Source organism: Ceratotherium simum, chromosome 25 (assembly GCF_057802395.1).
Source record: "Ceratotherium simum simum isolate JZ-2026a chromosome 25, ASM5780239v1, whole genome shotgun sequence".
NCBI classification, from domain to species: domain Eukaryota; kingdom Metazoa; phylum Chordata; class Mammalia; order Perissodactyla; family Rhinocerotidae; genus Ceratotherium; species Ceratotherium simum.
Genome location: NC_141924.1, coordinates 43,539,458 through 43,683,636, shown reverse-complemented (window position 1 = coordinate 43,683,636; position 144,179 = coordinate 43,539,458). Strand labels below are relative to the sequence as shown.

Sequence of the window (144,179 nt, the reverse complement as noted above, 5' to 3'; positions counted from 1 at the left end):
GCTCTCAGTAAGAAAAAAGTTCCTGGCAGTCCACTTATGCATACCTCTAAGCAAGAATTTAAGTCCTTAACTATAAAGTGGGTATTCTAAAGAAGTAAATATTTCTGTGTCTATAAAGATTATTAGTACTTTTATTCTGATTTTAAATACGGAAACATTAAGATAAACATTTGGAGCTCATTTGTCATGCGTTTTATTTCCAGCTTCCAGATAGGTTCGTATCACCAAGTGCTAATGTGTTTCCTTTCTGGATATCAGGTTCTTATTTCCATAAAGGGATCTGACCTGTGTGAATGGAAGAGACAGATAGAATTGCTCTGGTCCCAGATCTGTGTATCTGTTTGCATGTAAAGTGGCACAGCTTCTCACGCCTGTTTTTCTTTATAAGCAATTAAGACTATTTGAGATCATTCTGCACCTCCAAAATTTCAAAAATGCAACTGGATCACACCAAAAAGTAGTTGAATTCAAGTGGCTCATTGTTCAAGGACAAGGGGTCAAATTTATTCAGACAATGAACAAACAGTTCTGACTGAATTTAACTGTTTATGGTTCAGGTTATTTTCTTTTTTAAAGAGCTGATTTTCTCTCAAGCCAATTCAGCCTTTTTCCCCAAACCGTTTATATAGGTAGATGTAGCATTTAACACAAAAGCCAGCAACATTGTATATATGGAAGACCTGTTCATTGACAATCACTACTGAATTACAGTAAACACTGATTTTTCCATTTAGATAAAATTCCTGGATTGCTGGAATTCCTGGAAGAAGGCGTATTCGCTCTAACTTCCTTTAAGAACAAGGACAGATCTCATGCACTAATTTACATCAAGAAATAGTTTTGTTGGTGGTTGACAAATGCTTTTGAGGAACATAGGTAGAATTACACGTGAGGCCTCCATAAAAATACATGTTGGTAAAACCATGACTCCATTCAGCATTAATCAAAGAGCAGAAGAGATGTTGTTGTGAGAAATTTTACTCAGCAAACAATGAGATCAAATTCCACTGTTAAAGAGTAACTTTTAAATAGTTAAAACAGGACTCATACAAATATAGAATAAACACATGTTAAATCATATTCAAGTCATTGATGGGGCAGCCAGCAAATGGTAAAGCTGGTTCCAAGGGCATTTGGGGACTTGGGTATTTATAGAAATTTGTAAAAGAGAATGTATGAATAAAATTGCTAGGTTAAATACAAAACCGGTTAATGTGCTACAGGGCAATGGAACCGTAATCTTCAGGGCTATCTTTTCTACCGGACGTAAATCTACAAATCAACATGCAATCTCGCAGAGTCTAGGCCGTGTCAGCAGGAAATAGCGTGTCAAACAAAAGGTACTTTTCCTTGGATAATCATATAATCCTTAGTGGTCTTTTAAACATCTCCCCACAATGTGGCATTGATGGCCATGCTGCCCTCTTTTTCCTTTATTTCCAAGTTTGGGATTATTTTTCTTGACACTTCTGAAGCTGTGCTTAAAACAAATAAAAATGAGATTCTAGTACTACAGGTCAGAAAACCCATTATTGAAAAGTAATTCTCAAATCTGGGAAGGTAAAATTTCTGGAAATGAACTTTAACTTCATTTCTTCTCACCATTGATTTGAAACAATGAGTCTCCGTCTCATAAGCTACTGTGTTTGCCTCCCTTTGTCTCTCCTTCTCATTGAGACCTGGAAGCTCACTGTCAAAGTTCTCCCCTCCGTGCACGGGCACAAATTACACAAATTGTTTTCCCACGTTTACAAGAAATCCCACACTCTGCCACACTAACATCCAACAAATTTCACCTGAGAGAAAAATGCTTCTTTTAAGGGAACATAAGTCCTCACCCGCTTGTCCCTTCCATGCACTGATGGCCAGTTGACTACCTTCCTTAGTAATCACTCTCATTTTATGGGAAAGCCAATACTATTCTCCAAACAAAATGATCACTATGCCTTTAACTTCCTCCTAGGTCTTATTTTCCAATTCTAAATTCCCTTTGGGGTCCCTTTTAAATTTTCCTAAATCTGATAGATTAAAATGCTCTCCTAAAACTCAAACAAATATTGAACCAGGACCAAGTGCTCCCACAAATATTGAAAGACATGAAGTTAGATTTCCTTTGCCCATTTCCACCTCCCCTCAGAGTAAAAGATTAGACTCTAATAGGAAACAGGTTGAGCACAGGTGAAAGATGTGAAGACTCAGAGGAGAATTTAAATGACAAACAAGCAATTGCATAAAGCGAGTAATGGCTTTCGGCTGGAGATTTGTCATTTGCTGAATGTGTTGGAGTTTTTGGTGTTCTAGTAACGCTCCCGCTTTGAGGCAGGGACCTGTGGTACCAAGCTAGGAAGCACCACCTCCCCCTGCAGTCTGCACTCTTGACTTCCTCCCAAATGAGTCCCGCGAAGACCAGCCTGAAAGGAAAGGCCTAGAATGTAAATGTCTCATTAGCCTGGGCCTGGGCTTGCTGCCCGGCTCTGATTGGTTCCCAGTGACTTCTTTTAGGCTTGAGGCCAGGACTTATTTTTATGTTAGATCTTGAAGAAATTTATTCAGTTCCCACAAACACCATGGTACTGTGAAAACTTTGAATTCATCAGTGGCAGTTTCCAAGAGGGGTGTGAGCAGAAGAGCAGCCAGAGGAGAGAGAAAGACAAAGTGCCACAAAGACACTAATGAGGTAGGGAGCCATGCTCTTTTGGGTCAGAACAATCCAAGTTTTGATCTATTAGTCAGTATCCGGAACTAAATTCCCACACCAGCTTGAAATAATTAGCCACCCCAGCCTCCAAAGGAAACCCTTCAGTGTAGGAGGCTGTAAGGGACAGAGGGCAGGGGACAGGGAACTTCTATTTACTGATGGCTAACCACATTCCTAACCCTGCACCTGGTACTTCAGCTAATTTATTCTTCAAAAAAACTCCCTTAAGGACAAGGGACAAGAACCCTGAAGCCACTGTGTCCTCAACCCCCATCCTCACCTTTCATTCAACTGACAAACCCAGGCCACGCATAAAACTTGGGAAACTAACGACAGTACAGAATTAATTACATAACTTGAATAAAAGCAGATTTAATTCTTCCTTTGCGCTTGACTTCCGTCACACACTCATTAGTAAGGAGAGAAATTCACCTCAAAGTGAACTGCACATATGAAGGGAGGATGAATGGCGAATCCCCACCACCACCCTCACCCTCAGTGTCTAAGGGCACTGAATACAGAGACAGCTATGACTCTAGGAGAGGTTGTTTCTTCTCTCTCCAATCTCCAGCCAGACTTGGCTTGAACACCGAGGAACACAACCATGGCCCTCACCCCCAGAGGAAGGCCGACTGGCTTAGCTGGGGTGCAGTGGCCAGCCCCCGTGGGTCAGCAGACAGGAACCACCTGTGCTGGAGGAAAGACACACCCAGGGAGCCCAAAGCCGAGGTGATTTTGAAAAAGAAATGAACTATGCTCTTCAACACACGCTGACAAAACTCTCATCTATGAGCCTAACAAGCCGAGGATATTGCAAGAGTCTGATGGGAACGGTGAATTAAAAACCTTCTTTACTGCCCTCCATTCCCAATGGAAGCAATGACGTTCAATATTCATTCATCCACAGACATTTATTGAGAGGCTGCTATACACGAGATATAATTTCTGGACCTGGGCAGCAGTGAGCAAGACAACAACAACAACAACAAAGTTTTGTCTTCCTTACTAAAGTAATACATGCTGATTAAAGAAAAATTTTAAAATGGAGATAAACTGAAAGGAGAAATCACCTGAGTCCTCCCATGGGATATATATTCTCCTTTTCAATCTACATTCGATGTGTATGAATCCATGTGTAGATACTATTTTTCCCCAAATAATACTGCAATGTACCTTGTGTCATAGCTGCTTTTTTCACTTGCCATATTGTTAGCCATACTTTCACGTCACAGTCTGATTAAAGGCTTATCTCCTCATTTCAAAAGTATTCTTTTTTATTCTGACCACTGGGTTAGGCTCAAGAGATATGAGGACAACAAAAACGAAGAGTAAATGGATCCCAAGTCGTCGGCCCCCAACCCCCCCGCCCCATGCTAGCCAGGAGAGAGTGAATCTACGGCTCCCACAGCTCCAGTGACCGCAGTGGGGCTGGGGGCAGTGTCCTGACGGCTGCAAGTACCTACAGGCCTGGTTCATGGGGCTGGGTTGGCTGGTCCAGGCAGAGGAGGGACAGCAGCTCCATCAGTGGGTGTAACAACAACACACAGCCGCCATGCTTGACCTTTGCCCCGGGTTTTACCCAGGAGGGAGGCCAAGGCTGAACTGGGTGTGGTCAGGGCTCTGATGGCGAGCAGCAGGGCAGGCGGGGGCTGCCCGGCCCATGCATAAGTAACCTACAATTTCTTCCACGTAATACATTACTAAAAGCCAACCACATTCTTATTATTCAATCCAGCACTTATGCCTAAATTCAATCTGTTGTACTTTGGCAAATTTTCAAAACTTACGGTCCAAGTCTAAATAATTGAAGAAAAGTCTGGTGCCCAAAGAAAGCCTCCTTTCAAGATAGGGTTGCTCGTGGGCCCCAGGCCCAACCACAGCACCATTTTGGTGACTATCTCTTATTCCATTGTATCAGTGCACCAAAGGTTATTTATCAATTGTCTTTTTTTGAATAAAATTTCTCATCTTCTTTTTACTATAACATTCCTGCAAAGATCTGGTTGCTAAATGTTTGTTCATTTGCTTTATTATGGCCATAGGATAAATTCTTTCAAGTAGAATTGTCAGCTCAAAGGGTATATACATTTTTATGACTTTTGCAATCAAATCCCCAAATTGCTTCCTCAGAGACTTGTACCAGTCTTTACTCTCTCTAGTCTTGCATGGAGGTATTTACTCCTCTATAACTTTCTCTGCATTGGGTATTACCATAAAGCAAAATGTTAATTTGATATGTCAAAAAATAATTTCACTGTTTTCCTTTGTATTCCTTTATTTTTTTAATTTTATTTATTTATTTATTATTTTGTGTGTGTGTGAGGAGGACCAGCCCTGAGCTAACATCCGATGCTGATCCTCCTCTTTTTTGCAGAGGAAGATTGGCCTTGGGCTAACATCCATGCCCATCTTTCTCTACTTTATATGGGACGTCGCCACAGCATGGCTTGACAAGTGGTGCGTCGGTGCGCGTCCGGGATCCAAACCCACCAACCCCGGGCTGCCAAAGCAGAGCACATGAACCCAACCGCTTGCACCACTGGGCCGGCCCGTGTATTCCTTTATTATTAATGAGACTGAAAATATTTTTATATGCTTGTTTGCTATTCACTTCTTTCATGAAGTAGCTTTTAATATGCTTTGTAAGTGTTCTTTATACAATAGGAATATTAACCCTTTGCATGTATCTACTTTGCAAAGAATGAGCTTTTACAATTCACATACTATGGATGCCTAATTGTTGTTGTCCTCCTGGCTCTGTAAGTCATATAAATAATTCCTTTCTTCTCTCTTTGGCTGCATTTAAGACTTTCCTAATAGTATTTCTAAGAGACCACACCATTCTGAAAGAGCTCAGTATATAACCCAGGATGCAGAGCAGTCACAGGTTTGCAATGTGCCATCCTTTTCAATTTGTATATTTTAGTCTTGTGTTTTTCATTATTTTATTGCAGTTGAAATAAGATATTTTGCATTGTGATTCAGTTTACCTTCTGTGAGTATATATGTAAATATATACATCTAAGTATGTAAGTTAACATATATAATACATAACATATAAGTATACATGAATAATAGAAACAAAAGTTTTATAAAACAATACTTAATACCTACCTTGTGTACTACTATTTTTCCTTTTTTCTTAGGCTAGTTGAGAGCCAATTAAGTTGATTTCATGAACCATTAATAAGATTCAACCCACAATTAGACAAACACTGTAGTAATTGAAGATGATCTGGATCTAGGAAGAGAGAGAAGCACAAGTCTTCCTCTAGAAGCCTCATCCTATGTTTTTGGAGTCCGATTAATTAACAGCAATGTTTATGATTATTGTAGTATTCTTGAGTGCTTACTATGTGCTTATAAGTGTCTTACACGCAAGGCTTCACAACTTTTCAACAAGGCAGGGATTTACTGTCCCCACTTGACAGATGAACAAACTGAGGCAGAGAGATTAAGATACCTGCTCAAGTTCCCATGGCTAGTACATGGTAGAGCCAGATTTTGAACTAAGCAGCCCAATTCTAGAAACCCTTGTTTTCATCTCTGGCCTTCCACTCGCTCGCTGCAGATGGATGGATATGAGCCCAAGGACATGACTCCTAAGGGTAGAAGAAAACTAATTGCAAAGTTTAGCACCAAAGCTACAGAAACTTTCAATGGTTCTAATAAGCCACAAGACACTGGAGAAGAAGGAGAGGGAGGAATAGAGTGAGAAGTGAGTGAGTTTCCACCATCAGAGTAGTCGTGGATGGTTTGCAAAGAACCCGTTGTGTTCTGAAATCTTGTCTCTCTCTGCCCACGGAGGAGTAGGTCGAAGAAACGTGAGGCCCATATAAACCAAGCGCAGAAGGAATAACGGGACATCAGGGCTGGTTTATCTGTCAGCGCTAGACAGAAATCTGACATGAAATTCCCCCCTAAACACACGTATGCAGAGATCTGTCTATCCTATTTTTTAAAGACACAGAGTCTATAATCTTTATTGGCATGTGTAGGTGAGGGTGGAGGGAAAGGGAGCTGAAGTCTGAATTTGCAAATAGGAACAGGAACAAAGGCTACTCCAAGCAAAATTTGTTCTTTATGATGTTAACTGAGGCATCAGCACCTTCACAGAGTCCTGGTCTTCATAGAATCCACAGTCTTCAAGGAGAGCCTCCCAGAATTTGGGTTTTCCTAGGTCACCCACTCCACCCCTCATTTTCTTTCCTTTGATACTTTACTATTGGTGTTTAAGTCGAAGACTCAGCCTGTTCTACTGGAGGAGGAGGATGGTTTGGTTGGTGGTGAAAAGGGTACCATCAAAGTGGCAGAAAGTCCTCATCATGTAGGTCTTTAAGAACCACCAGAGTAATTCAGGACAGCATTTACTAACATCACAACCAGGAAGTCCTTCTTTAGATCTAATCTACATCAATCTTGCTGCAATTTATAAATAAACATTGGCTTCCCACCCGAGCCCCAGAGTGCTGGATGCCCAAGGAACATTTGAAACAGTAATTGAGTGCATATGGAGCACAGGAGTGTTCATTAATTTGCATACAATGCACTGTGATCCTCAAATAAAAGGTGCCACATTTGTACAAGGCCTCACTAATTTTTTTCACAAATTAGTCACATAATTAAAGTCTTGCTAATAGTAATTGCAAATACTTCATTACTAAATAGTTCCTATTCAGAAAGGAAAAGAGCAGCTCGTTTACTTATTTTACTGTTGGACAGATAAGTACAATAGATCTTTATCTAAAGACACAGGGCACTGAGCTCTTGCTGAGAGAAATTGGGAACAATGCTCTCTAGTCCTCTGCACCAGAGGAAAATGTGGCTCAGCTCCCCAGGTGTTGGTGGGAGGCGGGAGGATGGGGTTTCGGGGTCGCATATTAACTCCCTGACCTCCCCGAGATAGCCAGGTGACAGCTGCAGTGCGCTTTCTCTGAAGTGGGACATTCTTGCGGCACTTCAAAGGGCCTGGCCTCTGAGGCAGGTATGTTTGCCGGCCACACCTGGTACCTGGCAACCGGGCCGCAGCAGCTGGCCGACAGGAAGCTCCTCGGAAGCGGCCCGGGATCTCTCACAGCGAGGCGCAGCCAAGCGATAGCCGCGCCAGAGGAGAGCGGCCGGGCGCACCCAGAGCTGCGAGCCTGTGCTGAGAACGTCCTGCCCGCCCCGCGCGGGCCAGACCCTCAGGGCTCAGGAAGCAGCAGGGATGGCGCTCTGGCCGGAGAACGCGGGCGAGCGCGGCGGCGGGGAGCCCGTAGTGGCTGAGGCCGGCGGCCAGCGGGCGCCCGGCTCGGGGCGGACAGGGCAGGCCTGGCTTCCGCCCAGGCCCCGCACGGGGCGCTCACACGCACGCCTGCGCCCGGCCGCGCCGGCGCCCTGAAGCAGTCCCCTGTCCCGGGCCCCACCGCGTGACCAGAGGCACGGAGTCCCTGCTGTGTGCACACAGGTGTCGTAAGGTGACGGAACCCACAGCCCTCGGGGGACCTCCTTCCCGGCCGCCGCAGATCGCCGGCCGCAGACCTCGCCGGGCATTCGGCCTCTACCACCCGCCATGCTTGCTCTACCGCCAGAGCCCTTCCGCCTGCTCACTGTGGACACGGGGCAAACGGCCTGGCCTTCGTCTCAGCGCCGCCTCGGCGCGGGGCTGTGGGGACGGAGGGCGCCGGGCGTGCGCGCCGCGCAGCGGCTCCGCGCACGTCAGCGGGCCCCCGCCGGCGAGCGAGGAGCGGCCTGGGCCGTCGTCCCGCGCAGCTGCCGCGTCGCACGGACGGCGGGAAGCGTCGGCACTCCTCGCTCCCTCGGTCCTGCGGGACGCGAGGGCCCGCGCCAGCCGTTGGCGGTCCGCGCGGAAGCTGCGACCCGAGCAACCTGAGTCCCCGGCGCAGTTTTCCTCCCTTCGTGCGGCCCGGGCCCGCCGTGCTGTGGTGAGGCCGGCCGGCGAGGCGGGCGCTTGCGCTGAGCCCGGCCCGGGGCGCACACGTCGGCTCACGGGCCCGCTGTGAGGGGCAAATGACACCATGAACGTGCCGTTCTTAGCGGAGTGACCGGCACGTGTTAACGACTCAGTGTTCACTGCTCTTGATGAAGATACAGCCATCGTCCCTGGAACAGCAAGTGCTTCTTTTCCATCAACTTATCCACGCCCGGCACCGAGCAGCTCGTCCACATCAGGAGGATGACTGCAGAGGGAAGAAGACGAAGGCCCCGAGGGAGGGGCGTGTGTAGCTTTGGATCCTCACAGGCATTAGAGTCCTGGAAAGACCATGGGTTTGGAATTCAGGAAGGCCCGAATTTGAATCCTGACTTCACGATCTACTAACCGAGTTTCTTAACCTAAGTCTCAGTTTTCCCACCTATAAAATGGAGAGAGGGGTTGTAAAAATTAGACATAATGTATGTAAAATACCTATAGCCCAATGCCTGGTTGACCATGGCTAATCAGATACATTCATGGCATCAACTGTCTCTGGGTTCTCCCTTCCCCTTTAGATCAATGACGGCAAACATCACCTTTTTTCACCAGAAAGAACGAGCACACAGAAGGATTAGAGAACCCAGTATGTCAGCGTATCCACTGTGCCCGCTGGGAAGGCCATAGGGAAGGCTGGCCCCAGCCAGATGGAAAAAGAGCAGGAATTTACTTTAATAACACATACCCTTCCTTTCCTCCCACTCGCTCCCCCAACAACTTTCTTTGTCTCCATTACTAAGCAGGCAGGGCCTTTCAGGCCTTTCACACACACGCACATGCACACGCACACGCGTGCATCCTACGATCTAGTCCCCCTTCTCCATATAGGTAGGTGTATGTGGCGCATGTGGTAGAAATGGCCTGAGCTTTGAGGCCAGACACATTTGCGACTTCCTAAAGGCCAATCTCCTATTTAAACTGACCCAGGTTTTCTAAGACGCCACCCCAGCCATTTTGGCCTTGTTTGCCAAGGCCAAAGCAGGTACAGTCTCTCATCTAAACCTCTTCAAACCCCCTCTGTCTGGACTCTCCACTCCAGCACAATTCCCCTGTCAATCCTCTCAGTGGCTGCCACAAGAATCCACACCCGAGATTTTACCTCCTCCTCCATTGAAGAACAGCCCCCTCCTGTGAGTATGGGAGCTATTAATGTTAATCCCGCTGCTCCCACTCGAATGACAGCTTCTCTTTATACAAGCATTGCGCTAAGGGCTGCAGACACATTAGATCGTTTTATTTCTTCCCACTGTAAAGTAAGTATTATTTTTCCAATTTTGCAAATAAGAAAACAGACTCAAAGAGCTTGGATAGCCTGCCCAACACCATAAAACTAAAATATAGCAGCTCTGGGATTTCAAACAGGTTATTTTGTTCACTCATACATCCATCCATTCATCCCGTCAACGTTCAACACATAGTTATTGAGTGTGTGCTCTGTGCCAGGATCAGAGCTAGGTACAGCCCAACAACGAACAAGACGGATGCTGTTCCTGCCCTAGAGGGATTTGTCTTCAGTCTGATACCAAATCCTGTTTCTTACCCACCAAATGTATTGCCTCCCAAATTAGAGACCAAACAGTTGTCCTGGCTTAGTATGGTATACCCCAACCTAGAAAAGGACTCATAAGCTGCCTTGCCTGGAGACTATATAGCCTGATATACCAAATGATCAGCCTTCACAAGCAAAAGGAAGGACTTCTACACAGTTCTGGAAAATTCGGACTGTATTCTGGAAGTGTCACCCTTGAAGGCTGAGACCTCTACATTCAAGCTCTCCTCCATTTGAAAACGGCACTGACAGTGGAGGTCTGTAAGTGTCTGTCACACACGGTTGACCACACTCCCTTTTTCAGCACCTGGTTCCATCCTGCCTGTAGGAAGGCATCTCTAACAGATCCTTCACTTCCTTGTCAGGCCGGCGTGGCCTCGCTTCTAGGATAGTTTCTGTATCTGTCTCGCCCATAGGCAGCGAGGCCAGACAGGTAGGCTCCTACTTAGTATTCCAGTGTGAGTTTAGAAACACTGAGAAGCTAACTGTACAGTCTCCTTCTCCAGGGCCTCCACACTGCATGTCACCAGGACCATAGAGAATGTGATATGACAGGTGCCCCTGGGATGGGAGACGCCCCCGCAAAACACTGTTAATTCCTTTCATGCCCCAAATGCCCCCAAATGCACCAGCCTTTCCTTCCACACTTAGAACATTTTAAATGCAAATACTCTTCTAAAAGGTCATGTCCACACTGAGTCAATCTTTTCCTGGTGACATTGGGGGGTGGCAGTGGTAGGCAGGTGGGGATGAGTTCCTCGTGGCAGCCAGGACTGAAGGAGAATTTGGAACATAGGAAAAAAAGCATGGAAGACACCAGGAACGGACGTTGCCCATGTCTGACTCCTTATAACCAAATTTGGGCCTTGTTTTTCAAAATCCCAAGTCCCTCAAACCAAGGGTACAGTAAGGTGAAATATAAGACCCTGCTTTCTTTCCCTACTCTTCACTCACAACATGTCCCCATAGATAAAAATCAGACACGTTTTAGAGGAAAAAAATATAATTTCCATAGTACCAAACCATCATATATTTTCTAGTTTTCAGAAGATTTATTGTAATGTGCTAACATGCATATCATTTTAAGGAGACAACTCAAGTTTTAGAAAAGAGGCGTTCCATGTGAATGTCCATAAGAAAACACAGCCTGTCTTCCACGAATAAGATGGGTTTCATTTGATATTCATTCAAGTTTGACTTGCTTTCAGCTCATAAATCTTGAAAACAGATTCTGGCCGCCATGTACTGTTTTCATTGGCTAAGTCCCTTTTTCTTTCCCTTGACGGTTTATAGTTTGTGTTTAAATATGAGACACAGCTGGTTTTGCCAGTGGGGGTTTCTGGTTTGGCTTTACAAGAAAACACAGAACAAAATCCTCAAAGATTTCCAACAGGTGTTCTATTTTCTCCTCATAGTGAAATCATACATTGTGCAGCAATAAAAAGGGCAAGAAAAAGGTAAGACAATGATATACCCAACCCAGCGAGACAGAAAATATGAGCTTGGCTGATGGAGAGTTTCAGAGCAGCAGCCATACTGTAAAGGGTAGGTAGACGTCTCTATGGACACATTTAGTCTGTCTGTCCCCTGTAAAGAAATTGCCAGTGCTAAGGATATAAACTTTAAGAAGAATGTCCAAATTCAAAAACTGGAGAAAGAGAGTGTGTGTGACCGAGTTTGGGGGGTGGTGATGGCAAGGGAATTCTTAACCAACGATTTTGAGGATGTATACCCTATTTTCCTTTTTGCTCACATGGCAGATTGGACTAATAATACTCTATGTGGCCTAATAACCAACCAAGTCAAGTTCCTGTCAAGCCAGAGAAGTGGAACAGCCAAGGATTCAAGCATAAAGGATACTATACTGTTACAGACAGCCTTGACATGACGTGAGTGATGTCTTATATGGGGCTTCATTTTCAGATAGCTCTTTAACCAAGGGAAATAATAAAAAGAGGAATGATGATGATGGTGATGATGATGATGATCGACTGCTTAATATGGATCAGGCTCGGCTCTTAGCACTTGACTTACAGGAATTCATTTAATCCTGATAAGAGCCGTATGTGCAAGCACAATGATTATCACTATTGTACAGATGAGGAAACTGGGGAGCTGAGTGACTAGAGCGCATGATCACACAATTAGCAAGGAACGAGCCAGGATGAAACAGCTAAAGAGGAAAGGCCAAGCTCATAACTAGGTACTGTGGTGAATATTATTTACCCTCTTGTCTAATGTTCTCTGTGGTCAGTTAGCAGGAAACACAGGAGATTTGGTAATCCAGGGAATCTCAAAAGGTCTTCAGAAACTTTTAACATCTTCCAAAATTTTCAGTTACAGGCCCACACTAACCACTAATTACAGAAAGTGCCTAATAAACTTCTCTATGTTCCTGGTACTATCCTCAGTGCTCTAAATGCATTACTCATGTGAACCTCACATAAACCCACTGAGGTGGGTACCGTTATGACCCCATTTACAGGTGTGGAAACCGAGGAATGGAGAGGCTACAGAACTCCCCATATTTAGACAGCTGGAACGTGGTTTTCCTGCATTCTAACCTGGACTCCTCTGGGTTCAGAATTCAGGGAAAGGATACACCTGTTTCATTCACCCTTCATCCACATACCTGGAACACACGTGTTGAACGATAATCAGTAATTAGTGTCTAATAATTTTGTTGAACTGAATTAATACTATTAGCAGACACCAAACTGGATACTCAGAGACCCTCTTGTTTCCTGATTACACGCAAATTTTCATCCTTTTTGGAACTGCAATGTCTCAAACTAAGAAATAATTCCAAGAAGAGAAATTCTATGCTCCTCCCTAGCAGACTCTTACTCTCTTTTCTCTCTGCCTGTTGAAAGCCTACTTACTTTTTCTAAGTCTAGGGTTCCCTTTTCTGGAAGACATTCCTAATCAATGCAACCAACAGACTTAGTTCCTCCCTCCTATGTGCTCTACAACCAGAGCTCTTGAGACTTGCATGGGCATGCGAACCACCTGGGGATCCTGGTATGAGGCACATTCTGATCCAGTAGGGCTCGGATGAGGCCTGAGATTCTATATTTTTAACATCCCAGTGATGCCGATGATCTTGGCCATAGACCACAGTGAGTAGAGCGAAGCTCTACGTCACTTCATTGTGCATGAGGGTCAGTTGAGAGCCTCACTCACCTTGCTGGACTGTGAGTTCCTTGTAGGCAGCAGCTCTTTCTTTTTCATCTTTATGCCTCACACAAAATTCTGCTTTAATCATTTTGCAGCACTCTCAAAATTAGAGGTGCCTGTTGGCTCCTCACCACAATCCTACGGGATCTGAAGAACCAATTTCATTATCCTGATGAGGAAAACTAAGGCTTGGGGAACTTGAAAAACTTGCCCAGAATCACCAGGTTATCGCAAGCTCTTGGCCATAGTCAGATTTCCACGTTCGATTGGCTCAGGTCCTGCCCTGTGAGCCTACCATCATTCTTAGCCAGTAGGGCACTGGGAAATGGACGTGGGTGGGCATATCAGGTGCTCACAGTGACTGGGGAGTACCTGGAAGTTGGTGAGCAGGACTTGTAGGTGCTACTGCACAGGGCAGTCCAGCACAGTAAAGAATTGTCTCACCCAAGATGCCAGGAAGGGAAACTCACAGAAGACATTTAGTGCTCATGCAGTCACTAAGATTATGCTCAAATCTTGGCTTGAATCTTCCAGCACCAGAGAGGCAGCACAGCTAACGGTTAAGAGCTTGGACTGGGATGCAGGATCTGCCCCTATTGGCTCTATGACTGTGGCCAAGTCAGTTCACTCCTTTTCTCTGCCTTCCTCTGCAAAATGAAGATGCTAATGATAGTATATATTGCACCAGATGGCGGGAAGGTTGAAATGAGAAATTGCATATAAAGTACACAGTGAGTTCTCAATAACTACCAGACACTTTATTTTTACTATCACATCTTTTGTTCTGCATATTGTTCATTTCAAACTTAGTAATGGTTTGAAACAGTCAAATTATTAGTCATCTCCCATCTAAACTGGGGAAAAGCCATTTTGGCAAAGCCAGCATGGTTCAGGAAGTAATGTTTGTCTTCAGGGTCTGTTTGGGGCCCTGTCCCTATACCCACTGCCCCCTACCCCCCGCTCCGGCCAACACACACACTCCTTTCCTCAAGCACCACTATTCCTCTGTGTCCCCCTTGGATACCCAGGAGCCCCATTGCAGCCGCAAATGGGGGTAATAGCAGGACTGGGACTTGACCATCCAGAGCTAGTCCCCTTTAACAGAACTCACCTGGTATATGCCTCTGAAACTGCCACTACGAGAGCATAATATCCTCCTGGGGAAGGAACTTGTGTTTTGGCAGGCGCCTTAAACAGATACAATATCTCACTCAAAGAGAAAACTCAAAAGTGCCGGGGGGATGGGGCTGTCACTCGCTGATATATGAGCCCTCTTTCTGGAAAGCTCTTTGCTCCTCAAACACTTGATAAGATCCTACTCATATTTTAAGATTAACCTCACATATGTACTCTGTGAAGTTTTCATGGCTCTAGCCCCCACCCTCACCTCATCAAAGTTAGACAGATCCTCTCCTCTCTGGTTCCATTACAGCCAGCACAGGATTCTACCGCATTAGATTGTAATTCTCTACTTCTCCATTTCCATATGCGGCAAAATGTCCACCCACCCCACCCCTTCTAAATCCTCCTCTTCTGACATATTTGGAGCACAGACTGCACCTGGAGTCCACACTCCTGCTTGTTTCCAGTTGCCTTTGAGGCACCAGGTAACAGTCCTCAATTCCTGTGACTTTATTATACAGAGCAAAAAGCTTTCTCTGAATTTTATTCTTTCTCCAGACTGCAGCCCCATCCGTGGAGGAGGGGAGGTCCATTATTCGCAAAGGAGGAGTTCAAGTCCAATTTCTTTTTTTTTTTTTCAAGTCCAATTTCTAAGAATAGAGCCATCACACCCAGGTAAGTTATGTCACCCTCCTAGTGTGTGAAATGGTGATGGTCACTTTTTGTTGCACTAGCGATGTTTTCCTTCCTTTTGCCCTTATTTGTCTGATCTCCAGTTCTGAACCATGCATAGGTCCCTCACCTGACCTAGGCTAGGAGTTACTTGAAAGCAAAGATTGTGCCATATTCACCTTTAGATCTCTAGGGACTAATATGATGCCTGGTATGAAAGTTATTGAGGAGGAAGGGGACTTGGGCTCTGAGCCCTTGTGACAACCTCCTCACCACATGTCTTTGGTAACTAGTTCCCCCAAGTGTGGGTAATTCCAGCCTGCTGGAAGCTTCTACTTGCAAGACCCTGAGAGATGAGCTGTTCCAAATATGAGAGAAGACATCTTAAAACAGGCCTTGGCTTTTTACCACACTTGGATAATTACATTTGAAATTTGATTTAGCTCTTTTTATTTAGTCCAAAATGTGTATACATATCATTAAATTCTTATTATTTGACCACACTTTACAACAGTGACATTTACAATCAGAGCTTCGAGTTCCTCTCTACCAAAAATGGAGCAAGCTTTGGCGTCATAATTTGCACATACTGTCTTTGGTTGGCATAATTACGCTGCCTATTTAAGATTATTTGGGAATAAGGTCAGGAAGAATGATTTAGTCTTTAGTTCTAGTCAATCATTAAATCCATATATCACTGTATATTTAAAGAACAGGATATAAAAATACATTTTGCACTGTGCATATTTATCTCAAATATTGCTAATATCTTCAACCTGCCATTAACTTCAAGTTTCTACTAGGCAGCCTGCTCTGGTGAAGACTGTGGGCTTTGGAATCAGGCAGACTTGTGTTCAAATCCTGGCCTGACCACTTCCTCCATGTGTGACTTTGTACACAGCGGTTCCCCAGCACAGATTTCCGTGTCATACCAACCTGAAAAATTCTAACTTAGTAAGGCTGAGATGGGGCCTAGAAATCTACTCTACAATCTACCTCCTAACTCTCAGTTTTGAAATAATTTTACACTTACCAAAAAGTTGCAAAAATAGTGCAAAGAGTTTCCATATGTCCTTTAACCAGCTTTCCCTAATGTTAACATTTTGTATAACCATAATACAATTATCAAAATTAGGAAATTAACATTGATACGATGCTATATTTACTTGGAGTGAAACTTATTCAGTTTTCACCAGTTTTACCACTAATCCCCTTTTTCTTTTCCAGGATTCCACATCGCATTGAGCTGTCGTGTCCCCTTTGTCTCCTCTAAACTGTGACAGTTCCTCAGTCTTTCCTTGACTTTCGTGACCTTGACACTTTTGAAGAGTAGTGGTAGATAATTCGTAGAATGTTGCTTAATTTGTGTTTATCTGAAGTTTTCTCATGGTGAGACCAATGTTATACATATATGGCAAGAATATCACAGAAGTGAAGATCCCTTCCCAGTGCATGAAATCAGGGGTGCGAGTTGTCATTATATCTTATTACTGGTGATGTTAACCTTGATCACTTACTTGAAGTGGCACTTGCTGGGTTACTATTAATACTATTAATAGTAAAGGTACTATTTTTCCTTTTTTAATTAATAAACGTCTTGAGGGAGATGCTTTGAGACTGTAAACCTGTGTTTGTCTTGAAACTTTCGCACACTGACACCTGCAGCAATTGTTACCGTGGTATTCTAATGATGATTTTCTATTTCCCTCATCCCTTCTACATTTATAATTGGAATCCTTTTTGTAAGGAAGAATTTTTTCTTCTCTTCAATTTATTTATTTATTCAGTTATTTAATGTTATCAGTATGGACTCATGGATATTTATTTTATTCTGAGTTTTAATCCAGTGCTATCATCATTTGTTTTGTTGTTCAAGATAATATAATATTTTAAAAGCTAGTAAGGGAACCTTGACTTGGCCTCTCTAACTGTTTCCTCATCTGTACAATGAAATAACAACAATGCTGCTCTTACAAGGTTGTTGTAAGGGTTAACAATGTCGCATAAAGCCCTCAGCTCATTGCGTAGCGTGATTAACCCTTACAACAAGAGCAGCAGTGCACTCTCAATATATATTAGCCGTGTTGTCACTACAGCCACGACATAAATACGTGTCCGATAGAGAGAGGAACCAGTGGCAGAGTGAAGTGTGGTCAGTTGTGGAGCAGATGTCAGGAAGACAAATCAGGCAGAAATTCCATTTTGGAGTCAAAGGAACAGGACCAGCTGCTGCTATCCAGCCACTGATGTTGGCCAATCACCTGCCCACCTGGAACTCGATTCTTCATAGGTGAACATGGGAGGTCCCGTCCAGTTCTAACACTGTGTGACACTAAACTATCTTAGATACGTGGAATGATTTGGTAACTCACACAAAGTCAAGAAACAAATCCATAACGGTCCCACAATGCCTTGGAGAAGGGATTAATTCACAAAAACGTAATCCAAGAATTTGCTGCCAGTATAGAAACAGCAAGGAGAAGAGCAAGGAAAATGACACGTGTGGCTATTTCCTTGTCAGGCTCACTCTCCATCTCCTGGTAAAATCTCATCAGTTCCCTGTGTCTGAGTGTTCCACATGGCATTTTTTTTTTTTTTTTGTCATTCCCATGGAGGACAAACATTAGCAACTTTTTTCATACACTTGTAATTACATAATTGTATTTTAAAAGTTCATTGAAAAAGTGAAAACTTAAAAATGAAATGAATTGTGCTGTTCTTTTGTATTGTTCACTTGTGTATCACCAGGCTCTAAGACAGGGCTGGCACTTAGTGTGAGGTCAAAAAATGTTTGTTGATTAAATGATGAATCAAGAAGGAACAAATCATACAACATACATATTACAAAAGAAAAAGCATTTCGTAAGAGGCTAACACGGACGTATCACTTCAGAGGAGTTGTAGAGTAGAACCTGGGTCAGGAGGAGGATGAAAAATTGTTCCCCATCTCACACAGGGTCAAAGGTCCCAGAGACGTGTTGAAGCGGGAGCTGCCACCACCGCTCTCTCTCCAGCTTCCTCCTCAGAAAAAATGCTTTTAACACTGGGCACCGAACCTCATGTGGTAAATGAAAGCCAATTGGCTCAAGGTCTTGGGCTCTGTGACAGGCTCTGAGCCTCGTTCAGGTTTCACATTTAGTGTGACTCAGATGTCACTCCCTCCCAAAGTGAAGGACGTGGATTTGGAAAATCCATAAGCACCTCTGAAAATAATTTTACCATGCTCCATTAATACCACCACCAGACATACTCCAAAATTAAATCCCCGCCTTGTTTGTCTTCCCAACACCTGCTCCTCGGCTGACCAAACTATTTCCCACAAGCGTTTAACCTGCCCTCCTGTTGTGGGGAAACTCTGGCCAGAGGAACCACACTGAGCAACTGCCTCATAGGTGAGACCTCAAGTCCCTGTGGTGCTTCAGTGACCACATCCTGGCTAAGGTTCAGGATGCAGGGGCATCTCACCCAACTGTACTCTACAGTGAGTAGATGTTTCCAGGGGGAGTCCCACTCCCTGTCAGCTGTGCCGTCTTCTAATTAGCTTTTCTCACATAAAACTTATAATGCCTACTGCAGGCTACGAGCACCAGGTCACTGAGGTGACCAGACCTGTGATGTCAGGAAGCACAGAAAGCGGCCTTGATCAAACGAGAGCTTCAAAGCCTGTCCATCCTCCCTCCAGCCCTAATGGAGCTACCATAACCTGAAGCCCTTTATCCTGTAGGTTTCCAAGCCTAAGCCAGCGCTCTTAAGAAGAAGAATGTTTGGGACTTGAACTCATCACTACTAATAAACACAAGAACTTTTCATTCTAATAGAAATGGAAGTGCTTTAAAAAATGGTTGCCAAGGACTCTCCAAGGTGATCAGGCAAATGAAATGAGAGGCAGCTTGATCAAGAAGAAAGAGAACTTAGCTTTGGAGTCAGAACTCTGAATTCCTGAATGTGCCCATTTCTGACTATGTGAGCCTGAATAGTTACTTAACCTCTTTGCAACTCAGCAGTCTCCGTTGCAAAATGGAGACAATAAATAATTATCCCACAGTGTTGTTAGTATTTCGTAAGATAATGGACTCAAAAGTACATAGCACCAATTAGGAGTGTAATCAATGTCAGTTTTCCTTCCCCTCCTCCACAAACCTGCCTGAGCCAATCAAGGAAAGGAAGGAAGACAAGGAAGTAAAAATCAGGTTGTAAGGACCATTCCCACTTATCTTTTTTTCTAGCTCAGCAGAGAATGTGTCAGACTAAAGAAGGTCAAAGAATCCTTGAGGTGAGTTGCAATGAAGAGTGTGATGAAATATTCAAAATGGCACCCATGTTCTCACAATAGGAAGCAAAGTGGGGATAGTCCAGGACCAGTAAATGGGTCATTTCCTTGCCCAGGTGCTGAAGATTTTAGAACTTGCTGGGTTACTTCTCAGGGAAATTAAAGAGGGGGGATGGTATGTGAAGGAGAGGGTTTCTACTTCTCAACACAAAATTATATAACTCTACCTGCAGCTCAGGAAACCTAGAACGCAGGAGAGAGACCACCTAAAATTTCATGCTTGTTTCCCCTCTTCACCGTCATTATTTTAAACGTGTGGTAGCAGGAGTATGGTTAGTCCATGACACAGTAAACACAGATAAGCAGTTCTGTGGAATTTGGGGTGGGGGAGAGAACAGTATATGTACACAACTCCAGCCTAATGTCACCCCATGGTCATTACATGATACAAATGAATTAGATGGCACCACCGGTAGAAGATAGAAGTGATACCGCTTTAGAAAATAATAACCTTGTATACATAGGTGGTTAGAAAAGCAAGGAAGTGATCACCACACAAGTCAGGATAGTGGTTACTTCTAGAAGGGAGGGAGGGGTGTGATCTAGAAGGTAAACAAGGCGGGGCTTCAGGGCTAGCCATGTTCCATTTCTTGATTGCGAGGTGCTCACTTTGTAATTATTCATTATACTATATATTTATATTTTCTGTTTGTATATTCTATTTCATAATTTTTAAAAGGTTAAAAGCAGAAAGAGAATAATAACCCTCCCTTCACTGAGAAAAAAACACTTTACAGCAGAGCTTAGCTCTAGGTATTTAAACATCTTTCTCAGTTGTTTGTGTTCCTCCCATAGATCATTGTTCTGGGAGAAAAAGAGGAGGGTAGATTTTTCAGGAGCCACGAGTAGACTGCTGTTAATACTCCAGTATAGATGACATACCAGAGATTGCTGTAATACTGGAGAACGTTTGGGATATATTTTTAAGAGTCCAATTATTCTAGAGTCAGAATTCACTGGAGTTCCACAAGATACTAGAAAGTTCTCCAAGGGGTAGGCAGTGTTCACAAATCAGAATCATCAGACGCAAAGAAAGGGATACAAATTGGGTTACGAAATCATTGGAAAAAACACAAAATTTTTAAGGAAATATTAAGAACTCAGTTCCTCCAATTCAGGGCATAGAGGAGCCTCAGGGCCTCTATGTGAAGAAAATCCCTCCTGTGTTTGGCATCTGGGTGACTCACCCAGAAAACCATCCACTGCGTGCAGCAAAGAGGAAATGAATCATGGAAGCTTCTGACCTTTGCCCTTGTCATCCCAGTACAGGGAAACCACCCACAGACAGTCTCAACAGAGCTGGAGACAGGGCAGCCAAACAAGGCACACGAGAATGAGGCACATGCCTTGGCAGAGGAGAGTGAGAACACCAGTCCAGGGAATGCACCCAGGAGTGGAGAACACAGGGTCAGCATTGACTTTATGATATAGAAAACTTAGCAGTTGAACTGGCATCAAGGACAATTGCCAGTGTCCAATGGCCTGTCGTCTTAAGGAGTTATCTGAATCCTTCCACATTAGCTGGGGTGGGGGCGCAGAGAGCAGCATAGAGGAGAACAATGACCTGATGCCTCCTGGAATCTGCAGCTTATGTTTGGTATTTGGAGAATTTGCATGGCTTAGAGGAAGTAGACTATACTCATGTGAGTATGAACGTTGGAATGAATTTGATAGAATCATTTATATTTAAGAAGATGGAAGCCAACGCCTGCATTTGGGAAGGGCAGCGAGTTTACAATAACTGGTCAAGGAGTCCTAACACAATCTGAAGAATTATCTACAGCCATAGTCCAATACTGAAGTTGTAATTTCAGTTTTAAACAAAATCAGGATGCCTTCAAAATGCTAATCTGAAAGCTAAATATAGCTCATCAAAAACATGTCAGAACAGAAAGCAAACATCCAGAGAGGACAAGAAGGAATTCTCTAATTGCCTATATACTCTTCTTGGAGGTGACATTGCCCTCAGCCTCTCTGCTCAGCCATCAGTGGCGAGGGAATAGGTGACAACCTGCTGAGCTGCAGAGTACAAAGGCATTTTCCTCCACTCCAAGGGGAGCTTTTCAATGCAATTTTTCTCCTCATACGAGTCTACAAACAGTATTACAGCCTCCTATATACCTTATCATAAAAGATTATACCATCCCTCAAAAACATCACCCAGGCCTTTGCCCTCGGGATGAAATTGGCTAAGAAATCTTGCCCTTGCTGGCTAGGACAGTGGGAATCAGGCACTCTTATGACACACAGCATAATTCAGAGCTCTGATCTGTGCTTGGTAACTCAAGCTGTTAGAGGACACTGGGTATCAGATGATATTCTAGCCACAGCTCAAAAAGGCAGGCTGGGGCTGACCTTAGAACCCTTCCTCCTCCTTCCGCTCCCGCTGCCCACTCCGGGCACTTTCATACTCTCTGTTCTTACCACTCTACCATCATACTGCTTTATTAAATTAGAGAAAGGAGATTAGTCATTTCCAGGTAGACAGGCAAGATTTATTAGTCTGCACCCTATTATTGCCCTCAGCATTCACTGATGGAAATGGAAGTGATTCAGTGTTCTCTCACAGCACAGAATTATAATACGATCCTTCGCACACTGTTAAATGATTTACATACAGTTGGTATCAGGGAGTCCCAGTATTATCTTTCCACTCCCTTTATGAACCTCCATCCTCATTTCTACCAGTATTTTCAACTAATGAACTAGTATCTTTTCTGCAATAATAATATTTTTTAAAAACAGCTACCATCTATTCAATACTTACCATGTGCCAGGTACTCTGCTAAATATTTTACAGACATTAATCCTTTGAATCTTCACAGCACCTATATTATATAGGCACTATTTTCATCCCTGATTTATAGATGGGAAACTATGAGAGAGATTGTGTCACTTGTCCAAAATCAAGCCACTATGTGAAGGAACAAGGATTCAAGCCCAGAGCTGCTCAGGTCCAGAATCCGAGCTCTTCACTGTGGGCCCCAGGAGGCTGGGGCAGGAGAAGAAATAAGTGAATCATGTATGTTGCCACTCTGATGTTGGTCCCCTCTTCCTTACATTCAGGGCGGTAATCATAGCATAGTAGAGAGGAAACATAATGAAGGCTTATTTCCATGTGGACATGCCACCTGTCCTCTGTAAATTTTCTATATTCCTTTCTTATATGTAAGAAATGAGAAAGGAAGAAATCTAGCAGCAGAAGTCCTAGCAGTTTCTAGCCTGATTTCCCTATTCCTTGATAATGGGGAATTTGACCTTTCTGCAAAGATGATCTTTCAAGCTTGACCAATAAAAGTCTCATCAGAAACGCCCCATCAAGCATACAGTGAAAGGGGCCAATTGAGTTCAGCTTCTCATTTGGAATTCATCTTCTGACCTTCTGCTGGGAACCGCAGTAAAGATAAGACAAATCACTCTCTCATCTTCTACCTCCATTTTTAACCTGAGCTAACCTTTCAGTGATGTATTGAGCATCTGTCATATGCATTAGGATTATAACAACCACTGGGTGGAATCACAGGAGAATTTGACAGTCTGTCTCTAATGAGTACATGTTCCCCAGAGCTTGGCAATTAGTAGCTATTTAGTCTATTGCTGATGTACAATACAGTGGGTTCTGATTCAGGACCTCACTGTATTCAAAATAATATTTTTTTAAAAATTAGCAGGTTAGAGATTCATGATTTCTTTTGGCTAATCGAAGTAGTGACTCTGGGAATAGAGAAAGGATATTGCAAAGACAACCCAACTTTTAGATTTCAAATGAGTGTCACAGTCATTGGAAATTTTCTAAGAAAACTAAAATCTTCAGGAGAGGGGAAAGGAATTGTCTTGATTCTCTTCTGCTGATTTAGTTTAAACCCCATATTGTAACAGGAAGTTTTGTCCTGAAGAACACATGTTTTAGAATCAGACAGCTCTGGTTCAAAGTCTGATTTCCCATACTTACTAGCCCTATCTTGGGCAAGTTATTTAACCTCTCTGAGGATCAATCTCCATCTATAAAATGGGCTGTGAGAACTGAATGCATCTCCTCTGTAAAAGACTAGCACAGTGCCGGGCACAGAATAAGCTTGGTACATGGTAACTGACCAAAAAAAAAAAAGGAACTCCACATTGTAATTTTCCAGTCAACTAATTTGAAAACTGTGGATGCCAAAGACAGGAGGGCCTACACAAGATAACAGCACTCACCACAAAAATATTGGCTACAAAGCAGACTTTGCCATAAGGAAGGCCTATTTAAGACCATCCAAAGGGGCTTAGTGTTACTGAGGCACTTCTTTCCAAGGAACTTCACCCATATCACACTCTCCTTGGACCGAAAAGGGAAAACTCATCTGAGACTCTAGTGGATGAAGCTGGAAAACTCGCCCTTAACTGAGCAGTAAAGTGGGAATTTGCCAAGAAAATCAACAATAACTGGCATCAAAGAAAAAGGCTTTTGAATTTAAACCCAGCTAATTGGCAGAAAGAAGGGGTCAGACAAAGGGAGCCCAGGTACCATGTGGAACAGGAGTCTGTGTCCCAGTTAACCCGGAGTCATTCGACAACTGAAACCAAGCGGCTTGAATCAGGTAGGTCTCCTGCATCCAGAGCTCTGGATCAAATCACTTCTTCCCAAAATAGAGCCAGTGGGAAACTTTCAAGCGGAGTTTGATAATCTCAAAACAAAATATTAATGGCAATTGTTATATATCTTATCCCAGTTGGCAGTCTTATCATGGACTTGGCATGGGGAGAATCACCAAAACTTGTCCAAATTAAGTTTCATTATTAGGGAAGTATAATTGATTTCTGAGTGAAACTGAGAACCCCACAAATAACATAACAAAGGTTAAAAAAACAAAAACTCCATTCTGAGCCTTATTGATTAGAGTCAGATAGAACAAAAATGCACACCAAATCTCACTATATCACAAGCCATAAGAAATAAAATGGGGTGGGGGGTATAAGTAACAAAATAAGCCAAAGAGAAAATTGCCAAGTTCTCACAGAAACTACAGAGAATGGGAGGAGAAAACAGAGAAGCTGACAGGAAAAGCTTCAAGAAGGAAACTGTGGGAAAATGCGAAAATGCCTTGAGGAGGAGCCAAGATTAGTGGGTGGGAGAGATGAAATGATAACATCTGCTGGCCGCCTAAGCTCCTGAGGAAGAGTTGGGAGACTCCCTAAGACCCTGACGAAAGGACGGGGCTCCTGAGCTGGAGCAGGAGGCGGCGCTGCGTGAGCCGTAGATAGGAAGAGCCTCCTTCAGGTCACAGCAGTGGACTCAGGACTGTGGTTGGGAACAGTGAACATATAATAAAGACTTGTTTCATCTCTCCAGAGAGATTTTGTTTTCTTCTGAGGTAATCTGTAGGGAGAGTAACTCCCATATGTTTTTCTCACAGCTACTCTGTTCTGAGGGAAGGGGCAGGAACGGGTTAACCTGGCCACACTGCAGAAGACAGAGGGAGGGTAACTGAGAGGTGGGGGCATTTGGTGACTCAGCTAGGCCCTGGCAGCTGGAAGCATGAGAAGTGACACCCAGCTCAGCTCCTTCATCTGCCATCTGAGGGCTCTGAAGTCCTGTCTTCCCCTGGGAGTCAAGAGATTGCCACACACTGGCAGCCACCCCTAGTTATCAGCTCCCTAAGACCGTCGCAGTCCTCAGTTAAGTCCCCCAAAGCAGGGCTGAGAACATCACCTTCTTCTAAATAGCCTCCTCGCCCATTCCCCACCGTTGCTTTCATTTCCCTTTTCCATCTGGATGAAAGGGTACAACTCTAGATTTTGCTATTTGAAAAGGCAGTTCTAACTGCCGACTTGACGTTTCCACTTGGACGTCTAATAGACATTTCCAACTGAGTACATCACACATGAGCTCCTGATCCTCCCCTGTACCCGAAAAAATCCTGCTCTACCTGAAGTTTCCCCCTTTCACTTAATGGCAACATCATCGTTCCTCAGTCCCCAGTCCCTTCTCTTTTGCTTGCCCCCCACATCCAGTCCATCAGCAAACGCTGGGGTCACCATCAGAATATTCCCAGGCTCTCACCACTTCTCACCACCCCCAGTATCTCACCTGGGTTTGTGTAAGAGCCTCCCACTGGTCCCCGAGCTTCTGCCCTCGTCCTCCTACACAGAACACAGCAGTCTGACTGGTTCTTGTAGACTTGAAGGAAGGTCACAGCACCTCTCTGCTCAGACTCTTCAGTGACGTCCAGTCTCAGGTGGAGTAAATGCTGAAAGTCCTTACAGTCACCTAAAAGGCCTGCCCACCCAGGTCCCAGTGCCTCTCTTACTTCACATATCTCTACTTTCCCCCTTCCTCACCTCCCTCCACCCATTGGCCTTCTTTCACTCCTTCAAACATGCCAGCTATACCTAGAGTTGCCAGATATAGGAAATAAAAAACAGGACACTAATTTTTTAGCATAAGTATGCCCCATATATTGCATATCACATACTTATACAGTCATGTGCCACACAATGATGCGGACACGTTCTGAGAAATGATTCGTTAGGCAATTTTGTTGTGGTGAAACATCATAGAGTGTACTTACACAAACCTAGATGGTAGAGCCCACTACACACCTTGGCTATATGGTACTAATCTTATGGGACCACCATCGCATATGCGGTCCATCGTTGACCAAAACATCCTTATGCGGTGCATGACTGCATTTAAAAATTACGTATCGTTTATCTCAAATTCGCATTTCCTGTGTTTTCTCTGGCAAGCCCAGGTGTACCCCCACCTCAAGCCCTTTGTACTCTTTTCCTACTGCCTGGAATACTGTTCCTCTGGTATTTGTGTGGCTTGCTCCCTCACCTACTTCAATCTTTTGGTCAAAAGTAACCTTGGGGGGGCTGGCCCTAGTCACGTGAAAAATTATACTCTGGTTCTTCCTATCCCCACTCTCCTATTTACTTTTCTCTAAAACATAATTTCCTTATGTATTATTGGTCTCCCCCAACGAGAATGTAAACTCCACGAGAGCAGCATTTCCTTTTGTTGTAGTTAGACTTTATTCACTTCTGCATCCCTAGCAACTAGAACATTAGACACTTAGTAGATCATCAATGAATGTTGGTTGAATGAATGAATGAATGAATGAATGAACAAAACTCTTAAAGCTGTTGATAATAAAACGGCCAACAACTTTTGCACCCTTATGTTCATTGCAGCATTACTCACAATAGCCAAGACTTGGAAACAACCTAAATGCCCATCAACAGATGAATGGATAAAAAAGATGTGGCATATATATACACAATGGAATACTACTCAGCCACAAAAAAGATGAAATCTTGCCATTTGTGACAACGTAGATGGACCTTGAGGGTATTATGCTAAGCAAAATAAGTCAGATGGAGAAAGCCAAATACCATATGATTTCACTCATAAGTGGAAGATAAAAACAACAACAATGACAAGAAACAAACACATGATACAGAGATTAGATTGGTGGTTACCAGAGGGGAAGGGGGGAGGGAGGAGGGAAAATCAGTAATGGGGCACATGTGTACAATGACAGATGATAATTAGTCTTTGGGTGGTGAACATGATGTAGTCTACACAGAAATCAAAATATAATGATGTATACCTGAAACTTATATAATGTTATAAACCAATGTTACCTCAATTAAAAAATAAAAAAATAAATAAATAAATAAATAAAATAAAATGGGCAACTAATTGCCACTGATCCAAAGATTTTTTTATACTCTACCCTCTTCCATCTATTTTGAAATTACTAAAAGAAGCCCATCCCATTCCCAACAGCAACCCCAGAATAAACCACCTTTCTTGACTCCCCACAACAGGATTGTCTCCTTTGATACTGATTTTAAATATGAAAACTCCAAACTTCACAAAATGTATATAATGCATTAGCTTACTTTGCTTAGTGCTTTACAGCTTATAAAATACTTTCACCACATGAACCCCCTTTGAAGGCCTTACATGCAATAGAACCAGATTCACGAGGACCAAACTGTTTCACAATGGAAAAAGTGGGTTTCCATCATCATAATTACATTTGCGAAGACAGTAATATCCAACCCAACCCAAAATAATTCAGCACAATCACTGCCATACTCACCCTGCTGAAAATGTCCTCTTTAGAATCCAGCTGAAACTGTTAATATTGTGATAAATAACGTGTGAAAATATATTAGCAGTAGATAACATCTTGATTTTGTATGTGTCTATGTGTGTACGTTAAGTGCGTGTGTGGTTTGAAGAGACCAATAGCCAGCATCACGTATCCTGAATAATACGAGCCCAATTAATTATTGAATGTGTGACGGTTTTACAACGTGCAGTCTCTTCGGTGTTCATGTTAGAGCAGGAGAAAAGTATACACTGCGATGTGCTTCAGGGTCAGCCAATGTTCAGCCTCTCTAATTTTCAACCGGAGGGAAAAAAGCCTTTTAGAAACCTAACTCATTCACTTGTTGCAAGCCAGGCTCCTTGAGTCCTTCTGGACAAAGCCAGTGAACAAAGGTGTGCCTGAGACTCATGCAGCTGTGGCTCTCAACCTCAGCTACACACTAGAATCACTCGGGAAGCGTTAACAATTAGTTACTGACGCCTACTTCGTCTCCCAGAGTATCTAATATTATTGATCTGGGGTGTAGCCTGGACTCTGGGAGTTTTAAAAGCTCCCCAGGAGAGTCTAATAAACAGCTGAGGTTGAGAACTATTAAAGTTTCCAAAAAATGCACAGTGAAATAGGCCTTTTCAGTTTTCATTGAGAAGCTGCATTTCCAGCTTTTAAAAGCTCCTCTCCAGCTTATAGTGAGGATTATAGTGAAGTAGATGAGTTTGAAAGGGAAAAATAGCTTGGAGATTTTATCTAAAATCAATGTGTACTGTTTGAGGGAAAAAAATTATCCAGGCTTTAATATAAACAAAGGAAGTTTCAGTTCAGAAGCCCTGGGAAACTCCCCAGTGCAAGGCAGCCTTTCACTGATTCTCACGTGCCACGACTGTGGCAGCAGAAATAGTAACCGACAATGTGCTCTTTATTCACACCAAACACACCAGTGGACTTCAAAAGAAAATCAACATTTACAGTTTAATTACTGTTTATTCCCTGTATTCAAATCAGCTTTCTTTGGCTGCCCCCTTCTAAATGCTCAGAAGGGGATTTAATCATCTGAACTAATTCTTCCAAAGAATAGAAAGTTATCATTATGACAGCACACTAGAAAAAATCATTAAACAAATGCAAAAGAAATTGTATGAAGGATAACCACATTGAGTGTTCTTAAAAATCTCTGTAAGATAAAACAGTTCATTTTTTAAGATAACAATTTAGGGGTGAAAAGCCTGATTCCTATTTCTTAACTGAGTTCAACTTATTATGTCTATGCTAGCGGCATGAAATGCATCAATGAAAAATATTAGTGCTAAAAGCGGTACCACCTACACCAGTGCTCTCCAATAGGAATATAACACAAGTCACTTATGTAATTTAAATTTCCTAATAGATTATTAAAAAGCAAACAGGAACAGGTGAGATTAATTTTAATAATTTATTTAGATTTAACTCAATAACATCTCAATAAAATCAATATAAAAAAATCATCAATAAGATATTCTACTTTTTTTTTGTACCAAGTTTTTCACATTCCCTGGTGTTTTATATTCACAGCATATCTCAGTGCAGACTAGCCACTCCTCAACGGCTCACGAGCCACAGGTGGGGAGTAGCTACCATATTTGAGGATGCAAATCCACGTCAACACAGTAGCCTAAACATTAAAGTGAGTATTTTCCCTTCTGGTCTTTACTTTTTTTTTTGCTTGAGGAAGATTGTCCCTGAGCTAACATCTGTGCCAATCCTCCTCCACTTTGAATGTGGGACACCACCACAGCATGGCTTGATGAGCTGTGTGTAGGTCCGTGCTCAGGATCCGAACCCCCAAACCATGGGTTGCCAAAGCAGAGTGCACGACTTAACCACTATGCTCCCCGGGCTAGCCCCATTCTGGTCTTTACTTTTTGGCAAAGCATCTTTCGCTGTGCAAAAAAGAAAGCTGGGCTTCATGACAAACGACACACGCTGAGCACTTTCTACACTTCAAACTTTTTTGTGGCTTTTCTGGAAATGGAAACTATAGTTTGGCCCTTTTCTGCACTATCATAATTCATGTAAGCTTCTCATTAGCCAAAAAGAAGGATCTGATTCAGCCTGGCTTTCAGTAACCCCTGAAAATTAATAGCAATTTTCTCCAACATATGACCTGTCTGTGTAGACACAGTTGTTTCCCTTTGTTAGTAATATTTGTTGATTACACTCAAATGGCTCATTTCACCTTTATTAACTGCAGTATTTGAAAAATGCTTCATAAACACCTGTGAAGTAGGAGCAAGCATTTTTCAAATACTGGGATTTGCAATTTTATTACAAGATCCTGACAACATAGTCAGCCTCTTAAACAGTGCATGGGACTACTATTGTAGGCAATGTTTTTACAACACCAGAGACACTTAAGCTTATTCTTAACTTTCAATGACCTATTCAACAAGACTTGTTCAAATTTAACCTAAATCAACTTCCCATAATATCTAGAAGAGATCCAGGCAATCTTTATCTGGGCCTCTCTCCACACACTCTTTGAAGTTACCTTATTTCTTAATCACCCCTTAGCCATTGGTAAATACTCTGCCTTCTCCAAATCAAACAAAAAGTCTCCATGTTCTCCAGCTAGTGGATGATGTCAGAAGAAAAAAGTGAAGGAAACATTTCTATTTATGCCACAAGTCAATACATCATGACCTTCGCCTCAGCCTTCAAGAAAAGCAAATCAGATAACTAAAAATGGCATAGAGTTTGTCACAGAAATGGATTTCAAGAACCCAGCTATCAGTTTTGTCGTTTACTAAGATCACTGGAGTGTGGTCATTGTGCACTGTGCAAATATAATTTGCCTTCTTTGCCATGGCTTCAGTTTTCCATGCGTGAAGCTTTGCATTTTAAAGAATCTTTGCACATAGCAGAGCCCATATAAGAGGGATGAAGAATTCTGAAAGCTGAAGGACATATCTTCTGTTTTCTGAAGAACACAATCTCACCTTTGGGAAGGATTTATATTTTGATACATGCAATGCACACAAAACCAGAACAAGAATCTGCCGTGGATGCCTATTGCTTATGCACCAAACCTGAGCTCCCTCCGCAGCCTTACCTCACACAACCCGTCATTCTGTCTCCTTGCCATCACATAACCTCCCCTCCAGTCAGGATGGTTCCTTTACTGTCCCCGACCCTCCTCACCCCTCCCACCGCCACATACTTATTCCTGCCTGCAGGCCTTTACCCATTGTTTTCCACACACCTGGAATACCCTCAATCCACAAATGAACCCACAAGGAAGTATAGGTGACGGTACTACGTCTCATACGTTATCACTCCTAGGTTTATCCCCAGTCATACTAACCACTTCCTCACTCAACATTGTAATCTAATTAGCTAGGATTCCCACGGGAATGCTTGACTGACTCGGAAGAAACACTTTTTCTTCTCAACTATGCTTTATAAGAAAATAAGCTATTTATTCAAGGAAAAACTAATTGCATGTGCATGTATTTTTTATGTGAAATGTTTGGGGTTTTTTTTATTGTGATAAAAACATACATAATATAAAATTTACCATTTTAACCATTTCTAAGTGTACAGTTCAGTGGCACTAAGTACAATCATATTGTTGTGCAGCCATTACCACCATCCATCTCCAGAACTTTTTCATCTTCACAAACTGAAAGTCTGTACCGTTTAAACAACAACTCCCCCTTCCTCCCATTCTACTTTCTGTCTCTACGAATTTGACTACACTAGATACCTCATATAAGTAGAATCATACAATATTTGTCCCTCTGTGTCTGGCTTATTTCATATAGCATGATGTCCTCAAGTTTCATCCCTGTTATAGCATATGTCAGAAGTTCCTTCCTTCTTAAGGCTGAATAATATTCCATTGTATGTATATACCTCATTTTGTTCATCCATCGGATGCTTGAGTTGTTTCCACCTTTTGTCTCTTGTGAACAATGTTGCTATGGACATGGGTATACAAACATCTGTTCAAGTCCCTGCTTTCAATTCTTTTGTGTATTCACTTAGAAGTGGAATTGCTGGATCACATGGTGATTCTATGTTTAATTTTTTAAGGAACCACCATATTGTGTTCCACAGTGGCTGCACCATTTTTTATTCCCACCAGCATATGCATATATTTTTAAATTTTAGCAAAATATAAAAAAATAAAAAAATAAGAAAATATATAAAAATATAAAAAAATAGAAATGTAGGACTTCACTCACTGACACTGTTTTCTATCACTGTTTAATTTCACTCTAGTATTACCAAGAGATACCAAGAGATGGTATAAACAAAACTTTGCCGTTAATCCTGAGCGTTTCTCAGAACTTTAGGTCTCTCATGCTACACGTACAACTTTGGTGTTGATGGGGATCAGGGTATGTTAGCATCAAATATCCTTGCAGGCCATTTTCTTTCATCTTTGTTTTTTTGGTTTTGTGTGTGTGTGTGTGTGTGTGTGTGTGTTTTTAGCAGAAAGCAGCTTTATCTGAGACAAACTTTTAAAGAAAAAGACACATTTGCCGTTTGAAGCTTCCTCTTAACAACCTCTGCTTCTCATCTCCCTCATAGAAAAGTAGAATTCCCATCATTTATTAAAACCAGCAAAAGAAAATCAGAAGTTTCCATAGCAGCTTGCTATTAAAAGCTCACCAATAGGCTTTTTGAATATTTGGAGAGTATTTCATTTCCCTACCCCAGCTATCTCCCACTCTGATCAATCTTGCCTCCGCTAGCACTGAATTGAATTTAGTTTTAAATCCTAGCCACATTGACTGCTTCTCACTCAGCTTTGGTACAGGACTAGGATGTTACTGAAAACCCAGTTGGTGACAGAAATTAATTTCTTAAATCCCATGTAAAAAAAACCACTACAGTCATATAAAGGGAACTTTTAAATACCTGCCCTGACCATGTCTCATTTATATTTATTTCTCCTTAAATGTGTTTTTTATTATTATTATTATTTTAGGGCTTTCCATGACATGTAGTGCATAATTTTATTCCGTATTATTATTTCCTTGGTTTGTATGTTTTCATTTTGTCTTCCCAGCTACAGTATAAACTCCTTCAAAGCAGATTCTGATCTTCTGTTTCTTTTTATCCCCTATCTGCACCTTAACACGGCACTCATTCATTGGTCCAAAGAAAACACTTGTCTGACGGTTTAATTGCCTGAGATTCACAGTGGCTCACATTGTGGGTTCTCAAGAAAACATGAAGCACAATGTCTTTCTCCACAGGTTCAAATGAATCATGCTTGAATTTCACACTTTCTTCAAACATCCTGACTCGCTAACTCAGATATCTCACCAGTGATCCGACCACACTGAGAGGGACACAGTGAGAGCCCAGGAGAGGCGTGCTCTGGCTCTCTCACACCTTGCGTGTGCTGCATGCCTGAAATGATTTAGATTTCACCCTGACTTGAAATCACCCAACAACAGGCAACCAGCAAATGGACAGCCAGGGAGACGGGAGGCACTTAAAGGTGCTACCAGGAATCCTCAGGGAGGGACTCAGTTTCAAATGAGGAAAAAATTTTTAACAAGTCCACTTTATGGACAAGAAAAGAGGTAGTGAATGCCAAGGCACACATGACTTCGTGAGTGGAAACTGTGTACACTTACATGGCGTAATCTGTTTGCCCTCGGTGTAGAGGCAGTCCTTCATACGGGAAAGTTCTCTTTACTCTCAAAGAATGATAACGATGACAATAAGCGATAACAGTGATCTTAGCAACTACTGAGCGCTGATTTTGCACCAAACAATTTGCTAAGTCACTTTTTTTTACAACACCTCTGCAAGTCAACTATTATAATACCTACTTTACAGGTGAGGTTATTTAGATTAAATATCATGACCACTTAGGAGCTGTTCCTGATATTTAATCCTAAATCTCCTGGACTCTAAAGACTGTACCACATATTTTGTCAGTCAGACTGAGACAGAGGAGTGCTGAGAACGTGCTCTGACTTATACTTTTCTTTGGAAGGAAGGTTAGCACTGGTCTAATACCCTTGAAAACTGTGGTTAATGACCTGGTATCTCAAGAGTTTGTCTAAAGTACAGTGAGAACATCACCTAACCCTGATATGACTATATAGTATATCATCTAAACCAACTATCTATTGTCTGGGACAAATGTTAAACCAACTGGGTCACCAGGAAAACAAGCATTAACTCGGACTGTCCAGGGCGAACTAAAATCTGCCTACATATTATGTTCTCCTACCTAATCCAGCTGTTTCTGATAGCAACACTGCAAATTAAGTGGCCAACTATTTGAAGTATTAAATGACTAAAGTTTTTTGTTTTTGTTTTTGTTTTTTGTGAGGAAAATTAGCCCTGAGCTAACATCTGTTGCCAATCCTTCTCTTTTTGCTGAGGAAGATTGGCCCTGGGCTAACATCTGGGCCCATCTTCTTCTGCTTTATATGAGATGCCGCCATAGCATTGCTTGATAAGCTGTGCAACGGTCCACGCCCGGGATCCGAAACTGCAAACCCCGGGCCTCTGAAGCAGAGCGCCAGAACTTAACTGTTATGCTACCAGGCCAGCCCCGTATAACTGAAGTATTTTTAAAGCTAGGTCAATTGAACTATAATTTACATACAGTAAAAACTGACTTTATTTAGGTGTATAGTTCTGTGAATTGGAACAATCATAACGAGTTGTGTAACCACCACCATAATCATAAAAGATATAGAATATTTCACTGCAAATTTATAGTTAATTCTCTCCCTGACCCCAGTCTGTCCCTATGGTTTTGCTTTCCCAAAGTGTTATATTGAAGAATCTGATAATATGGCTTTACAGTCTGGCTTCTGTCAGTCAGCATACACTTGAGATTCATGCATGTTGTTGCATGGATTGTAGTCCATCCTCTTCTCTTGTGTAGTGTCCACAGGATGGAGATACTACAATTTATCCATTTATCATCAGTGGGTAGACATTTGAGTTGTCTCCAGTTTTGGGGGGATTATGAATAAAGCTGTTCAGTGAACATTCACATATAGGTTTTTGTGTGGACCTATGCCATTTCTCTTGTGTAAACATCTAGGAGTGGGAATGCTGGATTATATAGTAAGTGCAGGTTAATTTATAAGAAATTGCCAACCAGTTTTTCAAAGTGGTTATCCTTTTTTGCATTCCCAGCAGCAAAGTATGAGAGTTCCGTTAACTCCACATTCTTATCAGCACTTGGTATTTTCAGTTTTTTTGAAGCCATTTTAATTGCTATCTCACTGTGGTTTTAATTTTCATTTCCCTAATGACTAATGACGTTGAATATCTTTTCATGTGCTTATCTGTCATCTGTGTAGTTTCACTGGTGAAATGTCAGTTTAAATCTTTAGCCTATTTTTTTACTGGATGATTTTATTGTTTGTTCTCTTATTATTAAGTAGTGAGAGTTTGTCACATATTCTGGATATGCTAAAGTATTTTTTTTTTTTTGGTGAGGAAGATCAGCCCTGTGCTAACATCTGTCAATCCTCCTCTTTTTTTGCTGAGGGAGACTGGCCCTGGGCTAACAACCCTGCCCATCTTCCTCCACTTTATATGGGTCGCCACCACAGCATGGCTTGCCAAGCGGTGCCTCGGTGTGTGCCAGGGATCCAAACTGGCGAACCCCGGACCGCCACAGTGGAGCGCGTGCACTTAACCGCTTATGCCACCGGGCCGGCCCCTAAAGTATTTTTGAGGTTAAGAAAATGTATGATTGTGATCTACTTCACAACAATGTGAATATACTTAACTTACTGAACTGTACACTTATAAAAATGGTTAAGATGGTAAATTTTATGTTATGTGTTTTTTGACAACAATTTAAAAAATGTATGATGGCTGAATTTCACTCTTGAACTCAGATTGCAATGTGTGCTTTTCCAGGAAATCACCCAAGAAGCCAACTGCTAATATTCCCTCCTACACTAGGAACAAACGTCTCCAACTCTAGTAAGGCCAGAGATCCTGTCCCAGGGCCAGTCCACGTAAGCCATTCTTGGAGATCTGAGGATGATGAGGTACTTGGGAAATTCTTGGTGGTAGTCATGGTGGGATATCCAAGATCGTTGGAGCAGGCAACCATGGGATATCCAAGATTGTTGGTGCGGTTTGTGATAGACAAGATTCTTGGTGTGAAGCACTGTGAGATATCCAAATCCTCTGCTTTCAAGAAGTTCATTTCTAGCTGGGATGACAAGACATAGAAAGAAAATTAACAATACCAAGTTACGCAAAATAAGTGCTCAATGACTATTGCAAACAGTAGGAGTTTCAGAAGTCCAAAGTACTAATAGGGGCGCCACAGGCTTTACCACGACTCTATAAGTGGACACGTTTGGGAGGCAGTAAATAGAAAAAAATTTGCTAGGACTAAGGGAGCTCTTCCTAAGTGCCAGATACTGTACCTAAGAAAAGGATTACCTACCACATAGGCTTGTTATAATGACTCAGTGCATGCAAAGTGCCCTGTGGCTGGCACCTAATAAATGACCTCAGAATGTTAGCTATTACTTTATCCTTTCTTACAACCCTGTAATGTAAATACGGTTATTTCAAACTTTTTATTTTGAACTACTTTTGGACTTACATAAAAGTCACAAAAACACTACAGAGAATTTCCTAATATCTCCCAGCCTGCTTCCCCCAATGTTAACATCTTACATAACCATACTCTAATTATCAAAGACAGGAAATGAACATTGGTGTGATATTATTAACAAAAAACCAATCTTATTCAAATTTCACCAATTTTTCTACTAATGTCCTTCTTCTGGTCCAGGATGCCACGTTGCATTTCACTGTCATGTCTTCTTAGTCTCCTCCTTGGGTCCTCAGTTTTCCCTGTCTTTCATGACCTTGACACGTTTGAAGAGTACTAGTTGGTTATTTGGTAGAACGTCCTTCAATTTGGATTTGTCTGACATTTTCTCATGATTAGAACGAGATTTCTCATGATTATACACTTGGGTCAAGCGTTCCAGAGAAACGCTGCTGTGTCCTTCTCAGTGCATCATATTGTTATTGTCTCAGCTTTCCTGGTGAAGATTGAGGCTCGTAAGAGGGTACACAGATGGTGAGTGGTAAAATTCGGATTGGAAACAGGAATTTGCTTTTGACTCTGTCACTTACTGCCTCTGTACAAGACTGGGGTGAGAAACATTTGGAAAGGGACCCTGTGGAAGCCACTGTGGAAGCCTTTTGAATGCAAAACAGATGAGTCAGGGCTCTCTTCTGCAGGGATAGCTAACTATTAAAAGACCTGAGCAAGGCAGGAAGACATCAAAGCAGGTTTGGGGAGATGAACCTGACCGCAGTGTCAGGGATGGACTGGACAAGGGAGGGGCTGTGGCGGGTGAACTGTGAGGCTGCATCTAAGGAGACAGCCAAGACACAAGGGGAGAGCCCCCCAGGTTTCCTCCAGTGTGGCCCAAGCAGCAGCCACATCAGAACCATCAGCAGGCGCTCACAAATGTAGACACCTGGGTCACACAGGAGCCCACCGTTGCACCAGAATCTCTGAGTCTGGGCCCAAGTATTCACATTTTAAACATTCTCTCCAGGTAATTCTTAAACACATTAAATGATTTAAATAATATTTTAGGTTTTTCAGGCCATACAATCTCTGTGGCCTGGGCCAGCTATATGATTTGTGGGGCCCAGTGAAAAATGAATATGCAGGGTTCTTTGTTCAAAAATTATTAATTACTTCAGGACGGCTGCAGCAGAGCATTAAACCAAGCACAGGACCCTTCTAAGTCCGAGACTCTGTGCCACTGCACAAGTTGCACGCCCGTGAAGCTAGCCCTGTCTGCCACAACCACTCAACTCTGCCAATGTCGGCCTCTGCCACTGTGGTGCAGAAGCAGCCATAGACAAGTAAATGAATGCGCAAGTGGACGCAGGATTTGATCCGGGGCTGTAGTCTGCCGACGTCTGAGATCATCTTTTAGCATATCAGCATGCTCACTAATGTTCAGAAAGCTAATGAAAAGCGAATAAAAATAGAGAAAAACAAAAACAAAATAAAATGAAATTGCATATCTACTGAATAAGCACAATTTCATATGGGGGTTAACTTAGCTGGGTAAATCTTTGATGGAATTTTACTTGTGTTGATATTTTTACTTAATGCAAGAGAATGAACAAGGTGCTTTGAATGGAGAAAGATATAGGGGTGCTCAGACAGCAAAAGAACATCCCGCGGTTCAGGATCTCTCTGATGCCAGCCATGTTCCTGGTTTATCTGTTATCTGTACACCATAACTCAGTTAAAGTCTACTTCAAAGCAATCTGTAATCTGTTAACTTTTGCAAGATTATCCAAAAAGTAATGACAGTTTTTGTATTTGAGTCTGAAATCAGATTACAGCAATACAGGCTTTTCTATCAAAGTAATCTAAGAACGATTTAGCATTCAGTTGAAATTGGAAAAAGAAACAGTAACTTCCAATTGGCAATATCTAACCAGCTTTTTCCCTGACGTAACAGTCCAACTGTAGTGTAATATGTGCTCTACTGCATCCAACTTCATATTACTTCTCCTACCATGAAGCATTTCAGGTTCAGCCTCTCTCTCCAACAAAATTAGAACTGTTTTTAAAAAACCAAGATGGTACATCTAAATGTGATAACATTTACAAAAAGCAGCTAGCTCAGATACATAGTAGGTGCTCAAAAAATGTTTGCTTTACTCTCTTTAATGATGAAACCATACAAAACCGAGAATTAAAAGAAAAATGTTATCAGTTCATCAGAGGAGGAAAAAAAATGCTGGCGTTTTTTCCAGTCGTAATTGTTTTGGTGCCCATGGCCATGACCATTTCAGGAAAACATATGCTGCACAGCTGTAGTGCAAACCTGATTACCTCTGATTAATAACAGGGAGGAGGCAACACTTGCAGCTGTGAGAGAGCAAGCCAGAGAGAGCCCCAGTGCAAGCAATCTCCCTAACATTTGTAACTGTTTCTTTTATTATAAATATCTTTAATCATAATAAAAATCCCTGAAGATGGAGGAAGCACAACAAAAGCAACAGGCTCACCACTGCCACTTCTTTGCTCCTGACCAGCCACTTGGGGTAATTCTCGTCTGAGGACAGGATGGTTTACTTTCTTGAGCCTCTGGCTCTGAGGACATGGAGTCTTTCAGCAGCTAAGGGATCGCAGAGGAGAAACAGCAAGTACCTTTCAGCAATCAAGGAGCTAGCATTTCCAGTCTATACACCTCATGTCAACCATAGGAAGTTAGAGAAGAAAAATCACAGCTGGGAATTTCTGCTTAAGGTTCATTTTTCAAGAGCAAAACTAATGTACCGTGTAATGGGAGGACCGGGGAGTGGGGATGGGAAAGCTTCGGGCAAAGCACACATATGCTTCCTCAAGAGACAGCATTTCTTTCAACATGCACCAAAGAGAAGAAAAAGAAAGAAGTTTGTAGGTAGCTTAGGGCCTGAACAATCTTGTGTTTGGTCTCAATAAAGACTAACACCTAAGATATAAGCTCGATTAGTAAATTCATCAAAAAGAGTCCTTTAAGTTGAGGTTCAAGTAATCCTGACATTCTCCACTCTGTGTAAGAACTGTCAAAGGATTCGAAAAATGTATATAGCCCCCAGGCTTGACCTAGAAGCTTTAAGTCCATTTTTGTTGGGGAAGAAAGAGGTGTTCTTATGAAATCAGGGAGGATTGAGTACTAACTGATTTGGTAAAGACTCTAAATGCTATGGGCTTAGAAGAAAGAGGACAGTAGTGGGCATGTTATGACTGTAAGTGACTTCACCTCTCTGAGTTTAGACTCTTCATCCATAAAAGGGACATAACAGTGCTCACCTCATACGGTTGTTGTAAATCAGACTGTAAAAGTGCCTGGCACATAATAGGCCCACAGGTATTAATCGAATCTGAGTCTGAAGGAAATGTATGGAGAGTCTGGTAGGGAGGAACATGAGGAAGTGAACATGCACTTTTATTTGGCAGCAATCAGACTGCGCCAATAGGAACAGGATTTGCGTTGGGCTATACCATGAGGTTCAAGGGTGGCAGTGGTTGGAGAGCCAGCTAGAGTGGTCTGTAGTTGATCATGAAGGCAGTTGACTCAATGTTGGTGTTTGAGCTGGTGTATGTGGCAGAGGCTGCCAGATCTCCCAACTTCATGGTCTCCTCATCTCCCTGGGCACAAGTAGACCACATTTCCAGACTCCCTTGCAGCTAGGTGTGGCCATGTGATTGAGAAACAGCCAACAAAACAGGGGTGGGAACACAAAACAGGGAACACAAACAATGTGTTCCACTTCAAGACCTAACCTATAAAAACCTTTCATACATATTCTTCCCTGCTCTTTTCCTCTTCCAGCTGACTTGGACAACACCCCCAGGGAACCTAAAATTATGTGTCAGAGATGCCAGAACTGCTGTCCACCTAAGTCCTTCAGTGATTTTGTGAAGCAGAGCCCCACCTCCAATCTGGAAGCATCCGGGACTGTTACAAGAAAACAAAACATAAACTTCATTGTGCTGACACTGTTAGGTCTTTTTGTTACCACAGTTAAAAATAATAATCCTTCTTAATCTAGCCAGGGAGCCACACGATGAAAGCTGTACTTTAACCAAATGTCATGCTGGAATTAAAGAAGGAGTTATAAAATAATAACTACCATTTACTGAATACCTATTGAGAGCTTTATATAATAATAATAATAATAGTAAACACTTACATAATGTTTACAATACGCCAATAACTGTTCTAAGCACTTTATGTGTATTAACTAATTTTAATCTCTGAACTCTACTAGGTTGCTACTATCATTATCCACATTATCTACATTTTACAGACAGATAAACCAAGGCATAAAGTGTTTAAATAACTTGCCCAAGATCACACAGCTGTATATAAGATCTCATGTGGTGTTTTCAACAACTAACTCTTCTGAGGTAGGTATGGTCATCCCCATTTTGCAGATGAGAAAACCAAGACGGAGAGGACCCAAGGATATCTGAGGACACACTGCCAGGAAGCTGGAGATGCTATGCTTGGCAGCCAGGAACTTCCGGAACCTGTTACTTTCACCCTGCCACGCTCTCCCAGAGTCTGGAAGTCAGGAAGTCAGCTTGGACTCTTCTTGGGAACTGAGGAGGCTGGGAGAAGACTTGATGTACACTTCCTGTCAGAGCTAATGATCTGGTGGGTTAATCCACCTCTCCATCTTTCATCAGACTTAGAACTGCTTTTCAGTAAAATAAGTAACAAGCTTGAATTTGGCCAATCTGTGCAAATCCCATACATGTTACGTTTCCTGAGGGGACCCCAGGCTCCTTTCAGCTTTCTCCTCCGAGAGTGGCTGTAATTAAGACAGGGGGCCTCTTCAGGCAATGGATTAATAGAGTGATGAGTTGATTAACAAAGCCTTAAAAAGCTACTTTACAGTAAATCGCCTGCTTTTTTATTTGAAAGAAAATCGGTGCCAAAAACAGAAAAGGATATTGCAGCAGGTAGGATAAAAATGTCCCCAGTAGCCGCCTTTCAAAGGGTGAGCAGAGCCAGAACAAGGCACGGCGGGAGATTGTCTTCCACCTCGGCCTTTTTTCTGTACCTGCACATCCTCTGCAGCAGCTGTCACTCTCCATCTATATCCCCACCCCTTGTCCTATATTTAAACCAGGATGGATTTAAGTCAGTCATTTTCAGCCACACTGATTGGTCACACAGAAACCTGAATGCATTTCAATCCCTTACTTCAACAACATCTGTATTTTATAAGGTGTGTATGTCTAATTTGGGGGCAAAATCCGTGGTTCACTGTTAACTCAATTTCATGTAGTCTGCTGGCAGATAGAGAGCTTAACTATCTGAAAAGCCTGTACCGCACTCATCAAGTGACGTTTATCAGTTTATTTATTTATTTGTCAGTGAGTTAATCCAGGGCAGAGACTGTGTCCTACTCAAATTTTTATTACAGACCTTATCAAAGTTCCTGGCAAGTAGGAAATATTCAATAAATGTTTGTTGAATAAATGAAATAATGAAATATTGCATAATGTTTATTCAATATTTATTCAATACGTATTGAATGAATAAACGAATAAAGAGGAGAGAGATGATGGACCAGAACCACACAACAGTGGTTTCCTGTCCCTCAAGTACTCTCCAACGTACACACACCACACACACACATGCACACACACGTGCACACACACACCACCACCACCACCACCACCACACACATGGTTGCCTAAGGATTGGCTCAGGCAGCTACAAGGGACCACTGCTTAGGGTAAGTGGTGACAAGAGCCGCTAGTCCTTGTCACTCAATCCTTTCAGAGGCAGCCAGGATGGGAATCCTCTCTCCTCCCTTCCCTGGTAGGAGCAGGGCAGGGCTCCTTCCTGCATTTCTCTGACCCCTGGGTCAGCTCCACCCCTCCTGCTGCTCAAGACTCTCAGGCATAGAGTCTGTGTTTCCCCTGCACTTCAATTCCCTCCAGTTAGTCCTGCATGCCTTGCTAACCCTTCCTTCTGTCATCCAAGTTCAATATCCTTACCTTCTCTCTTCGCCTCCCTACTGGTAATGGAGTCTCCAACAAGATGTTGTGAAAAACCCTGTGTAATTAACAGAGGCATTGTGGAATCCTCCACAATAACACTAAGGATGTCCCACATCAATAAAAACAGCAAGAGCAGCAGGTGGCATGTTTTAAGCTTTTACCAGATGCTAAGGCTGTATGTGCCCTCTTTGTTTAATCCTCCCAACAACTCTTTGAGGTCGGTATTATTATTATTATTACTACTGTCCCTTTTTTATAGATGAGAAACTAAGTCTTGGAAGCATTAAATTGCCCACAGTCACACCATGGGGAAGCTGGGACTAAAATCCATGAAATCTGATGACAAAGTAAATGTTCTTGCTACCAAAATACCGGTTATTCTGAACAAGCCAACCGCGATCTGGAACAGCAGACTGAATATTAGAAAGACCATGGTTTGAATCCTGATTTTGCCGCTGTGTGTTTGGGCAAGTTCCTTGACTTTCTGTTTTCTCATCTGGAAAGTTCTGATAACAATAACTAATTCACAGTTTTATTGTGGAAATTAAGAGCGGTGAGACACAGGAAGCACCTTACCATGGGGTCTGGTGCCAGGAAGGCATCAATACGTGTCACCTTCATTTGTCCTGCCCTACTGTTTGTAGCACCCATCCAGTGACTAGATGTCAGAGAAAAATGGGTTAAGTTCTCTGTCTGGGTCTGAAGAGAAGTAGATCACCACAACCCGCTGACCACATTGAACCATTTAAAAACAAAAACAAATGTTGCTGTCCCAGGGGATGCACAGGGCAGACAGCCCTCAGCAGACACACTGCAGGGAAACAGGGGTGGAGCCACGCGCAGACACAGCCCCCGTGCTGGGGAGTGACCCCCATTTAGAGAGTGTTATTCCACTGCACTCTGACACTTCCCAATTAAAGCTGGGGGACTCTGTGTGAGCATCATCAAAGCTACTGATTCCCCCAAGAAAATACATTGGCACATGACGTATTGAAACTTAATGATTCTAGACTCCTTATAGATATGGTCTAGAACAGCAAATGTTTCCTTTGTGCTTATTAAAAAGTACAGAAATTTTGGATAAATGTAAGGTGGCATAAAAGAGTTGTATTTATATAGAAGCAGAATTGAGAAATATGTCAGATAGTAAAATAATTAAAACAGTTGATACCTAATACGTGAGTTTCAATTACTTGACGTGTTTACCTAAAAGCAGGTTTTTAATCTAGCCTATAGAACCAACTGTCCCAGTTCTTAGTATCCATGCAGAAGTTTAGAAACAGTCAGGATTAACACCTGCTGAAACATAATAACGTTTCTAGGCTCAAGTACTGATTGCTTATGAAATATAATGAGTGAATTTCAGGTAAGCAAATGCAAACGGAAATGTCGGTCTGTTCAAACCCCCCGTCCCTGGCTGAGATTCTTATGTAACTAAATTGATATATAGCAGCATTCCACTCTATTAAGAACCATGGTGTTTTGGGGCCGGGCCCGTGGCCTGGCGGTGGAGTTTGCGTGCTCTACTCCGGCGGCCCGGAGTTCGAGGGTTGGGATCCTGGGTGTGGACTGCCCCGCTGCTTATCCAGCCGCGCTGCGGCGGCGTCCCATATAAAGGAGAGGAAGACGGGCGTGGATGTGAGCCCAGGGCCAGCCTTACCCAGCAAAAAAGAGGAGGATTGGCAACGGATATTAGCTCACGGCTAATCTTCCTCAAAAAAAAAAGGTGAAAGAATCATGGTTTTTAAAAAATAGTTTTATAATAGAAGTGGTGACCACAAAATATGTGTATTCACAGTAGTTAACCCAATATCCAGCATATGATAAGCACTCAGTAGCCCGTCACTATTTCACAATCCCTACAGAAGCACCAGAAGTGGTAATAATAATAGCAGTATCTACCTCCTATGTGCCAGGCACTAAACTATATTCATTTATATGCATTTGTAATTTGAAAATAAGGCCTACCCATGGATCCAGTTATCATTCCTCTTTTACAGATGAGAAAACAGCTTCAGTAGGGTATACAGTCTGCTGAGTGGTAGAGCTGAGTTTGGCTCTAGGACTGTCTAATTCCAAAGCCCATGCACACCTTGCTCTGTGTGACCAGGCTGTGCTGAGCAGGTTAACTGGGAAATGAGCAAGGTTGCGTGAAGACCATGACCACCAGAAACCCGCCCTGTGTGGACATCAAAGGAGACCCAGTAACCCAGCCATCTTGGCCTCCTTGGGCCCTTTCCTCCTGTCCCTGCCGTCTGTCTTCTTTCCAACCCCAGGAAAATCTGGCTAAGAGGCGAAGTGCACTAGGGAGGGGTGTTTTGGGGACTGGAGGTGGGGTTTAGACATGGCCCTGGGTGATAGAATACATACGTTTGTTTGCTAAAAGTCAGAATGCCCTGGCACGAGAGGTGCCATGAGTTGACAAAGGCCAGGAGGGCGTTTTTCTGTTTGCTGACTGGCCAATGCTCATGTGTGTAGACGACTATTCTTTGAAGCTCTTCTGCTTTGTTTACAGTTACGCCGTGGTCATTAGCCAACAGGGACTCTGGGAGTGGAGTGTTCTGGGAATACTTCCTGTCAGGTTTTTCCCAGCCTCTCTTTGGAATGCCTCTGCAATCCACTTTGTGACTCTGGGGGTGGTCCAACGTGCCCAAAGGGACTCTGCCTTGTGTTGCTCAAAAGGATTCCCAGCACTCAACCTCAAAAATAGCTCAGGGCTTAATGGGAACTCATTGAAATAGTCCCTGTTTTGGCTTTAAAATACAAGTCTGGCCTGGGCTCTACAAGTGACCCATAAAGAATTATTTTGCTACTTACTGTTTAAATTATATGTCACTGTAGGGTACTAATCTGTATGCTTATTTTGGAAACTCTGAGAAATGGGACAGGCTCCTAGGATTTCTCTGTCTGTGCGAGGACTCCTAAGCCTCTGAGAAGAAACAGCAGAGGAAGTTTGGTCTTGCTGGCCAGACACCTGGAGATGGGGATTAGCGCTCCTGAGCAAAGAGGAGAGGCAAATGCTGCTTGAAGAGCAGAGGGGGAGGTGAGAAAGAAGATGAACTATCAGGGACTACCCTGGGGGGAACACAGCTAAGGGAAGTTCCCGTGAGGGGACCCACACAGATGGACACTTTTGAATATCACACATGCTGGGATCTCAAACGACATCCAGCCTAGGCCCAGGGAAGGCTTTCTAAGTTCCTCTGTGGACAATAGCGTAAATTGAAAAATCCAGACACAACTCTGGGGATCTCAAAAGGCCCTGGTGATCACTGAAGGGACAAACTGAGACAGCTATGATGAGGACGTGGCAGCAGGCATGGCTGATAATAGCTTTGACCAAAGGGTCAACACCAAACATCCAACAAGTTGTCTAGACTTTCTAGGAAAGGAATTGAGGAGGCAAAGGTGAGTGGGTGGTCAAACCAAATGTTACTGTCAATGTTGCCCAAGCAGCAATTATCTCCATGGTCGGGGGGTCTGGGGACATTCGGATTTCTTAACAATGCTGTGATACTCACAAGGACTGGATCAGCTCCTTTTCCATTTCTGCCACCCGTGCTTGCTCCCACCTGTGGGTTCTCACAAGGCCTTTGTGTTTTCTCAGCCATTTGTGATTCTGACTCTACTGAGCCCCGTGTCCATCTCCAGCTTCCTTCCTTCGCTGGTGACGTGCTGTCACACACTCCAACTCCACATGCTCACTGCCAAGGAAGTGGGAGCTGCTCCATTCCTGGAATCCTGACCCTCTCAAGTCCAGGTATTCCATGAGAGAAGCCTACTTCTGGAAAGTCTAGTGAGCACTCTCATGTTAAGTGGTCAGACGTACACTGAGAGCTGATCGTGTGGAGTGGAGTGGCGTGGGCAGTGGAAGGCACAGACCATGGGTAGGAGTCAAAGATGAAGGTCCCATCCACATAGTAAGCAGATTGTCCAGATGTCCAGTGCAAGGGCCTCAAAGAGATGAGGTTGCAGGCAGACCAGGGGTGGAGGATGGAGTACAGAAGCACAATTCTTGGAAAGATGCTCACTGCTAGGCAACGTCATCACCTACACTGGAAGACAGAGAGAGAACCAAGTGGAAATGGGAGCACTTCCTCATGACCCTTCTAGGCTATTCGCTCTTAATCTTCTCTTTGTAAGAGCTGGGATTTGCATCTGCACTCAAAATCTCTCCCCTTTCTGCTTCCTGGCCAAGCCTGTCTTGCTTTTCACATCTCTGCCCTTTCTATAACTTCTCCAACCCTTAGAAAACTGGTCCTCCTAGGAAAATGTCCTCCACACAGCGCCACCTCCTCCCAGTGGGAGATAGAGGGACCACTTATGCCTCTCACGCCTGAAAAGCAACCTAGATTCCAAAGCCTTTCCTAAGCCTTCATTCTGCAGACGGGGGGCAGTTCTGTGCCAGGGGCTCTGCAGAGTCTCTGAGGGCAAATGAGACTCAAAGCTGGGAAGAGAAGGGTCAGGGTCAGCTCCTCCTTTTCTTCTCCCACACTGGGCCCAGCACTCCTCCTGCCTTCCCTTCCTGGGGCCCTGAGGATTAGGCCTGAACCCAGTAATCCCCAAGAAAGGGGTCTCATGGTGATGTCATTGTGGCTGGAGTGCCCACCAGGGGATGGGATGCAGTCAGATGAGAGAGCCCGAGAAGGAGGGGCTGCAGCTGGGCCTCAGGACAGCATCACTTCTGCAATGCCACAAAGACCCCCAAAATGCTTATTTTTAAAAAAGGAGAGAAGCAAGAAGGCTAGAAAAGGCTTTGATAAATTACCAAAAAGTCAAAGAAAATCAGGGCCGGCCCCGGGGCTTAGCGGTTAAGTGCGTGTGCTCCACCGCTGGCGGCCCGGGTTCGGATCCCGGGCATGCACCGACGCACCGCTTCTCCGGCCATGCTGAGGCCGCGTCCCACATACAGCAACCAGAAGGATGTGCAGCCATGACATACAACTATCCACTGGGGCTTTGGGGGGAAAATAAATAAATAAAATCTTTAAAAAAAAAAAGAAAAGTCAAATAAAATCAAGGGAGGTGAGAATTGGGTGAAGGCTCAGTGGTGAGCAGGCCAGCTCTTGAGTCACCTCCTCTCTGCTTGTGTTGCGTGCAGATGCCCTCACCCCACTGCCTGGACGGTCCTCCACCTTCCCATTCACCATGATTCACTTGTTTTCCTCAGACAAGGCCCAGGGTTCAGCCTTGGCCACGTGGGAGGTCTCTGGGAAGACAAGATGTTCTCATTAATTCCCCAGGAAGTGATGCTTGTCATTGCAGTTGGGAGGCAAGGCTTCCCTCTCATTCCATGTTTTTCCTGAATAAATGGTAAATGAAACTAGTCCTTATGTTTTCCTCTTTGATCCGCAGCCCCATCTATAAATAACATGATGCCTTCAAAGCTCACAGACTGCTTTGCAGGTGGTCTGAGGAGAAAATGTGCAGATTGTGTGATGGCCTATGCCACCACACTCTTCTCTGGAAGGTCATACTGCCACATAGGTGCCCTGTGCCAGGCCACTTTCTCCCCAGAGAAAGGTGAGCCCAGCTGCACCTGGCCTCCACCGTTCGCGCTCGCCCTGAAGGGCTGGAAGCCAGGCTCCTGCGGGGAAGGAGCCTCTTGAGTCTCCCAGATCTGCGTAATTCCCTTCTGATCTTGGGAACCTGTTTAACTTCTATAAGCTTCTGTTTTCTTACCAGTAAAAGGGAGATAACAACACCTACCTCATATAGCACAGTGCTTACACAACACTCTTATGACTATATGACCTGTCATAAAGTAAATGCTCAAAAAATAGTAGCTATTATTGTTAAATTTTTATTATTTCCTCAATCATTATTCTCTTCGGTTACATTATTGAAGTAAAACACTGCTTGTTAGAGTATTCAGGTAATAAAGGATTCAGCTTAAATAAATTTTCTGCCTAAATCAAGTCTTTCAGAAGCACTCACTTTCATTTCAGACCATGGTGTAGGAAATAATTCTAGATCATATTAGAACACCTTTCAGCCTTAGAGAGGAGCTGGGAACTTGGATCATCTAGCGTCTTTCATCACTCTGATCAGTAGCCCTCATTGGATAGTTGAGTTTTCGTTGGATAGGAGTTGGAGGAGGTTGAGTTGAAGGCATATTGGGCTGTCAAGGCAACAAAAACAAAAATGAAACCCTACAAAGTAGCATGTTTTATCATTTTCTTCTTTTTCCTAAAGGAAGGAGGTAAAAGCACAGAATAAACACAGATGATTCTGTAAGTTGATGGAGATTTTTGCTGTCTGTCGCTCCAGTGGACTGAAATAAAGTGGTCATGAGATGGGGATGCTCTTTAGTAGACGCTGGAGAGGAGCTCTTCCTACATGTTTTGCCTGAATAGACACAGGCTTCCCAGCAGGGAAAGAAGTCTTTGGTGTTCTATCTAAACTCACTAGGTGAACTGAAAAGACCATTTTTTGATCTATGGATATAAGCTATAAACCCCTTCCTTTCTCAACTCTCTCAATGCAGAGAGATGTGACATAAAAACTCTGTCTCTTTGTTATTTGGTATAAAGTAGACATGAAGAATTAAGTATTAAAAAGGAAGCGCTAGGATGGGTTAATGGCATATTTATTGATCACATTTATTGATCGTCTACTACTGTACAAGTGCTTTCACGTATATTGTGTATTTTAATCCTCATGATAGCTCTATGGGACAGGTTTCATTATTCCCATTTTAGAGGTAGGGAAACTGAAGTTCAAAAACCTGAGGCGACTTGTCATGCAGCTTACAAGAGACAGAGCTAAGAGTTGAACCCAGGTCCTCTAAATTCAAAGTCTTGTACTCTTTCCAAGAAAGGCTATCGAGTCTAGAAATAACTAATAATTGTAAAATAGTGTAATGGAAAGGAAGCAAGTGAAGACATAGCTTTACTCTAAAGACGAGGAAACTAAAGTCCAGAGAAACAAAGTCATTTGCTTAAGATCACACAGCTCATTAGCAGCAAAGCCAAGTCTAGAATCCAGGATTCTTTCTACTACTCTTGCTGACCCTTGAAGGAACTCCTTAAAGAATAAGAAGTTCTAAGGATAAACACTAAGATGCCCCTCTTGTTGAGCATGAATGAAAAGCATTCATTTCTTCTTCTCCTATTTCTCTGATTTGGGTTTTGTGGAATCTATGAATGGTGAGGAATATGAGGTCTCTGAGAGGGCTGGCTCTTGTAAAATCACCAAACACCTTTGATGGAGACTCTGGCTTTAGTGCTCCAGATTCCTCTGAGAACTTAGATCTTTCTTGTATTTCTCCTCTGTCAATCTGACTCTGACATGAAGACATAGAAAGCAACTACATATTTCTGTTTTAAAAATCAGTTGTGTTCTATTTAAATTGCCCCAATGTAAAAAAGAACCAATCGAACATCATTACAATAGTACTATATTTGAAAGGAAAATGTAAGATTTTAGTAAGAATTGTGAAAATACATAAAAGACTCTAAGTTAATGTTTCTAAGCATCTTCCCAACTCTGTGAGAGGTCTGCCTTGTAGTTGCACGCCAGCACACGGGCCTAGTTTGCACAGAGGTTAAACACATAGGCAACAGAGTTAGATGCCCGGATGACAATCCTGGCCCCACCGTCTGCTGGAAAATTTCTTCAACTCCTAATCCTCAATATCTCACCTACTAACTGGAGGGTGATGAGAACTATGGCAGAGATTGCTAGCTTCCGTCCCAATAATCATTCTCCCCTTCTTCTTTGCAAACAGAACCATGATTTTATTTGGGATAGTAATGTGCCCAACTAAAGGAATACATTTCTAGCTTTCCTTGCAACTTTGGATAGAAAATAAGATGCAAGTGGAAGTCATCATATGTGGATTCCAAAATTTCTCTAAGAAAAATTACTTATCTGGAAGGTATTCCTCTTTGCTTTACTCCCAATTTCTCTTTCTTTCTCTCTAAAACTCAGATAAGGTGTCTGGAACTCTGGCAGCCATCTTGGATCATGAGGATACAAGCCCTGTACCAAGGGCGGCGGAAGAGAAAGATAAAAGGAGGCTGGGTCCACAATTACCAAAAAGTCACTATACTAACTGTGGACCACCCACCTTTGGACTTCTTTTACATAAAAGAGAAGTAAATCTTTATTTTAATATGCTTGTTTGGAATTACCTGTTATATGTGGTCAAATCTACTGCTGACTGAAGTAGTTACATCAAAGATCTTTATAATAAGTAGATAAGATAATCCATATAAACACGTGATGCAGGGCCTGGCATTTAGTAGGTACCAAATAAATGTTACTTGCTGCTGCTGCTCTTCCTAATACTGTATTTACTGCTATAATTAGGACTACACCACCAAGAGCATTATGTCTTGTCTTCTCCGGGCTACAGATGTAGGTTCCTTGAGAGCAAACTTTATATCTTACTCTTGTTTGTATTCCCAGTAGGCTTGCCACTGTGCCCTGTGCAAAATTTATTTTTAAAAGCATCTAATTTTAAGTTTATTTTTTAGTTAAATCTGCTGAGTAGAATCAGGCTTATTAATCGTTGATAATAAAACCTGGAGAAATACTTCCAATTTTCACACAGGTATCTGTATTTCTCAATTCTTGTTTTAAAGTATGTAATTTTTTTTCTTTTTGCTGAGGAAGATTGGCCCTGAGCTAACATCTGTTTCCAATTTTCCTCTTTTTGCTTGAGCAAGTTTTGCCCTGAGCTAACATCTGTGTCGATCTTCCTCTATTTTGTATGTCGGTCGCCACCACAGCATGGATGCCAACGAATGGTGTAGGTCTGTGCCCAGGATCCTAAACCAGGCTGCCAAAGCAGAGCACGCCGAACTTAACCACTAGGTCATGGGGCCGGCCCCATAAAGTATGTATTTTTTTAATATGTGCATTAGCAACCAGTTTTGTTAAGGTGCGTTGTTAACAAAGCATTATCTTTTTTTACAGAAGAAGGTAATGTGCAAAAAAACATGGAAAGTCTGGCCACCTGGACCCAGAAACCATCTGCCACACCCCGTGCCCCACCCCTGCAGCCTCCTTGTTGCTAACGTAGCCGCCCTTTATTGAGCTCTTACTCTGAGCCCGGCACTGGCTGAGCTCTTGATGTACCTTGCCTCATTTAACTCCGAACATCCAGCCTGTGGGAGAGGAGTGATTCCCTGCACCCCGTATTGAGGGTTAGGATCTAGGAGAAAATAATCTAATGAATGTCAGCTTTCAAACAAGTCAAATTACAGAAAATATTTCTTAAGAGATTTGAGCCTGTAGAAAATTCACAGAAGTTTTACTTTATTCTGTTTAGTTTCTTTTTCAGAGACTCATTTAGGGGAGACAAAGTCTTCGGAAGAGAGAAGCAAGCTTAATTCTTCATCTCCCTTTTCCTCTAAAATAATCTCCATTTAAAAAAATGATATTCTTAACCACTTGTTAGAAACAAACCGAAGCCTTAAAGGTCCGGAGGAATGTTACATCCTCAGTGAAGAGTTTTTCCCCATAAAAGGGAGATTTTCACTGGTACCTGGGGAAAGCATGAATTGAGGAAGTCGTTAGAAAAATACCTTGCCCTCCCCTCCATTTTCTTGCAAGATCTCTTCACTTCCCACTCCTGCAGGGATCCCCCCACTCCGCCTACCCGGAGGATGGAATCCGCTCACCCACCTTCACAACTCACACCCTTCCGTTCCATACCTGATTCTTTCCACAGTTCTAATTCGCGAACACTCTTTGTCTCTCGTCCCTGTTCCGTATGTTAGTTTCTGGGCAATAAGTTTGCAGTAAGAGTATAAATTTTATATGTCAATTTAAATGCATACAAATAAGAGGGTACTCTGATTTGTGACACCAACACGGTCATGACTCTGTTTAGGGGCATCAAGGAGGAGCTAATCTCACAACAGCTGCCCTGTGGACTTATTTTATACAATCATCTGGTTCAACTGAGTATTGTTTTTTAAAGCCACATTGAAATCGAAGTGTTTTCCCAGGCTCTTGGAGTGCCCGGGTCAAGAATGCTGGCAATCTGCTGCTGGAGAGAGGCTGTCAGCATCACCCCTGTCAGGCCCTCCCAGTCACCACTTACACAAGAACAAGCAGGCACCGGCTGCCTTGTGACAAGTGCTGTGACTCGGGCGGGAGCCCAGGGCTGTGAATGAAGCCCTGCAAAAGGTCATTTTATGTCAGAGGAAATAACGGCCTCACCCGGGGCGCATACAAATTTGGAATTAAAAACTGGTTTACTGGATGCTGGAGTACATATACTGATTAGCGAGCCCTCTCATTTTTTTCTCCCCTCTTCTGTCATTAAAGGTACGAGTTCTGAAATCTCCTCCAAGTTGTCTAGTTTGGGGTAACGTCCCAGGTAGGTCGTAAAGTGTTATTTATTTATTTATTTATTTTAATTTTTATTTATTTATTTTTCCCCCAAAGCCCCAGTAGATAGTTGTATGTCATAGTTGCACATCCTTCTAGTTGCTGTATGTGGGACGCGGCCTCAGCATGGCCGGAGAAGCGGTGCGTCGGTGCGCGCCCGGGATCCGAACCCGGGCTGCCAGCATCGGAGCACACGCACTTAACCGCTAAGCCACGGGGCCGGCCCGTACAGTGTTATTTATGATGAAATTTGGGGCTGCGTGGATGATATTCACTGCGTTCCCTGGGAGGGCAGCAACAAGCTCCACACCCCACCTGTCAGGATCTCATATGTCCACAGGGCCGTTCCCTCGACAAACCTGTTCTCCGGGGTCATTTCTCCTGACACCTGCACAGAGAGGCTAGACATGCCTCCTCCAGTCGCTGTGTAAACATTTGGGCCACTTCAACATTGTCAGCTCCAGAGATCATTTCAAGACCTCAGGAGTGACTAGTAACACTGGAAGCATTCCACGAATAATTTAGGAGCCATATGATAAAATAAATTCCAAATGGCTTTTTAACCCTGTTTCTAAATAAATGATTTTCAGTAAGTTTTTGTAAAAGAATATATTCTAACAACGCTATTTTAAAATATGTCTGTCTCAAAACATATATCTTGTTTCTTTTGTGAATTTTCCTCTTGCTTGAGGTTTCTGTTAACCCACTTGGATTATACTGGAAAGTCAAAGTCACAACTCACTTTTTAAAACTGTAGAATTAAACAGTTTATTTTCAGTATCTATAAACACCCTTTAGAAGATGGTTTATATAATCTAAATAAAAATTTATTCTTTTTGGGGGGAAAAGATGTGATGTCTGAATGCTTCAAGCAATTATTTGCAAGAAGGACAACACCTTGAATTTATATAAATTATCTTCCGAGCCTCATGAAGCGGCAGCAGAGTGGGAAGAGCGTTAATTAAGCAGCCAGGGAGCGGGGTTCAGGCTCTCAGCCTGTCTTTGACTTTAACCGGCTGTGTGACGGTGGGAGGGTCATTGCTCCTCCTAGCTTCACTTTCTTCCTCTACAAAAACGGGAAAGATGAATGAGACTTTGTCTAAACTCCTAAAATTCCATTTTCAGCTCTGGTCTCAAACTCACCATTCGTGCAAGTAGAGGAGAGGTATTATTATCTCCCATTTTATGGAAGCAAATACAAACCAGGGTCCACCAGCTGTTGAGACAGCCATACATCTGAGGTCCTCTAGTAGCTACCTGGCCCTTTTTATAGGCATCAGGGATTTAACTAGAACCTCTGGCAATAATTACGATTATTCTATAGGGAGCCAGGGCACTGTGTAAGGATCAGATTCACTCTCACGTCTCAAACACAACTCACATTATGCTATCTACCGTAAGAGTCTCCTTTGCTGTCAGAAAGTAAGAGTGAGTTACTGAATTGTTCTCCCACTGTGACCAGACTCATTCCCTCCAGTGGTGGTGCTGACACATGACAACAGGAAAATCCAGAGGGACCTGGCACCACCACAGAAGAGACCACTGCTTTGTAAAAAGGTTTAGGCAGGGTGGGGCTAACCGTCAAAGCAGATGCTCAAAGCTCTGAGGAAGCCAGAGCTTATATATATGCACACACACACATAGCTTATACACACACACACACACACAACTTATATACACACACACACAAATATATGTATTTGGGGACACTTCAAAGGATCATTGAAAACACGTGTTTACAAATTGTAGCCAAGCTTTGTGGAAATGAACATTTCTTCAGCAGCTAAAAACTAGAAAGAGAATATGCCTAACACTGTTCCACATTTGGCTTCTTTGACTGTGATTAGTCACAAAGCCAGTCTGCTCTTTTGAGGTGGTGAGTCAGCCCTGACAGAGTAAGCCACACCACTCGGTAGAATTTGCTACAGCAAAGTTCAAAATGCTTGCAAAATCACTGTTGGCTTCAGTAGCAACTGACCTGTATGAACTGTCAGCTTCAGGAGAAAGCCAGTGGAGGACAGTGACATAATGAAAACTTTGAAACTCCTCGAGAGTCATTTCCTGCTTCTGTCTGCACAATAGTTGAACACTCATTCATCGGTTGCTTCAGAAGCACAGGATGTCTGGTCTTCAGGGACTGAGGACGAGTGTGCTCGCCCTGTTATAAATGACTTTGGCAGGGTTTGAGAGTAGGCAACATGACCACATGGAATATTTTTTCAAGTCTTCATTTCCGGAGTCTAACTAAACATCAAATGCTTCAGGTGAATGCTCCAGCAGGGAGCAAGCCACTCCCACACCTACCCTATCTCAGAGTTGTGAATTCTGACTCCGTATCAAGGGGTAGCCGAGTGGGCCTCTCTGTCCTCAGGTCCTAAAAATCCCTTCAAGATAAAATCAGATTCAGAACAACCCTCAGACCAAGCAGACCTACCTACATCAACAGTCCACCCCAGATAGTCTAAATCTCCCAAGTCCTCTGGCCCCCACTGGTGCCACCTTTGATAACCAGACTCATTTTGTACGTAAGTAAAGCCAGGGCTCTGGAACACTCACACCATGGCATTTATTTGCCTATTTATGTGGTGAGGGTTTCCAACGGATCTTTGAAAAAGAAACAAAGCAAGGAAGAACGTCTTGGTGAATAGATTCATAAGGCCAATGAGTTCATTACTCAGGTATTCCTGTGTTGATAATTCTGGACAGTTGCAACGTTGTGTTCATATGAGTTCTTCCACTTGAATATAAAGATAAATTTTGCTCAAGTTCTACAAAAAACTAGGAATTACTTCATGCTATTTTTCTAGTTGCAATAACATCCTATTTCTTAAATCCAAATTATTTGGATTGTAATACACATATGTATATTATATACACATATAATATCTATCTACATATATATGTGTAATAGATATATAGATACAATATCTAATCCCTCTTAAAATGGTATCCAGATAATACTAATGTTTTCATTTACATAATGCTTTACTATAAGTAATGTTGTTAAGCACTGGCCCTGGGACTTGAACTCACATAGACTTCACTGCCGCTTCACAGTATGTCCATTAAAGCTCTTCGAGGGCAGGCTATTATTCCCACTTACAAAAGAGCACACTAAGGCTTGGAGGGATTAAACAAACTGCCTAATATCACAAAACTAAGCAGAGTCAGAACTAGAATCCAAGTTCATGCTCTTGTCAATATGATGTATGCATAAAGATATTTATTGCAGCGATATTGATAACAGTATAAAAACAGAAACTCACTAGGTGACAATAGGCAAATGAATGAAATAATACATCAACTCAATGGGACATTATGCTGTCATTAAAAGTATGACTTTAGTAGTAATAATGAGGATGATAGCCACCGTGAATTGAATGCTGACTTTGTGACAAGAACAGTGGCAGCCCTTTATGTGAACTATCTAATTTTGGATTCATAACTCCATGAGACAGGTACTATCGTTGTCTGCATCTTACACATGAAAACTGAGGCTAAAATAAATGAAATCACTTGCCCCAGGGAACTCAGCTAATAACAACAAGACTACCTGACTCTAAAGCAGGGTTTCTCAACTTAGGGACTATTGACATTTTGGGCTGGATAATTCTTTGCTGTGGGAGGCTGTCCTGTGCATTATAGGATATTTAAGATCATCTCTGACCTCTACCACCAGTTGTGAAAACCAAAAATGTCTTCATTGTCAAAGGTCTCCTAGGGGACAAAATCACTCCAGCTTAAGAGCGTCTACTCTAAAGCATAGGCTTAACCACTATGCTATACACCCCTCTTCCAATACCACCAGCCTTCCTACAGAAACATGGTGGTGGAAATACATATGTATACATGCATTTATACATTCACACACAGACACAGCCATCAACAGGATTCCCTGAGAAACAGGTTCTGAGACTCCGAGATCTGACTGCAGGTTTGGGTGGGAAGAAGGGGGAGGAGCGGCAATGTTCTTGGGAACTCCACCTGTGAGGGAGTAAGGGACACAGGATAGGGCAGAGGTAGAGTGGAACTGCAATGCCACTCATTGTGGGACAGGCCTTGGCCAATCCTACAGGGAGCTCTGGGAGCCGGCATGGCCCTTCAAGTTGTCTTGACTTGGGACAAGAGGGCCTGGTCTTTATCCACTCCCCGCAGACCAATCACTGGATGCGGGCTACCCACAAGGAGGGTGTGCATCCTGGGGCAAGGTGACTCTCGCTGAGACAAGATTGAGGACTATTCTGGGCAAAGGACTCGCTGAGCGCATAAGAGCCACCAACACTCTCACACCTGGGGACCAAGTGCCCTCTCTGTCCTAAAGTGGCCATCTGGGCGGAACACCACAGCATTCTCTATGGATACATATATAAGTATTTTGATTGTTTAATTGTAACCCACTTAAAATACACAAGCATGTGGACCAAGACTGAAAAGTAACAAGCAAATAAAAATAGTACTACAAATAATATTTTTTCTTTCTTCAAAGTTGAATACAAAGATGTTGCCATCATACTGTTCTTATCAATTAAAAGAAATGCTGAGATATCAGAAAATTCAATTCATAGCTTTAAAACACATACACGATATATTCATATGCATATAATGATTCCAAGATTGTTTATCTGCCATAAAATGCAGAGAGCCTCCTTTCATAGCAATGCCAGGCACTGTCCTAAGCACCTTTATGTGTACTAACTTACTAAGTCCTCTCAATAACCCAGATAGGTACCTTTATTAGCTTCATTTTATGGAGAAAGAAATTGAATTTCCAAGAGGTTAAGTAACTCAAGATCTACTTGGCTAGTAAGCAGTGGAACTAGGACTTGAACCCATGTACTATGACCCTCAAATCCTGGCTCTCACCAGCCCTGCTTTACCACCTACTACGGAGGTTTATTTCACAGAGCACCCCTGAAGTCCCTGTGCAATGGCAGGAAGTTGTCTTCTCAAATTTCATTTCTTCTTTTAAAAAAAAAAAAACAGTAGAGTAATAAAGCTATAAATGTAAGAATATAGTAAGGGATAAAAAATTGCCTTCAAATTTCCTATTTTAAAGTTTTGGGGGTTTAAAGGCTTTTAGATGCCAATAGAGGTTGTAAGAGTAAAATGCTATTTTCCTTTAAAGTATCAAGTCTCTCTCTGCTCTCAATGTAAAACAGGAAGCTTTATGGATACTGTTTAAAGGATGATTCTCTTAAAGTCGAGGCTTTACCCTCTCAAGAGACCTAAGAGGACAAGAATCTCTCTGGGACTTGGGACTCGAAAAGGAGTTGTCTTCAAGCTATCACGAGGGACCAGTTCTTGTCCTCTGGGGTACTACGGGAAATTCAACTCAAATTCATTAGCATTCTGAAAACTAATTTTGCCAAAAGATCTAAATGAATTTTTTATTCTTCATTCAAAATTCCAAGGTAATTTTTAAAAAATTGATTTCCAACTTCAAAAATGGTCCTTTTCTGCTCTGAACGGTCATGCCCTTTACGATAGCCAAGCCCTTTAGAACCTTTCTCCCATGGGAACACACACTGTACATGCCACGTGAACAATGCCTTGAAGATGTGCACAGGTTGGTCATCTCAATAAATACTTTATTTGAAATGGAGTGCATTTTGAAAATATAAAAAATCAATCACATCTCTCCAAAGTCATTTGAGACATATTTACACAAATTATGACCACGCTATTAAGTTCACAAATGTGGTAGTTTATAAAGCATTTGGTACACGGTGATGCTTCCTTTTCAGAAGCTGACACTTGCATATTCTGAAACTTTAAGCAGAAGACTGACAGCAGAATGTAACAGACAATGTTTTATCTTTCTTCTCAAAATAAATACAGTGATCTGGAAGGACCACCTATTGTTAAAACCCTCCCCACTGTTCAGTTGATCACCAGCAGGCCAGATTCAAAGCAGGTAGGAGTAGGTCTCACCAGCTTTTATGTGGATGCTTCTAAAGATCCAGAGTCCTTCTGCTTCCTTCATCGGAAAATAATGCCCTTTCTAAGAAAACTCTGTTGAATTCTATACTCCATTTGGCAAATGTCCTGCCAACAAAGCCGCAGATCACTCTGTCCTCCCACCCTATGTAAATCTGGATTGGCTGTTCAACACTGCAGATCAAAAAGTCACCCTTCAAACTGTATCAAGAATTTAGAAAATAGTTCTTAAAAACCCATCCAACACAATTCCACAATTAATACATCTTAGGTTGCTGTAGGTAAATAGGTATATTTCTCTTCTTAGTGAAAGAATCACTAAGGAATTCAATATCAAGCTCTGTAATTTCCAAATTTAAATTTTATTCTGCTGAGGGCATTTTACCGGTAAAGCAAAAACCAACTAGTTTGATATTTACGAAAAAAGAGAAGAGCGAATGCTCCCAGGCCCACTCTCATCCCACGAAGCTCTGTGTCCTGTGGGACTGCTCCAGTTTCACTCAAGTCTGAGGCCCCTCCTCTAAAGCCTGCCACTGAACGTGACTCTGTAAACACTTGGAGCCAAGCTAAAACCGAGTTACTTTCCCTGGGGACAGAAAGCAAGCGACGTGTTTGAACTCACACACTGGTAACAAACTTGCATAGTGTCAGATTTAAAACGAGGGGTCGTTCAGAGAAATGAGAGCAGAAAAGAGTTAGAACAGGCCTGTCTACTTAAGCCAGACTTCCTAACAGTGTTTACATGTGAGGGGAACTCTTTTAAGCAACAAGTTGGGTTTTTTTAACCTCCATTGGAAAAAATATGTGAAGTGAAATTATAAAGTTGGTTTGATTTCTACATGATGAAAGAATCCCACCTCCCTCTGTGACGGAAATGTTCATTTGGAAAGAGTCCTTTACAGTCGTTTACTCGCTGACCTCAGCACTCCCACAGTGCATAGGCAGATCTACGAGGACTTCCACTGAGCAAGTGTGTAAGGAGCTTGGTCAGGATGCCTGCCCCAGAAGCAGTTGTTCTCGGGGAACAGCACGACAGCAAGTAAAAGAAGCACTGTGTGAGGCAGGAGAAACCACCTCCTGGGTGAAGGGGAGTTACACATTTTTGCCTTCTTTTATTCACTTGTCCCGACAAATAGTTATTGAGCTCACTGTGTACGAGGCTTGGTGCCAACACACGTTCAAGGACAAAAGTTCAGTTTCCAGATGGGACATTCCTTTCAATTTTCTAACTTTTTACATTTTATGTTTATTTAAGGGGTGGGTTTTCTATTGGACCTGCTCTTTCCTTCTTCCTTTTCTTGGGTTCAAAGAAGTACGTTTACCTTTTTCCATGGAGGTGATTTGTCAGGCCTCCGAATACCGTAGGTGGGGTGTATCATTTTCTTACAGGTAGAGTCACTGACACATTACATGATTTGCATTTGTGTTTTGTTTTCTTGAGTTTTGTTAAGCAAGCTTGATTTTTTGTTCTGGAAAAAATTATTAAATCGTAATAATTCCAAGGTGTCAAACAATAGAAACCATCTTACTCCTTTCTAATATCTGAGGTTTCACAGTTAAATGCTAAGAGCGGTTCAGACTAGAGAGCCACTAAGAGGGTCAACTCAACATAAATATCACAGCAGACCGAGGACTAAGGGCTGTGGAAAGAGAACACAAGGAAGCATGATTCTGGTGGCCCCATTAAGAACCACAGCCATTGTGGGGGGAAAAAACCCAGCAGCCAGGAGGGAGCCTGAGCATAATTTTTTCAACGACAATGCCTACCATATATGTAAGCTAACAACATACATATACCTTTTAAAAACCTACATGAATCTTAACTTTAAAAGTAATTGGTATGAATTTGACTTTTTTTATAGCACAAAAATGTGAAAGAAAGATCCTTCCATCTGGAAGAAAGCTGTGGTTGAATTGGGGTTATATGATCTGCATGTATTAAATCAACACAATGAGGCATTATCTCAAAAGTACAGCAGTAGTTCCAAGGAAGCCGAACCAAACTTAACTGAAGAACTCTTTAGATCTGCTCTCAGAGCTGCCCATCATATATATACATATATATGGGTTTTTAAATTTTTGCAGCATATTTTCACAACTGCAACTTAGCCACTGGAAGTAGGAGTCCACTTAAGTTTTGCTTGCATTTGCTTGAGGTTTAGTTTTTCCCCACAACTTTTTGGATTAGAGTTATGATCTCAAAATTTCATCATTTAAATATTGCACCAAAAAGTAATTTGAGCTTGAAGACTTCTTTCTAGATGGAGGGAGAAAAAAGAAATTCTATTTTCATTTCTTGACTATATAACTTAGCAGTGGCCTAATAATGACCATTTCAATTTGATGCTGGAAAAATACTGATCAAGACTTTGTGGAAAAGAAAATAGAAAACAGAGACCCGTTAGTCAAACCATACAGATAGGAAGTGATTTTCAGCCCCAAGAGGCTTTGGTATCATCTATGGCTCTTCTTAAACTTCAGTAGCATCTGCCCTTGTGGATTTTCACCATCCTTTTGATTTAACACAGAAGAGGGTTTGTTCCACCTTTAAAAGCACATCCTCTTCCCCTGCACCCCTGCTCCCCAGACTCTTGAACAAGTGGCTGCTAAAACAAGACTGGGGTTGTTTTCTTACTGAAAATCCAGTGTTTATCCAATCAGTTTAGCTAACCTAACAACAAAACACATAACCCTCAAATTTCTCACAGAGCAGTAAAAAGCAAAACAGTTGGTTTCTCTGATCAACATTATTTTCAGCATGAAAACAAACAGTTATGACTTCTAGTCCTTTGAAATATTTAGAAACTGTATTTTGAACTATGAGATTCTACAGTATACTTCTAGAACAAAAAAAAGGGGTCAGAAAATGTGGCTCCAGTGAAGTGTGCAAAGCTGTTGGAGAAGGATAACCTCTAGTGTGGATAAGAGCATACATGTTCTGTCAGTCAAGTTGAATGATTCTCTTTCCCCCTACTATGTTTTTTGAATTGAAACACCTAATGAATTCATACTCAGAAATCACAGAAATCTCATTAAACCCTTCACACAGATAATACAAGCAAGGCTTTTCCTACAGTAGACCCAGTCCAACCATACATTCAAAGACATGATCATCCTGCCGTCAGCTGAGTTATGTTTTAAATATTTTGAATTAGATATCACTACTACTGATTTCCTTTTAGAAAAGCAATTAGATTTTCATAATTACACAATTCTGAACATTTAGCTTCTTTAAACTTCTATTCTACACAAAAATATATGTCTAAGGAAAGAAATTAAAAAAAAAAAGTAATATCAGAGTTTAATTTCAACCACCGGGCATAACAATGAATGTGTCAGACCTTCTGAAAATGCCCCAGGAATAATGAATGAATTCTTAATGTTTTCCCCTCCACTGCCCTTTTACTTTTTGCTTTTCCAAGATTAGAACTTACTAGGGAATGGTTTTTTGAAAATAAAGTTTCTTTTTGGAAAATGGCCTACATTCAGAAATGTCTTAGAACAAGCATTAAAAAAAAACACTAATAAATAACCTTAAGTCAAAATACATTAAAATAAAATTACAGTACATCATTGCTCCTACAAGGTCCACCATACTGGAAGATCCTTTCAAAGGTTCATAAATAAAGCCTTCTGGACTAGAGATGGTTTCCTGCATTGCCATGAAGAGTATGCAGAAAACTAAGGAATCGAAAGTTATCAGTCTGGTGATGTCCAAACGGCTTGATCTGGTGAGGGGCGGGGAGACTGTCTTGTTTTGGATCCAAGTGAAGACAATAGAAAGGTGCTAGTCCCACTTCCTCGAGTCCTCAAAACCTGGAAAGAAATGACAAGGAATCAAGTGGGTGGCTCAGAATCTTCCAAGACCCAGTTCTGTTTGGGTCTGTCGGCGGACACAGCGTGCTCAGAGAGACACCGGGGTCGCTCCCTCCAGCGCCCAGACACAGGTAAGCGGCGCCTGTGACACGGAGAGAGCCAGCGGCGTCGCTGGGGCGCGCACCACTGACCACGCGCGATCAGGGTGGGCAGGGGGGCGACCCGAGTCCCCCATCCTCCCTTCCCTGCCCGGCCTCTCCTGGCCCCAGCTTGCTTCCCTTTTTTCCACCTCCCCAGAAACTTGGAATAATTTCTCGTTTTTCCACCCAAGAGCCAAACCTGTGAACAGCTTCCTATACTTTTCCTAACACACCCGAAACCCACTCTTCGGAATGGCCCTCGGAGCCCGGGTTGCCGGGCCCTTACCTTATCTGGCCCGGGTGCTGCCCCCTTCAGGCAGAGTTGGAGGTGCTGCGGAGAAGCCGGTGGCCGTGCGGGTGCGAGAGCGGCTGTTGGTGCTGGTGCGGTAGTGGGTGCGGGTGCGGGTGCGGGTGCGGATATGGGTGGAGCTGCTGGGGCTGGGGCTGGGGCTGGGGCTTGGCTTGGGGCTGCGGCTGGGACTGGGACTGGAGCTGAGGCTGGGGTTGGGGCTGGGGCTGGGGCTGCGGCTGCGGGGTTTGCTGCTGGACCAGGTGCTGCTGCTTCTGCCGTGTGGACTTAACCGCCAGGATGGCCTGACGGTTCTTGTACTGCACCATCTGCAGCGTGATCTCGGCGTTCCAGCCTTGGTCCTGCGGGCACCGAAAGTCGATCTCCTTGCCCTCGGCCATCACCACAGTGAAGTACATATACTTGCCCTTGCGCTCCACACAGTCCACGGTCTTCATGTTGGAAAAGTGCAATTCCTTGAGCTTGACCGGCGGCTCGAGGCTGGCCACAGCGGGGCCTCCGGGTTGGGAGGGCTCAGCCGGCCCCTGCCCAGGCTGCTGCTGCTGCTGGTGTTGCAGCTGCTTGGGTGGGATAAGCAGCAGCCCCTCCTCAGTGAGGATGCAGCACTTTTTCTTCCAGAGCTGCAGCAGCCCGTCGCTGCGCTTCTCCAGCACACCCTCCTTCAGCGCCTTGCATCCGCTGCTCTCCAACATCCTCCCAGCATAGGGGGGCCCGCCGCTCGGCTCGGCCTCTCCACTTCCCGCCGCCCGGGCCGGGGGCAGCAGCAGCAGCCGCGCGCCGTCCTCGCCCCAGCGGCTCCCGCGGCCGCCGGGCCGGAGCGCACAGAGGAGGCTGACGCGCAGGAGGCAGAGCGGCGGCCGTTCGGGGTCCGGGCAGGGGGGCAGCCGCGTCCTGATGCGCCACAAGGTCCCGCAGCGGCGAGCCGCCGGGCCGCTGCCGTCCTCTTGCGAGCGCTCACTGAAGGGCACTGGCCGGGCCCCCTCGCGGCGCTTTTGAATGGGCCATCCCCCCCACCCCCGAGTGACACCCAGCGGAAAAGGCGGCTCCAGGCGCCCGCACCGCGCGGAGAAGCCTAGCACCGAGAGGCGCTCCGCCGCCGACGCACGCCTCATTAACTTGGGGCCTTTCCAAAGCCGGCCGCGTCCACGCCCCCCGCGTCCCTGGCTCCGCCTCTCGCCGCCCACTCGCTTCCGCGCTCCTTCCCCGGGACGGCTGCAGGGACCCGAGCCCCGGAAACTCCTCTCCTCCACTCGGGGCCACAGCCCAGGGCGCCCCAGCCGCCCGGCGACGAATGCCTACGCCCAGAGGACGCTGAGAGGCCATCGCCACCGTCCCACCTCTCCCCCGCCGGTGGGGCTCTCTGCTAACAGCCTCAGAAAGGGCTGCGGAGGTGGCACAGCTTCCAGACAGTGCCTGGAACGCCAGGCTGGCTCTCTGCCCTTGGGAACCAGCCCTGGGATTCGCGCTGAGCTCCGAGATCCCGCAGAGCCGGTGTCCCGGCCTGGGCGAGCAAGGAGGCTGAGGAGGAGGCTCTGAGTCACCGAGTCCCGCGGAAGTGTGCCTCCTCCGGAGCCTACGTCAACACCTCAGTGCACAAAGGCCGAGAAGACACGGTGTCTTGACACTCACATTCGCTCACGGTCATTAACTAGCTCTTCTTGGAGCAGACAGGGCGATTGTTAAAGCAATAGCGCTACCCTCCGTCCCGTTTGGAAGGGGTAGAGAAAGGTGACCCCCTTCAGATTGTATCTCGCCTTGCCTTTTTACACCCGGGACACAAGGACTCGAGCTTCCTCCTTGACCCATCCGTACAGCCTGCAACATCTCACAACAGTAACTTGAAGTACGAATCGGAGGATGTCCGCTGCTTAGAGACCCCTCACTTCAAGGCGCAGCTTAGCTCTCCAAACTGCAAGTTGGCCTCAGCAGGTCCTCCTCTTTGCAAACGCCTAACAGGCCAGATCTCTATTTTGTAATCTCACTTATCTGGACCTGGGGAACGTAATGCTGTACTCGCTCCTAGCTCCCTCCTACTCCCACATGTAAACAATTTCTATAGAAATTCTGGGAAACAAGGCAGAATAAAAAGCACAAACCGAAACTAAACCTCTTGGTGGGGAAGTTCATTCGTCAAGTAAACAGAGAACCCTCACTATACAGTGACCCTGAGAATAGAAGAATCACACGAAAAAGAAAGAAACTAGGGGTGGACAAGGCAGAGTTGGCCAAGGTCAAAGGAAAGGCTGCTGCTTCTGCCCAAGAAGGACGAAGGGCTAGCTTAGCTCATCTGCTGGTTTCCTATGGCTGGAACAAAGAATTCAACAGGGGAAGAAGTGCGAGATGAGCCTGGAGAGCCGAGGAGGAGTCAAATCCTTTGTGTGTCATGCAAGAAATTTCGAACTTAATCCCAAAGTAATCGAAAACAAAGGATAAACTTTAAACACGGGAGGGTCCGGAATCTTAATCTAAGGAACAATGTTTTTAGCAAATGGGACAATTCCAGCACAATCCTGAGGGCCACTGAATTTCACAGTTCTCAGGGCCTTCACATTGTTAATGGATTAGCAGTCTTTCAAAGACAAAGGCAATTATTAAAATTTTGTAAAAATTTCTAGTAAGATTATGTTAAAAAAAAATGAACAAGTCTGTATACCAATGACAGACACTACACCTAACATCTCAGTCCTTTCCCTGCCTTTGCAGGACAAGTGACATTCCAGAGAATTTCTGCATGACCAGCTGTTCATCTTTTTAACAGAATGCCATTCTTCAGCTCATTTGGAAAGGATACTTCCTTTTAAGTGTGTAATTCAGAGTCTCTGAGGGCAGGTGTACTTGGGAAAGACATTTCATATGGAAAAATGATACAATATAAACTTGACTGGGTAAAAAATAAGATGTTTGGTGTTATCTAACCTTCACCAGTTTATCAGAATGCAACAAAAGCATTCTATATAAATTACTTCAAAATGTCTGAACGACAGGCACGATTTTCAAAAGCACTTATAACTAGAGACTTTAAAACTCAGAATTTCCATTTGAGTATTTCACAATGACTTAGTGACTTTGAGAGCAGCTCAGAAGTCAGTCTACAATATACCCTTTCTGACCACAGTGCGCTGATTATTGTAAATCTCAGTAATATACGAATCTTGTAAATCGGTGACAACTTTGCTCATAATTTATTTCAACAGTCACCACCAACTCACAAAAATGGCCATATCATGGCCATTATTTTTTTAAGACAATGACATAAATTCACAGAAAGTGTATTATAGGAAATAACTGTTCCCCCCCAAAACCACCACTTCAGCTGTAGATATAAGGAAAACCTACCAGTCACTTAAAATTTACTCAAGTGTAGAAAGCTAGCTACAAAGTCATTCCTTTGGTACACAAATTTGAAATAGCTAACTCACAGTGCATATGACAGCTAGCTATGTCAAGGTATCAGCAGCATCTGACACAGCTGATCATTTCCTCCTCTTGGATTCAGTTCTTCACTTGGCTTTAAGGACATCACTCTTGGTTTCCCTTCTACCTCCCTGGATACTGTCTGCTCTATAGGGTCCTCCTCTCCACCTCAATCTTTTAATACTGGGGTGCCCCAGAGCTCAGTCCTTGGTCCTCTTCATCTACACTCACTCCCTTGTTGATCTCATCCAGTCTCATCATTTTCAATAACTCCCAAAATTTATATCCCCAATTTATATCCAACTGTTTGTTGCCAAAGAATAAAACGACTTCCAAAGTTTAAAAATAATAGTACTAACATGCCAGGCAAGGGAACACATACTGGTGAAGACATTCCTGAGTAGTTCACTAGAAGGAAAAGTCTGAGGGGATTTTAGGTGGTAGAAAGAAAGGTTCACAGAGCTTTTGCTAATAAAAAATTGAAAAATAGCACTCTGGATAGGATGGAGTCCATAGGTTCATACCTAATTGGTTAAAACAAATTCCTGGATGGAACTGGTTCACTAAGGGTCTGGAGTCACCTAAAGTTCATGTTTCTTTGCAGGCTAGAATGGCTGTAATGAAAAACAGCCTTCAGTTTTGATATATTCCACGCCAGCGTTACTGCAAATGGAACTTGCTTTTTACCCTCCTCTACAGTACTATTTGGATGTCTATAGAGAACTCAAATATATGTGCTCCCAAACTTAATCTTCTCTCCCTGATTGGCTCTACATGGCAATTCCATCTGTACGGTTGCTCAGGCCAAAAACCTCAGAGCAGTATTACCCTTAAAACAAGCCGAGAGGCCCTTATCCGGAGCTCTGAACTTTAGAAGAGTCAAAATGACACGTCTATCTGGAGCTCATACTCACTCTAGACCACACTCCAGGTACTCAGAATTCCAAATACCCTTCCTAAAAGGCCTCGGCAGTTCCAGGGAATGCACTATCACCAGTGTGTGCACTGGTGTGTAAGAGGATGGACAGATTTTGAACACGCAAACTAGGATGTCCACACAAACACGCAGGAGGCCCCTTGCCACACAATTCAGAGGCAGGGATGGGAAAACAGGAAAGGTGGTACATGGGCTGAGAATCAGCTCTGCTTGCAACTAATGTTCTGGAACTGGACTTTAAGAATCTGAAATGCAAATCTGGCCTTCCAGGTACTTAACAAGGTCTATTTGTCAAGATAGGAGCATTGAACATATTTTATTTAACAAAACTTTTAAATATTTAACCACTGATATCTCCACTATACTTTTGCCCCAGAACTGCAAATGTTTAGAAGCATGCCTACCTTGCAGTAATCCTTTACAGATTTCTCTCAATACCCAATCCACAAATTCAGTCAAGAAATCCCATCAGTTATGCCTTTAAACGACATCTACATTCTGTCCATTTCCTTCCTTACTACCCTGATCCAAATCACCTTTTTTTTGTTTTTTGTTTTTTTTTTTGCAGGGGACAATTTGCCCTAAGCTAATCTGTTGCCAATCTCCCTCCTTTTCTTTCTCCCCCAAAACCCCAGTACATAGTTGTGTAGTTTTAAGTCCTTCTGGTTCTTCTATGTGAGCTGCCACCACAGCATGGCTACTCAGACAAGTGATGTGGTTCCACGCCTGGGAACCAAACCTGAGCTGCCGAAGCAGAGCGCGCCAAACTGGAACCACTAGGCCATCAGGGCTGGCTCCACCATCTCTCTCTGGAATTACTGCAGTGGCCTCCTAATTTGTCTCCCTCATTCTACCCTTGCCTTATAATCTATTTTCAACACAACTCAGGGTCATCCCAATCACTTTCCTGAAGTTTTTGCTCAAATGCCATCTCAATGAGGCCTATCAATCACTCTAAAATTGCAACCACCCAATTCCCCTTCATTTTTCCCATAGCATGTGTTACCTAATATACCACTGAATAATTTATTACGCCTCTTGCTTATTTCTGTTCCCTTTCCTATAGAAATGTAAGCTCTCCAAGAAGGCAAGGATCATTGTTTTGACGTCTCAATCACCTCGTACAATCCTTGCCACATAGTAGGGGCCCAACATACGTAAAACTTTTAAATTGTATCAGAAGCCCAGATCAGTCATAAAAAAAAAAATGCTTCAAATGCTTTTGACACTTTTCATAATGCATCCTTCTCTTAATAATTTTCAAACTGTAACAACTTTATTAAAAAACTTCCAAAACTTGCCATAATATTTGATGTAATTTTTTAAAATATATTTACTACACGTGCTAGGCCTCTGAATCTTAAATGCTATTACATTCTATAGATACTATCTAAAATAAATCCTACAAACCTTTCTTTTTCTGAGCAATATGCAATTTAATATTGAGAGGTATTTATATAAATTATAATCCTATTGGTTTCTAGTAAAAGTAATCAAAAGTATGAGAAACACAGTAATAGAACTGAATTGGTAGCAGTTTCTTTTACTTGGCAGTCAAATCGCCAAATACTTGTTTAAAAGTCCATTAATCAAAAACTGGCTTAAAGACATTTGATTTAACAGAACTTGGAAAGTTATTAAGAAGTGTTTACTTTCACTTACAACTTGATTACAAAATTATAAAATCTTTAATCTATAAACTTCCTAAATTGCAATATACAGTACAAACTCATGACAATGATTATCATGAAAGACTTGGCTAGAGCAAAGTTCAAATGTCTTTCAACAGTTAAAAGCTAAATAATCTATGAAAATATGTCAGGTCACTCTCATCAGTACCTAAAGGCACACATTCAGACTGCCATTTAGACATCTTAGCTATTAGTTTCTTCATTTAAATACTGTTCAGTGGAAATACTTTATACAAATTCTAATCTCCAAAATGCCAAGTCAAAAAGGTTCAATTTTAACTCTTCAGTTGAATACACAACTATCCAGACTTCTTAGGTGCACCAGCCTTAGCTGCCTTCCTTTTCGCCTTACTAGTTGAACTGATGCCTCCTAGTGATCAATTCGTATAACACAGCTTAGAGCGAGTCGGAATAGTAAAGGGTGTTTGGTGCGCTATTCAGGTGTCCCTGAAACTGTTACAACCCGTTTCTAGGTCAAGCAGTCAATCAGCTGTCTCTATCCTTCCTATTACACCAATAGCCTAATTAAGGTTCTCATTTCTCTCACCTATACTCTTGCAATAGCCCAACCACTTTAATCCATACCATCCTATAGTTACCAGTTCTATTCCTAAAACACATAGAACACTATCAATTGCCTCCCGCAAGTCCTAGTTGCCTTTACAAGACTCTCCTTCCACTCATCCCTAAATGAGCTCCACTTATCTACTTGTGCTGTCTTTGCTTTGCCTTCCCAAATCCTCTGTGACCTTTTGTTCTTCAAAACCCAATTCAAATCCCACCTCAAGTTTCTTCGGCTGAGTTAATTCCTTCCCAATCATATTCCACTACTTCCAATCTGACCAGTAGTTAACATTTTGGATAAGTGTTTTCATCACCATACCTAGCAGCACAGTGGATCATGATGGAGACTGATTAAATGCTGACTGACAGCACTTAAGCTGAAGAAAGACTAAATGTTAGTTCTGGCTGGAAATATATTGGTATTATTCAAAACAGGACAGGCAGGCTGAAGGCATTTTATTGAAGATGTTCAACAAGTAATTGAGTTCAGGAGACTGGTGAGGCATTAGATTCATATTAGGGTAATATTAGCTTTGAAGTGACAAATGAAAATGAGTGGAAAAAATGGAGCAGGGGTTTAGTTCTCCTCTTTGCCCTAAATTCAGAACATAGGAAATACTACACTTGAGAGGATAGCCCAGGTAGGAGGCTGAGAAGAACCACTACTACTACAGTGTCACAAAACTGCTACTACTCAAATGTATTGATGCTCTGACTTCTGGGTCTTCAGGGGTGGCAGCAGAGGAGCATCGGGTATTCCAGTGACTGACAGTGGAAGCACTGGGGAACTTAGGTTTACTTTGAACATTGCCCTGGCTGAATGGCATCCAAGCCTCTGCCCTCCATTAAGAGGCCATGAGCATCTAATACGCTTTCCTAAGCCCATTTCTACTTAAACTAAGGTAAATGCTCCTGTTGTTTGCAACTCAAATATCTGATTGATAGCCACTTGGGCAAATCTCTCCATTTGAGGTACTAGATTCCAAGGATGACTCCCTCTTTTGCAGTCTTCTTCACAGCATAGCACACAGTCTGAGAACACAAACTATTCAATTTTATCATTGATATCTGTAAAAAAAAAAAAAAATCAGTAAAAGCGCAAAGGCCTTTTTTAGGCATTACAAGAGGAAAAGTAGAAGCAGTGAGTGTAGATAATTCTTTCCAAACTTTTGAGGATGAAGGAAAACAGATGGTATGACAAACTTGTCTGGGTGCTGTAAACAGCAAGGTTACTTTAGAACTCAGGCTTGTAGGCCAATGATTGGACGGTGGAGGTTGTGTCACACATGACAGTATAACGGACAGAGGACTGAAGTGAAAGGGAAGAAATAAAAGAACCGTGGGGTAGCCAGGCCCAGAAAGGTGGGAAGACACCTTTACCAAAGACACAATCCAGAAAATCTTTATGGCAAGCTTCCACACTTCCACTAAATCTATCACAAAAAGCAAACCCCCACGTTAGAGGCAACAATGAAATTGCCACGATTCGTAACTACAAACTACCTGATTTAAGTGAATCATTGAGTAATAATTACCATCCCTTAACAAGTCAGAAACTAGAACAGTTGGTAGTTTTTGATGCGATTCCCTTTACACTTTTGCTTAAGTCATCGTCTCAACGTGTATGCATGGCTGTGTATGCATGGTTTTAGGAAAGGTATCACGCAAGATAAAGTGAAAAGCCTTGGATGAAGGATAGGACTCCAGCCAGAACTAATCTTTTAAGATGTATTTCTAAATTACCTTTCTGGGGCCCATTTACTTATTTCTGAAATGTAGTTATTTGCCCCACATGTTCCAGGATAGCCTTCAAACAATCCTCTTCTAAACCTGAAGCTCTTCAGTATATGTGGCCCACGTGGCTATCCTCCCAACCTCAGTTCTCCCAGTTCCTAGCAAACTCAGCTTCGGCTCTAGATATCCAGGTTTACCATCTTTACCAGCCTCCGGTTGGTGCTGTAAGCAAATCATAGGCTCTTCTTTAAGGATGGTGAGATGCTAGGTGAGATGCTAGGAGTCTTTTGCCTCTCTCAGTCCTACCTGCTGCCTATAACCTAGACGTGATGGGTAAGAGCTGCAGGAGCCGTTCCAGACAATAAAACAACTTGAAAGATGGAAGCGATATGCCAAGGACAACAAAGTAGAGGATGGAAGCCTGAGAACTATGAAGCTCCCATACGAGCCCCAGAACCTACGTTTACGCCTAAGAGTAAACTCTAAGCCACAGTGTATTTGGTTTGTTATTCAGCCAAGATATGTATGCAAACTCAGGGGGTGGGGGTGGAGTGAAAAGAATATCGGAAAACTGTTTATAAAACAAAATCCAGATAAACTCTGGTCTCTAAAATACGATATTGTAAAATCTCTAGCTTAAAAAAAGTGCCTAATTAACCACTAATTGCGTGCAAAAGAGTATCTGGAAGTCAGTGCAACTGTCTTCTCAGCTGGTACGAGCACAAGCAAAGGCCAAACCAGCTGACATCAAATATCGGCTCCAACACAGATCAACTGTGGGGCCTTGTTAAAGATACTTCTTACCTATAAAGAGGAAATAATTACCATCCTCAAACAAGTATGAAGATTAAAGCATTATTTAATTATTATTTGAAACGGTTAGTACACATTTGGGTCTTTCAAAAAAGCTGATTAAGATTTATAATGCTATAAAAGCAAAGTTTAAAAACTAGTTTAAAAGACAAGCAGTATAGCAATGAAGTTTTCGTCACTGTATATCACACCCAACCTTTGAAAAAAAAATCTGTACTTAATGATCTTATACTTACCATTTAAGGTTTCTTTACTAATCAAGCTTGACATTTTTATGATTCAGAACGAGCTAATTATGTGTACATTTGGGAATCTCACTTGTCCGTATAAATTCAAATGATAAAAGATTCCAGTATGATAAAGTAAAACATTTTTTCTCCATAAACAGGTATAATTTAACCTTTCTTGATGTTTCTGATCATCTTGGAAAACTACTGTAGCTTTTGCTATATCAACAGTATTGCAGACAACTGTATTTTCCAAGAAACACAATTTGTGACCACTACCACATTCCAGTTCCTCTCACTTTCCCAAAATCTTATCACTCCTCTAGCAAGATGCAGAGTCCCCTCCCATTAAACGTAGGTGTGTTTGCAGCTGACTCTATATAATCAAGAGTACAGAAGTGATGAGTTCCCAGAATGGGTCGTAAAAAGGATGCAAGTTTTGCCTAACTCTTGGAACCCAGCCACGGTGCTGTAAGGCAATGTCTAGGTAGAGTTCTGGCCACATTCCAGCTGAGATCTTATCCAGCATCAATCACCCATGCATGAAGAGCCTTCACGTGATTCCAGTCCCTCTTCTTCAACAGCTGCCCCTGCTGATGCTCAGTAAAGCAGAAATAAACTACCCAAGCACAGTCAGCAAAATCAATCTTGTCCATGTTGACAGTGGTTTTGCTATGCAGTACTAGGTAACTGCAACAACTACTGATACTTTCCCCACATTCTCATAGTCCCACTGAGTTTATAGAACAATATACATAGTCCAGCTTTGTTGTTTTATTGATTTTCTCAATATAGGTGACTCAGTATGTAGGAATCTGACAACTAAAAAAGACCGTGGAGTATCTTGGTTGACTTACGAGACTGAACTGATGAGAATCATTTACCTTGCTACATGGCCACGTACAGTATTACGTCGGGTACACTGGAAGGAGTCTCAATAAATCCCAATTGATCTACATATACAAAACTCTGCTGTACGCCATCTTCCAGGCCCAGTCCTAGAAGTTAGGAAATCCAATAGTGAGCAAGCATCCTTACAGTAAATCTTGAACTGGTACAACCAGCTCAGAACTGAAAAACCAGAGAGCAGATGTTAATTTGATGAAAAGGAGACTCTATGTTCAACTAATAAGATATATGCACGAAAGGCCAGTGGCAGGAAGGAAATTAAAAAACAAGGCAGCCAAGCAGAGCTGAAACAGAATGCAAATGAAGGTTAGATAGGCTGGGTTTTTGAAGTCCAAGTTGCTCTCTAGCTTCTAGGTCCACTCACCAACCCAGCTAACAGAAAAACATCCTGGGCCGGCCCCGTGGCTTAGCGGTTAAGCGTGCGCGCTCCACTGCTAGCGGCTCGGGTTCGGATCCCGGGCACACACCGCTTCTCCGGCCATGCTGAGGCCGCGTCCCACATACAGCAACTAGAAGGATGTGCAGCTATGACATACAACTATCTACTGGGGCTTTGGGGGGAAAATATAATAAAATCTTTAAAAAAGGAAAAACAGATCCAGCCTCTACTTTTGAAACAAATCGACTTGCCTAATCCAAGTCTAAATTCACATCTGATCTCCAGACAGACACCCGTCTCACTGTCCACCCCTAGACTGTCCATCCCCCATGTCTAAGGCTACAGGTAAATGTTAGGGATGGAGACATTGACAACATGGGTGTTTTGGAGCATCAGATATCTAAATACAATCAGACTTTATTTAGTTTTACCCTAGATCACTCCTGGATTCAGCCAAAGGCAAAAGAAAACAAATAAGTATAGGAAAACATGTTTTTGTTTTTTTTTAAAGTAATGAGATTTTTTTAAAAACTAGCTGACTTTACTAAGGGCAGCAACTTATTCTTTTCTTCTATTTTTCTTACTTTACAACAAACATCAAAGACCTTCAATATGGGGGCATAGATTTACATTTATTATCCAGTCTCAGTCTCTGCGTTTTTGTACACCAAGTAGCACACCTCTTAGCCAGGAGCCATTTTGCTTTTAGAGCCAACAAAAAAAACAGAACAAAAAATCTCCAACTAACTGCCAAAATCAATTTAAAAGATGATTCCTGGGGGGCTAGCCCGGTGCTGCAGCAGTTAAGTTCGTGCACTCTGCTTCGGCGGGCCAGGGTTCGCAGGTTCGGATCCTGGGCATGGACCAACACAGTGCTTGTCAAGCCATGCCGTGGTGGCGTCCCATATAAAGTAGAGGAAGATGGGCACAGATGTCAGCCTAGGGCTCTTTCTCCCCCCAAAAAGAGGACTGGCAATGGATGTTAACTTAGGGCTAATCTTCCTCACACACACACACACAAAATGATTCCCAACCACAAATTCTAGGTTTTCTTATATTTAGGAAGCATGTTTACTAAATGCTCATTATGTATATATCAGGTTTTTTTTTTATAATTTTATTTTTCTTCCCCCAAAGCCCCAGTAGATAGTTCTATGTCATAGCTGCACATCCTTCTAGTTGCTGTATGTGGGACGCAGCCTCAGCATGGCCAGAGAAGCGGTGTGTCGGTGGGCGCCCAGGATCCGAACCCAGGCAGCCAGCAGCGGAACGCACACACTTCACTGCTAAGCCACAGGTCTGGCCCGATATGTCAGGTTCTAAATACTCTCCAAGTACTTGCTCCAAGCACCGCAATCTTCCACAGGACAAATCAAAACAGAGACTGAATGAACAAATGGAAGATGGATTCCAAAACTTATGTTTAACCATTCTACTATCCAACACATTAACTATTTTATTCCCATATTCATTAAAAACGGTTTAGAGTCATTTGTTTAGGGGCTTCAAGGTTTTAGTCTAAAATTAGATCTTTTCCACTTATATTCATGAGTTCTTATTCCTATAGAGCAACCTCATCTACAATTCCCAGTTCTATCAGCTACTATCTTTACCTATTTAAAGGTAGTTACAAATACGGACTGGGGTAAGGCTAGGGAAAACTCTATTGTGTTGGATTAACTTTGAAGTATTCAGTTTGGAATATACTTCCTAAGTACGTCACCTGAAAAGACCTAGAAACAAGGACATCCCAGAACAAGCACACCCTGCAGCTAGACATGGTTCCTAAGTACCAAATATATTCTCCATTAAAAGGGATCCCCGGAGAAATAGCCAATTTCAGGGCTGGGACAAAAAAAGTCGACAAGGAGCCCAGAAAATCTTTTTGAGCTATGAAGTAGATAAGTGCTCAAATGATGCAGGACACGCTAAAAGCTCACAGGAACCAGCTTTAAAAGGATACCACTGATCAAATCTTTGGCAATTTAAGCATCAAAATGAATCGTGTTAGTTGCATAGTTAAGATTTCCGGATTTTGATTAACTGTAATGCAATTCTATGTCTTTGTATTGAGAAAATACAGTATTTGGGGGGTAAAAGGGCATGTCTGCTCTTCGTCAACTATGTCAAATGGTTTAGAAAAAAGTGTGTATGTATGCATAAGAACATAGAGCTATGTAGCAAAATCAATAAATGGGGATTTGAGTAAATAAACAGGAATTCTTTCAACTACTGTAATTTCAGACAGACAAAAGTTGCAATATCAATACAGCCTCCCCCACAAAAACCAATGGAACTTGACTTTAAGAAGATTCATTGCCCATAACTTTGAACCCATTATTTAAAAAAAACTGCACCCCTTACTTGGACAGGCTAGCCTACTTTAGACCTAGCCTCTAACTCAAATGTTCTTACCTTCAAATGGCTGACTCTTAATCTATCACGTCTTCGTGAAAAGGCCATCCTCACTTTAAACACTCTAAAAAGGTGGTTTTCAGTATTTTAAATCCTTTAAAAGGACTTCTATGGCTAAGTCTTCCATGGCTTGACCCTTGTATTTCCACCCATTCTTCAACGCCTTGAATGTGCCCTGGATTGTCCTACTTAACAACTCTCATGGTTTATTTCCTCCAGTACCTTCCCCTGAACTTCTCTCTGCTTAGAGGCTCCATCCCTCACTACACAAATTCATACTCATCCTTGAAATTCCAGCTAAAAGCTCTAAGTTTTGAGTATTCTGGCAGAAACTAGTTTACCACTCCATGAAGTTTATCAGAGTCACAATTGCCCAACTTCATTATGAATGATCAAACTGCAAATATTAATACACCATTACCTCTTGATCAGAGATCTGTCAACTTCTGGCACTTGAATTTTTGATCACTTATCCCCAGTTCCTTTTTCTTGTTTTTAAGAAGTTTAAAATACATGAACTAAAAAATACTGCTTTTGGGCGGGCCCGGGGGCTTAGCGGTTAAGTGCTCGCGCTCCGCTGCTGGCAGCCCGGGTTCGGAACCCCGGGCGCGCACCGACGCACCGCTTCTCTGGCCATGCTGAGGCCGCGTCCCACATACACAACTAGAAGGATGTGCAGCTGTGACATACAACTATCTACTGGGGCTTTGGGGGGAAAATAAATAAATAAATAAATAAAATCTTAAAAAAAAAAAAAAAGTACTGCTTTTATTTTAAGCAACATTTTATCCTGAGTTTCAAAATAATAAAACTCAAAACAAGAGATCTACCAAAGCTACAAACTCAATTTCCAATATGAAAATTAAGTAACTAGACTGACTTATTTCCTGCTGGCAATTTATTATTTCTAAATTGTTATGCTCCATTTCTCATTTATTTTATACTTAAGAAAATCAGGTAATACTTTAATTTTTTTAACTGAAAAACCTAAAAGTACAGTATAACATCAAATGGAATAAACACAAGATACAAAGTATACTGTAATATAATTAACTGAATACATCAATTAAAATTTCTCATGGATAAACACTTATCCTTAAGTAAAATAACTTCACACTCCAATAAAGATGTTTCCATTTCTCTGAAATCATGTAAGTGATCTTTAATTAGTCCAAGGACTTGGCTTTTAATCTAAGTTATATCTTAATACCTGGATTTTTAAACTAGTATACAAAATCACTATTATATATCTATGTTAATCTTAGTTAATTTCACTGTTATCATTTACATTTACTTTTCAGTTATTAGAGACTTAGTGCTTTAAGCAGCAAGTTATCTAAATTATGAACACATTCTCAAACAAAATCCAGTTCACAATTACCAAGTATATATACAATGCAGAAGATTGAAGATAAAATGAATTAGCATATCATTTCTCTTTCCTAAGGTTCCTATGAAGAATGTGCTTCTTCTAAACTATCCATTCGTTCTGTACATTTAAAATAACATTTGGCTTGATTTAAATAGTCAAAAATATAAAGGGTAAAATTTTTAATAAGACTAACCCATAAAAATGGACTCAAATTCTAAACCAAGCCCTGAAACCAAGCATTCAAAGGATATATTAATACTAAATAGTTTAATATTTTTGCATGGTACAATAAGGTTTTCACAAATAATTCAAAATTGTATTTTTAATAATGGGAATGTCCTACAACTCAAATAAACCCACAAATTCATACTGTCTTACAAACAGCAGTAATATACACAGTTAATTCAGTTATCTTAGGGGCCTTATCATATACCAATCAATATTCACAGAATCAACCTATTCACAGAATAATGAAAATATTTCTATCAAAGCTAATGTCTCCTTTTTGATTTGTTATTAAATGAGCTAAAAAAGAAAGAGGTAGAATCCCATTTTTCTTAATTACTATTCCATAAACCAATTCCACACAATGAAGATATTTTTATGTCACAGAAATACTAATACTGCTTCAGCAAACTAGATAAAAGAATTCTGAGAAATTACATAAACTTAACTTTCCCACATCCATGTTAAACTAAAAATGAGTCAATTTATGGAACTGTTGTTCTCTGCTTACTTACCATATTTGAATGACCATAAAATGACAGTCAGGAAAAAATTTTTTCAAAGTATTACTTTATAGGTGATCATATGGGATTTTACCATTTCTAGGGAGAAAAAATTAGAGAACTTCCTGGCAGGCAGCGCCTGGGCTAGAGAAACTATAAACTGAAAATGTAAAGACAAAATTCTACGTGTCTCAAAAATGTCTGTAGTTAACTCAAGAGTAAAATCTATAGAACTGTGGAATTCCTTTCTAGTCTTCCAATAACAAACTTCATTTAGTAGGGCTTGAGAGGGTGCTCGTAAAATTACACAAATTTACAGGCCATTGTGGCCTAAGCACAGAACAGCCTACTCTAAAACATCTCTACTCTCTGCTCTTCCAAAAAAGGTATATATATTTATATATTTTTTAAAAACCACCCAAAATATCACCAGTACATTTTACAAAATTAAATGCAAATTTTATTAAGGAATTCAAATTACATTATTTCAAATTTCTAGAATGGGATAGAACCATTTTGGAACTGGAGAGATGGCATAGATGAACACCGGTATCCCTTGAAACTCCAGCAATAATTATTAAGAAACCAATTCCTCTGCAAACCATATCCCCCTTATATAACAAGACAAAATAGTATCTACCCCTTTACTTTGGCAATAGCTATTTCCTAAAGAAATGAAAAAAAAAAAAGTGGTCTTGCTACTTCTTTAAGTTCATTAAAAATGGGATTCTATCTTTAGATTAAAAATATTTTAATTCAGAAAAAGCTTGTGTTCAGATGAAATATGGGTAACAAAAAGAAAATCAGCACAGAATGTCTAATCAAAGCAACTTCATTTTGAAAATAAAGAGGGAAAACATAAGGTGTTTTCATGGCATTTTTTCCCTACAAACTATTGCAATTGGTTAAGGATTTCCAGTAGTAAATTAAAATCTCAGGAGAGGAATGGATAGTACTATACAAATAACAAAATGTGTTCACATTCCAAAACCTTAACACTAAATTTTCAGAAGGGAAGCTCTATCACCTCTAAAAATGAACCCAATGTAATCTTATTAAGAGCAAGAACTCTGGGCTATCTACTAATTACAATCCAATTAGTCCACCTTCACTGTCAAAGCTTTTAAGCTCATCACAAAAAATTAACAGTAATTAGCCTGAGGTATTTTAAATGTGGCTCTACAGTCTCAAATTTAATGGCAATTTTCCCCCTAAAAATGGTCTTATTTCTACTTTAGTCTCATGATCTCTGTAGTATTTACTACAATATGGTCATAACTAAAACACCCAAAAACAATCCTTGGACCTTTTGGAATAGCTGCTCATCCATCCACTTCTATTAAAACAGGAGCCACACCAAGATCTGCGAGAATATTGCCTGACCAGATCCAGAACAGAGGTACTTACTTTGTTTTCCAGTTTAATTATCAAACCCTGGTACGAATAAAATGCTGAATATCATACTTGCAATACAAATAGGTCCAAATTTTTGAGCTTTTAATGAGACTGAGAAACATTTCATAAAATTTAACCAATATGCATTAACACATCTGTGAGGTAGTTAAGTAAACAGTTCTACCCATTTTAATACATAGTCAACAGAAGCATGGGTAAATGACACGCTCATACTTGCAGCAATAAGAACTGGAATTAAGCAGAGGCTTGGGGTCTTCTCTCTAGTTCTAACCAAAAGAAATGAAATTTAACTTTTTAATCTTTCTTTTTAAAAACATCACATCATTTAAGATTTTCTTTCTTATACTTTCTTATTAGTAGATGTAGTACCTCTTTCAAAGTTGGCACCCTTTTTATCAATAATATGGTGAACTGGGTACAATGCTTAATTCAAGCTAGGCCTCTGCTTCTACCTAAATTAGTAGAAAATTAAGACATTATCTTGTGAGAACTAAAATTATATTTGACATTTTTATTTTAGGCTGCAAAAACAAAAACAAGCAAACAAACAAACAAACAACAAAAAACTTCAAATAGGCTTGTCAAATGATGTAAATTCATCCTTTCCAGGGAAGCAGAAGGTAGACCCTACCACAAAGAAAAGATGCTTTGTTAATGGAGGTTAAATTTAAAAGTACAGTTAAAATAATGAGGCTTAATGTCTGAAAATACTAGGTTTTATTCACCTCCCTGTGGTAACCAATAACCACACTATGAGTTAGGTTTCTTTATAGTTAACTATGTCACCTAAAATACAAAAATCCAATAACAATCTAAGTTATTGGGTGTGGTCGTACTGGAAATTCTTAACCATACACTTGCCTTGACAAGTTTTGTTTTTTAAATGAAGAATTGTCTTAGTATAAGTCACTGCATTTCTATAACAAAGTAATGAAAGGCACAGCTGGTGCAAGCAAAAAAAAAAACGCCTTCAACTACTAGCTGAAAAAATACTCTGGTTCTTCAGGGAAAAAAACAGCAAAACAAAAAATCTCTTTCATTTAACAGTTCTGCTCCTTTTCCTAACTGTAATCGAAGAGTTACATGATAAAAATACTCCAGAAGAACCAAACTATGTAGCAACGAATGAACATGCATGAGAGAACTGGGGCATTCAACATATCTGACAGAAAAACTACAGTTAAAATGCTAGGTAGAACAAATTGGGTCTTTAAAATATCAGTTCCTTTCCTTTAAAAAAAATTACTGAGTCTATCAAGAAAATACAAAAACATAAGGCTGTAAGTAAATAATAGTTGTGTTTAGGCTATTACAGTGCAGGTTATCCTCAAGGCCACATACATCCTGCTTCACTGCTGCTTGCACTCTGCTGGGTTTTGATCCTTCTGTTAAAGGAAAACAACAAGTCAATCTATCTTTTTCTACCTCTATCAGTTAATTTTTCAATAGTAATTAACTATCTTAATTATATTATTTTACGGTTCTGTCAAAATTTTTGCCAAATTAAAGAAATGGTATAGCAATGACAGCAAATTCTTTATTCCAATATTGGCTAGTCACAATAATACTAAAATAAAGCCCAAATTTTAAATTGTAGAATGAACTCCATAAAATGAAACACACTAAGCCATCATCTTAAAAAATGAAATAACCAGGCAACTTATGTTAGTCATATTACCAATTATTTTTGCCTTTTTATAGATCAGTTATTCAAAAATACTAATTCCACTCATATTTAGCTGTTAAGAGTAATTCATACCTGTTAGAAAATTTAATTTGATTTTTAACTACCCTCTCTTACCTGCTCACTATGTTAAAGTTCTTCTGGATATTTTACAGCATTTAACAAAATGAGTATGCATTAAAGAGAAACCAGAAGTTTCAAATGAATCCTGATAATGTACTATGTCTTCTGTGAGAGACAAAGGCCTTTACTACCCTGATACGACCAATTCCCAGGAATAACAGACTGGGACTCTCAGAGATGGGGAATAGAGGTGGTTGGGACAATCTAATAAACACTATTGCTCCCCTATTCCTGAGCACTCCTGCATTCAGATCATGTAAAAACTAATCTTTGTTTATAAGCTTTTCTTTGGAAGGAAAACCAGCTAACACAAGCAATACGTAATTTAAAATGCTTCTAAAAAGCTGTGTAAAAAAAAAAAAGCCCAAGATAACATGCCAATAAAATAGAATCCTAGGGTATACTAAGCCTGAAACTATGAAAAATACAAAGTCAAAACCAAAAATAAAAGTTTCTTAGGAAAGCTGCATTGAAATTACATGTACTGTTGAAATACCAGGGGGATTAAAATATATATTTAATGGACAAAAATAAACTTTACATTTAGAAACACCAATTCTTAATCTGACTTAAATTTAATAGAAAGTAGCACTAATTTTGCTCACCTTTGAGTCATAGTCTGGATCATTTTCCTCATCTCCTTCTTCTTCCCCTTCCTATATTAAAGTTCAAAATGCATCCATGAAGTAGGTACACAGTAGGAGGAAACGGCTCATAATGTAGGGAGAACTTAATACAAGTTACTCTATAGGTCAACAGATTTTCATTACAGAGTTTGGTGACCATGCAATTTAATTTGAAAGCTTCTAATAAGAAAAATTTCCCAACACAACTTGAGACATCCAGACAGCTTTTATTGAAAAGATTTACTGCAGCCAACGTTGAAAAAGTTTACTGCAGCTTTTGACTTCTTCAAAGAGCTGATAACCCTGCAGCAGAACAGAATTATTTGAAATAAAAAAAAAGTTCTGAGTTTTGCAATTTATTTATTGAAACCTTATACATACATTGTTTGGCTGTAGAATTCTAAAATCATATTTTTTTCCAAAAACGTTTTTATCCCATATCACAGAAAAATGATTATAGCAAAGGAATACATAAGTCATTCAATTTGCTTCCCAACGTGTTAGAGAATTATTTGCTCATTTGGTAAACATTACCTCATCCGCTTCTTCACCTTCTTCATCATACTAAAAAGGGAAAAGAGGATGAAGTTTGAATGAAGCTAACAAATATCTGAGAACAGCATTAGTTACATCCATCATTGTTTCCACTAATATCTAAAAACAGGAAAAATACTTTCCCTGAGATGACTGTTTAACAATTAAGGATAACAGCTGCAGGAATCACTCACCTCAGTGCCGTTATCTAAATCTGACAATTTAAAAAATTAAAATAAAGAACAGTACAATCACGAATAAAGTGTCTTCCTATTAGCAGGAAAATAAAAACTACGATAAATGAACCCAAAGATCCTAAGAGGACTTATTTAAAATTAGCCTAATTTTGAATTATTCTATCTTGCTTTTTAAAAATTACATCTCTTGATTAAACCTCTCACCAAGTCTAACTATCATACCCTCACCAAATGATCTACAGCAGGACTCAGACTCACTCACATCGTCATCATCATCTTCAATAGCTTCTCCAGTAAAGTATAACACTGATCTTGGGATTATACGCTCTCGTAAGAAGTGACCAATTTCAAAGTCTGCAGCAAGAATAGCTTCAGCATCATCATCCTGTTTAAGAAAAACAAAATGACAAAATTTAATAGCTTTACTATTTAATACGGCATATACGAGACTCTTAGGTTTAAATCATATGAAAAGTAAACTCTCAACTTTGCTTTTAACTTTCTGTCATTTTTAAATTATCTTACATGTGTGATCAAATAGTCATCTACATATGCCCTAGGTTTACAGGTTTTTAATAAATAGAAAATAATTTAGCAGGCCAGGGTATATACTCAAAGAAACTTTGGGAAATAGAAGTGGTTATTGCTTACTTTTTTCTGGCTTAAACGTAAGATAAAAAAGCAACTTAGTTATATGACTGCTATTTTCCCTTATATTAATTATTGAAAACACCAAATGGAATAAATACTAAGAATCTCAGGCTTTCATAAATAATATCAAGTATATGGCACATAATAAAAGACCACAGAGGATCACTTCATAATTCCTAAAAGACAGTACCTAAGCAGCTGCAGAATGCCAAATGAGGAGATACAGTCTTACTTGAATAAAGACTAAGTCAATCAAGATTTCTATTTAATGGCAAAGCACAGCAAAGAAATGGTGCTGACACTATTCAAAATGAAAATGATCCCATTTAAGTCCTATGATACTAAACAATGAGTAAAACATTCTGTGAATTCCATGAGTGTGTATTTTGATTCATCAACATAACCCACTCTAATAAAACAACAACAAACACAAAAAGGGGGAGGGGCAGACTCTGAAGGAAAGAATTCTAATCAGAGGTGCAGGTGTTCTTTTCCTAACTACCAAAGATTGTTTTTTTGTTACCATCAATATTTAGTAGTCTTAAGAAAAAAAAAAAAAAAGAACACAAACTCCACCCCATTCGCTGACATGAAAACAGTGTGAAACTCTTATCTTAATGCTCCTAAAGTAGTTTTTTTTTTTTTTTTCTGGTGAGGAAGATTGGCCGTGAGCTAACATCTTTGCCAATCTTCCTCTATTTTGTATGTGGGATGCTGCCACAGCATCGCCTGATGAGCAGTGTGTAGGTCCGCACCTGAGACACGAACTTGCGACCCCAGGCTACCAAAGCAGAGCACGCAAACTTAACCACTATGCCACTGGGCCAGCGCCCTAAAGTAGTTCTTTTTACCTAAACTTCACATGTTGCTTTACATTCCCCATTTCTGTCCTATAAAAAACATTTTGAGCCAAGCCAGTTATTACTTTTTTCAGGCCAAAATACTACCTGCCTTCGGTAGATCTGGTCTAAGCCTCAGCCAAAACTATTCCAAGTCAAAAGTTTTCAAATACATATAACTTCTAATTCCATATGTGTGTAAAACTATTTAAACTACCTCAGTTAATTTAATTCAAAAACCTGGCCAAAAGAAAACCAAATTCAAAACATACCTAACTTACCCTGCCTGTATAGACTTTTTTCAGGTTGTTTCTCATTCCAGGCTGTATGCCAGGCACATTTCATAGTTCTTGGCTATACAGCCACACACATGAAACCATATTTCCATTGGAATAATAAACACAGAAAGAGTTCTAACCAGAACGTGGTTAGAAGGAGTTTAGTAAATAGCATAAATTACTTAATACCAAAAAAATTCCAGTTTCAACAAGGAAGAAAACTATATATATAGAATTATATATAACTATATATATATATGTTCACTATATATATAGTCTTGAAACACTGAATTCCTCACAGCAATATTTGCAAGTCTTAAGAGAAAAGAAAATCTTTAGCCTTTCAGCATTTCTCAGCAGAAGCACTATAAGCATTTTGAATGGAACAGTTTTTCAAATGCATAAAGGTCTTTCCCATGCAGTGCAAGCCTCAAAACAAAATAGCCACTATCCCACTCCCTGCTTTTGAGAACCAGTCCTTTAATTTCATATACAGTAAACAATTCAACAAATAAACAATTCAGCTTACCAGATCTCCACTCTCAGGAACTGCAAAATTGAGAAGAGAAATTCAAATGAATAAAAAATTAAAGCTTATAATAAAACAATCAACACCCAAATTAAAACATTATTTACCTTCAGGAGGGGCAAAAAAATTAAAGAAAGAGTCATTGGAAACTGTTTTGGTCACAGTACGAACTGTCCCACGTCCCTTGTGTTTCTGCTTCTTCTTAATGGTTTTCAAAGTGACATTCTTTCCTTTTTTCCAATCTATGTGGCACCTTCCAAAAACAAAGAAAAAAAATCATCTATCCCAATTAACACATTACTTTCAATAGCTAGGAGAGCTAAGATTTTTCTAAGAAGATATTATATTTCTTAGATGTTATTATAGATGTTGTTATTAGATGTTATATTTCAAATTTTAGAGGAAAATTTGGTTCAAATGCTTTCTGTAGCAGAATAAATAAGAAAAATTCTATTTCAAAACAAACTTTTTTCAATAAATGTATTTACAATTAATTACCACAAACTCACAATATAATAGATTTAAATGTGCACTCCTTTGGAGAAATATCTGTAATGGTCTATGGGCCAAGGAGAATTTTAGGAAAATGGATAAGCTCTTCTCAGAAAACATTTTACTGAAATGTTTGGAGATAAACGTTATGTACGTATGTATGAAGGACATACACTAGGAAATACCAAATATCAAAAATCATTAAGCAAAAGAAAAACAGATATAACATTCTGTTAAAGTAGTAAAATTAAACTCACCCTGTACAACCCATAATTTCTGGTCCATCAAAAGAAAAGGGATCAGAATCATCTGGCTCTGACCTCATCCTATATGTCTTTGTCAGCACTTCATTTGTGAAATATTCATTGGGTTCAAAGTGAAATTCTAAGACAAAACTCTAAAAAAAAAAGGGAATAAAAACTAATTAAGTTCCTACATAATAAATTTCAATGCTTTAGTAAATAAAGGTTAATCTGTGATTTTTATAAACATATAAAAAATTCTAAGTAATAATGTTTTTCCTACTCTGGGAAGGAGTCTAAAAGCAAAATGAGGCACAAAATAAACTGAATAAAATTTAGTTTAGCTTATACTACTCTTTAGTAACGTGTTAACGAAATAGGTTAGGTACACCTAAATCAACTGACCAAGTCCCCCTTCCTCCCTCCATCCTCACAAAGAGGACTTTAAATCTTAGACTAGACCCTGAGCTTGACAGAGAAAAAGCCCAACCTTATTACATGCAATGTAAGAATCTACTGCCTACAGCTTTGTCCATACTTTAAGTAATATTGGTGGTTTTGGGGAGAAGCTGTTATCTGATATTTCATAATGGTTAAGTGGGGGCCCTCTGAAGTCTTCTGTTTTATGTAATTCCCAGACACATGCCTTTTAATACAGAATAAGCCTTTTCTTATTCATGTTCCCTTGCTATTATTTTTTATCCATTTTTAATCCAGGATCAAAGAGTCACCACTATATTTTGAAACTAGTTTATGTTCAGAGGGAGGAAAAGTTATACTGCATCACAACTATCAACAGCCAAACATTTATTTCCTACCAACAATTAGGAGTACCAAGTATCAGTTTTAATTTCTTTTTACCCCCATCTCTAACCCTTGAATGTCACCTATTTTTAGAAAGTTCCACTTATCTGTAAACATCTAATGTTACAAAATTCAAAATATTTCAGAGTTCTTTTACCATAGGTTGGCCAGCATCTGAGAACTTCACTTTAATGTCTTTCAAGTGCTTCAGAATAGGTTCATCATGTTCCTTCAAATTAAAAAGAAAATTAAAATTAGTATCTAACATAGCATTTTAAGATTAGTGCTCTATTACTGGACAATAAACACTTAACTGACTGAGACATTTTACAGTGAAGTTTTATGTAACAATTATGAACCATAAGACTTACTTCATCATATAGACTGAATAGGCTGAAAAGTACAAAACCAAGTCTAAACAAGGTATGTCTGCTTTAAAAATGTTTTCCAAATATAATGCTGCCTTTTCCTAGCTGCTTCTTGTTCCTCTCCTTCTGACTGATCCTTTCCTACTTTGCTAAACAGAAAGGCAATAAGCAGTCATCGTTTTGAGATCATTTCTTTTTCTTGATGTTAACTTCCAATAATCACAATATAAGGCAACAAGTAATACAATGCAGATGGTAGTAGCTCAACCAACACTTCTGATTAGGAGAGGCAGTTTCCCAGGGAAGGTGACATCTCTGTTGTCTCCCAGAGAAAGTGACAATAGTAAGAGTTACAGATCTTTATATTATTCTTTTAACATGCAAATATCCCTTGGAACAGTTGTTTCAGACTAAAATGGTCTTTTGGGTAAGACAATTGAAACTATAAGTCTCTCCCCCCCACCTCCATACTAAGCCATCTGAAGACAGAAGGCACAGGGCTATGAGCAAGCATCAGACCAAGATGAGCAATTGTCAAACGGACAATTTCTTTATCTAATTTTTGAAAACGAAGCATAATTTATTTAATTACATTAATCAAAGCTGCAATTTGCCTTCTACAGATAACAACTGTTTCAAAAGAAAGCAATCGTTCTATAAAGGTCAACAATGAAAAGACTAGTAGTCATCACAGCCATTTAAATTTCACAGGTTTACCCTTGAGGTAAACTGGTGTTTTTACGAATAAAATTACCTGAACCATATCACTGAGCAAGTCAACATTCTTAAAAACAGTCAACCAAAATTCAGGAATTCCCTTGGGGTCTTCTTTTTCTTCATCCTTTTTCTCATCTTCAATCTTGGCCTTTTCTTTCAGCTCCTCCTTGATAAATCACAGCATACATCATTGAATACCTAGATTAACCTCTTAATAACATCTTACATCCCCTTAACTTACAAGCAGAAATATAGAAATCAACCAACCCTCAATCACTAATTATAACTTTCAGCCAAAAAAAAGTTCTAGTCCAACTGTGTAAGCACTGCTGTTACACACCAAACCTACTTCTCTATAAACACTGCTACTACCATACCCTCCAAAAGATAACCACGAGGACCATGAGCTGCAGGTAAAACAGTTTTAGGGAAAAAAAACTTCAAACTTCACGAAAAATAAAGACTTTTAAGGATAATAAACAGGAAAAGCAAAAGAAATTTAAACCTTGTCCAATGCTTCACCCCTTCATGTTCTCAATCAAAATATTACATTCCTTTAATCAACCAACAATAAAATGCTGGAGAAACAGGGTCATGTAACAGAGCACTGGATTTGTGTCACAACTCTGCCATTTATTAGTTGTGGGCAAGTCACTTAGAAGCCTGCATTTCTTCACTTGAAAAATCGTAACAATCCTTTGCACATCATCATGAAGTTCAAAGGAAAAGTTTATATGAATCTATAAACTTTAAGTACTATAAAAATGTAAGAAAAAAAGTGAATTTGGGTACAGATGGTGCTAGGTTGAAGAGTGGTGGCTCACCTGCACTCACTATCCATCTTACAATAAACAAAGTATCTCCAAGGTATAAAAACACACTAAATTAAAGTTGGTACCAACCGAAATTTCATCTTCCTCATCTGGTTTCCATTCACATTCTTCTTCCGTGGGTTCATAAATTGCATTAATAATCTCAAATCGCTAAAATGATTTAAAAAAAAAAAAAAGGTAGCATAAACACATTGGCATCCAAGCTAAAAACTAGCTGCTTCTCATTAAGGACTCATAGATTTAATTAATGCAAACCACAACTTGAATTGCTATTACTGATAGTTTTCCCAAATATCTCTAATAACCATTTTGCTCAGAATTCTGAAGAAAGTTTGTTCAAATTTCCAGAGCTTTATTATGTTCTCAAATTTTACATAAATAAAACAAAGTACGAGAAATCATTACCTTATCAAATAGAGGCTGATAGAGAACAGCATACTTTCTTTCAAGATCATGAACTTCCTCATAGAATTTGGCTTCTATCTGTGCACATTTAACTTGAAGGTTTTTGAGAGCATTCACTCGTCTTTTAACTACCCTAGGCAAGCTGAAAGATTAGAAAGCACCAGTTACATAGCGTCAGTGAAATGTGATGTTTCTTACACATCACACTTCTTTAATCATACTGAAACAGAAGCATAAAAGTTAGTGAATGATAGCTTTTCTATTTGAAGCAAAAGGTATACTCATTCAAAGTAATTAAAATTGAACAGATAGAAACACATGGACCTCTTAACTATAAAACATTTCAAAAGTGGAAATTTAACCAGGTATGGTAAATCAATAAGAAAATGTAAATTGTATCAACAACCCTAAATCTTTCATTGTAATCAAGTTTAGCATTAAACTTGTCAGTCAGTGTTGGCATCTCAGCTGTAAAATGTAGCTTTTAACATTTAAGATCAAGTTAAAAAGTCATGGAATGACCATCCTAACTCTAACAATGATAACCTGAAATTTTTAAAAATATGTATATTCCCCCTGTACCAGTTATTGTTAGGGGAAAAGAGGGGAGCAGATATCTACATTGGGAAAAAGAACAGTATCCTACACCATTGTTTTCCATTTTAGTCTCTGCATTTAATTTGAATTTGAAATTATACTAAATAAGAATGTAATATTTTATGGAGAGGGAACATGGATTTTTTCTTTAATAACAGCTTTATTGAGATATAATTCACATACTATACAACTCACTACAGGGCATAGGTTTTTTTTAAAAGGTTATATGTACACACCTAGTTTTTGGGCTCCTGGAAGAATGATTCAATTTACGAACCCCTCTACCACCCAAAAAATATTCACACTCAAAATTTACCTAACTTCAGGGAATCTGTGCAACAGATCCAGAATCCAGGTTAGAATTTCCTGCCATAGACAGACAGTTGTAAATCAAATAATTCTCTTACTTAACCATTAATTCAGTTAAGATAATCAGAAGTAAAAAACAAATACCTAAAGATATCAACTTTTTATTTCTTACAATTAAAAGCAAAAAGTTGAACGTTCTGTCAAGGCAGTGAACTAACATGGGCTGCTGGCATCCCCCCACTACTCCACATCTCAAAAAAAAAGAAAAATCAACCCTAGAAACTTTAAGAAGGAAACAACTATTTCAGGCACTCATAAACACACATACACACACACACACACACCATGAGCAACTTCTGAGTAAGACCGAAGGCTGTCTTTAACTCGTACAGGGTGAGCTGCAACCTGGAGCTGGAAGGGGTTGGCCAGAGTGGGTAGCAATGAGGACAGGTTGGAAAAAAACTTTTTTGCAAGAAAGCTTTTTAAGTTCTGTGCTTGCCTTGCCACACTCACTGCCTGTCCCCTTCCCCCTTCACAGAGCCCAATTAACACGAAGAGCTGATGAAAGCTGGACTGGCTCAGAGCACACAAGCACTCACGCCTCCATCCCCTCCAATCCAGGTACAATGGATCACAACCAAGAGAAACTGCCTCCTCCCAAAGCAGCAAAGAAAAACTGCCTGGAATTTTCAGCAAACCTTGAGTCTGAGGTCTCCTTAGGCTCCCCTTCTCCTTAAACTCCACGGAACTGTCAAAAAACCAGAGTCTGATCTTCATTCCTCCCTCAATACTCATTATCCTCCCTCAGTACTCATTATCAGAGTAACTGATATCACCCAGTGTGCCTGAGCTCTAAGTCCAAAACCAGACACTTGAGAAGCACCATTTCTATGAAAGAATGAAATATTTATAATCTGAAGCAGTATTACTAGACAGACTAAGAATTTGAACAAATATGTATATATATTTAAAGAGATGAGGGAAGATACTAACAATATGAAACAAGCCCAAGAAATCTAAAACAAGGTGGGAATATTAAGTATGAAATACAGTAACTAAAATAACAAATAGGATAAACAAGATAAGTTCAACTGAAGAAAAAGTCCATGAGGTCGAAAAGCTCTCCAGAAAGGCACCAGAAAAGTCAGACAGAAAAGCTATGAGATATGGATGACAAATGTAGCAACAGCTGAAAAACAGAGAAGTGGCCATCTGAAGAAATGAAAATAAATTTCTCAGCATTAAAGCAATATCAAAATCCTTACTCTAACCCATAGACATGTTAATGAGACTTATGAATGTCAAAGTCAAAAGAAAATTCTAAAGGTGCTCAATGGAAAAAAAGCAAATAACCTACAAAGGAAAAGGACTCAGACTGACATTAGGCTTCAAAAGAAAACACTGTACACAAGAAATGATGTGAATTTTTTAAGATATTTAAGAACTTTGAACTGACAATTTTATGTCAAACTATTATTCAGACATGAAAGCAAAATAAAAATTGTATGAGGTATACCAGGCTTCAGTAAGTATGCCACAGATACTCATTATACTCATTAAAAATAATTTTTGAGGAAGTAAAAAAAAAAAAAACAAATCCAGTAGATGCTATATATAAGGTATGGGTGGGTCAAATATCTTGGTAAATTTTACTGATGCCTTGAAGGAAAAAACAGAGGACTAGAGGAATTATTGGTAAATTTAAGAAATCAACAGGGATAAATAAACTTATGTATTAGGTTATGAACCACTTTACCATAATAACAAAAAAGAGAATGTATTAACTTTAAAACCAGCAGAAGAAAACTTGATCTAGCCAACGGAAAGCAGGAAAGGAGAAAAAAAATAAAGTACAATAAATTAAAAAATAAGAAAAGATGGCAGCAATTAAGTCCAAAAAAACAGCACCACTTTCAAGAAATGTAGAATTTGAAATTACTAATAAGGAAGTAAACATTCACACTGGAGTAAGACACAAGGGTGGAAAAAGACATGCCAGGTAAATAACCAAAAGAAAGCTGGGGTAGCTACCTTACCATCAGACAAAACAATTTATGACACAATCCAAAACTGACAATTACAGGGAGAAACAGATCAATCAAGTGGAGATTTTTAACACAACTTTTCCAGAAACTGTTAGATTAAGCAGACAACCAATCAATAAGCAGAAATCAAGAGATGCTGAACAATACAATTAATAAGTTTGAGCTATTAATTTCAGCATATAGATCTTCACTGAGCCACAAAACATTACAAAAACAGATTAAGGCCATAAAAGATACAGATTAATTTTTTTTTAAATCAAATGAACTAAAGCATTCAATTAAAGAAAGAAGACTAGAGCAAACACAAATAAGAAGGAAATAACATTAAAGCCAGAAGAGCAGCAATAATAAACAATATGGAAACGAAAAATCAAAAAGCTGGTTCTAAAAGACATTAATAAGATTGAGACAACTGGTAAAACTAATTAAGATGCAAAATACAGACCAAAAGGGAAAATAATCACACATTTTTAAAACATGAATTACACACTAAACAATTTGAAACCCAGATAAAACTCACATATTTTAAAAGAATATAGAACTCCAAAATTGGCACAAGAGAACCTGAAGAAGTCAATTAGTATAAAAAAAGAAAAAAGAAAAATTCCCCAAAACCTCTAGTTGCCAAATACCAAAGGCCCAAGTCAATTTTTAGAACAGTTCTACCAACTGTTCAAGGAACAGTTAATTCCTATCTTATACAAGCTATTCCCGAAAACAGGGAAAAAAGTAAAAGCAGCACTGTTCATTTCATTAGGCAGCTGAAATCTTGACTCTAAAACCAGGGGATAGAATTACCATCCCCTGAAGGTTTCTTTATTATATATGCACACACAAGCTCATTTCACTAATGAATAGGGACTTAACTTATTAACTACCCAACTCAACAGTCTAACAATAATACAACGTGATTAAGTTTATTCCAGGAATGCAAGGCTAGTTTGATATCCAAATATATATTTCCAAGGATATATATGTACTTAACAGATTCAAAGAAAAAGTCAAAAGACCATCTGAATTGATACAGAAAAAAGGTCATAAAAAATCAGACACCAAATTTAATGGAGAGATCTTATATCCATTCCTGGTTAAGACTGGAAGTAAGAAAAAGATGCCCATTCTTAATGCTAATATTTAACATAGCACTGAAAGTCCTGACCAATGTTCTAAAGAAAGAAAAATAAACATGCAGTGTGGTGTAATGTAGAAGATTAGAGCTAAAACTGTCATTTGCAGATAAGATCTTGCTTATGGTAGAAAAAAATAGAACAAATTACGCAAGTTTAGCAAGATTTCTGGATATAAGATCAACTCAAAAAAAAAATCAATAGCACTCCTCTCTACAACAACAGCAGCCAACGAAGATACAATAAAAAATAAGATACTGTTCAGAACAGCAACACAACTAAAGTATACAGGAATTAACCAAGAATATACTTTGACCAAAACTTCATAATAAAGGACACAGAATATGATCTGAATAAACAGAAGGATATGGATGAGACAACTTATTATTAAAAAGTTGTAATTCTCCACCATGTTTACATATTCAATGTAATTCCTATCAAAATTTCAGGTTTTTTGTTTGTTTTTGAGAGAACTCGGATAAACTTACTGTCAACCATACATGGGATAAAGGTCTACAGATGGTTAGGACAACCTTAACAGTGTGTTCTGTAGGGGGTCAGGGGTGGTTGAAGAAAGCAACTCACCTTGGCAGATATTAAGACATACTATAAATCCACAGTAAATAAGTGTGACAAAGGCAAAAGAACAGACAAAAAGACCAATGAAATAGAAGAGTGCTGCTCAGAGACAAACACAGGTGTTTATAAGAAACTGATATGCAATAAAGGTGGGGTAGGATAAATGGGGGAAGAATGAACTGTTTAGTGAAGTGTTATGAAAACTAGCTCACTAAAAAATAAACAGAAAAAAAGGAACTAGATGCCTATTTATACCAACTAAAAGGTGGACTCTAGAGGAGTTAAAGACCTAAAGATGAAAGGTAAAACTAGTCAATAGGAAATGGAGAAAGAACTAGGAAGAACTTCTTAACTTCAAAACAAACAATAAGGCAAAAATATAACGAACATAAAAATTAAGGATTTATGTTTAATGGAGGCTGCTATGGATAAAGTTAACAGAAATGACACAGATTATTTACAAAGCCTAAAATTGATAAGGGATTAACACCTAGAATACATAACTCCTGCAAAACAAGAAAAAGACAGTCAATTCCAATAGAAAAATGGGCAAAGGGTATAAATGAGCAACCTAAAAGGCTCACAATCATTATGAAGAGAAGCTCAAAACCCATTAGAAATCAGAAAATACAAATAAAACAAAATGAGCCTCTATCTCTTACACTGTTAAAAACAAAAGAACTATAAAGCTGAATGATTCCAACTGTTGGCAAGGATACAAGAATAAAGCAACCTTCATTCACTGGATACAGTCATTCTAGAAAGCAAGCTAGAAGTACTTAAGGCTTGCATACCCCATAACTAGCAATTCCATTGCTAAGTACATATCCCCCCAAAATTCTTACACAGTTCCTTAAAAGGATATGCACAAGGATGATGACTCCAATGGAATCTGATGAAGCTTGGAGGAAATCTAAGTGTCCATCAAAGAAAAAGGGTGTAATAAAACATGGCGGACACGCATCATGGACAACTAGGCAACATTAAAAAGCTACTGACTAGAGAGATACATATAGATAGCAACATGGATGATCCTAAAATCATAAAGCTATGTAAATTTGGGCTGCTATTAATGATTTCTATCACCAATGAAATTTTTAAAATCTTTATTTCTTCTAATTTTGTGCATTTCTAACAAACCTCTAAACAGATCTCAGAAACAGTTAAGATCAGTATACTTCCTGTGGAGATTAACAAAAATCAACTTTTTTAAAAGACCAACTCTAAATTGGTGGTACATAGCAAAATTTTAAACTCCCAATAACCCTTTACTAGATACTGACAGACATTAGCTTTCCCCTATTACTTAAATTAAGTCCCAGATGGTCTTAAAAATAGATACACCTGCAATGTTGATCATAGAAAGATAAATAAGGACTATGAAAAAGAAGAACTTGTACCTTTCAATGTATCCTGTTGGTGTTTCTACCAGACCATCAAGTCTTTCTTGAAGGGCTGCAAGAATCTGAGGATTTTGCATCATCTGAACAGTCAGCTGACGCGCTTTAAGAAAAAAAGGGGGGGCATCGAAAGAAGGATTTTATGAAAATGTATTACGTCAATTTAATAAGGACAATCCAATCATGAAGTTTTCCTAATCAGCCCTTAAATCACTGGTATGAGAAGAGGTGAGCAGCAAGCTAAGGAAAATTCACTCTAGGAAAAGCCAATGTGCAGGGAAAGTTCAGATTCCTAATGATCTCTAATGCACACCACTTCTCAAGGCCACTGCCACAACTACTATGAACAATATCCTTTCTCTTCTACTGTCTTGTGTTTTACCCACCTGCCATTTTGGGAAGCTCAAGGCTTCATCCAGATGCCTATCTATTACTCTTGATAATCCTTTGAAGGCAGACAACACATATCAGAAAACTGCAAATATAGTGACAGTTTCAAGCCTGGGAGAAAGATGGCAGAGTGGGTGACCTGAATATTTGTTTGACGCATGTATAATGTGCTTGTGTGTATGTGAATAGAGAAAGTTAATAGTTGAAATAGTCAAAGGCTGTAACTAATGCCAAACAAAATTTAGTTATTAATGGCATCTAAAAATTACACAATCCAAAAATAAGCTACATTTATGCAAAACAAATTATTTTGCTCTTATCTTCTTTATCAGACATCACACAAAATTGCCATTAACTTTCCCAATTATGTTTTTAAAGGTCAATTTACTTCTAATATTAATTTGATTATTGGATGATGTACAGTTGTGATAACCCACATGCTTTTAGAAATATCAATATCGGCCACTAAGGATACAGTCCTGTACCTTTTAAGAAAATGTTGCAAGACGAAAGCTGAGGCTAGAAATTCAGTAGTCGTTTCATAATTAACCTTATGCCGGCTTAAAAACGAAAAGTTGATTCATCTAGTACCTTAATATTCTTGGCCCATATCTACAGGGCATAACCAAAAGCAGTATAATCCCCTACCACCATCACTACCTTTTAAAATTATTTGCTAAAGAAAATTTTGAGTGATTTTGTCTACATTTAATAAATGTCTCTTTTGGTCTTTGGTTGGAATAGATTTAAAAAGCAGACATTTCTACATATTAAATACTCAACATTTTCAAATAAGTCTAAGCTAATCTTATTTGTTTAGAAGCACCACCAAAAACAACTCCCACCACCATCTGTAACATTTCTAAATTCAGACAAAACTCATGGAGAGCTGTTTGACACAGCTATACCATGTCACTCCAGCAGTAGAGGGTATACACAGTGACTTCTGATGGGTCACCATATCCATACCTTCCTCCCTTACTACCACTCCAACTCCATCTTCCCCTCCTTTCCTCCCTCCCTCCACCCCTTCACACACACACACACACACACACACACACACACACACACACACACACACAGAAACTGTTATTAAACTGGAGGTATGGGCCAGTGGGTCAAGTGGACAAGGATCCAAAAAAAGAACGGTATTTATTACTATCCTCCAGAAGACATGTGCCAGTAATCACCGGTTCCTGAAGTAACTTAAAATAATACCTTTGATTTTTGTTTCTTCACCAGTTTCTTCTTCTTCTACTTCTTCAACATCATCCAAATCTTGATCAAGTTCAGACTGTTCTTTGCTACAATATCACAGTATCACACCAAGGTTCAAATGTACCAATTACAAAAAAAAAAAAAAAATTATAGTAGAAAAACTTCAATCCATTTTCTAGGTTAATATGCCTCTTTCAAAAATATGAAATAGGAAATCCAAAACGTAATTCAGTTTGCTTTCTAACTTCATTTGTAAACAAGTACAAATAGGAAGTACTTAAAATTTCATTTAAAAGCATATGGTCAAATATAAATTTTATACTTCAAGCTTTTAAAATGTGATTTGATAGGTTTTGGTTCAGAGGATGTGATGTCAGGAAGTACGTGCTTTCTACCCAGTATCTGTTGATTTCACTCTTCTTAGTAACAGCACTCTTGATTTTATACGGCAATACACCAAACTAAAAAGTCTCCATTTCCCAGCCTACCTTTTAGCTAAATGTAGCTATGTGACTATGTTTTGGCAGTGAGATAAAAAGCAGTAGTGTGAAACTTTGACGAAGCTTCCTTTATAGGATGGTAAACAGCTGGGAGGCCTTTTTGATCATGCTCGCTTCCTATAATAGGAATGTGATGGCTAGAACTCCAGCAGGAATGTTGGACCATAACAATCACAGAAAATGGAAGTCACTAGCTAAGAAAGAAGGAGTTTGAAAAAAGAGAAGGATTCTGGATCCCTGATGGCTGTCGAGTGACCACATCAGCCTGTACTCACTATCTTTGGACTTTCTTCCTTTTTCTTTACTTCATAATGGAGATACGGAAGAAAAGTAAAAGTTAAGAAGACCTGAGTCTACTTCATGCTTAGAGAAAAGCCAGAAGAATGGCACCAATGAAAGAGAAGATAAAAACTAATAAGTTAATATTCTTCCCATTTCATCTTAAAAATCTAGTTTTTGAACATGAGATTACAATCAGCATTAAAAGGGGAATAAGGATACCTAAGTCAATACACAGGTCACCATACAATTCCTTGTGTGATTTTACATTTTAATATTTGGTCTAAACAAAGCAAATTTTATTTTCATACAGGGATAAACACTATCTAATTTTCATATAGGAACAAGTACAAAAAAGGTCAACTGTATTCTGCTGGCAAAATTTATGTTCCTGTCAACTAAGAAAAAAAAAAAGCCTTCCCAGCAGAAACGATACAGATTATTTCTGGAGTATCTTTGACTTAATATTCACTTAAGCATACTTAGAGTTAAGGGCAGCCAACTAAAAACATGGAACAGCTCTTCCTCCAGTGTCATTTCATTCAATCATTTACTGAACATCTAAATCTTAATGCTTTACAACAAGGGTCCAGAAACTAGGTCACATGGTCAAATCCAGCTCACTAGTATTTTTGTAAATAAAGTTTTATTGGAACACAGCCCCATTAAGTCCTTTACGTATTGTCTATGGCTGCTTTTGCACTAAAACAGTAGAGCTGAGTAGCTGCAAGAGACCATATGGCCCAAGATGCCTAAAATATTTAGGATCAGGTCCTTTACAGAGAAAGTTTGCTGCTCCTGCTTTAAAGAATGAGAATACCCTCTTTGCTCTCACCCTCCCATGGCTCACAGGCATCCAAAATTTGAAAATGGAGGGGAGTGGGGGGGGGGGGTCAAGCTATCACAGCCAACTAATTCTTTTTTCAAAGTTTAAAATAAAACAAGCATTTCAAGGTTAGGATGGTAGATTGCATACTCATCCAATCTTAATCCTTCCAAAATCCCCCCCTAGAATTATGATACAGGGGTTTTTAAACAAACACAGAAGGACAAGGAGATAAAAAGCAGCAACTTTACTGAGAACTGAAATCTAAGTTGGCAGAGGGGAAAGCTGAGAACCAGTCCAAACACAGAATCTTAAAAAGGACACTTCCAGAACCAAGGCTAGGGGATGAAGGTGGATAAAACAGGGAGTACTAAACAAAAACTGACAAGCAGTTAAATCCTCAGATCTTCTCCTTCATTCTGAACTATGACAGTTCCTTCTCTGGAAAGGGTTAAACTGAGAGCTCGGACTAGAGGACCACAGTTAGACAGGACAACATACACACTAGAATGCTGAATGTAGAGACCCCTTCCTAGCTGCCTTCTGCTCATCTGGCTCCTGGAATACCGGAAGCCGATCTTTACCCAAACACTCTTCCCTGAGGTATCTGATCAGCTCAGACAAAAATACCATTTTGACACCAGAGATTCTCACAACAAATGCCCATCCTGATGATTACATTAAAATTCTAAATTGACAAGCCTCCCTCTCCTCAACACTCAAATTTTCCAATCAAGTTTTTAAAAACATTCTTCAACTGTGCATTTCCCCCCACCCCAATCTTAATGAGCAAACAACCATGTATTGCCTCCTATTTGAGGAAAGCTCTTACATTGAGACCAAAACAAGGGAGGAAAAATAATTTAAGCACAAACAGACTATACAGGGGAAAGAAACATCCAGAGGAAAGATATTACAACCAATGAAATAAGAACAAGATGCTATAAAAACAGGAACAGAGAGCAAAGGAGCTCTTGAAAACTAAAACAATAGAAATTTAGAAACTCAATACAAGAGTTAAAAGATCAAGTTTCTTCAGCTTTGCCAGAAAGAAGAGCAAAGAGATAAAGACGGAAAATAGGACAAAAGGTAAATAGAAGAACCAGTCCAACATATAACATAACAGGAGCTCCAGAAAGAGAAAATGGAAACAAGACAATCAACAAAATAAGTCAAGAATTCCCCCCAAAAGTGAAAGCCATCGAGCTGCCAGACTGAAAAGGTCCACTACCAAACATCTAACACTAGGATAAAAAAAAAAAAACAGACCTAAGAATGTGAAAATTTCTGAACTCCGAAGCCAGAGCAGCTTCCAGAAATAGCTATCTATATATGTATATGTTTAAAAAAAGTGCCACATCCAAATGATCAAGAATTATAATGACTTTGGACTTCAACACAGCAACACTGCAAGGGGGATGACAATGGAGCAATGCCTTCAAAATTCTCAAGAAAAATGATTCCCAAATTAGAATTCTATACCCTATCTATCAAGCACAAGGGTAGAATAGTCATTTTCAGTCATGCCATATCTCAAAATAATTTACTTCCCTCATACTCTTCAAAGAAGGTCCTAAAGAACCAAAAAAAAAAAACAACATGGGATATAGCAAACAGCAAACCCAAGAGAGGAGAAACAAAAGGAAACCCCAGGAAGACAGTAAAATCAGATCCACAATGACAACAGTTTAACCAAGGTTAAGCAATTTAGATGGGAGCAGTGTGATTCAGGAGACAATCACTTTGAGAGCCATCATCACTAAAATGCCTGCTGCCATACTGAAGACAGCAGGCATAGGAGGATTGGCCAGTTTCTTATATGTACTGTCATGCTTAACGACAGGGATAGGTTCTGAGAAAAGCGTCATTAGGTGATTTCATCATTGTGTGAATATCAGAGTGTACTTACAAGAACCTGGATGGTATAGCCTACTACATGCCTAGGATTATACTAAGGTTAGTATCTTATGGGACCACTGTCATAAATGCAGTCTGTCGTTGACTGAAATGTCATTATGCGGCATGTGACTGTACTTGAACATGGTGCCCTGTGCTCGTTTCCTGCCCTCCCACCTCCATGCTCTGCTGCCTACTACAGCTGTGGATAGTCACATCATAGCCCCCCATCCCCATATTTAACCTACTGTTTAAACCTACTCCTGAGCTGGCAGGCTACTGAGAAATTACAATAGACAGCACGGCTCATCCCATTCTCCCTGACCATATTTCTGCAAGACATCCATCCACACTAGAACCCTGCCAGATGCCAACTTCATTAAACCTACATTTCCAGGATGCATGACCTTGTCCACTGACTTCTCCAAAATAAGCCCTTCTAAAAGTCTCCGGACAGCTGAAGCCAGACTATGACCCAAATAGTCTCTTTTGCTTTTTATTTTCCTTCCTTGGAACCCTCAACTAATAGTGGTAATATTCCTTTATTCTTTACACAGCTAAGTTTGTGACTGCCATTCAAATTTTCAAAATTAAACACTGATTAAGAGTCTGTAAGTGGTAAAACTCTAAATAAAAACAAAGAAATGAATTAGACAAAAGCCAAGATGGTGCTTTCACCTCTGGAGAGGTAAGGTGCAGGATGCAATCGAGAAGGGGCACACAGGGCTTCTAATGGTAATGCTTTATTTTTTAAACTTGTGTACAAGCGCCCTACTATTCTTTAAACTCTACATATACATCTTATACACTTTTTATCTTGTATGTATGATATATTACAATGTAAGCAGTAAAATCTTTGGGAAATACATATATGGTAAAAATGAATTCTGCAAGTATTTATGATTCATTATTGGGCTCAGCACTTTCCTAAGAATAAACACTGACAAATGGTTTACTATATTTATGACAGTGATTATATATACTATATTTTGTCTTGGATACACTGTACCCAACTTTTATAATAGTAGGTACGAAGCATTACTTATTACATACATTTTCATAATACATAATTAGTACTGCTGTTAACTATATCACAGTACAAAGTGATGCCAAATTGCTGAAAAAAGAACCAACTCTCTGCCACTTACTTGTCAATGTCTGCCATGTTGTAAGAACTCCAAATATCTATGGAGAGAAAGTCAATGTTAAAAAAAAAAAAAAGGCATATGATTTATTTAAAATCAATAAAGATATTTGAAGCCAAAATCCTTTAAATCAATACCACGTTGAAAACTATCCCAAGAAGAAATGTATACTCCCATTAAAAAAGCATCAGTGTTAAGAAAACTCACGGAACATACCGACTTTCACAGTAGTCACCAAAGTAACTTTCAGAGGATACTGCTTTAAAAAAGTAAGTTACTACTAGGCATTTAGAATCTATCGTGTTAAGGACTTTATTTATAGTACTGTTGGTAAAGAATCCGATGTACATTAGAATCACAGAAAAGGAACAATACAAAGGGTCTTTGTTCAAATCCCTTTAACAACCACGAATAGTCAATTTTTGCCTAAATTTTTAGGCTACTTAGTACCTCACAGAATAAACCCACTTCATTTTTAACAGTATTAATTTTTATCAAATTCATTAAAAAGCCAAAATCTGCCACCTACTGTACTCATTATGCAGCCCCCCCCCGAGATCTTCTTAAAAAAAGTTTAATAATCTTTGTATCAAATGTCAGCCTTTAAACTACTTAATAACAGTTATAAAGCTCTGGATCCCAACTATGTCAAGTAAACCTTCCCCATCTCTTCAAATATACCTCATGTCACATCTCTGATAACCACCACTCACCCAGTCTACCCTGGATATGCTGGCACACTGTCAACAATCAGACAGACCTCAATACCACTAGAACTCAACCGAGTGTATCCTAAGTTCTTTCTCACTATAAGATTAGTATTACCTTAGAGAAAGTATTAGAAAGCCAAAAGTTAAGGTAAAATGTGTTACATTCAGGCAGGAAAACAGCTGAACGCCATAGGTAATGCACAAATTACTAAAAAAACAAAATTTAAATCAAGTTTAGAATCACACATTAAAATCAAGTTTTTATCTTTTAAAAATTAAAATATTACTCTCTAACTCACAAAATGGTACATGATTCCCATACTAACATGCTTAATATGCTTATTACTTAAAGAGTTAAGAGTTACTGAGTCAAGGGCTAATATTTCGAACAGTATTGCTGATGCAATATCCATCCTTGAGACAAATTATAGAGGAAGTATTTCTTCCTAATGTATCCTACTCTATTTTTAAATTTCTTCTATTTGCCTTAAATAATTCCTAATTGCACTGATAAATTTCTCTAGTGCTGCTGGGTAATTAGCCAGCATTAACAAAATCACATAGCAAAAAATATGAAGAAATATGAATTCAAAAATAAGAAAAATACTGAATCTTATTAACCAAAGAAATGCAAGTGGGATTCTAGTTTGTCTATCAAATCAGCAAGGATCTTCTTTTAATGCAGGGAAAATTGTAGTGAATATGCATGCTTAAGTATGGCTAGTGTTCCTATAAACTACCACCCTTCTGGAGAGCAATTTGGCCACAGGAATAGCAAAAGCCTTAAATATCTCCATCTCCAGTCTTAGTTATTCACTTACGAGAATCTATGATGAAAAAAATTATATGAAGAATCTAAGGGCCCATGCTTTTCATGTTCGCCTAAAATGTTCCTCCAAAAGCCTAGTTTTAACAAGTCCTATACACCCTTTGGCTCTCAGCTCAAAAGTTTTACTTCTTCAGAGATGCCTCCTCCAACCTGTACATTCTGGTTAAACAAAATTTCTTGGTTGTACACTCCTATAAAGCTCTATTTCTTTCTATCATAAGATGTCTCAAGTTTGTAGTTGTAAATTACTGTGATTATTTGACTAAGGTCTGTCTCCCCCAACTGATCAGATGACAAGATTCACGATTACAGGGATCACACCTCCTTTTGCCAATCACTGCCACTGTATCCTTCAGGGTAGTACACAAAGTGTGTGTGCGTGTGTGTATCTATATATACACATTTATAGATACACATACACATATGTCAGCTACAACTAATTACTTATCTCATCAAAAATAAACTTAGTATATACAGCAAGGAATGTGCATACAATGGAATGCTTTGCAGTCAAAAATGAAGCAGATCTCTGAGTTGACATGGAAAGAGCACCAAAGCAGGAGTCAAGGATGTATGATAAAATCCAATCTGGATATGAAATATATATATATGAATATGCATGCTCATATACCCACAAACTTTCTTATGAACAAAACATTTCTGGAAAGATACACCTGAAACCTAAGTTTTTACCTAAGTTTTACCAGTAGTTACCTATAAGAAAGACAAGACTGGGAGTAAATGAGAACTTATGCTTCATTCTGTATTATTTGGTTTTCCCATACACAGACACATACTTAATAATATTTTGGAATTTGCTGAGTTGAACACATAGTGTCTAGTAAACCCAGCAACTATCAAAAATACAAAACAAAAAATCTCCCGAAACTTCTAAATTCAAATTTTTATAACATTTTAACATGTTCACAGAAGAACGGGTACACTGCTACTCTCAGTGTCCACTTCGTGGCATTACATTTAGAATTCAGACTCCTACAATGCAATTCTCTTGATTCTTTATTAAAGAGGATTCTAGCAGAACAGGATAGCATTTACTTCTTCAGAGATGCCCTCTCCAATCTGCCCATCCCGGCTAAATCAGATTTCTTGGTTGTACACACTTTCGTTGTTTAAAGTAGGCCTAATTTCGTAGTCAGATCACTTGGTTTGACACCAGCTTTGTAGCAATCTAGCTCAGGCAAACAACTTCTGGCCTTATTTCATCATCTACAAAAAGTAGGGAAAAATTGTTCCCTCACTGGATTGTTCTTATTAAGAAAGAAATTCACGTAAAAGACTTAACTTGTGTTGACACCTATTAAATACTCAATAAACAAAAGCTATTTTTTCATTCTGTCCATTTTGCTATCATAGGGTCTGTGTTTCTGCAAAATAATCAGCTGAGTTGCTAATGTTAAGATGTCAGCATTAGAGGAAACGGGTAAGGGGCATATGGGAACTCTCCAAACTACCTCTATGCCTTTCCTGTAAATCGAAAATTACAAGTAAGTTTACTTAAAAAAAAAGAGAGTCCCATAACCAGACACTGAACCAACAGGTCTGAGGAAGTGGACCCAAAAATCTGCGTACTAAACAAGAAACCTTGTTTCTGAGGCAAGCAGTCTCACAAAATCAGATCTTACTGAGAAACACAGGTTTAGGTTAACATCTACATTTATTTTTTTACTGTAGTCAACAACATTAAATAAAATCAATGAGAACTTTATTTATCAGACATGAAATTGCTTTCTACGAAATCTGAAGAATTTCCATTCCTGGTAGTGACAAGCTAGATTATGCAGACCAACTCTACCGATAAAAAATAATTGAAAGTACAGAATAAAATATTTGTTAAAATCTTCAAAGTATGGAAAATGCTAACAACATAGTAAGGAATTACTGACCCAAAAACGAAGGCAAAACAAGAAGCAAAAGACTAAGCAGAAGGAAGCCACTTTTGCCTTGAGGGCAACTGCCAATATCAAATGTGACCTCCTGGGGGGTGAAATCAAAAGCCCTGGGCCTATCCAGGGTGGGGAATCTCTATAGCAACCCTCCCAAATTAGGCAGGAACCCCAAAGTGCTATATTCTCAGGGATAATAAACCAGTATTACTGGAGAAAACCCCAAATTCACCTCATCAGTGTTGCCCCCAAAACCCCAAGCTATGACTTAGAGTGTTCTGTCTGCTAGTATTCCTAGGCACCTGCATATCCAAATGTAAGTGAAAGGCACCTTCATCCTAGACCTCAAATAATTCCATACAAGTAATTTTCAAGACCAAGAGGAGCAAGAGAAAAGAATACAACAGAAACCAGCCCTACAAAGACTTAAATATTGTCAAAAAGACTACAGACAAACTTATAACTACAAACAGAGACAAAAACAACCATGCTTGCTACGTTTGAAAACAGTGTCTGCAGCAGTATCTGCAAGGAACAGTCATCTATTAAAGGCAATACAGCAAATTTGGCAAAGAACTAAATAAAACTTCTAGAAATAAAAATAATGGAAATCAAACTAAACACACAAGTTTAACAGTAGACTAAACACAGCTAGAGAGAGAATTAGGTGAGCTGGAAGCAAGCTTAGAAGAAATCTTCCAAAATATGCAGACACTAAAGGATGGAAAATACTTCTAACAAAGTTAGAAGACATTTTAGGACTCAATAAAGTGTAACAATGATTTAATACAAGTTTTAGGAGTAGAGAAGAGAATAGGCAGAATATTTAAAGAAATTGACAGCTAAAAATTTTCTAGAACTAATGTAAGATAGCTCTACAAATCTCAATTAGGATAAATAAAAAAGAAATCCACTTAGACACAGCAGTGAAAAGGGAAGACACCGAAGACAGAAGTTATCACAAAAGCAGAGAAAAGACTTAGATTAACTTCAAGGGCACAAAAGACTGACAGCTGTTTTCTCTTCAGTAATAGACACCAAGAGACAACAGAATATGCTGTAGTGCTTAATGTGTTGAAAATAACAAGGATCTTACAATACTATACCCAACCAAAACATCCTTTTAGAACGAAGGTGAAACAGACACTTTCAGGCAAAAATATCTCCAGCACTCTCACTAGAAAACTCTGTAAGCATATTCTTCTCGAAGAAGGCAAGTGATCCCAGATGGAAGGTCTAAGATACAAGAACAAATGAGGTGCAAAAAGGATATATCTAAATAAATATTTTAAAAGAAATATCACCACTGTGTGTTAGAAAATGTAAACTACCACAACATTAAGTCAGTGGAGAGGATAAGAGGGGACAACATGGATTAAAATATTCTAAAGTTCTTAAGTATACATGTTCTAATTTCCAAAAGATTGGAAACCGAACATATAACTTCCAAAGTTGAAGAAAAACCATTAAAATATTTTTTTCATCAACCTAAAAGAAAAATAGGTTGGACAAATGGAAAGCACAAAAAAAATCAGACTTAAACCACAGTAATTACATTAAATGTAAATCTACTAAAGGCTCCCATTAAAAACTGTCAGACTAGCTTTAAGAAAATCCAACTACATCCCATTTATGAGAAACACATCTATAACATAATGTTATATAGTTTCAAAGTAAAATAAAATCCTAACCAAAAGGAAGCTGGTATCACTGTACTAACATCAGGAAAAATAGACTTTAAGGAAAAGCATTACTAGAGATAAAAAGGTCACTATATAATGAAAGGTTCAACTCACTACCCAATATATACAATATCTCAATGGAAAGACATGCTTCATAACATGACCCAAGACAAATCTTAACCTGAGAGCTTGAACACAAAGAAAATCTTCCCTCAGAGAAAGAGTAGGAAAACAAGTGATTCCATCAGACCATAAACTGATCATTTTGTGGTCTCATAATTGCTAGATGTCCAGATACGTGCTATCAAATAACTTACCATTCCAGGAAACCTGATTCTGAATAAGTTCTCCCTACTTTCAATGAGAAGTAAAGAAAGCTAACGTTTATGGAGCCTACCCTGTAAGGGGCTCTTATAGGCTTTCCTCTTATTTGCAGATAAAATATTAAGCAACTTGCTCAGTTAACACACAAGAGGCAAGTGAAGACATTAACAATTAAAATCTGACTTCCAAAACCCATGCCCACTATTCCAAAAAGCAAGGTGCTTTCTCTCAGCTTACTGCTACACAGATTATACAGAAAATAACCCAGTTATTATTCCTTTACAGAAAATGACTACTTCATGGTGAAACAGCCAATCATTAAAAACTGCAAATGTTTTAAAGCAAAAGAGTTCAAAGGGACCAGCAATATCCCAAGGATGATAAGATTTCCCTCTACCTCAGACCCCGTCTCATTCCAAATGCACTTTAAATGATGTGCATTTCAGACACTGCTGTTCTATTAACATTTTAAGTGATCCAGGGGCTCCATACTTTATTTGGCTCCAATACAACCTCACAGTCAGAACATCTTATTTTTTGTGCTCACTTTTTCACTTCAGAGATATCAAGAGTCAACTTAGAACTGACTTTTGTATTAGAGTCCCAAGCAAAATGGACTCCTATTTGAGAACACTACCTTCTGTCCAAGGGATCTCAGAGTATTATCTGATGCAATAGCAGAGAAACGTTACTGGGTTGGACTGCTATGTGGTAAAAATTCACCCAAGATTAACAAACAAAAACAATTTATTCACGTGGAATATCTAGCTCTCTATCTATCAGACATATGTTGGCCTAATAAGTGCTGTAGGCTTTTCCTTGGAGCACAGTGGAACCCAAGCAAAAGTGCTTTTGAATGCCAAGTTGACGTACAGCTTAACAGTTTAAGTCAAGGGCACTCCCCTTAAAACCAATACAAAATCCTCATCATAAATCATCACTGCTCAGTTATGTCACCTTGGATAAGTTCTTTAACTGCTCTGTACCTCAGTTTCCTCATTAAAATGTTGATATTACCCACCTCTAGCATTAAATGAGTTAATAATACATGTAAAATGGGCGGGCCCCATGGCTTAGCGGTTAAGTGCGTGCTGCTGCTGGCGGCCCGGGTTCAGATCCCGGGGGCGCATGGACGCACCGCTTCTCCAGCCATGCTGAGGCCGCGTCCCACATACAGCAACTAGAAGGCTGTGCAACTATGACATACAACTATCTACTGGGGCTTTGGGGGAAAAAGATAAATAAATAAAAAGTTTTAAAAAAAATAATACATGTAAAATAATTCAAAACATTGCCTGAACAATCATCTATTAAGTGCTGTTAATATTATTTACCCTGGTTGTGCTCTTCTGTATCCTCTTTACCTTACAATTCAAAATTACAGCCCCCTTTCTCAATAAAAAATCAAAATGCATAAAACTTCTGAGAAAGTAAAAATGTATCAAATCATGTAGCAGTAAAAGGCAGAGTTGGTAAGCAGAAGTAGAGTGCACCTTCATTTTTTTTTTTAGTTTTTTTTTTAATTTTATTTATTTATTTTTCCCCCCAAAGCCCCAGTAGATAGTTGTATGTCATAGCTGCACATCCTTCTGGTTGCTGTATGTGGGACGCGGCCTCAGCGTGGCCAGAGAAGCGGTGCGTCGGTGCGTGCCCGGGATCCGAACCCGGGCCACCAGTAGCGGAGCGCACGCACTTAACCGCTAAGCCACGGGGCCGGCCCTAGAGTGCACCTTCTGCGGGAAGCCCACTAATATGATCTAGTGGTCTGCTGTCAATGTACTAAATAAACAACTTACAAGGATAAGTGAACAAACAGCACTCATCTTCTAAACCCTACTCTGCCCAACAAGGAGAGAACTTCTTATTCAGATGAAATTAGTATGAAATGGGACTTAATATCACCATTATAAGAGGATCCTTCATGGAACAAATGTTATAAATACTACTCTATCCCTCACTTGCCCCACTTTCTTTTTCTTCTTAGCACTCATCACAATTTGACATTTTATATTCAGACAACCAATTTGCCTGTTTGGCTCAAGATATAAGGTACAAGTCCAAATAGCTGCTAACATATTTACTCAAAGAATCAACTGGGAACACAAAAGTAATTAATTACAGGTTTAATTAGACTTAAGGATCTGAATAGATGGATCATTAGTTTTCAAAACTGATCAAGATTCATTTCCTCTAATCTTATCTTTCATTAATATTTCAAAATTACAACAAAGCAAAAAAATGAACGAAGTAATTTTTTGACATCATCTTCATACATTGAAGTCAAACAGATTTTGCCTCTTTTAGCACCTTTTCCTACAAAAGGACTCTATTGAATATATTTTGGGAGTTTAGAATCAAATCAGTCACCCACAGACTATGGGAAAGTTGAATAATAAAATGAGCAATAGCGTTTTGAATTAAATTAGTTCTGGTACAAGTGTTGAGTTTTTTTGTCTTCTCTAATCTCTACAGGATGAGAACAGTCATGGGCCACATTTAGTAACTTATTAGCTTAATAATTTTCTGTCAATAGGCCCAATATCAAAAATAGGTACTTTGCAACAGATGAAATTTACAAAGATTTTCAAACTGGTATGGTGAATTTTTTTTTAAATTCTATTTATCAAATTAACATACCACTAACCTGAAAAAACAATATATGAAGTCAAGGTTTTTATAATGATAGATGTCCAAGTCGACCAACCAAATATTTAGTTCCATCTATCCTCCAAAGGACCAGTCTTAAGAAGTAAATCACACATTTTAGATTTGGGCCCTTAATTTGAACTCTGGCAACTGTGAACAAGCATGAGACTTAATAGTCCCAGAAGATCACTGTAAACCTCATTTACCTCCCATCAGTTTTAAATAAGTTATTCTACATATAAAGTTTTTCCCTTATCCAATCAAAGGTCTATCACTTCCTAAGTAAATACATAAGTAGTATTAATTAAAGCTGACAAAAATAGAACCTAAATACTAATTTGAAATATTTTAATGCTATTTTCAAAAATGGCCAATTTCATTTTACAGCTCAGCTCTCCTGAAACCAGACAGGCCGTGTAAGTTGTGAGACTTTAAAGCGCAGTCCTTACAGAACTAACCGGACAGTGATAGTCTACAATAAGGGCTCCTTGAGGACATCCTGTGCCCGATTCATTCTTTCTGTACTCCGAAAGCCCAGCCCTCCCAGACAGGGCCTCCTCATTCCCCGCCTCCCTTCACTGCCTCTTTTTTTGAGGGAGAAGTGAGGGCACTGACAAGGCAGCAGGCTACAAACTTACATTAAGGCCTCATTCCACCCCATACTTCCTCCATACCCCCACTCAGCTTAAAAACAAAACAGCCAGATAAGTATCTTATTCTGGCAACTTCAATAAGGGAAGTAATTTGTAAGAAAGCAATAGAAGTCTTAGAAAAATTAAAGACATTTCAGGCCAAATCCTTTATTTCTTAGAACCGTCTAGAGGATTAGATTGATTAGGATCAATTCTCCCCAAATAAAAAACTGGTCAAAATAACCATCCAAATTCTAACCGTACTTGAAGTACACAAGAAAATCTTTTGTTAATAATGGCTCACATAAGCGCTTTACACGCGGTAGTTCTTTAAAATCGCGGCAGTGGAGGCCCTGCTTCATCACCCATCACCTAACATGCACACTTTCCTCCGTTACCCATAAAAAGATCAGGACCCAAGAAAAGCAAGGGAGAGTCGGAAACCCAAGGGCTGGACTTAGGCGCTCACTATTCATTTCCACATCCCACCATCGCTACAACTTTGAGGGAAGTAAGGACAGCCCGGCCGGGGGTCTCCCGTCCGGCCCGGCGGCCACGTGTCGAGGACCGCCGGGGGTTCCCCTCCCGGCGCGGTCGCCGCCCCCGGTGGGCGGGAGCCCGGCCGCCTCACCGCCCCTCCCGCCGCGGGGCCTGGCCCTTCACCGCCCCTCCCTCCCGTCGGAATTCGCTGCCTCCGCCGTTCTTTCCATCCCCCCGCGGCCTCCCTCGGGGTAGTAGTTTGAGAGCGGGGGCGTCGGCAGGCGGTGGGCTGCGCCTCGAGCCGGCCCGCGCCCCGGCGCCTCCCGGTCCCCAGCGGCGCGGCCGCCGCCTCCTCAGGGCGCCGGGCGTCGCCGCGGCCTCGCTGCCGTCCGCGCGGAGAAACGGTGGGCTCCGGAAGCGCGGCGAGGCCAGCCGGCCCCGGCCCTCCAGGCCGCACCGACCCCGCGTCTCCTCAGCGGGACCCGAAGGGAGCGCCGGCCGGCCGGGGGCCTCTCAGGCTGCGGGGCCGAAACCCCACGGCCGGCTCCGGCTCAGCCTCCAGGAGGCCCGGGCGGCCGGCCGCCCCGCTCTCGGCCCCCGTTCCCCCTCCCCTCCCCGGCCGCCCGGCCGCCTCTCCGTGCCCCTTCCCCTCAGGCCCCATCCGTTACCAGCGTCTAGCGCGGGGAGCCAGGCGGCCGGAGCTGCGCAGGCAGTGACTCAGGGCGGCGGCGGGAGGAGCGGGAGGCGGCGCCGCGAGCAGATGGCGCTAAAAAAGACCCGAGAGCCCGCCGCTTGCGCTCATATACAATTAGCGTCAGCACGTAGGGCCGACTCCGCGCCCTCCCCCGGCCTCGCCGTCTCCCAGCAACGCGAGCAGGAGGCGGGCCCAGGACGGGTTGCCTAGCAACAGAACCGTCCTTCTTCCCTGGCGACTTCCACAACGTCTGTGCGGCGCTTGGGTTCCTCGGGTTCCCGCCTCCGCCCCGTACGACGCGCTCCGCCGTCTCTTTTCTCCCCGCTGCGCTGGAAGGGAAATCTCAACCCCTTCCGTTCCCGGGAAGGGCCCTGACCTGCGCGCCTCGCCCCCGGCCCACTTCACCCCCTCGGCGCGGTGCTGGGAGGACTGAGGGCGGGGGACCCTGCCCAGTCCCGGCCTGCCGCATCCTGACGACCAGCGCTCTTTCGTGCCTGTCCCTCTCCCGGCCTCGTTCCTGCAAGTCCCTGGTCCCCGGTAACCATTTTCTCTCCCCGCCCATTTTTCCCCCTAAGAACAACAGTTCTTTCCTTCTGACCACCTCGGCGGCGTCTTCTGCCGGGTTTGCTTCTTCTAACTCTAGGACTCTGGGGCTTCGGGGGATGCTCTTCAAACCTACTCCTCCGTCCTTTTATTTGAGGTGCGATCCCTCATTTCTGCTTAGTTCTTTTGATGGGTGAAAATGGCATTTCGGTGTATTCTCTGGATGGTTTATAATGGAGACACTCTATTGTTTCATCTTTCTGAAAATGTAAATCCTTAGGCCTGTGAAACCTCACGGTTGTCTTTTAATTGATGCTGGATTGACTAATATTGACTCTTAAAACAGTGGTTCTCAAAGTGTGATCCGAGGGTCCCCAGACCCTTTTAAGGGAGAAGTCAAAAGTATTTCCAAAATAATACTAAAACGTTATTTGCCTTTTGCACTCGCATTCTCTCACAAGTGTACAGTGGAGTTTTCCAGAGGCTACCTGACATGTGATATGGAAACATTGAAAACAAGCAAATATTGGAATCCATTCATCTGCTGGATGTCACCAGACATTGAAGAGATTTGCAAAATGGCAACACAATGCCACTCTACTCAGTTTTTTTTTTTAAATGAAACAGTAACTACTCTTAAAATATCTTAATTTTAATTTCTAATATGATAAATATTAGTTTCTATAATGCCCATAAAAGTTCTTTGGGGACCTCAATTTTAAGAGTGTAAAGAGGTCCTGAGACCAAAAAGTTTGAGAACCTCTTCTCTGAATGTCGCATTCCTTGGAACTTCAAACTGCCTAGAATCCTCTGTTGTAACTCTCACATTTAGCAACTTTCTATTCCATTTTACAGAGAGGATTTTTTTCTTTGGCACTCTCCAACCTCATTGAAATTAGTTGCCTTTCCCACTCTGCTTCAGATGCCTCAGTTTACCCATTCATTTTGGTTCCTCATATATGACTCTTGTTTTTCTCAACCTTCTTTCTTTATATACATCCTACTCGACAATGATGTAAGGCTAACAAGGATGGACATCAGTGATGACTCCTTATGAAGAATCCACAATACATAAACTAGGTAGACCAGTGCTGAATATGTACATAAACTTGGCACTAATTTCAGTGGAACCCTCAAGAGCATTGCATTGTAATCAAAGCTATGCACAATACAATGTAATTAGCATATTAAAAATGAACTACATAACTTTCCCCTTCATAAATCTTTGTGGTGGCAGAACTTCAGAGACCAAATTGAGAAGTTAGCCTTCATGATAGTTTTTATCCCACTCCAGAGAGCCCCACCAATTTCAGGCATTGATGCTTCAACCCCACTCCCATGTTTAAAGGTTTATCATTACCAGTTTATATTCTCTCTTTCTCCTTTTCTCTAGCCTCCTCTTCCTTCCTCCAGCTTCCTCCTCCCCTTCTTTCAGTGCATCTAGCCAATCTAAGAAACAAAACACTAATAAATTGCTAATAATGCAGGCCTTTTAATGTGATCTTTTGAACCACAGTTTGTAAATCTAAACCTCTACCATTCAAGTTCAGGGAAGGCCAATCATTCAACAAATATCTATATGTCAGGAACAACTTGAAACACCGGAAATACAGCATTGAACAAGGAACGTAAGGTTTTTGATTTTATTGAACTTATGTTCTAGTTAGGTGGGGCAAATGATAGACAAGTAGTGAAATACTTTTAGATATTAGTGAGTGAAAGAGCTATGAAGAGGGGCCAGCCCGGTGGCATAGCGGTTAAGTGCGCGAGCTCCGCTGCAGCAGCCCGGGGTTCACAGGTTCAGAACCCTGGGGGGGGTGCACTGACGCACTGCTTGTCAAGCCATGCTGTGGTGGCGTCCCATATAAAGTAGACAAAGGTGGGCACGGATGTTAGCCCAGGGCCAATCTTCCTCAGCAAAAAGAGGAGGATTCGAGACGGGTGTTAGCTCAGGGCTGAACTTCCTCACACACACACACAAAAAAGACCTATGAAGAAAATAAAATGAGACAAAGCGGTAGAAGGTGATTGACCTGAAGATGCCGTTGAGCTTCTCACAATTGACCTCTCTTAGATCCCAAATCACATGATGTATTAACTCATCTAATTTAATTACAATAAGGGGTGGCTCTGATCACTGATCTTGGACCATGCTAAACTTTCAGTTAAAGTTCCTTTTTCCTTCATCCCCCATTTTTTGCCTTGGTAGATTTTTTTTTTTTTTTTTTTGTGAGGGAGATCAGCCCTGAGCTAACATCCATGCTAATCCTCCTCTTTTTGCTGAGGAGGACCGGCTCTGAGCTAACATCTGTTGCCAATCCTCCTTTTCCCCCCCCCCAAAGCCCTAGTAGATAGTTGTATGTCATAGTTGCACATCCTTCTAGTTGCTGTATGTGGGACACGGCCTCAGCATGGCCGGAGAAACGGTGCGTGGGTTCGCGCCAGGGATGCAAACCCCGGGCCGCCAGGAGCAAGTGCGTGCACTTAACCACTAAGCCACGGGGCCAACCCACGTTGGTAGATTTTTACAGCACTGTAGCCTAGTGGTTCAGAAGTGTGGCTCTGGAGTCAAACAGCCCAAATTCTGTCCCTATTTTGTTGTGAAATTTTAAATAACATGTAAGTTGCCTAACATGATAACTGACATATAGTAAATACTCAATAAAAGTTAAACGATATAAATCTCTTGATGAGGTTTTGTTTTATTTAAAGGTTGAGAGAATTCCCCTGAAGTTTTCTAATAGTATCTGACACTACTATTTTGAAATATTTTATCAGAAGCTATCTTATCATAAATTTTAAAACGTGTTTTCCTGAGCTGAAATAATCCACACTGATTACCACAAAAGGACTATATTCCACATTTCTAAATGTTGGATGCAGACATTGTAGAGATCAGCCAGACAAGTCAATGATGGACACGATACCTTAAGTGTGCTTGTGTCTGTATTTCAGCCCCTAAGTAGGAAAGTGCATGGGCTTGAAAGTCAGGCGTGGGTTCATCCCAACACTGTGACCTCACAAAAGTACTTACACACTCTGACCTTTAGGCTTCCCCATCTGTGAAGCACATTAATGATTCTAATAAAATCTGCCGCTTCATTAGCATGAAATAGAGAAATATATGTAAGCCAAGCCTCCAGAGCAATGACTTGTACATTAAGTACTCAATAAATGTTCATTTTCTTCCCTCCCAATTACTCAGTATGTAAAATATCTAATGGCACCAATAATAATCATCTAAAAACTGCACAAATTACATTTAAATAACTGTTATCTTAGTTTTTAATCTGGTTGGTTTTATTTTTTTCCATTTTTTCCCAATTATTATATAAATGCAACATAAAATTAATCAAAATTCCAGTAAGGAATTGTGGACAAGTTGCCTTAAATTTCTTCCTCTACATCCCAAAATGGATTAATAGATTTTTTCGTTTGAAAATTATTTTGGTATCACTTTTAATTGAAGTTTTTATTGAAATGATTGTAGATTCGCATGCAGTTGTACAAAATAACACAGATCCGTGTAAACTTTACCTAGTCTACTATGATGGTAACAACAGTCCACAGTCTTATTCAGATTTCCCCAGTTTCACTTGGATCCACTTATATGTGTTTGTGTGTTTAGTTCTATACAGTGTTATCACATGTGTAAGTTTGTATCTATCACTATAGGGGAGATACAAAACAGTTCCCTCACCTCAAGGATCCCTTCTGTTGCCTTTTTATGACTTTTTTTCTAATTTACATGCCAAATATGGTTCTACCTTCCCAGATTTTACTTTTTTTCCTTGTTTCTCACAAATAGACCACTTAGGCAGAAAATAGGCCATTCCTTTATGTGGGTCTTCAACATTTCTTACCTGAACTATTTGCAGTAGCCTTGCAATTGGTCTCCCTTATACCAGTCTCTTACTCCTTCTGATCTACATTGCCAAAGCCGAGGTTTAAAACACAAGTCTACTCAAGTCTGCTATGTCATAAAACCGTCAATGGCTTTTTGATGTCTGCATGACAAAATAAGGCCTACAAAGCCCATCCCAATCCAAATCCATCCTGTTTTTCTAGCCTTACCTCCCACCACCCACTGTCATGAACCCCATACTGTCTGATTTTGAACTACTCACCAGATCCTCAACATGCCAAGTGTTTTTATACCCTTCGCTTTCCCCTTCTACTTTTCCTTCCATATCTAGTTTGAACTTTTATCTTCTCTGCAGAACCTCCCCTAACTCACCAAGGCAGATTTGGCTGCACACTCTTGTCTGCTTTCAGACAACTCTTTTCTGTACGTATGTGTGTGTGTTCTCATGTTTCTTTCTCCCCCAACACACGCTACACTAGATTGTTAGTTGCTGCAGGGCAGTGTCCTTATTTTTGTATACTCCTGGCTTGGTCACTGACTAGCAGGGGAAAGGCCGTCAATAAATATGTGTTTGAGAGAATGAGATGAAAGGAAGGAAGAAGGGAAGAAAGCAGAGGAGGGAGGAAAAAGGAAAGAAGTCATGTAAACAAACTGGAAGTCATATCACTTGACTAAATAATCCTTTGAAGACATTTACACCAATTCCACATTTATCGTAGAATGTCTGTAAGAAAATTTGACAATCTAGTCTTTGCAAGAAGAATTTTGGATGTAGTTTGGATTGTTTGGATGTTATTTTTCCTCATCCATGAAACAACCTGCTTGTAAAAATTAAGAAACATTGAAATCTTTGAGATCATAATAAATAAAGAAAATAAAATCCATGGTATTATTTGGAGTGTCCATTATTGGGAGAATTGATAGTCAAATGTGCTGGATGCACATCATAGAGTTATTATGCAGCAGAACATCGAATGTAATATGGCAACAGGGATGAACCTGCAAAATGCAGTGCTTGCAAAAGAAAACCGCAATTAGATATCATTACACACCTGAGCTGCTCAAATTAAAAACAAACAAACAAAGAAAAAATCCCAAACACCTGATGGTACAAATTTCTGGTAAAGATGTGGAACAGGAACTCTCATTCATTGCTGGTATGAATACAAAATGGTACAGTCATTTTGGAAGACAGTTTGGCGTTTCTTATAAAGTTAAATATACACTTACCATATGACCCAGCAATCTCACTCCTGGGTATTTACCCAAGTGAATTGAAAACATATTCACACACACGCACACACACGAAAAGCCTGGAGGTGAATATTTATAGCAACTCTATTCCTAATTGCCAAAAACTGGAAGCAAAGAAGATGTCTTTCCACAGGTGAGTGGTTAAGCAGTGGCACAATGGAATACTACTCAGAAATAAAAAGGTCAAGCTACTAATTCACTCAACAACATGGATGAATCTCAAAAGCATTTTTGCTAAGTGCAAGAAGCCAGATTCGAAAAGCTGTATATTATATAATTGCATTCATATGACATATAGAAAAGGCAAAATTATAGGGATGGAATACATATCAGTGGTTGCCAGGAGTTCAGGAGGAATGAAGAGTTGACTCCAAAGGCACTGCAGAGGGAGGGGATTTTTTAGGGTAATGGAACTGTTCTGTATCCTATAGGTAGTGGATACCTATAGACTTTATACATGTAAACATACTTTATGTCTATAGACTTTATACATTTGTCAAAATCCATTTGTGGTATTCAAGTTTTAAAAAATCAACTAGGATGTTGAGGGATCCTAGGATGCAATATAGACTGTGACAAAGTAACTATTACATATGTATAATGTAAATTTAAACTGTAAATGTAATGTAAACTGTATTACATATGTAAATGTATAACATAACCTCATTGAAGGGGTAGGTAAAAAGGGAACTGACTGTAGAAAACCATGTTTTGACTAGATACTATAAGGCTAAATGCAAAAAGAGCTATACGTAAACATTGTACTCTATGGGGTAAATTTGTTTCTCACAAGGTAAGTACTAGGAATACCAAAACTAATTTACCTGTATACTAGGAAATCTGTATTAGTTTGCTAGGGCTGCCATAACAAAGTACCAAACTGAGTGGCTTAAGCAACAGAAATTTGTTGTCTCATAGCTCTGGGTACTAGAAGCCTGAAATCAAGCTGTTGGCAGAGTTGGTCCCTTCTGAGGCCTTTGGCTTGTAGATGTGCATCTTCTCCTTGTGCCTTCCCTCTGCGCATGTGTCTGTGTCCAAACTTCCCCTTCTTATAAGGACTCCAGTCATATTGGATAGGACCCACCCTAAAAGACCTCATTTTAACTTGCTTACCTCTTACCTCTGAAAAGACTGTCTCCAAATAAAGTCACATTATGAGATACTGGGGGCTAGGACTTCAACATATGAACTTTGGGAGGACACAATTCAACCCATAATATTAGAGTCAAGCAAATAAATAAAGTAATTGTAGATAACAGAAGTCAGGTCTCTTATCATCAGAGAAAAAGTCACAAATAAGCAAGGAGAGAAGGCTAAAATGAGCCCTGTGGTGCTGGATTAGGGCCAGAGATAGCAGTATAAATTCATGTGTATAGACAGATAGATGATAGCTAGATAGCCAGATAAACATGTGCAGACATAGGTTGATATGTATGCATATATTTCCTAGCTCTGTCCATTGAGAGGCCCTAGAATAGTCACGATAAGCATGCCCAGCACCCAGATTTTGGGTTCTAAATACCATTTTCCAAGAAAAGGAAAAACAGCTGATTCTAGGACTGGGGAGGGAAAATACAAGATGCATCTGGAACATCTTATAGTGCCAGAAAGGAAGGAAGTTTGAAAAAAATAAAATAAAATGATGGGGGCATGTCAAAAGGACACAAGAACCAATCTAAGAGAGCTCCCAATGGCCAAAGCTGGAACAATTTCAGCAACAAAATAATGATAGTAGTGGATTATAACCCAAAGAATTTATACCAAAGAATAAATAGAATGAAAAGAACAAACATCCAGGAGTCCATAATGACATAAAGAATATTGAATAGGGGCTGGCCCTGTGGCGTAGTCGTTACATTCAGTACGCTCTGCTTCAGCGGCCCAGGTTCATGGGTTTAGACCCCAGGTGTGGACCTACCACTCATCAGCCATGCTATGGCGGCGTCCCACGTAGAAAATAGAGGAAGACTGGCGACAGATGTTAGCTCAGGGCCAATCTTCCTCAGCAAAATAAATAAATAAAAAATATTGAATAAATAGTGGAAAAGAAACAAATATTCCTTATAGAAGAATTTCAAAGAATATGTGTAGATACTCCTCCCTCCAGGAGGTGAAGATTAATTTCCTCCCCCTTAGTTGTGGACTGGACTTAATGACTCACTTCCAAAGAAGTGTATGGAAAGGGAAAAATATTAACTTTATAGTGGAGAAACCTGGCAAACACCACCTTAACTAAAACGATCAAGGTTAACATCATTGGTTGTAAGTCATGTTAATATCAAGTATTCCTTAATGTGATGGTGTGGGAATTAGTACACTCATTTAATTACAATGTACTAATGAAATGTACTATGTATATTTTTACTAAATGTACAATGTACTAATTAAATACAAACATGTATTAAACACATTATAATGGGGGTAGAAGTGAACGAGAGTGAAGAACAGAAATAAAGAGATTACATTTATTGACCCAGAAGCGTCTTATCTATGAATGGGGAGGAGTTACAGGATAAGTTACAAAAAAAAGCAGCAGTAGACTGTGTCTACGCACCTTTTGCCAATACTAGACATTCAATATCTTTCATTTCTCAATATTCTATCTCTGCAGGATCAAATTGTGATTCACATTTTGAAAGGTTAGTTCTTAAAGCTGGGGGAAAGGAAGAGCAGTAAAATTAGATTTGTCATCAGTTATAGCAGAGTAAATTTGAGCGACTGGAGGAAACTAGAGATAAAATATGGAAATAAATTAAAGAAAAATCCTGTCAACAGCAACAACAATAATAATCACTAACATTTATTAAATGTCTTCTATGTGTCAGACACTGTTCTATGGAGTTTTACAAATATTAGCTCATTTAATCCTCACAACAACCCTATGAGATATTGTTATTATCTCTATGTTGTAGATGAGGAAACTGAGGTTCAGAGAGATTCAGAACCTGTATCTATGTCTATAAGTGGCAGAGCCAGGATTTGAATCCAGGCAGCGTGGCCCCAGAGCCTGAGCCTGTTATTACATCCTGTCTAGTTAAATGCATAAGATGTCCCAGAATTCAAGGAATTCACTCTGAGAGAAAGACATGTAAACAAGCAGTTACAACTCAATGTACATGCCAATAATAGGGGAGAGGGTATCAGAAAAGACATCACAGAAGTGACACCAAAAACAAATCTTGAAGGGGAAGTAAGGACTTGCTGTGTGACAAGAGCAGGACAGCACTCCTGGCAAGAGAACAGGCATATGGAAGAAGTTTTGTTCTAGTTGTGCAAGGTCATGCAGGAAATACAGTGTGGAGTACAAAACTGCTCAAAGGACGACTTCCATCTTTGGCTGGGCATCGATTTCATATTCAGAAAAACTCTAGTCACAAAATGTGTTGGTATCAAGTATTTGTCAAATCCATTTGGGCCCATGATTCTCACCACTTTGAGTTATCAAACTGAACCTCTGTTTAACTCCAGAAATGTCACTTCTTAGTAATGAAAAAATGCATTTACATAATTTCACATAACAAAGGTTGTATTCTTTTTGTTGTTGTTGTTGTTGAGGAAGACTGTCCCTGAGCTAACATCCGTGCCAATCTTCCTCTATTTTGTATGTTGGCAGCATGGCTGCCAACGAGTGGTGTAGGTCTGCGCCCAGGAACCGAACCTGCAAGCCCAGGCAGCTGAAGCAGAGTGTGCCAAACTTAACCACTACGCCACGGGGCTGGCCTCCACGGTCGTATTCTTTACAGGTCATGAACCAGATTACATCTATTTTCCAAAATCTTATGAAACAATCTCTTTTAGAAACAGTTTTGAAAAATATGTTACAAAAATCCAGAAGAGCATGACAAACAGTAGGGGCTGAGGCAGCAATCACTATGGCTTATGTGTTGGGCATTGTTCTAAGTTGCCTACATGTTTTAGCTCATTTAACTCTCACAACAACCCTGTGAGGTAGCTATTACTGTTATCACTATTTTATAGAGGAGGTGTAGAGAGGGTAAGTAACTTATGCAAGGTTGCAATTAGTTTAATAACTGGCAGAGCCAGGATTCAGTAAAATCAGGTAATTCCAGCCTCTATAGATAAGGGTGATGCTATTTTAATTTATTTCTTAATTCAACGGAGGGTCCAGTATGGCCTAGATCAGTGGTCACAAAGTTGAGTATCTCCAGTGGACAGGCCAGCAACATGCTGTGTGAAGTCAGGCAGGTGTGGGACAGTAGGGAGCGGTAGGGATTGTGAACAATGGGAGACCACAGGCCTCACCTAAAGGCGGCAGCTGCTCCTCGGCTCCAGCCAGTCATTGTCACATGGGTTCAATATTATCAGATTTTCCAGTTTTTCAAGAGAAGCTGCCTTTTATATGAAATCTTCCAGTTTGAGAGAAGAAGTGCACAAAATGAGTTCAGTTCTGCACATGCTGCGTTTAAGATAGCTGTGACGCCTCCAGTTAGAAATTTGAATGTGAGGTTCAGCAGAATGATTGGAGAGGTAAGTATGGATTTAGAAATCTTCAGTGCAAGAAGTGTAGATGAGGAGGCCTGTGGAAAAGGTAAGAAGGAAATAAGAGGACCAGGACCTCCAGCATTTAGAGTTGGCAGAAGATGAAGAGTCAGCAAGGAAGGCCTAGAGTAGAAGGAAGGGCAGAGGAGAGCAGTATCTGGGACACCAGAGGAGGACGGTAAATTGGGCAGAATCTATCAATCTAACCCTTCTGAGAGCTGGTGTACTGATTCCCTGAGGGAAAGAGTTCCCAGACCTCAGTAAGAAGAGGTACTACAAATTCAAGAATAATTTTTTATAACCCAGGTGGGCTATGACTTTCTTGTATCAGAAATTCAGCACTAGGGGCTGGCCTGGTGGCATAGTGTTTGGGTTCGCAGATTCAAATCCCTGCTCGGACCTATGCACCACTCATCAGGCCATGCTGTGGTGGCATCCCAGATACAAAATAGAGGAAAATGGGCACAGATGTTAGCTCAGGGCCAATCTTCCTCAGCAAAAAGAGGACAATTGGCCACAGATGTTAGCTCAGGCCAATCTTCCTCACCAAAAAAAAAAAAAATTCAGCACTGGAGGAGGATGCCAGCACTTTTCTACTGCTAAACACTTTGATGGCTCTAATTTAAAAGGTAGAAGTGTTGTACTTCCATTTTTCCAATTTTAGTGCTATTTTATTAGCTTAATAATTATTATTCCATTTCTTTTTTTGTATCTGCTTTTCTCTTATGACATTTTGAAACTTCTGAAATACTTAACAAATTTCACCAGAACCACCAACAACAAAACCTGTGATTTTTGTGGGATAGCAATGCCCATTCAGATTAATAATTGCATAAAATCATTTTTCACACCTACAAATTAACTCTTGGTTCCCATATCAAAAGTTATTTCTCACTTTGTTCAGACACAATTTTACAACAAATTTGGGACATCTTCTTCTATGAGCAAGGAAGGTAAAGGAAGCTATCTACTTGTCGGGTTCTAGGGAGCCAGTGAATAAGACCCATTCTCCCCGCCTGAGTTTGGAACCAATTGAAAGAGAGATGCAGGAGGCACACAAATAGAGATCAAAACAGTGCCGTGCTTACGGGTAAGGCAGTTTGGAGAACACAGCTTTGTCTCTGCAGTGGACTGGGTTTGCTCATACTTCACCTCTAACTAACACAGGACACTACAACAAGGCAGAATGCAGACTGAGACAGACCAGTTCTAGAGAGAAGGGAACCCAAGAAAGGACTGGGCTTTGCTTGCCCAGTTCTTTCTCCCAAACTCCCCAGTCAGATACATCACTCCTTCTGCCCTGGGGACAAATAATCCAGAAGGAAAGAGTAAAGCAGATTTTTCTGGTGGAGGTCCTTCCCCACGAAGCCTGAGGCCAGAGAAATGGAGGCCCCTCTGTAACTCCCTACTGCCTATCTCCTTTCATGCTCATCCCACAAGGCAGCTCCTATTATCCCCACATAGCCAGTAAATGACTACATCTGGACTCAGACCCAGGTCACGTGACTTCAGAAGTGACCTTCATACCACCCTGGGAGGCTGTGTCCCAGAGGTCTGTGGTTAGATGGAATAATCTTGTTTAAATTAATTGGATGGGCAGTGAGGGAAGAGGCAATCATGAAATAGCCAAAAAAGACCCTGTGCTGGGATTCAGGAGACCTAGAACACAGTGTTACCAGCTGGTCACTCAGCTGTGCTCAGGTCACTAAATTCTCTGTAACTTAGTTTCCTTATCTGTAAAACCAGTTTAGCCAGTCCTGACTTTCTACTACCAAGAGGATCAGATGAGATAGTCACAAAAGCACTTTGAACCAGCATCATGCTATAGTAAAAAGTATGGTTATTATTTGGGATGAAACTATTATTTCAGTAATCTTAAATAAAATGGGAAATCGGACTTTTTCTAAATGTTTACATTCAAAAAGCATATGCTTTAGAGGCTGGCAGAGGTGGATTTAAATATCAGAGTCCTCCATTCACTACCTGAGTAAACCTAGGACAAGTAATTTAATCTTTCTGAACATTGAAGGGGATCAGAATATGGTCCCTCAAAATATGCCACTTTGGTATAAGGATTATTTTGAGCAGAAGGCAATTGAAAATCAACAGATGTAGGAAGAGTTCTCTGCCTTCATCTCATTGCCTAAAAACAGGACATAAATTTCCCTTTGAAGAAGATCCTCTCCCACTCCCCACCAGGGAGAGAAGAGCAACTCCTTTCCTCAAAGATGGAGAGTTGACACCAAGAGAGTCTGCATAAACAGACCTTACTAAAAAGCCCTTGTCATCCATTAGTTCCCCCATACATTTCCTAGTCACTTCCCCACAATTTATCATTCCTTGAAGCCAAAATTATCTTTCCTTAGTTAAGAAGGGTATAAAAGCTCCTGAGTATAACTGCTTCTTTGAGCTTCACTTATTTTCTGTGAACTCTCGTGCACATAAATAGTAACAAAAAATTGTGTGCTTTTTCACCTGTTAATCTGTCTTTTGTTAGTTTAATTTACAGGCCACCATGCACTGAACCTAAGAGGGTAGAGGAAAAGTTGTTCCTCCCCAACAACCTCCTTCTGAATATGTGAATAATGTTATAATCTTTGCCTAACAGGGTTTTATGGGGTTTATATAGAGGGCGTCTCACACAATATACTCAGTAAATGTTAGTTTTCTTCCTTTTTCTTGTTCTAATCTAAGGACCAACCCTATCCACAGAAGGTGTTGCCTTCTCTTCAAGCAGTTTTTATGTGTATAAATCATTTGAACCATTAAAAAGTTAGCTTTTCTGACTAGTTTGATGGTTTTTAATAAAAAGTTTGATTGGAAGATGAAATAAAGACAATTACATGACTCTGCATTGTAGAAAAAGTTAACAGCCGTCTTTGTTACCCCTTTACAGCTGTCTTGAGTACCTGAATTTTAAAACGTTAGTTCTTTTCAAAACAATTCACCTATGTAGCAATAAGTCTGCCTCTGTTTCTAGCATCAGCACATAAATAAGTTCATCATTAATTCAGTTTTTTAATTAGCAAAGTTTTATTAAGCAATTGCTATGTTTAGATGTTGAATTTTGCAATGTTGGGGACACGATTTTATGATCTAGTTGATGACATATCCCAAATAAACATGATAAAAGGAAGAATGTACTATAAAAAGAAACAATATTGTGTGAAAGTTATATAACCTAATGCCTCAATGTCCTCATGTGTAAGATGAAAATAACAATTTTGACCCCATAGGACTTTTAAAATCATTACATAAGATAATGAAGCTGAGATTGGAAGAGCGATCCCCACACCCGCAGCTCAGTCAGCCTGGGAAAGAGAAGGCCCCTTGGTGGAGACTATTATTTCCCCAGTAAAATTCATTCTCCTTTCCTTCCTGGGTACACGGCCACCCTCCTAGACTAAATTCTCAGCCTTCCACACGTGGAGGTGTGACTGTGTTACTAAGTTCTTGCCAATAGAGCATGAGCAGAAATGACGTGTGCTGCTTCTAGGCGTGGGTTTTGAGACACTTGATATGCCTTCTCCATGTTCTCATTGACTTTCCAGCGATAGAGCCCAGCGTGGTGGCTAAGGTTTTCAACAATGCAGGTGATGACGTGCCCCGGGGGTGATGCAGCAACCTAATGGAAGGGGTTTCTAAATAACCCCACTGAGCACAGGGATCTCGCTGACCTCGACCACCATCTTCATAATGATTACACAACAGAGAAATAAACCTTGTACTCTTTACAATGCTGTGGTGTTGGGTCTCTGTTACAGCAGTCTGGCCTCATCCAAACCAATACAGCCCCGGTCTAAGAATTCAGTGGGGCACTGACAAGCTTTCATGTGTCTTTGTGTAACTAAGAGTATCGCCATAAGAAGTAAGTGGCTCAGTGATGGGTCTGCTTCTTATTTCTGGCAGTCCTAAGCAGATAAAATTGGAAACTGGGAGGTAAAAAGATGAAGGAAAGGAACTAATACTACTCTTTAAGCTATTGTGAGGCATTGATTCCAAAGTAAGGGAGGCAGCATTGCAAATTATGGGAAAATTAGGAAAAAAATGTTTCTCTTCCTCCTTACAAATTTACTAGATGGTGCAGTCTTTGAAAACTAATATTTTCTCTTTGTGTGTGTATGAGAGAGAGAGAGACAGAGATAGCAACACAGAGCCCCAGAGATGCAGAGAGACCAAGACAGAGAGAGAGAGAGAGAGGGAGAAGAGACAGTCCAGATCTGATAATTACTCTCAAAAGGTCCCAGATTTGGAGTATACACACATATTCTGGCTGCCCTTCAGAACTCGGATTGCTGGGTGATTCTCCTGGGACACCACTACAGACTGTGTGCCCCCCAAATTCATATGTTGAAACCTAACCCCCAATGTGATGATATTTGGAGGTGGGGCCTTTGAGAGGTGATTAGGTCATGAGGGTGGAGCCCTCATGAAAGAGACCCTAGAGAACTCCCTTGCTCCTGCCATGTGAGGACATACAAAGGAAAGAACAGTCTATGAATTAAGAAGCCAGCTCTCACTAGACACCGAATCTGCCAGCACCTTGATCTTGGACTTCTCAGTCTCCAGAACTGTAAGAAATAGATGTCTGTTGTTTAAGCTATACAGTGTGTGGTATTTTTGTTATAGCAGCCTGAACAGACTGAGACAGACACCCCACCCCACCCCACAGACACATACACTGTTCTGTGGGACTTGGAGTGACTAGGGTCACCATTGTCAGCCTGGACACAGTCCCTGAATGCTATTCTGTACCTAATAACTCAAACTCAGGGGAAGGAATAAGGATCCTGGGACAGGCTCTGTGGGTAGAGAGTGAGTATGCAGATGGGTAGACCTCAGAAGAGGGGAACCAGACGAGGAACTAGAGATAACTGCAGAATCTAGAGCTGTCCCGTCCAATGCATGTGGCTATCGAGCACTTGAAGTGTGGCTAGTCTGAATCAAGATCTGCTGAAAGTGTAAAATGCACATCAGATTCCAAAGACAGCACACAGAAAGAATTTAAGATATTTAGTTAATAATTCTTAATGTTAATTACATATTGAAACAATAATATTTTGGATGTATTTGGTTAAATAAAATATATTATTAAAATTAATTGCACCTGTTTCTTTTTTACCTTTTTTTTTTCTTTTTTGCTGAGGAAGATTTGCCCTGGGCTAACATCTGTGCCAATCTTCCTCTATTTTGTTTGTGGGTTGCCACCACAGCCTGGCCGCCGATGACTGGTGTAAGTCCGCACCTGGGAACCAAACCTCAGCTGCCAAAGCTGAGTGCACCAAAATTAATCACTAGGCCATGGGGCCAGCCCTCTTTTTTACTTTTTTAATGTGGCTACTAAAAATTTTAAAATCACATTTGTAGCTTGCATTACATATCTATCAGACAGCGCTGCTCTAGACCAGGGGTCAGCAAACTACAGCCCACAGCCCAAACCCAGTCCATTGCCTATTTTTGTAGATAAGGTTTTATTGGAACACAGCCAAGTCCATTTGTAGTTACATATTGTCTATGACTCTTTTCCCTACAACGGCAGAGCTGAATTGTTGTGAAGGAGACAAACTATTCGAAGCCTAAACTCTTTGCTATCTGGCCGTTTACAGACAAGTTTGCCAGCCTCTGGTCTAGACTATGGGAAAAGTTATATTTATTATACAGCTTAAAATTATTTTCCCTGAATTCTATAATTTCTTTTAGTAACCCCAGCTTTAGGTAAAGCCTGAAACAACTATGTAGGCTTCAATGGGGTGTAGGGGAAAATAAAGTCAAGATAGTAGAAGATGTGAGTCCTGCCCCCTCCCGCCCCCCATTCACCCTTTGCAGGCTTTTGTGTAGAGGCAGCTGCACCCTGTCAAGGAATTTTAGGTGGAGACCAACATCAAAGTGTGTGTGTGTGTGTGTGTGTGTGTGTGTGTGTGGAGGTGATGTGAGTCTTGTTTGAACTGAAAATGATAGAGAGGGACCCCATGCTGATGAAGAGTTCAAAAGGAAAACCTTCAGAAGTGAATTTTCTGTTCTTTATAGTAGAGATCTGAGTGCGGCAAGTAACCGGGTGGGGTGGTGGGCGCACTCTCACGGTGGATTACACGCTCGACACGGGTGGAATCCTATCCGGTGAAGGAGTGCAGACAGCGGGCTTGTAACCCTGGTGCTGCCACGTCCTAGGCGTCCTGCTCTCGAGCTGTGAAGATGAAATGAAATTATGCTTAAGCAGCTTGCAGTGTGCCCGGCACATGTCAAGCTTTTAGAAGCTTGTTATTGTTTTCTTCTAAAAACAAAATACAGGTCAATTTAGAGATAAAGAAGTAGAAATAGTCTTGATTTTAAAAAATAATAGCCGTTTTGGAGAAAACCGGAAAGGCAGTAAAGAGGAAATGTAGTCTGTTTTTGTTCCTAAATCCTGAGTTAATAAATTAAACGAGCCTGTGTGATAATAAATGGTTCCTTTGCTGATAGCTGATGTTATTAGTCCTCTGCGACCCCGAGCTCTGCAGAAGGGGTAGTGCGATGAGGACTAGCCCGATGTGAAGACGAAATGCTGCTTTAGATTTGCCGAAAGATTCCCACTTTCTGAAATTCTCCCTCTCTCCACTGGCGTACTGTGAGAGGCTACTCTATTTCCACTGGGCCTGAAATCCGCCCCCTCCCCAATTATTCTAAGAGTTGGACGATATAACTAACTCTAGAATCCCTGCTGCAGCGCATCTGAGGAGAAGGAAAGGAGGAGGCCCGGATGTTTTATTTTGTTGTGTGTGTTTTGGGTTTTGGGGGTGGTTGTTTTCCTGCTTTTGGAACTTGATATGTTTCCTATTTCTATTTAAATGGTTCAGAACCCCCTTCCCTGAGGCTGGGGCTGTTGCTATCGCCTGTGTGTGTGTGTGTGTGGCCGTCGCTGTTAGAACTGTGCACAATCAGGCATAGTTTGTTTCAATCTTCTTTCTGGGCATAAAATGCAGAGTCTTCTGTCCTGAGTGGTGAAGGGGTGCTCAGCTTTAACCTGTTTTTCTGCCCCAGTTCATGAAAAATATCGGCGCAGAAACATATCAGCTTCCCTGTTTAGAAATTATGAATCCTGCCTCCCAGAAGCCAATGAGCAAGGATCTCCTAGAGTCTTTTGCCTTTCAGAACTGCAAAATCAATGACCCTAAGCAAGGTCTGCGGTTGACAGCAGAACTCCTGGGGCCCGTTATCTGATGATATTCTTTCCACTCAAAGTTCCCAATCCTCTGTCCCTTTCTTATATTCTTCAAAAAGGTTAAGTGCAAATAGACTCTCTGTCTAGGCTTTGGATAAGCCTCCTGAGCTCGGAGGATTTTTTGCTGCTATGCTCAGATGTTTTGGAGAAACGTCGCCTTTCCTGACATATCGGTAAGTTGGTTGAAGCCAGCCTTGTCTACCTTTTGGGGTGGAGATGAGGGGAGGCCTAGTCATTCGATCTTCTGTTATCTTGAAAAACAGATACCATGTAAAAAGTGTTTTCCAGACCAGGTTATAAATAATTAGCAATTGAAACTACCAGAAGCTCTTTTCTCAATCTCCTTTTAAAACACTGAATTAGGTGATAACAGCAAACATTTATTGAGCTCTGATCATGTGTCAGGCACTGTTCCAGATGTCTCACATCTGCTCCCCTAATTCTCACAACAACCTGTTGAAGTAGATACTATTGTTGTCATTCCCATTTAGATGAGGAAACTGAGACACAAAGAGGTTAAATTGTTTGCTCAAAGTCACGCAAGGACTATGGGTGAGAGTTTGGCTCCCAGTTCTACAGTGGCTCCTATACAGGAGGCACTAGTATGATGTTCTCTAATTGAGAGGCTCTGGAGGGTGGTGAACAGTGCATGGGGCTTTGGAATTAGACAGAATCGGATTTAACTTCCCATTACTCCCTTACCAGCCAAGTGACTTGGGACAAGTAAATCCATCAGTCGGAGCTTTACTTTCCTTATCTGCATTTTGAAGACAATGATACCTCCCTCATGGAACTGTCGTGTCGATTTAATGAGAAAACCTGTGCTTAGTACAATCGCTGGTGACATAACATTATTTTTGGAATGAGATATTGTTCTCAGCTGTCAGGACAGAATTATTTGTGGCATGACATTTACATGAGGAATTACCAAAGTACAAATTTCCACTGATAGTTGGACAAAGTAATTCCCTCAACTCTATCACCTTAGAATGATCTTGGTATTTTGTAGTTTCCAGGAACCATCCCAATTGGTAGCCAGTCATTTTAATCATTCTAGAACAGTACTGTCCAATAAAACTTTCTGCAATGATTGAAATGTTCTGTATCTGCACTGTTCAATGTGGTAGCCGTTAGCCACACAGTGGTTCTAGAGCACTTGAAATTTAGCTAGTGGATCGAGGAACTGACATTTTAATTTTATTTAGTTTTAATTAATTTTAATTTAGATAGCCACATGTGGCTGGTGGCTACTGAATTAGACAGCATAGCTCTAGATGATCTAATTGATTACTTACATCTGAAGAAAAAACTCTAGGAAAAATTCTAGGCAATAGAGTTGTTGACTTCCTGACCTAAACACGGGATAAGAAATAAAATTGCTTAACCATCTACTCTAATGAACCATATAGCCCAGATGGAATCAAGGTGTGATCTGTTCTTACCCCTAAATTGTAGATCAATCAGTGTTTTGAATTATGCCAGCTTTCTTCCATAATCTGTTTGCAAGTTTCAGAAACATTTATTCCTTTATCATCACTGTAATGCTTTATTCCACCATACTGAGAATACAGCTGGGAATAAAAACTATTCATAGACCCATTTGATTTTAATGATTAATAAGTGATTAGAATAAATGCTTTCCCGCTATAGAGAACAGATGGATGAGCACTCCTCTATGCTGTTGACATTACTCTGTTTCTCATAGCAAAAGTCGTCCTAAGAAATGATCAGACATATTGATTAATTGTTGTCAAAGGTCTTGATGGCCTTTATCCCTGAACTCAAACAGTTGTACCTGTAGGCAGCTGCAACATTTTAACAGAATCCTTGGGAAGACCCCAAAGGGACCTCAGTTCACTCAGCAGCTTGGGAGCTGCAGTTTGTCCCTGACTCATCACAGTGCCGGATGGTAGAGCATCCTGCTGCCCTTTTTTCATGTTGTACAGAACTTGGGAACCTCAATCAAGCACTTAATTAAGTTTTTGATAAAAGAGTTTGATTATATCCACAAGCACTCCCTTTAACTATCAACATAAAATTTCTTCATTTCACACAATTACTAGAAAAATTCAGTCAAGAATTGATTGAGGTATGTCACTTTACGATGCTTACTTAAGTCACTTGAGATTGGGGGAAACTGTTTTATGGTTATGGTCACTATTGATTCTTCTAGATTCCCCTAGTTTTGCTTCAATACTGTTAGCTAATAATACTTGCTCTCATTTATTGAGCATATACTCTTTGTCAGAAGGACTACATAAATTATGTCATAATTCACACAACAAATTTATGAATAGGGATTAGTGTCACATTTAACAGATATGGAAACTGAGGCTCAGAGGGAGTGAGTCAATTGCCCGGATCACACAGCTTGTATAGGTACAGACAGCATGCAAACTCAGATCCTCCTGACTCCAAAGTTTGAACAATTGAACACTAAATACTAAATTAGATTCTGTCTTGGTTAACTGATATCAATGTACCTGGGCCATGTAATCTGTTATCTACAAAAACATTCTCGGCAGTTAAATGTAAGGTAAACTTTTAGAGAGCATCCACGAAATAATTCGAATACCATTTGGTTGTCCTGCAAAACCACAGATGTGGTCATTTCTGTTACTAGGTGTCTTTGAGTTCAGTTCAAGGAAAATTGTCTCTTTATGTGCATGCTATTTTTTTTCTTTTTTTTTTTTTTTTGGTGAGGAAGATTAGCCCCGAGCTAACATCTGTTGCCAATCTTCCTCTTTTTGCTGAGGAAGATTGGCCCTGAGCTAACATCTGTGCCCATCTTCCTCTATTCTATATGGGACGCCTGCCACAGCATGGCTTGATAAGCAGTGTGTAGGTCCAAGCGGGGGATCCGAACCCGAGAACTCTGGGCCGCCAAAGTGGAGCACCTGATCTTAACTACTACACCACCGGGCAGCCCTGTATGCTATTTTTAGTTAGAAAAAAAGTCCAATATGTTTTCACTTGGGCCTTTGCCAAAAAACTTTGCCAAATTCGTTGCTCAGCTATGACAACGAACTTGCCTCAGGTGCCTAGTGAAATCATGTGTTTACTCAACATATGCTTGTTGTATTTATGAGGCCTGTTGTGTGCCGGGGCTGTAATCATACTGGGGATGCAAAACATGGTGGTGAAGTCACAGACAGTTCCTCGGGCAGCTCACAGGCACACAGGGAAGAAAGAGGTTAACCAAATAACAACACAAATAAGTAACTATAATTGTGACGAGAGTCTCGAGAGGTAAACAAAGGGTGGCCCAACCTGGATTAACGGGCTGGTCAATAAGAGGAACCTCAGAAAGTGAACTTTGTGGTCATTAGTCAGTAATTCTATCATGCACTGATATCTTATTGTATATGATTTGAAATCAATTCATTATAAAACAACAAAAATAAATAAAAGGCATAAATATCCCTTTTACTTATCACGAAGTACCTAACAATTATTCTTGCATTTATTTTTCTTTTAGTAGAACTCCAATTTTAAAAATTCCTCTGGAAATGATCCAGCTATCCCACTACTGGGTATTTATCCCAAGAACCTGAAATCAACATTCCAAAGAGGCTTATGCACACCTATGTTCATTACAGCATTATTCACAACAGCCAAGAAGTAGAAGCAACCCAAGTGTCCTTCAACTGATGATTGGATAAAGAAGATGGGGTGTATATATATACACACACACACACACACACACACACACACACACACACACACAATGGAATACTACTCAGCCATAAAAAAAGACAAAATCGTCCCATTTGTGACAACATGGATGGACCTGCAGGATATTATGTTAGGCGAAATAAGCCAGAAAGAGAAAGACAAACACCTTATGATTTCACTCATATATGGAAGATTAACACACAGACAGAGAGAACAGTTTGGTGGTTACCGGGGGGAAGGGATTGGGGGGTGGGCACAAGGGGTGAAGGGGCTCATTTATATGGTGACTGACAAATAATAACGTACAACTGAAATTTCACAATGTTAATAAACTATTATGACATCAATAGAAAAAACATAAAGAGGAGGTAAGAATCCAAGGGACAAAAAAATTCCTCTGGAAAGTATATGAAACAGTTTTACTATCGGGGCTGGCCCCGTGGCACAAGCGGTTAAGTGCGCGTGCTTCGCTGCAGCGGCCCTGGGTTCACAGGTTCCAATCCTGGGTGTGCACCGACGCACTGCTTGGCAAGCCATGCTGTGGCGGTGTCCCATAGAAAGTGCAGGAAGATGGGCATGGATATTAGCCCAGGGCCAGTCTTCCTCAGCAAAAAAAGAGGAGGATTGGCAGATGTTAGCACAGGGCTGAACTTCTCACACACACACAAAAAAACAGTTTTACTATAATAAAAATGGAAATTAGTTGAAACGATGTCATTGCTCTTGACATCTGCATTATTAATTTGGAGAAGACAAAGACTAATAGGATCTTAGCGTTCTGTTTAGGAATTAAGAATGACAAGCAGGGGCTGGCCCATGGCGTAGTGGTTAAGTGTGTCGGGGGAAGAGGGGGAATCTCCCTCTGCCCTTTTCCTTAAGGTTCTTATGGCTGGCCAAATAATTAACAAGACAGGTTAACAGGAGAAAATAATACCAAGTTTAATAACAGGTATACATGGGAGAAAGCGGGCACACTGCGTTTCTCAACACAATAGTGGAAATTCTTGTCTTAAATACCATGTTCAACCAAAGACAAGGAGGATGTTGGGGGTGGGGGTGTCAGTTACAGGAGATTATCACTAAAGCACTGTAAACAAGAGTAAGGTTTATTATGCAGTTTTAAGGCCTCACCTTCCACATTGATAAGTTTCTAGAAATGAGGCCATCCTCCCTCTTCCCAATACAGAGAGGGAGATACCTTTACAAAAGGAGACTTCCCTTGTAAATGTAAATGATTGTCTGGCAACTCCTCGCAGGGCCATCCAGAGAATGTGGCCAGAGAGACAGAACTTCCGATAAGATGGGCTTGTTGGTGCCTTTTCTATTGTAACCTCTATCCTACATTATCTTTATAGCCGGCATGATAATAACTCCTTCCTGAAACAGATCTTTTGTTTTAAATTCTTTAGGCAGTTTTGGAGGGGAAACTCAAATATTCTTCCTGAGTTCTCTGAGTCCTTATTGTCTTCAGCTGGAAATAATCGGCATACCAGAGTGGTGCCTCCTGGGGTAGCTTGCCCTGAGCACCATCAAGTGCTTGAGCTCCACTGCTGGCGGCCCAGGTTCAAATCCCGGGCGTGCACCGATGCACCACTTGTCAGGCCATGCTGTGGCAGCATCCCATTTAAAGTAGAGGAAGATGGGCATGGATGTTAGCCCAGGGCCAGTCTTCCTCAGCAAAAAGAGGAGGATTGGCATGGATGTTAGCTCAGGGCCGATCTTCCTCACACACACGCACAAAAAAGAATGACAAGCAAAGATCATGCCTTTGTGAAAGACTCTGACTTTTCTCCGAAGCAGGTCTTATGAGGTGCTTAGAGGTGCCCTTCCTATGCCCAGAGGAAAGGAGTATCCCCATCTCCAAGATGGACAAACCCAGAGAGGAATCCAAACCAACGGGCCTAGCTGCGTTTCCCCCGCTAACTGCGCTCGCTCAGACCTTTTGTCCTGTCGCATTTTTTCCGTGATTTTCCTCTCTTTATCAAACCCAGTATAAAACACTCAGGTTCCTCTTTCTCCGGGTCTTGATTTCCTTATGAAGGTGCTCATGTCACTCATAAATTTTATTAAATAAATTTGTATGCTTTTCTCTTGTTAATCTGTCTTTTGTCAGTCTAATTTACAGGGCACTGGCCAGAGATGCTCCTTCATTTTCCAAACAACTAACATATATACTTTGGGAATGGATTACATGTGTAGGTTGAGGGCTCCCTGTATGTTGGAGGTATATTTTATTTAGGATCCTGTTCTCATTGCTTCCTAGTTCTCTTTTCACTTGTAAACTGTCTTTTCATTTAACCCTAACAAGATGCCACGTAAGGAAAAAAGAGAAATGATGCTACGAAAAACACAAGAAACTTGGAAACTTGGCTGTCCTGAAGGGTAGATTCCACTGTGATACAACTGAACAGCTCTTTAATGAGGGCGCATGCACGTAGAGCAGGAATTAGGAAGCTGCTTGTCCAAATGGAACAGGCTGTATCTAGCAACGAAAACGTCATCACCCAGGGAAGTTTTCTGTCAGAGAATCAACATGTAACAATTTATGTTCCAAAGAAAATTCATTGCAGCTATAAGAATTTTTCCTTTGAGATTCTGAATGGAACCAGAGAGAGATGATAACTGCCTGCAAAATAAAAGCCCAAGGTACCACCAGCCCATTTGTGTTAGTAATCATAACTACCAGTTTGGTTCATGACGCAATTGATTCGACTGCAGCAATTGCCTTCAACACTAAAGAGAGGATAAATGAATAGATCTATCATGCCCCGGTGCAGTTTGCTAGCCACTGGACTAAAAATATATAAATGCCACCGTGGAGAGCTTTAGAAGAGAAATGTTAGCTACTACAAAGGATACATTAGCCCTTTGTGTTTTGCCAAAGTCATTACTGAATGACTAGGGCAATTCATATGCCTCAGAACTGCACTATTTATTTGTATTTTGATCCCTCAGCAGTATTTGGGCTTAGTATTTTTTTCTCAGAAGGGAGGGATAGGAAGCAGCTTGTGTTGGAGTTTCCCAAAGTATGCATGCTTATCTACTGTATACAAGAGGATGAGGGTTATATTCCTGGAGGTGGGGTGGGGAAGGCTTCCCAGGGCAAGCTTGGAGACAAATGGCCTTCAACCTTACTTGATAAGCAGCCTTCAGTTCTCTGAGAGGTTGGGGAAATAGGGGTTTACCGAGACCACGGAGGGCCCCCAGAGACAGAGAGAAAAGCCTTTCAAAGTCACAGTGAGGTGGAAATAGGCTCCAGATGAGCTGAAGGACAAGCGTTTTGCCCATGGAGACCTTCATCCCTTCTGTTTATGACCATTTATACTGGATTTCCATTTATGGTAGTAAGATAATTTCCTTTTTAAAAAAATTTTAAATTTAAAAAGTGTATTGATGTAAGTTAAAATGCTTCTTACTGTGGTATTCAGATATAAGAACGTTTCTGAAGCTGAGACCTGAATGGTTGACATTTAAGAGCCATTACTTAGAGAATAACTCTGGTTTCAAAACCACCCCGTGCTGCCCCAGGAACCTTCAGCGATTCACGTACTTTCTCTGAACCTCATGACCCTCGACTATAAAATGCTTGGATGAGAAACACAAACCTCTCAGGGCCATTATGAGGAATGAGTTATAGGTACTCAATTAATGCTTAGTCCCTTTCCTCTCCTTACTGATAGATGAGAAGAGCGGCCAAACTCTCCCTCCTCATAGAACCCCCTGCCTAGCCTCTAGACAATGAACTGTAGGCAGGGATTATTCAAATTACTAGATAATCTTGTCTGCAAACCAACAGAGGCTACTTTTGTAGCCCAGCATATTACATTTGCAAACAGACAAGGCAGAAAAATTAAGTAACGATACAGCACTTTCTTTTCACCAAGCAGTATATTCTGGGGCACTGGGACTGCTCTGCAGGCCAGTTCTGGGCATTCCTAACCAAAACCCGGGGCAACAGGATATACATACGTGTGTGTGTGTGTGTATACACACACATATAACCCGGAGTACAGTTTCAGGAGGAGGTAGAAATCTCTACAGAAATGTAATTTTCGAGATGGAAGGACAATTCTTGTGCTATCCGTTTTCTTTCCTCCTTCCCAGCCTTTCTTTTTTTCTACATAAAAAAGCACATCAAAATTTACATTGAATATTCTCTTCTAATTTAAGGCTTATTATCTCTTTTTGTCCTTTGCACATTAAAAGTCCAGGAAATTTTTTAAAAGTGATTTTTTAAAAGCGGCCAATAAAGGAAAGTTTATCTAACCTTACTAATAATAAATCAAACATATGCTAAAAATCAAGACATCGATATTTACCTATTAAAAAGTGTTTAACATAATGGTATCCATTGTTAAAAACACCATGCCCTCCTGGTGGGAGTATAAATGAGCACAACTCAGGAGGATAATTTGTAGTGTCATTAAAAACTTAAAAATCTGTGTATTATTTGACTCAGAAATCTCCCTTCTGAGACTTTATTCTAAGGAAATAATCATAGCTGTGCTCAAAACTGTATCAACAAGGGTGTTCATTGTATCATAATTTGTAATAGCACAAAACAGAACAGCCTAAATGTCCAACAATAAGGAAGATCATAGAATCAAATATGATAGAACCATCTGATACAAAAGTACAGCCATTTAAAATGATCATGTTGAGGGGCCGGCCCCGTGGCTTAGCAGTTAAGTGCGCGCAGTCTGCTACTGGTGGCCTGGATTCACATCCCGGGCGTGCACCGATGCACTGCCTCTCCAGCCATGCCGTAACCGTGTCCCACATACAGCAACTAGAAGGATGTGCAACTATGACATACAACTATCTACTGGGGCTTTGGGGGAAAAAAAAAAGGAGGAGGATTGGCAATAGATGTTAGCTCAGAGCCGGTCTTCCTCAGCAAAAAGAGGAGGATTAGCACGGATGTTAGCTCAGGGCTGATCTTCCTCACAAAAAAATAAATAAATAAAATAAAATAAAAAATAAAAAAAATTAAATGATCATGTTGAAAGAGACAAGATTAGTGGTTTTAAATGGGAGTGAAGACTATTTTATAGGATGAAACTCCCCAAAAGTCATTGAGCACAAAGCCACGGAATTCAGGCACGTCTACACGTAGCTCATACAAGAGACCTCACCAACCTGACTACAACAGGGGGTCACATTTGCTTTTACTGCTCATACAGCAGACTGAGCCCTTCTCCAACCACCTGCCCTCCCTTCCCACGCCCTGCCCACCTGACCCAGAAGGAAATCAGCCTCTCTGGTTATATACCTCCCAGATATTTCTGGGAGTCCCCAAGGGACCTGTCGGTTGTGGTCAGAGCAGAGCACCTGCCCTTTCTGCCTCCCCTCCTTCACCTCCCACCTGATCCCACTCACGGAAGCCTCACTACTGGCCCACCTGACAGTGTTGGCAGTGAGAACGCCATGGTTGGTGTCTGGTGTGGTCTTCACCAAGTGTCTGATCACCCGAGGAGGGAGGAAGCCACAGGCTGGGTCTGTTGTGGTCTCCACCGGTCATCCAGGTGCCCAGGGAGTGCTGGTCTCCATCCGGAAGACCATGTGAGTGGCTTCGTCTGTAACTCTGGGCTACACTTTGCCAGCAGGAACCAAGGCAGTTCTGTTTAGGCCAGAGTCTCCAAGTCTCAGAAGGGTTAGTTCCATCAGTTCTAGGCCCTCAGATCTTGCCCAGAATCTCTCCAAGTATATGGAAACACTTCCATCAGTTTTTTCTTTTCTTTTCTTTTATCCCAAGGGCTCAAACCCAAACACAGACAAATGTTATACCATCTCTTTTCATTGTCCTCCTGGCCTCTCAGCTAAAATTGAATAGACAGACAAATAAATGCCCCATTCTCTCCAAAAGAAACCTAACCTAGTCAGATGTAACTCTCCTCCCACAGACAGCTTTTTCTTTTTTCTCATCCTCAAATCTTTTTGTAAGATTTAAAAAAAAAATTTTTTTAAGTTCCTGGAAATCTCAACCCCTCAAACATCTCCTGCAGAGGCTGCAAGTTCTGTGCACCATGGAGTAATTTACGCTTACACTGATTTCAAAATATAAAAATGGCTTGAAACAGTGAAATTATTTTTCTATCTTCTACTCCCCCTCTAATCATAATTTTTATAATTTTATTTATTTATTTTTTCCCCCAAAGCCCCAGTAGATAGTTGTATGTCATAGCTGCACATCCTTCTAGTTGCTTATGTGGGACGCAGCCTCAGCATGGCCTGACAAGCGGTGCGTCGGTGCGCGCCTGGGATCCGAACCCGGGCCGCCAGTAGCGAAGCTCGCGCACTTAACCGCTAAGCCACAGGGCCGGCCCAAATCGTAATTTTTAAAGTAAAAATTTTGGCAAAGTTCATTCTCATAGTAGCCATCAGGAATTTGTTTACAAAGGATGTTTCTCCCAATCATGAGTCTAGGAAGGAAATAAGAATAAATCACCAAAGTTATACATTCTCCTCCATCACCAAAGTTATACGTTCTCCTCCATCTCCTTCCAGGCGTCACTACTGCTACTCTAATATCTGCATAATAATACTAGACGGCAATTCCAAAGACCATGATTTTAATCACACCTAATTTGGAATTAACCAAATTACCTTGACAAATCATTTTATTTCTCCTAAAAATTAAATATTTTAATTATACATTTTTCCATAAAAATAATATCCATGGAGAGAGTATACATTGATATAACTTTTTTGGAGAACAATCTAGCAGTATTATCTATGAAAATATTATTAGCAGTAACTTCAGAGTTGAAATTTTCACTAATTTATACTGTCTTATTTTTGTTTATCTTGTTTTTTTACATTAAGCATATGTTGCTTGTATAACCAAAAATATTGCAAAAAGTTTTTACAAGATATGGAAAGGGAAAAGAAATTTATCTAAGACCCCAGGGTAGACGAGATTAAAGTCTTTTGAACTATGGTCTAATATTTTTACGTGGACATAACTCTGGTTATAAAGTTAGTCGACTTGTGTGATTGGATTTGCTATTACGAAGTGTTCTTGTCCTTACAACTCACCCTTCACAGTGCTGTCTACACTCAGTTTTACTCATGCTGGGAATGGCTTCAACAATTTTTCCCTCTTAATTTGTGACTTTGTGACAACTCTTCCTTCAAGGCCCAAACCAAGTCATGTCACCTGTAAAACCAGCTTCCAGATCCTTTTTTCCTGAGCCTTGACTACCTGATCCACTCATTTGTCACTCCGATGAGACCACAGATAAATTTGTTAACCATCTTTTTACCTGCCTGCCCCATCTCCCCCTGGATCTGAGAGCTTCTCTTGGGCTTCACATTGTTTTGCATCCTCAATGATGAGCACAGTGCAGCAGTCGCTAAAAACCTGTTTGAAGATATAATAAAGTGATCTCGATTCTATTAATTTCTGATGATTAATGCTGCACGCTGCATCTTAGAGTGGATGCCTATTATAAAAATATTTTCTGTCCTGTGGATTTAAGTTGACCACATGGAGGGACGAAACAATGCCTGGCCGGTGGCCACCTTCTCTTCCCAGCACGGCTGACTTGTAGCAACTTACAATTCTAATCCTAAGCAATTTCCTTCTCAACATTCCTTTAGAGGAATTCATTTCCCTGAGCAATTAGTCATGTCTGAGGATAATTCCCTTTTCCTCTCTTTAATAAAACTACAATGACTGAAAGTCAGGCTGATAATGAAAAGTTGAGATAAATTATTTTATGAAATATTTGCATCTGGATCCATGATAACTTCTATTTTTAATTTGTGAATTTATGTGTGTTTATTCATTAATTTACCATCTGTGACTGTTTCCTTGTAAGTAGTAAAAATTTAGAAAGAAATTTTTACAAATGTAAATAATTTTAAACCACGTAGAGATTATTATCATAAACAGAGTATTCAAATGTCTCTTCCCCTGATGATATTATTAAGTTGTATCTAATTGTCCTTTTTTTGGTAATGTTTTTCTTTATCAATTTTTTTTCAACCTGAGATCTTTTCTTTTTTAATTTTTTTCCAAGAGTGAGAACACTTTTTATTCCCATACATTTTTCAAATACCCTGCCGATGGCCAATTTGCATCTTCATCTATTTTTAAATAGTCATCTTTTCAATTAAAAAACCTTCATCTTTTTAAAATTTCTTGTACTTATAAAAATTAGACAATACAGAGTCTGGCCCAGTGGCATAGTTGTTAAGTTCACACGCTCCGCTTTGGTGGGCTGGGGTTCCCAGGTTTGGATCCCCGGCATGGACCTAGGCATCACTTGTCAAGCCATGCTGTGGTGGCATCCAATATAAAGTAGAGGAAGATGGGCACGGATGTTAGCCCAGGGCCAATCTTCCTCAGCAAAAAGAGGAGGATTGGCAACAGATGTTAGCTCAGGGCTAATCTTCCTCCCCTCCCCCACAAAAAAAATAGATAATACATGTGCCTTTCAGAAAACTTAGAAAAATACAGATAAATTAAAAATTAAAATTGTGAAATTTCACCATTCAGAAAAAAACCAGTGTTGTTAATATTTTGGTGTATAGTCCTGGAGGAGTCCTCTTAGATATAGAGGTCAATATATATATTTAACTTTTCAGCTGTGGGCTGAAAAGGGCTCTTTAGACCTCCACAGGGAAAGGATCTGATCATTTAAAATGTTCCCTTGGATTGGATTTGAAATTTGGATTTCCCTGCTCTTCCTAAATTGCTTCTTTTGTCTTCAAATTTGTGTCTTCTCCCAAAGCCCTCCCTTTTTCTAGTCTTCCCAGTGTGAATCTCCCTCTACTTCTTAAAAAATTCCTCACCTCGAACCCAGTTATTGGCACTGCACATCCCACTCCCCAGCAGGACCCCCACTATCCCTGTAGCCATCAGTTTCCAGGGTCTGACTCACTCATTCTGGGATGGTGTCCTGGGAGGTGGCTTGTCACCAGCACAGTTAGCATGGTCTGCTGGTGCCCCTCCCACAAATCCGTCTCTCCAAGTCTTGTGATGCCATCTCCGACACGGTTGGCCTCTCCAGATCAAAATGGGCCCTTCGTGGTCTCCCTTCAAGTGTGAGGCGCAGGCACGCTTGTTGGATCAAACGGAAACACCCTGAAGGATAAAGATAGCACGGTCAGCCCTAAGCAAGAACTAGAGTAAAGTAGGCTGAAATAAAAACTTTTGTATGATTGTGTGAGTGGTGGACACTGTGCCAACCTGAGGCTCATAAAAGAGGCAATTATTGCCCAGCCCAGCTGAATGTTGCCATAGACAGGTGAAGGTCACTGGCCAGAATGCTGTATTTTGAAGTCGATTTTGTTTGTGTTGGCTCATTTTTTTTTATTAAGGACACTTTATGGAGCAAATAAATCCTGCTTTCAGGTTGAATACAACCTATGTTTTACCCGTTATGACCTCTAGACTAAAGCCATATAGAGCTGTAGGAAGGAGAAAATGGTCTTCCAACCATTTCCTAATCTACAAGGCACCTTTCTCTCCAGACTCCAAGTCTCACTAAATCATATTTTTGTGCAAAGCAACGTCCTTTCCTTTACCCATCCGCTTCCTCTCCTCAACTGCTGGGAATTAGAAAGGGCTATTTTCTTAATAATACAAAAGGAATCTTGGGATTTGACTACATTCTTTGCCAGCAGCCTTTGTTATTCTCATTTCCATTTGAGGGTTGGGAATGATTTTTCTCTTTCACTTGCTTTAGGTAAGAGGCAGATTTTAGCTGTGGGGCCCTTCCCATGCACAGGTGCATAGGCCCCTTCCAAGGCCCCGGGGCGACCCTAGTGGTGTATTCATATGGTCAAATGGATTTTGTAAAATTCACAAAAGTTAGATATGTTAAACATTATTGGCTAGGACCATTGTCTCTTTCCCTTCTGATTTCTCCTCTGTCATACTTTCCTTGATGTCTGATTGGTTTATTGCAGTGGCTACATGTTGAGGACTTGAATAAAGAAAGTACAGTTGGTGACACATGGTCTTCAGGATCTGCTTTGTAGGTCTCATCACTTCTCTGCGTGGGTAAGCCATTGTCAGCACTCCTGGGTAGGACTGGCTTCCAGAAATATTAACTGCCCATTGTGCAGACTTATCAGCACCATAACAAAGGCACAAAGCCAGCACGTCTCATAGTAAGAACGTGTCCCTAAGTGACCAGCACTGGGAGGATGGGATAGATTAGGAAACATTCCAGAGAGAAGACTGAATTATTTTTCTACTTTTTCTACAGAAAGTGATATAACAAAACTATTGTCAGATGAAGAGACAATCAATGGGCATACAGCCAAAAACATAGGGGAAAAATTACAGAGACAATAAATTAAAAATAATATTATGTTATTTTTCTGGGTTTTGTGATATTTGTGGTATTTGTCACCTTTTAAAAATTGCAATTTGTTATAATTTCTTATATTGTTCTAAATAAATATTTGCTCTTCATACATAATTTTATATTTGTGATTTTATATTTTTCTTAAAGAGCATTCCCCCACCAAATTGTATAAGCTTCTGGCCCCACACAATCTGGTTCAAGTCCTGTAGGAGGAAGACTGTTTTTTTTGCAAAATATTGTGAGTACTTATTGCAAAAAATTGGGTCATTGAAACAACCCAACCATATAGGAAAACCACTGGCAAAACAAACGCATAATGGTTGTCAAATGAGCTATTTTGGTCATAATAGTTCACCCTCTTCAGAGACTCTGCACGTATGAAACAAGGCTCGGATGTTCCATCCACCTCCATGATTGTCTCCCATGCAAATTCCCAATGATTTACATTTAATTTCTGTACCTACCATAAATACTTAGCTTTCCAATTTTTATTATCTGAATACAATTTTTGGTTTAAATTGTATAAAGTGTGTGTGATCTTTTGTTTAAATTATACAGGTTTGTTTGTTTCTTGCCTAACCGCACAAATGTCATCTTTAGACTGCACTTTGGAGCAACCAGGGATCGTATTGATTTAACATTCACTCACTCATTAAAATCGTGTTGTGCCAGACATTGTGCTAGGCAGTAGCATGAGTGAATGGTGAGAGGGATGAGAATATAAAGACGAGGAAGACATTGCCATTGCTTTCAGGGAGCTCCCGGTCTACTGGGAAAGACTCATAATCTAGAGGGAGGGAGATGCTTAAGTGCTGTGCTATGCTAAGATAAAGGTGGAAGTTGATTAACTGGGAGGTCAAGAAGACTTCTTAAGGTATTAAAATTTGAGTTATGTCTTGAAGGATGAAAAACAGCTTATCATGTTGAGAAAGGGAAGAGTAGTCACGGCAAAAGGAACAACAGAGTCACGGCAAGGAGGCTTGATTATCCGTGGTGTGCTGGGATACAAGAAGCTGAGCAAGATGCACAGAGGTGAGGACCAGGAGTGAGAACAGAGAGGTCTGGGGCCAGAGCACGGCACTTCCTGAGAGGTTTGTAAGCAATTGTCACAGTTACATTTGTGTCTGAGGAAGTGCACTTGAGCTATCTTTATTTGGCTCCATAAATACAGGGAAGCTAAATACACAAATATACTTTTAGTTTAGTGGATCTGTGACAAAACTTGGCATTTTTGGACTCTGTCTTGGACTAAGAGTTGCTGAGACATGACATCCCTTAGATGGAGTTCAAAGCTGTGTCAGGAGGGATCTAAAGCATTGAGGTCTAATTCTTATGAGCAGTGATGTCAGTGACAAGTAGTTTGGCCAAAGTTTCAAATTTTCTGAAATAAGCAAAGAACAGTATTATTTAATACCAGTACCCTTTGACCTGTGGCCTACCCACCTAGTTCTTCCACCTCAAATAGACTTGTCTGGTTTCTTACACCGTACCTAAAATCAGTATCATACGGCTATTATGCTACTGTACAAAAATTCCTTAGGTTTCTACATTCACAACATTAATTTGAAATTTAAGATGAAATAAATTATATTCATAAATTCTACCCAGTGGATCCTGAAACAAAATTTAGTGCTGAATATATACTTATAATGTTATTTTGCCAAAAATTACACCTCTGTAGGTTTTTAGCTTGTTTTTTCTTTTAATTTTTTGGTGAGGAAGATTAGCCCTGAGCTAACATCTGTTGCCAATCCTCCTCTTTTTGCTGAGGAAGATTGATCCTGGACTAACATCCGTGCCCATCTTCCTCTACTTTATATGGGATGCCTCCACAGCATGGCTCAACAAGCGGTGCGTTGGTGCGCACCTGGGATCTGAACTCGCGAAACCCGGGCCACTGAAGCGGAGCGTGTGAACTTAACCACTATGCCACCGGGCCGCCCGGGTTTTTAGATTTTTGAAAATAAATTAGTACAACA

The 144,179-nt window shown here is 40.6% G+C and overlaps 2 protein-coding genes across 5 annotated transcripts; both read right to left on the bottom strand.

The window, feature by feature from the left end:
* Window positions 1-58,074: 58,074 nt before the first annotated feature.
* PHLDA1 (pleckstrin homology like domain family A member 1) lies at window positions 58,075-79,644 on the bottom strand. The gene is made up of 2 exons (XM_004443950.3): window positions 62,687-79,644; window positions 58,075-62,260 (listed from the first exon to the last, which is right to left on the bottom strand). The coding sequence occupies exon 1, from the start codon at window positions 63,820-63,822 to the stop codon at window positions 62,713-62,715; it is 1,110 nt and encodes a 369-aa protein (XP_004444007.3). The 5' UTR covers window positions 63,823-79,644; the 3' UTR covers window positions 58,075-62,260; window positions 62,687-62,712.
* Window positions 79,645-79,805: 161 nt separating this feature from the next.
* On the bottom strand, window positions 79,806-110,968 carry NAP1L1 (nucleosome assembly protein 1 like 1). 4 transcript variants are annotated; one of them, XM_004417882.3, is made up of 16 exons: window positions 110,818-110,968; window positions 100,946-100,982; window positions 96,297-96,382; window positions 94,689-94,791; window positions 88,632-88,773; window positions 88,296-88,376; window positions 87,431-87,559; window positions 86,466-86,537; window positions 85,520-85,659; window positions 84,878-85,023; window positions 84,771-84,790; window positions 82,736-82,858; window positions 82,277-82,306; window positions 81,722-81,772; window positions 80,623-80,694; window positions 79,806-79,936 (listed from the first exon to the last, which is right to left on the bottom strand). In XM_004417882.3, exons 2-15 carry the CDS (start codon window positions 100,960-100,962, stop codon window positions 80,659-80,661), a joined length of 1,176 nt encoding a protein of 391 aa, XP_004417939.1. In that variant the 5' UTR covers window positions 100,963-100,982; window positions 110,818-110,968; the 3' UTR covers window positions 79,806-79,936; window positions 80,623-80,658. The 4 variants fall into 4 exon arrangements, with proteins under 4 accessions (XP_004417939.1, XP_014650331.1, XP_004417942.1 ...); XM_014794845.2 differs by having other exon boundaries at window positions 80,651-80,694; XM_004417885.3 differs by lacking the exons at window positions 94,689-94,791; window positions 96,297-96,382.
* Between the last annotated feature and the right edge of the window lie 33,211 nt (window positions 110,969-144,179).

Bases quoted from the DNA above. Each gene is read 5' to 3' on its own strand.
- PHLDA1 (XM_004443950.3), bottom strand. From the start codon at position 63,822: ATGAGGCGTGCGTCGGCGGCGGAGCGCCTCTCGGTGCTAGGCTTCTCC.
- NAP1L1 (XM_004417882.3), bottom strand. The intron at 85,024-85,519 runs GTGAGTTTAATT...TGTTTTTGGAAG, and splicing joins GAAATTATGGGTTGTACAGG to GTGCCACATAGATTGGAAAA. The intron at 81,773-82,276 runs GTAATGTTTACC...ACTTTAATATAG, and splicing joins AAGGTGAAGAAGCGGATGAG to GAAGGGGAAGAAGAAGGAGA.